At 40.9% G+C, this 130,000-nt stretch overlaps 6 protein-coding genes, 2 long non-coding RNA genes and 8 other non-coding genes across 19 annotated transcripts; 7 read left to right on the forward strand and 9 right to left on the reverse strand.

Annotated features, from left to right (window-relative positions):
- The first annotated feature begins 3,546 nt into the window (after nt 1-3,546).
- On the forward strand, nt 3,547-14,895 carry LOC140923339 (uncharacterized). Its single transcript, XM_073373434.1, has 7 exons — nt 3,547-3,661; nt 5,852-6,033; nt 6,781-6,933; nt 7,312-7,524; nt 8,586-8,638; nt 12,511-13,059; nt 14,111-14,895. The coding sequence occupies exons 1-7, from the start codon at nt 3,604-3,606 to the stop codon at nt 14,214-14,216; spliced, it is 1,314 nt and encodes a 437-aa protein (XP_073229535.1). The 5' UTR covers nt 3,547-3,603; the 3' UTR covers nt 14,217-14,895.
- Nucleotides 14,653-16,570, reverse strand: LOC140923340 (uncharacterized). The gene is made up of 2 exons (XR_012164153.1): nt 15,550-16,570; nt 14,653-15,448 (listed from the first exon to the last, which is right to left on the reverse strand). It is a non-coding gene; the product is annotated as an uncharacterized lncRNA (long non-coding RNA).
- Nucleotides 16,571-17,387: 817 nt separating this feature from the next.
- On the reverse strand, nt 17,388-32,797 carry LOC140923103 (uncharacterized). Of its 4 annotated transcripts, none has more exons than XM_073373170.1 (5): nt 32,698-32,797; nt 22,555-22,614; nt 22,008-22,042; nt 19,255-19,326; nt 17,388-18,117 (listed from the first exon to the last, which is right to left on the reverse strand). In XM_073373170.1, the coding sequence occupies exons 2-5, from the start codon at nt 22,595-22,597 to the stop codon at nt 17,434-17,436; spliced, it is 834 nt and encodes a 277-aa protein (XP_073229271.1). In that variant the 5' UTR covers nt 22,598-22,614; nt 32,698-32,797; the 3' UTR covers nt 17,388-17,433. The 4 variants fall into 4 exon arrangements, with proteins under 4 accessions (XP_073229271.1, XP_073229270.1, XP_073229269.1 ...); XM_073373169.1 differs by lacking the exon at nt 32,698-32,797 and adding an exon at nt 25,772-25,837; XM_073373168.1 differs by lacking the exon at nt 32,698-32,797 and adding an exon at nt 23,883-24,044.
- Nucleotides 32,798-33,522: 725 nt separating this feature from the next.
- On the forward strand, nt 33,523-55,904 carry LOC140922252 (SLIT-ROBO Rho GTPase-activating protein 1-like). The gene is made up of 18 exons (XM_073372246.1): nt 33,523-33,770; nt 36,600-36,786; nt 37,641-37,797; nt 38,974-39,036; nt 39,334-39,447; nt 40,256-40,384; nt 41,825-42,046; nt 42,694-42,786; nt 43,858-44,025; nt 45,134-45,212; nt 45,648-45,678; nt 46,217-46,325; nt 47,258-47,318; nt 47,733-47,810; nt 48,811-48,945; nt 50,861-50,966; nt 51,193-51,422; nt 52,720-55,904. The coding sequence occupies exons 1-18, from the start codon at nt 33,710-33,712 to the stop codon at nt 53,694-53,696; spliced, it is 3,000 nt and encodes a 999-aa protein (XP_073228347.1). The 5' UTR covers nt 33,523-33,709; the 3' UTR covers nt 53,697-55,904.
- A 4,911-nt stretch (nt 55,905-60,815) lies between these two features.
- Nucleotides 60,816-66,921, reverse strand: LOC140922333 (uncharacterized). Its single transcript, XM_073372324.1, has 2 exons — nt 66,222-66,921; nt 60,816-66,112 (listed from the first exon to the last, which is right to left on the reverse strand). Exons 1-2 carry the CDS (start codon nt 66,919-66,921, stop codon nt 60,816-60,818), a joined length of 5,997 nt encoding a protein of 1,998 aa, XP_073228425.1.
- Nucleotides 66,922-69,126: 2,205 nt separating this feature from the next.
- On the forward strand, nt 69,127-69,199 carry Trnav-aac (transfer RNA valine (anticodon AAC)). The gene has a single exon. It is a non-coding gene; the product is annotated as a tRNA-Val (tRNA).
- Nucleotides 69,200-69,833: 634 nt separating this feature from the next.
- On the reverse strand, nt 69,834-69,905 carry Trnad-guc (transfer RNA aspartic acid (anticodon GUC)). Its single transcript has one exon. It is a non-coding gene; the product is annotated as a tRNA-Asp (tRNA).
- A 3,114-nt stretch (nt 69,906-73,019) lies between these two features.
- On the reverse strand, nt 73,020-73,092 carry Trnav-cac (transfer RNA valine (anticodon CAC)). The gene has a single exon. It is a non-coding gene; the product is annotated as a tRNA-Val (tRNA).
- A 2,046-nt stretch (nt 73,093-75,138) lies between these two features.
- Nucleotides 75,139-75,211, forward strand: Trnav-aac (transfer RNA valine (anticodon AAC)). Its single transcript has one exon. It is a non-coding gene; the product is annotated as a tRNA-Val (tRNA).
- Nucleotides 75,212-82,560: 7,349 nt separating this feature from the next.
- On the reverse strand, nt 82,561-82,632 carry Trnad-guc (transfer RNA aspartic acid (anticodon GUC)). Its single transcript has one exon. It is a non-coding gene; the product is annotated as a tRNA-Asp (tRNA).
- Nucleotides 82,633-85,157: 2,525 nt separating this feature from the next.
- Trnav-cac (transfer RNA valine (anticodon CAC)) lies at nt 85,158-85,230 on the forward strand. The gene has a single exon. It is a non-coding gene; the product is annotated as a tRNA-Val (tRNA).
- A 5,579-nt stretch (nt 85,231-90,809) lies between these two features.
- Nucleotides 90,810-90,881, forward strand: Trnad-guc (transfer RNA aspartic acid (anticodon GUC)). The gene has a single exon. It is a non-coding gene; the product is annotated as a tRNA-Asp (tRNA).
- A 2,955-nt stretch (nt 90,882-93,836) lies between these two features.
- LOC140922334 (neuropeptide FF receptor 2-like) lies at nt 93,837-95,097 on the reverse strand. The gene has a single exon (XM_073372326.1). The coding sequence runs from the start codon at nt 95,095-95,097 to the stop codon at nt 94,024-94,026; it is 1,074 nt and encodes a 357-aa protein (XP_073228427.1). The 3' UTR covers nt 93,837-94,023.
- Nucleotides 95,098-97,380: 2,283 nt separating this feature from the next.
- On the reverse strand, nt 97,381-101,042 carry LOC140923167 (uncharacterized). Its single transcript, XR_012164133.1, has 3 exons — nt 100,752-101,042; nt 99,120-99,147; nt 97,381-97,505 (listed from the first exon to the last, which is right to left on the reverse strand). It is a non-coding gene; the product is annotated as an uncharacterized lncRNA (long non-coding RNA).
- Nucleotides 101,043-106,500: 5,458 nt separating this feature from the next.
- On the reverse strand, nt 106,501-106,573 carry Trnav-cac (transfer RNA valine (anticodon CAC)). Its single transcript has one exon. It is a non-coding gene; the product is annotated as a tRNA-Val (tRNA).
- A 9,996-nt stretch (nt 106,574-116,569) lies between these two features.
- On the forward strand, nt 116,570-117,211 carry LOC140922335 (uncharacterized protein F54H12.2-like). The gene has a single exon (XM_073372327.1). The coding sequence runs from the start codon at nt 116,570-116,572 to the stop codon at nt 117,209-117,211; it is 642 nt and encodes a 213-aa protein (XP_073228428.1).
- Nucleotides 117,212-130,000: the final 12,789 nt, after the last annotated feature.

The raw sequence follows: 130,000 nt of genomic DNA on the forward strand, positions 1-130,000 counted from the left end.
ATTGAGAAAAATCAGTGCCATCCATAATTTACAGAACGGTAGCGAGAGATGCCGTCAAGTGACCTTGAATCTGCAAAGAACACCTTATATACATGATAACAAATAATCACGCACACTGTCAATATAACTCACGCGACAAATACCAACACATCCGTATGCAAAGCACTGAAGCAACGTGCATTCCTTAACGCGAGAAAATACATTTCGAGTGACCTCCATAAAATAGCTATCCTGTCTGCAATTGCAGGAAAAGTCGTTAGAATAGAGACCTTTTAGAGTCTCAGACGAGTACGACTACGAGTATGAGATTTGAATACTAAGTAGTGCTTGCGCGAGAACCAGCGTCACTTAGGCGGGAAAACGTGGTAGCCGTCGTCATTCCACTACGAGCCTTTTAGCTTGTGGCGAAAACAAAGTATCAAATGTTAGAACTTTTATCATTTTGCGATCGGGAAAGCGCGTAACCCCCTTCACTAAAGATAACAGTGCTAACGTTTCTAGTGAAAAATGGTAAAATGACGCTTTCCGTGGAGTCTACCCTTGTAGAACCAGACATATGCAAAACCTATGCTCATGCTATTTGCAGTTTACTATGTTGGATTATGTTTCAGCTATGTTATGTTCACTACTGCCTATGTATCAACTATGTAGCATACCACACTACATAGTCCAAAGTATGCAAAATCTATGTTGAAACTATGTTTAGGCTATTTGAAAAGTACATAGCTTTTTAATACCTATGCAAATACTATTCAAAATCTTTTCATAGTCTTTACATAGCTATGTATTTACTATGCAATAGAAAGTGCTGCTTTTCCTTCCGATTTGCATCCTATGTATTTACTATGCAACAAAGCAAAATAGCTTTTACATAGCATCTCGATCTTCAATTTTATTTCCAACAAGTTTCCTAGCTTTTACATAGTGCTATGTATATTCTGTGCTAAGTGATGAAACATATTTGCAGCCTATGTTTTCACTATGTGACATTTTAATTTAGCTTTATCATGAGATAAAGGTTACATAGCTTTTACATAAACGTAATTTTTCTTATATTTTCACTCATATGAGAAATATGTAGTCTATGCGTTTCCTATGTGATATTTCAACATACCTTTTAAAATACTAGGCATGTTGATTGTACAGGTTAAATAGCGCTTACAAAAAGCATACTTCCAACGTAAAAAAGCAGTGTTTAAAACTAAAAAACTTAAAAATCATTTACTACAATTTTTTTGTGCTTGCAGATAGTTTCTTAGTGAGAAGATTTTTGTAAAGCATTGAATCACTACATCCATCATTCCTGACTTAACTTTCCTTTCTAACTTTTCCCTAGAGTTTCTTCACTTGAAATGATGCCTCCATGCATCATTTTCTGCTTTTATATTAGCTTCGATCCTTCGTCTTGATTATGGACGACTCCTGAATAGAAATTCATGGTCAAAACTGCGAAACGCTAGCTGCAGTCCTCGGTGTTTGTCAGCCATTTTGTTTCCACTAGTTCCCAGGGAATACCGGGAGTTCAACACACGCGTATTTAGCGTGTTATCGTCACATGGGCCATTTCAACCAATGAAAAGGTGTGAAAATTGGCTGATTCCACGCGGGCACTTTCAAGTCAAAGAAGAGGAACTGTGAAGCGTGCGTTTTTACAAGAAGACGCTTCTTTTTACTTCAATTTAAAGTCGTTTTCCTGCCAGGTTCAACAAAAAGTATTCCCAACGTTGGTAAGTGATGTTTTTCTCAATTTGAGTTTCGATTTAACCGTGTTGTCTCCCCTTTTCGCGTACCTGAACAAGTTGGATCGGTCACCTTCGATCACGCTTCGATACTCGTTCGTTTCAATTCTAAAACGTCAGGTTGTTTTTGTGTTCATTTGCCTTAAAATCTCAACTTTTCTGTTTGCAGATACTTATTCGTTGCAGTCAAAAGAAAAGTGTATGGCACTGAAGAGCACGACATCAGCCAAAAGTCTACACGATAAGCAAATTAAGCAAACTTTAACTTGGGGTTTCGATTCTGAAACTACTCTATGAAAATACTGCATTTGTGTTGTGTGATCGTGGTATTATATTGCTATAGTTTTCAATTTTTCGTGTCAAAACCCGTTTCTTACCAATGTAAAAGATATTCTAATTCATATGTGTATACTATTTTTACTATTCTGGTGATTTTTACGAGGGTATTTTAAACACTACATTTGCTTAAGGAGATCAAAACCTACCTACATAAAAGACTATGTCAATTCTATGTAATTTCTGTTTGAACTCTAATTAAAGGCTATGTATGTGATATGTTTTACCTACTCAAATACTATTAAAATCCTATTTCAAACCTATGCAAAGACTATTTGTTTCGTTTTCCCTATTTTAATGCTATGCAAAGTATATGTCATCTTTAAAAAAGGCTATGTTTTCACTATTCCTAGGCTATCTGAATTCTAAGCAAACCCTATTCAAAAGCTATTTAATCAGCTGTCCCCTATTCCATTTTACTATGTAAACTCTATTTCAGTCCTATGTGAAGGCTATTTATTTCCTATGATTTTTCTATAAGGTTGACTATGAAGTCTAAAACCTCTCTCTGAAAGCTAAGTAAATTGTATGTATAGGCTATGTGGAAACTATGTCATTTCTGCCTTTATTCCTTCCTTTAAAAACTGCATAGCTTTTAAGTAGGTTCCGTTTGACTAGCGAAAACATAGCATTTTCGATACAAAAAACATAGTCCTGGCATAGAAACAACATAGGATCTGGTTAAAGCAATGTATGACTCATTAACATAGGTTTTACATAGCTTTGTGACATAGCATTTGCATAGATTCTACATAGTGTCTGATTCTACAAGGGTATATTTTGAGAATACCTGAAAAAACTTTAAGTCAAATCTTGTACTCGTAGTCGTTCTCGTCCTCGAATCTAAAGGTCTCTAATACATACTTAGGCTACGTCTACATGAATCCGGGCATTTTTGAAACCGCATACTTTTTTACACTAATCTGCCCTCCGTTCACATGAAACCAGTTAATCCGGTCACCGTAACCATATTGTTTTAAATGCGCTCTCCTTAAGTTCCCGTCCACATAGTCTCCTTCGCAGTCGTTTTAGGGTCATCACGCAACGCTCCTAGGAGCGTTGCGTGACGACCCTAAAAGAGACTACCGTCCACACGAATCCGGATAAAAATTATGCTGGTTCAAAAATGCCTGAATTCTTGCTGACATGACCTCAGTTTGTGGTGATGATATCCTTTACACTACAGTGTTTAGCCTAGTGCTCTGAACCTGTAAAATCTAGAGTGCCCAGCAGATGATTGGTATGAAAAATCTGAGATTTTCTAGTCGCCCAGGAGCAAAAGTTGGGCGCCAGGGGCCACCGGGATCTGCTAGAGCACAGACCTGGTTTAAATTTACTAAATTACGTCAATTACTTTACTCTCTAAACACCCCTTAATGCGGCCCCTTAAGGCCCTCTCTCTTAAGATGACGCTGGGAACAAGTTTATAGTCAGTGTTGTTGTAGTCATCGCCACATATTTCTTGCAGATCTTAAGAGTCACGAAACTCCGAGAGGTGACTCGTAACGACTTATTTCCTTCAGCTGACATGATTGTGTCTATGAGTCGAGAGTTTGGAGTGCCACTGACTGCAGAGGATTTTGGAGGTAGGTGACTTGTGGATCTCGAGCAGTAGTTTTGCATTTCTAATGGCGTTTACAGAAGTCGATGAGGAGCAAAACTGGGGCTGCTGCACTTCTCGCGGCCATTCAGTCACCTTGCAAAAGCGAAAGAAAGGAAGTGAAAAACACGCTTAAGCTGGGCTTTCTTGGAAGTAATTTTCTTTTTTCACAGTTTCTCAGAGTCGTGATATAAGTTATTATCATGGTCAAACAAGGTTTATTCTAGAGCGCGACCTTGCGGGATTTCCGCAGTTTGGAACAAAATGCCGCATAAAATTTTCCTTGGCGCGTCAAATGGGGCGTAAAAAAAGACCCAAGGATAAGTACTATTTTTTTTAAGTATTGGAAAACATCACTGACAACAACACTGATTTGACGGCCGCTCTATAAACTTACTTTGAACTTCTATAGCCTCTTACTGTATCAATTGCCTTTCTCTTCTTCGTTAGAGTCATTATTTCACCAGACAAACATCCGAGATTCTGCAGTAATTCGAGCCCAGGCTTTTTCAGTTGCACAGAATTTTCCAAAATGGCGGCAAAGAGTCAATAAACCTTCGATCCCTTTCTTGAAAAAGGGCCCCCTAAAATCACAGAAAGGGTTCCATTTGACCCTCATTGGCCAATTTCTAGAGTAAACCCTGGTTAAAGACACATGTAAGCATGTCTCTACTAGTAGATTTGTGGTCATACCTTTATAACATCATGTGTAATTCTTCTAAGGAGCATGTGTGTTATAAAACCTCTACTTGGAAGAATCATGTAATCAGTCATAAGAGATGGGCCACCAGTAGTGACTTTTAGCACATAAAACACTTACAGGTCGCTCTCGTTTCTAGTTCTCGTTATATTGTTGCAAACAGAGACCGCGAAGTGTAATGGGAAGGATAAAAATAAGAAGCATCTAACAACCTCCTCAAAAGGAATCTTTCCTTTCAACCGCTAGCCTGCGAACTTCAGACGTATTTCCAGTCGTCGCTTCTCTCCCTCCGACGACCGGAAATACGTCTGCAGTTCGAAGGCTATTCAACGCCAGGTGTCACGGCCGGTGGCCGACGCGCGGCTTATTACAAGAAAGATGGCCAGGCCCGGGAACGTGTGGGCACGAAAGATCTCATTTAAACTGCTCTTGTTCTAATTTTCCTTGCTATACGACCTTGTTACTCACTTTATTATTTTGCATCCTGCTTTCCAGATTTCATCTCTCTCTGTTTTTCTCCATCCTTCTTGGGCTGCGAAGAGGTCTTTCATCTTCAGAGTGACAGAGTTGCCCGGTCATCACTTAAAGTCTCTGATTTCTACTTATTTAGAACTACACTCAAAGAACCTGTTAAGGTCTGAGGTAGTCTGCTACACAGCCGTTTTTAGTGCCGTCACGCAACGCTCCTCCCGAGGAGCGTTGCGTGACGACACTAAAAACAGCTGTAGAGCAGACTAGGTCTGAAGTGGCTCATTCTGTACTTTTCTTTTACACTTTAGCAAGTAACCCTCCGTATAGTTCTTCCGTTTCCCTGCGCTGCATGATGCTGGTGTGTGGTGGTGTCTTTTCCTTCTTAATCTTCCTGAATTTTTTTTCAGGACATTTCCAACGGCCTGCGCACCTTGTTAAAATCTGTTTGTCCTTGCTGTATCCTTTTCCCACTTCGCTGCTGACACTGACAAATTATTTCACTTACTTGAGTTCTCAGTATTTTGGCGTGAGCTTTCCTTGTGTTGCTGTGATTTCTTGGTTGGTTTTGCTGTGAGCTGTCGTTGTGTTGCCGTATTAAAGTTCAGAGTTATTTTTTGTGTTTTCGTGATTTTTCGGTGTTTTTTCGGGATTACTCGTTGCGTTTCCGTGAGTTCTCAATGTTTTGCCGCGATCTCTCCTTGTGTTGCTGTGATTTCTTGGTTGGTTTTACTGTGAGCTCTTATAGTGTTTCGCTTCGAGTTGACTTTTTGTTTTCGTGACTTTTCGGTGTTTTTCCTGATTACTCGTTGGGTTTCCGTGATTTCTCGGTATATTGCCGTGAGCACTCGTTCTATTTCGTTCTGTTTCTATTTTCCGTGAATTGTGGTTGTGCTATATGTAGTATATTTAAATGTGCTTGTATAAGCCACCGTACCATACCATTCCAAAACTGTTTAAACAGTATAACAGAGCGTTGACAAATATCGCTTTTTTTTTGCCGTCTAGAACTAGAGTCCAGTAATGGATCCGAAATAGAAGAGGCTGGTACAGGCAACCGGCTGGAGGACCCTAGACCCAAGACAACTCGGCCGTGGACACCCTTGTCCCTTTACAACACTGATTATGTTGCACTTCTTAAGGAAAGAGAGGGTCAACTGGTTAAACATGACTTCGTCAAAGAGAATATTGTAAGTAAAACAAATATTTAACATTACTGATAAAAAAAAAACATTTTTATCGGTACGTTTGTTAATTTGTCAGGCGTAGTTGACGAGCTGGGACTGGGGAGAGAGAAGGTGGATGGTGGTGTATCTGAACACGGAATAGACCTTATTCACGATACCCGCCATCTTTACACGCGCGCTAGGATTGATGGGATAAAAGTATGTCACGTGGTATTTCAGATTGCAAACAAAAGATAACATTTGCCAATGCGAGAAATCGCGGTCGACTTTGTTTATTCTCTTAAAATGAAACGACGAGTAAATAGTCATGCAAAATGTACGGTTTGAGTTTCGACAAAATTGACGTCATTATTGCTTGCTGTAAGGACATCTACAGTCGCTACTGCATCCAAACAAGTAAAAATGGTCACTCTCAAGCATAATTTGCCATTATCGTCTTTAATATAAAAAGTTGTCCATTTTCTGTTGTCAAGAATAAACAAACTCGACCTCGATTTCTAGTATTGGAAAAATTTATCACTTGTTTGCCCCATGAGAAACCACGTGATATCGCTTTTATCCCATCAGTAATTAAGCGCGTGCCTCCTTCCCCAGATACCGCTCGTCTTATTTTCGCTAAGCTTGTTTTCGCGACGTCCCTACTATCTGAGCACCTGGAACATTCTACAATATTTGGACTTGCGTTTGATTCTGTTAAGTCTGGTATTGCGGATTGTAATGACCTATCTTGTCAAATTCTTTTTACTTTAGATGAGGACTCGTACAACAGAACCTAAAAGAAGACCGCACACTATTGCTGTAGACATGACTGATCTTCATCAATACACTGCGCATAACTACAGCATACAGACCCTGAACTCTACTGAACTGGCCAAAGAAAAGCTAAGAGAAGTCCTAGCCAGGGTATGTAATTAATTGACACCCGTTGTGCGCTACCCTTCCATCACTATATGTTGCTTGGTTATCCGTTCTTGGCGCCGGTTGATTTTTTCCGCGTTTTTCTCCTGTCTTCGATCATTACCACCTATTTCTTGATTACCTTTGTCGTCATCCATATGTCTGTACTTAAATAAATCATGGGCAACGGCCAATCACAGCGTGCGTAATATTCACCACATTCTATAGAAAAAAAAAACATATGCTCGCACTCGAAAAAGGCAGTTTAACGAGAGAAAATAAGTTTGACTAGTCCAGAAGTTTGGGCTCTGGCTACTTCGGCTCGCAAGGTTTAAACTTGGTATTGTCGCTTGAATAAGCTAATTTTACTTATTCCTTTCGTAGGAAAAAGATAGACGTTTTACCTACTGCCCTTTATACAACTCTACTACAGTTCTCCCCATTCACCCAGAGACTGTAAAGAAACGAGAACTTACAGACTCCAAAGCACTCTGGAGAACTAATAAAGGATTTATATTCCCTGGAAAAAAGACCTCGATGGTCTCAAACGTACACCCTAAGAAACCTGACTCAGCTCGGGTGGACGAACTTAATAAGGTACGACAATTGTCCGCTACCTGGACCACAATTTACCCAACAGGCCTAATCGTAGTAATAGTGAGTTTAGGTAACAGGACGGCAGAAAGAAGAGGACGGCAAAACGCTGGTGTTTGACAACTTGACATGGTTATTACTTGCGCGTTTTGTTGTGATTTTTACTTCCCATTAATGCTTTCTGGTCTTTTACAATAAGATCTGTTAAAAAGAGGGTGAAGATTGGCGGAAAGTTTTTTAAAACAAAATTATTGTCACGCCTGTCACACAAAGTTTGTCGTCTTCTTCCTCTCCCATTCTGTTTCGCAATTTCACGAATATATCTCAAGAGTTTCAATAAACTCGAAGATTTTGGGGAGTCCTTGCCTTTTTCACACTTTCTTTTGATGTGGAATAAGTTATGAGTGTTAAGAAATTAATATGCTGGTCCTGTCTCGCCTTTACAAAAGGAAAAGCTAAATCAAAACTACAGCAACGTTTTGATGAATGCATTATCAGGTTAAGAAGCCCGCATTTGGCGAGTGGTTGAGCGCTTATTTCAAACCTTGATGTACATTTGCATTTATGGACTGGTGGTGGGATGAAAGGGAGAGGACCTCACACTAGAACCTAAATAAGCTAAGAAATATTTCAAGACAAGTAAATTGTAAATTCTTCAAGTAAAAGAAAGCTTCACACATAACCTATCTTTTTTACTTCAGGTTTACTTAAGCCTAGTTTCCCACGCAAAATAATTAAGATTGATTGACATGCTTCGCCTTTCTCAAAGCTTTGGAAACCGCAAGTTCGCTAAGTCGGTTTTAAGGATGGTTTTCAAGTCACTTAAAACTTTCTTGAATCGTTTCAACTTTCCGACTTTAATGGAATGCAAAGTAAGGTTACTTGTCGGAATGAGATTTTTGTTAGGCCTTCACACGTATTTTTTAGTTAAGTAAAACTTAGCAGCTCTTAAGTCTTACTTAACAGCCTAGTGTAAAGACAACCAATGATAGTATTACTAGTTAAAATTTAAATTCAAATTTCGACAACGGATTAACATGTCTTTTCCTCTCTTTTCTTCTCAGCCATGGAAAGAAAATATTTTGCACGCCAACATTTTGAAGCCTACAGTAGATAGGTAAGCACACAAGTCATGTAGTTAAAGCTTCTTTGCTCCTCTTATTTGCTGTAGTCAGGTGGCTAAAGGCTCAGATCTATACAGAGCGGACAAAAGCACCAAACTTTGCATGGTTGTAGCTTAGGGCGTGTTAGTCAATATTAGGATCGGTGCCCACAACTACCTCGTCAGGATTTGCAGCAACTGCTCGCTGAAGTTCTTCAACAACCTTCCATGATGGGTGCCCTGTGCTGACAATTGCAATCACTTGTTTTTTGCCATTTTTTGATGAAAATCACGTAAAAAGGGAGGTAGATGGAAAAAGAAACTGTATAAATACTATTATTATTGAAACCAATGACTAAAACAAGTCAACTTAATGATGTAGCAATTATGATATACCATGGTGGGTATCCTGTGCTAAAATTTTTTTTTTGCCATTATTTTGATGAAAATCACATGAAAAACAAGAAAATAAAAAAAATAAATTGTATTATTATTGAAATCAATGACAAAAACAAGTCAACTAAATGGAAAATCCAAGGAAAATGTTTTCAGACGCGTACCCAGTCTCAAATAGCCTTTTAAGATGGCGGCTTGAAGGTGTCTTTTCATGGACTGTAAGTATCTGCTAGAATATATTGCCGTTTTTTAGGGGAAATTGTGCACAATTTGAATCACGACAGGTTTAAGTGAAGTTTTAAGCTCTTCTTGGTGATAAATTTGTTATCGAAAGCCACATTTTCGCTTCATATTTTATGCCGATTTTGAATGACTATACTGAGTTTATTAACTTACTGGTTAGTTAAAGGTTTCTGAAGCTGAGATGTTTCTACACACCAGGATGGATATTAACTGGGATCGTTGTTATATTTGCCAAGAATCAACAAAAGAAGATTTGAGAAGCCCACTGGTTTAAACGGTACAAGCATTAATTTATAGAACGTTCCTTGAAAATATACCAAAAAGGCTGACGTGCGAAATAGGGATACATGTCAGAGGAACGCAAGAAGAAAAGCGGAGCAGCTTGGAAGGCCGAGAAAGACGAGAAATTAAATAAATCAAGAGCATTTGTTAAACTCACTGAGTACATAGCAAATGAAGTGGAGAATGATACACATTTCTCTATACTTGCTGAACTTCATATTAAGCTGTATTCGTTACAAACAAAGGCACACACTTTGCAGTCCCACTATAGTGTCAGTCTTACAAGCTCGTTTGGTGCCACAATCTCCAACTTGCTGTTTCTGATCTGCTTCAGTATTCTTTTTTCTCTTTTCTAGTTTGCTTTTTCTAACTTGGGCGTAAGGTGACAGGATTGATGCCACTTTGCACTTCAGTAACGTGTTTACTACTGTAGTGATTTCAATATGAAACTTAATTACAAGAGGACGGCACAGTCCTCCTTCTTGAATTCTAGAAAATTGTCGAGGAGTGTTCCATAAATAATTGATCCGTTAAATTACTGGGTTTCTCAGATCGACTCTTTTCGATTCTCACCCTAGGTAAATATGACAACGATCCCAACTGATTTCAATCTTGTTGTGTAGAAACGAGTTTAAACTCAATCATGATAAGACTGAAATCATGCTTATCTTGTCGATGTACCGTACTTATCCACCCTTTAGCGACGTTATTATGGGTAATGCAAGGCTAAGAACCACCACCAACAAAGCCTGGGAGTAGTATTTGATGACAACGTGCTGTTTGACGCACACGTCTCAGCATTTTTTTACAGAACATCGTTTAACCAACTCAGGAACTTATCAAAGATAAGAAAGTGTCTCACACGGGAGTCTAGCGAAATTGCAGTGCATGCTTTTATTACATCTAAAACAGACTATTAATTGCAATTCCTTGCTCTATGGTTGTAGAAAAATGCACTTGAAGGAACTTTTAATAATATGTTCAGAACACTGCCCCTAGGATCGTTGCTCGGACTCGTAAACTTTGCGAACACATCATTTATTTGACTTTCACTGGCTTCCTGTTAGTTATCATGTTGTTTTTAAACTTATTTTGTCAGTTTTCAAATCACTTAATAACCTTCCACCTAGCTATCTAGCGGACAGTTATCGAAGGCCTTCCAGGAACTTGTGGTCCGCATCTCAGCAGCTCTTAGAACAACCTCGAAAACTCACGGGGACAAGACTTTTTCAGTGTGCGCCCCTAAACTGTGGAACTTACTACCATTAGCTAGATTTGCGTAAGTCACCATCTTTAGCCAGTTGAAAGAAAGGACTGAGAACATATCTTTTTACGCAGTTTTTAGAGAGTAAGTCAACACTTTTGTAAAACGTCTTTAATATCTGCAGATCATATACCTATACTTATAGAATGAAAATTTAGTTTTTTGCATAACTTATTATCATTATATATAAACTTTAAAGCCAAAATAATTTTAAAACAGACGAATTCTTTGCGCATTGCAAATAGATTTTAATATATGTTATTTCATGCTCGAGATATAATTTTTTTCCTCTTTAACATTGTAAAGCACCATGTGCTCAGGATATGAGCGCTATAGAAAGAAGCTATTTTTACTATTATTAATTTTAACCAGTACTAAAATAAACTCAGTATAGTCATTCATAATCGGCAGAAAATGTGAAGAAAAAATGTGGCTTTCGATAACAAATTTATCACCAAGAAGAACTTAAAATTCACTTAAACCTGTCGTGATTCGAATTGTACACAATTTCCCCTAAAAAACGGCAATTTATTCTAGGAGATACTTACAGTCCAGGGGCGGATCCAGGATTTTTTTTAGGAGGGGGTGCACTCGTCTCTTGCTCCACTTCAACACCAATAAACCACATAGTTTTTTTTTCGCAGAATACCAGTTGTATTAGAAAACCGCAGGTCATCTCGGTCAGGTCATCTCTCCCCCTGCACCCTCCCCCTAGATCCGCCCCTGCAGTCCATGAAAAGACACAGCCGCCACCTTGAAAGGCTGTTTGGGACTGAGTACGCGTCTGAAAACATCTTCCTTGGATTTTCCATTTAGTTGGCATGTTTTTTTCATTAGTTTCAACAAAAATACAATTTCTTTCTTATTTCCATGTCCTTCATGTGAATTTCATCAAAATAATGGCAAAAAAAAGGAATTGATATTTTTTTAGCACAGGCCACCCACCATGGTACATCATAGTTGCTATATCATTAAGTTGACTTGTTTTAGTCATTGGTTTCAATAATAATAGTATTAATACAGTTTCTTTTTCCATCTACTTCCCTTTTTATGTGATTTTCATCAAAAAATGGCAAAAAAAAAGGATTGCAATTTTCAGCACAGGGCACCCATCATGGAAGGTTGTTGAAGAACTTCAGCGAGCAGTTGCTGCAAATCCTGAAGAGGTAACTGTGGGCACCGATCCTAATATTGACTAACATGCCCTAAGCTACAACCATGCAAAGTTTGGTGCTTTTGTCCGCTCTGTATAGATCTCGCCAAAATTTTGCACTAAGCCACCGGACTACTGTGAGAAATTTGGACTCGATGGTGTCGGCCTAGATTTTTGAAAACTTCAGCCCCTGTCACCAACATACCAACAGCCTTCTTTGGGACTTCACTTTCCGGAACCATCGTGTAGCACGATTCCCGATTGCAAAATATTAAGCGTTTTCACTGGTTCCCCCCCACCCCCCCCCCCCTTAAAAAAAGCGTAACTCCCACAAATCTACTTACAACATGGCGACCCTTGACGTCATGAGAAAGCATCCTACCTGGTTATCTTATTTCCTACTTCGAGCTTGCACGTGGTTTGCATGTAGCTTGCAGTCGTTTTGTATTTTTCTTGCATGTGGCATGCATGCTTGCGGCGGGACTTGATGGAGATGTCAAAGGTTAAGCGTCTTTGAAGGCAAAAGTCTTTATTTTCTTCACCCTGCAGGGAAAACTTTCCATGGGAGTATCGTGACAGTGATCTGAATTTACTCTCTGTTCCACCTCCCTTCTTCGACAAGAACCCAGTGCTCTCTGTTCACGCGGCCGGCGACACAAAAGAGCAGGAACAGAATGACGCAGCATTGTCATTTACGCGTCAGTGGCGGGAAAAAATTGTGGTAGACGACATTGTCTTTCGCACGCATCGTTGTTTACCTGAAACTGAACTCGAGGACCGCGGTCCTAGGGCCTCTAACCAGCTTTCAAAGCTGGAAGGACTTCTTAAAAACTCTCCGAAAAAGTTTTCGCTTTCGCGAGCAGGACTTACGCTAGAGGAAATTCCCTCACTTGGAGTCGTTGCAAACCCCAACGTTGATACACCAGCAAGAAAAACTGGGAAGTTAGAGCCGATAAGGAGGAAATGCACTGAAGAAGAGAAACGAGGATTTTACCCAGGACCTTTTGAAAAGGAGGGCTGGTTACTGGAGAGGAATAAGGTGCCTATAGCGGACCAGGAACATGAAAAGTTTAAGAGCCTAAAGGGCCATGATTTTAGGTACGTTGGTCGAAGCTGTTTATAACGAGTGACTAATATCCAAAAAAGGGCGGGGGGGGGGCGGATACTAAACCAATTACACTTTTATTCCCAAGGGTAAGTGTAAGTATACGTGGTTTAGCCTGCGAGCAAGCTCTCTGGAGCGCTCTGGCGGCGGGGTGGGAAAAGGAAGGAGAGCTTTGGAATTTGAATGTCTGCATCAAAAAAGTCTATGCGAAATGCTGATTGGCGGAGATGACATTAGTAATGACGTTATTACGCTCGGCAGGTGTTTTTTAATGCTTGTTTACATTCGCACTCGTTTCCGCTTCGCGCTGATTGGCGGAAATCTGACAGCTCAATCGACGGGGAGCCACAGGGGAATTGAAGGTGGAATTCAAATTCCAGAGACGTAGTTACAAGCTCTCTTCCTTTTCCCGCCCCGCCGCCAGAGCGCCCAGGAGAGCTTGTTTGCAGGCTATACGTGGTTGTAATGGGCAGGAATAGATAGACTGTTACGGAGACAGCATGGCCGAGTGGTTAGCGCGTCGGACTCCGGTGGTTCCGGGTTCGAGTCCCGCTCCAATCACTAGCTGGATTTATTACTTGTTCTTCCCAATTCCAAATCCTCCGTCAAGCTTATACAGTCAACTCTTGCCTTGCGGAAACCCCTCTATAACGGACACCCCAATAATACGGACAGCAGCTAAGTCCCAGCAAAAATACAGTAGACATGTTTGACTGGAATAAACTCCCGCTATTACTGACTCTCGATAATGAGGACACTAACTCAAGGTGTTTACAGCGTCCTCTATAAAGGGAGTTGACTATATTTGATTATTATGTGAGTGTTGTGCCTGTAAGCTATCTGGTAATCTAAGAGCACTTCCACTATAAACAAACCTTTTCCTGACTGTCTGCCAAGCCGGGACAAGCGAAGTTGCCGTTAGTAAAAGTTCGACCGTATTCTATCCTGTCTTGTCACCGGAACAAATGATACTTAGCAAAGAACTCAGCCTAAGCTTCACAACATTCTTGAGAATAACTTTGGTTATCAATTGTTCTCCAACAGGTTGTACTACAAAGACAAAGACATTCTTTGCCGTCGACCTATTGAACCGTTAACAGATGAAGAGAGGAACAATCATCTTTTTCCTGCGGTGGACATTTGCAGCTAACATTTGTTTACGCGTGTATTAAATATATCTTCGGTATGCTTTCAATTGTCCTTGTAACCTCAGAACTGAGCTCAAAATAATTGGCGGTATCACCTCTCTTCGAAATTGGCAAAAGCTTAATCTTAAAAGAATTTAAAATTTTCTACTAAAAAATGTAAAATGAAACAAGTAGCTTACAAATAGCGCTTCGCTTAAAGTATTGCTCAAAAGCTTTTATTGCGTTTTTCCCACCTCGCGATTTTCTCCGTAGAGTGGAAAGTTCAACCGCCCTGTACAGCATAATTAACAGTGCCTCAGGAAATTCAATCGTTACAGTAAAAAAAAAAGTCACATTTTAAAAAAACACACAGAGTTTTTATGTTCTATAACTAATTTATTTCGCGGAATCTGAAGATGCCTCAACACTAAAGGCGCTCAAAGGACGTCAAAACGTTCAGACTTTTTGTCATAAATTTATTTCAAATGATCTCTGTATATGTACAAACGAAAGTTTTAAACAATTATTTCCATGGCAATTTAATTACTCTTAATACCACATGTACAGCTTTTTTCATTAATGACAATCTACCCTCGGTTTGAAATACGTATTATGGATACGGCAAATTTGAAGTATAGTGCCTTGAATAAAAATAATCAGGGCGTACAGCAAGGCTGTCAATAAAAATACCTTAAAACTAAAGATTTACTTGTCTTTTCTTTGTACAATTGAAGCGTTTTCAGTTGATCTTTGAAGTTGATTTCGATTGCCTGATATTGCATCAAATTAAAACCTGCATTTGGGAATCCCCGTATTAAATGGAAGGTTTCACGGTTCAGCGCATGCTCATTAATCAAAATACGTTTTTTTCTCCTTAAACAAGCTGTATCGTCTGTGCAAGCAATATGATCATGTCATAATGTTGTCAAAGAACCAATCTGCACACTTCCCTGGTAGTCACTTGATCAACTTATGCGCAAACAGCTGTAAATTCATTAACCATGGAATAAAACCTTCGGGTCAACAGTAAATTCAACGTTAGCAGTGTTGGTTTTTTCTTCGATTTTAGTACACCTCCATGCAAATTCAGGTCACTCTGAAATACACTTCTACTTTGAAATACACTCTGAGAACGCTGAGATACATGTGAGTGGGATTATTAAACGATAGAATTAATAATAAATTCGAAAAAAGTAATTTAATTGATGAGCATGTACTGAACCGTGAACCTGTCCCTTTAAAGGTTTCTGGGAAACTGCCCACCTACCCCTTCCCTAAGTTAACATTAACACTTACTTCTCACTTGGGGCAAAATGTTGGGTTAGGGGAGGGGTAGGTGGGCAGTTTCCCACAAACCTAAATTGATCCAACATTTCTCCTCACTTCTTCACTTCGAACCTTTATCAAGCGGTTGCCAGGGAGGCACCCGCGGTTGTTGGAGTATTAAAAGTATTCAGGTTCCACTCCATTACGTCAGTTTTGTGAAAAAGATTGAAAAATGATTATCAGATTTCTTAATTGCTTTGGTTTACACTTCTACGCTATGTGACTGGCTGGAAAATCTGGCGCCACTTTCATCCAATCAAAAACTTCGTTTTGTTTCTCTGTAAATGTAAGTTAAACCTGTCCTTCGGCCTGAATTTACGGGCCGCGTTAAAAATGCTTCTTGGGCGGTGTTAAACAGCGTATTTTAATTAGATGAAAATGATAGATTCTAAACTAGGTTCGCCTTTTCAAACGCGTTTCCTGGTCTCCTTGACTTGATGCTATTTTTTGGTTGTGTATGGTTTCGTAGAATTGAATGAGATCGTACAAAAGCAAAAAAATGTATGGTTATTTTTACGATTATAAATTCTACTTTGTTTATGATCTGATTATAAACGAGGTACGAAAGTGACCCTTTGCATGAGGCTTCTTACAAAATAACTGGGTGCAAAATCCTTTTTAGGACAAATTCCACTAACATAAATTTGTATTCCCCAATAAGGATAATGTGGTCTAGTACCCAAGCGTCCTATCCCAATGTGAGTGCAAAAGCCGTTTCAATAACCCTGCAATTAAGGCAAACGCATGGCTTAAGAATATGGTGGGAAATAACTTTGTAAAACTCTTAGCTTATAGGCGAGTCTTTGCTGACGTCATTGTTTACGTTTTTCCTCATTAGCATACGACTTAACTCATAGAAGCCGTGGTCGTATATACAAACTAAATGCAAAAGTTGAAAGAGCTGATTAAGTCGAGCAATTTGCGCAATTTTCAGCTCTTTGCAAGCAATATTGAAGGAAATATCAGCCATCAAAAAATGCGAAATTGCTGGGTGGCAAAAAAGTCAATAATGAGCCATACATTCTCTGTAAAATTTCGAGTTCGTAGAAGAGAATTTTATACGACTTAACTCATAGGAGCCGTGGCCTTATATATGAACTAAATGCAAAAGTTGAAAGAGCTGATAAGTTCAGCAATTTGTGCAATTTTCAGCTCTTTGCAAGCAACATTGAAGGAAATATCAGCCATCAAAAACTGAGAAATTGCTGGGTGGCAAAAAAGTTAATAATGAGCCATACATTCCCTGTAAAATTTCGAGTTTGTAGAAGAGAATTTCTCCGAAACCATTCGGTGTATTGGGCTCAAATTTTCAGAGATAACTGAAACTGTTATGTCTTTTCAACATTCAGAGTTTTTATTTGTAGTGATAAGCATATGTTAATGAGGCAAAAAGTGTAAACAAAGATTCGTCTATGCCATTGCAAAAACAATACCAAATGACCAGATACTGTTGTATGGATGGTTAATGCATTTGACATGAAGAAAAAACTTCAGTGAACCTATAAAATCATAAAATGCTTGAGATGAATTTTATCTGGTCAAAAAGAATGCTGAAAAAATTACTTTTTTAAAAAAGTCTTTGTGCCATTGTGGCTTTGCTAGAATTTATATATTTATCCCTCTACAAGCAGACTATCTCAACGTTATTCTTAAAAAAAACTACAAATTTCGGCTAAAAATAAGTTCATTGTTTGTTCATAGAAGTAAAGGATGAAATCTTACCAACTCAGATTTCAAGTCCCATCATGAAAATCGATCAAATTAAAATTGGTAACGTCAGCAAATTTTCCTTTTCGCCGGGACGACTGCTGTTCGTAACCTCCTCGGAAATACTTGGGAACTTTTTTAGCAATGAATCCTTCCTACGAAGTAAGACATTTATTTCTTATCCCAGCAACAAGAAGTATTCCATTACTATCTGTGATAGCGTACTCTCGCTTTGCCCAGTTCGTCATCTACTTCGTATTCAGCACCCTGCTGTTTAACACAACAACACAATTTACTGAAAAACGACTTCTTCTCGCCACGTTCTCGGGTCTTATCGGGATAGTCCGGATCGAGGTTATACCGTCGGCTCACATCCCTACGTTGTCCCTTTTTAGATCGCGCTGTGCGTCTTCGCTTTGCTTCTCTAATAATCTCATTCTTCTTCCTTAGAAGAGTTCCTGTACTATGTAACAGATCCACTCCCTCGGGCCTATTTTCTGTTTGTAGGGCGGAAGGGCTCTCTGCTGAGTCTTTCAAATCGATATCACTGTACGGTCGCTGATTATCAGCGCCATACTCGCCAACATCCACTGCCCTCTCCATGTAAAACGGAAAATCGGTCATGGTTTCTGCGTCAGACGTCAGCGGTCTCTCACTCGCCTTTTCTCTCGGTTTAGACAGAGTGAGGAATTTGATTTCATTTTCTTGTTCTCTTACAGTTTCCTCAACACGTCGCGCCTTGTTCATTAACGCTTTTTCACGGAGCTGTGAGCTCTCCAGGCAAGCCTCGAAATCTTTCTCTCTTTCTAAGGCGTCGCTGAGTTCATCTAGAGCCTCTGTGAGATCACTTTCTAAAACGATTATCTTCTGCTTGAAGTCCTCTGTTACTCTCTGTATCAAGTAAAATGAGACAATTGTTACAACTGCCCACAGTCAAGAGAAAGTTAGTTTAGGATGTGTTCTTGTGCAAAATCTTTTGGCGACACAAAAAAAGAAAAAGAATCAACCTTAGCTTTGAAGTTCCTTTGCTTCGCTATTGTAATAGGCCTTCACCATCTTTGCGCGTGCTTTAGGATCGACGAGATAAAAACGAGAGAGGTTAAGCATCATGTTCACGTCAAATGGCAAAAGTGAATTTGTACAACTTGACCAAATTTCCCCTTAACTTGTCGTTTAATGTCCATTATTTCTACACTCGAGTAGTTTCACGCAATTTTTTATCCGAATTGTTTCGAGCTGTTTTTATCTGCTCATTTTCTATTTTGAGAAATTCTCAACCCGAATCTAACGTTTGCCGTTAGCCGTATACGTGAAGCTTAAATTCTCTAGTATTTGCCAATACAAGTTATCGCGGTCGAGTTTGTTTATTCTAACAAAACGAGGTGACGGTTTAATTGTAATACAAATGTACACTTCGAGTTCGTTTGCTGTGAGGTCTACGGTCGATACTGCATCCAAATAAGTAACAAAGAACACTTCCACCTATAATTTGCCATTATCGTCTTTAAAAGTGATGAAAAGATGAAAAGTTGTTCATTTTGTGTTGTCTAGAAGAAACAAACTCGAACGCGATTTCCTGCACTTGCAGATTTTATCGCTTGTTTGCCCGCTGAGAAACCACGTGACATTGCTCTATCCCTTCAGTCCTTTAGGGCGAGTAAAGATGGCGGGTATCGTTAATGATTAACAATTAGTGGACGAGGTTGAGCAAAATATCGTGATTTGTTCGTGGCGAGCAGATCAATTATTTGCCGAAGCCGAAGACTGAGGCAAATGACTGATCTGCGAGACACTGACAAATCACGATATTTTGCGATAACCGAGTTCAACCATTGTTTTATCATTAGATCACCGAGTTTGTTTTTTTATTGAATATCTTTGGGAAGCGAAAAGATCTGCCATTTTCACGCAAGAACGATCGCAAAAAGGTGAAAAGCGTGGTTTAATTTACGCAGTAGCAAAGTAGTATTTGCAACCAAAAAAAGTTGGACGACACTGCGCATGCACTCCCACTCCACAGTGACTCACCTCCCTTTCTTTTTGTTCCATGTAAAGTCTCAGCTTTAAATCGAAGTTTTCTTTCTTCAGTTCTTGAATCAACTGAAAATAAATGATTGCAAAATTGAAAAAAAGCATCAATTTGCAAATTGAATTCTCAAACTACTTAAATAATAATAATTCATAAAGAAAATACAAAGAAAATGAATGTTTAATGAGTGTTTGGAAATCAGATGAAAAACTGCTTATTTTTGCATCCTTAATATCTCCTTCAAAAATCATTTTGTTTGAGGAGTAATATCAAGCGATCGACACAGTGTTTCATCACCAGATGAAACAGCTCGAAGGTCGTCAAAAAATACTGCGCTGCGCGTCGTATTTTCAACTCTCTTCTCGGTGTTTCACCTGGTGATGAAACACTGCGTCTCATGCCTGATATATTACATCAAAGATTCACGCCTTTTTGTTCAACATGGACGCAGTCTCTAAGTTACTTTTTCGCTATTATTATAATTATTATTATTATTATTATTATTATTATTTATTGACAACACAGTTATCACAAGTCAGTTCCACTGAATTGGCAATGCCTCGAAATTTTACAGTGTTGACCAAACTCAAGAAAACACTGGATGAAATAAACAGTATTCGGGCCTTTCCATTATTAGTCCGTACAAAGGGGCTGCGTGACTAATAGATAGACTGATAGACGGATAGATACTGACTGTAATATTTGAGTCCCGCGTTCTTGTCTATGTATATCGCACATGTAGTTACTTTTGGTCACGTGTGGTTCTGTGTTACTAGACTGATAGTCTAGTTATCAAATAAATAAGGCGCCTTCTCTTGACTATTGTCAGCGTTGATCTTGATGTATGTTACAGTGAAAATGATTTTTCTCGGCTGTATGTAAAGAAAATTTTCGTATTCAGAGCAAAGATAGCCGGCTTTAACCTAAATATTTTAACATATCCCAACATCTGCCGAATGTAGGCTTTTGTACATTATGCTTTTGCTTCCCCACTAAAATGCTCCACCTTAATGCTCCATTTTTCCCACTAAAATGCTCGATCTCCCCAAAAAAGTCACTAAAATGCTCGGAAAATGCTCATTATACAAACGGTTTTTTAAAATTAATTTCAAAGTTTTCACTTACAAAAACGTGCAAGTGTTGCAAGTAACAACAACAACGTGTACAAGTTCATAAAAACAGCCAAAAAAACCCAGCTGTATTAGGTTTTTTGTGAGTTTTGAGTTTTAGTCTTCATTTTCTTTAAAAACGCAGGAGCTCGTGGGGCATGGGCTCCTGAAAAAAGTTGATTTCTATTTAATTTTCTCGGAAAAATTAATTTTCCGGGGAAAATGCCACTAAAACGCTCGAATAATGCTCAATGCTTTTGCCTCACTAAAATGCTCGAAAAAATGCTAGCATAATGCACAAAAGCCTAGCCGAATGTTGGATTCAACTGTACGTCTCTTGATGATCGTAGATCACGTCACCCGTGACTTCAACTGATTTCACCGCAGAGGAATTAGGGAAAATAGCTGCTTGTAAACTAATGGAAAACTGAGCACGTTTGTTATTTAGAGTTTTGTGTTCTTGTCCAAACGACATCGTAGATTTTGTATGGAATTTTCACTATTCACGTGTGATCTGGGGACAATGATGACTTCTGCTAAAGAGTGTCGCCATTATAATGACAGAGAAACCTTTATTTTAACATTAAGGTTATTCAAGTTTATCAAATTTATCGTCAACATTACAAAAGAAGAAAATTTGCATACTGCTCCGTCGCTTGATAAGCAGTGCTAATCTAGGCGGCTAGAGCAAATCTAGTCCTTTGAAACAAAGGTATTATTTTAATATTAAATGAATATAAAATTAAATTTTGTCGGGGTAGATATAAATAAATAATAAATACAGAATTTGTTTACGAGAAATTGTATGCAGTAATTAAATTTAAAACCTAGTACAATTAGAAGAGAAAAAAGAAATTTCATCTACATTAGTGAACAGTTATCACGTGCTCTTAGAAATGAATTGATCAAGCGTGTTTAGGCATATCCGAGAACAACGATACATTAAGCTTGTTTACAAAAATAAAGTTCACAATAAATTTAGTCACTTTTTTTTCAGTCTCTGAAGCGTGATAGGTACACCAACATCATCATAAAAGCACAGATCATATTTTTAATTCCTAAAAATTAATTGCAGCTCTGGATCTATTTTTACGCCAGGTTGTACAAAAAGAGAAAAAAACGAGACAAAACTTTCGGTTTCTATGAAATTGCAACTTTGCAGTTAGTTATATTTAGATGAGGGACAAAAAAAGAGAGACTTCATTGAAACTGGATTGAGCTTTGATCTTTTTCGAACAGTTTGGAGCACATTGCTTTATGTGAGCATGAGCAAACTGAATGAATTTATTCATGAAAATCAATTAAGGAATCTTAAATATGTTATAAACACTTCGCCCTGGATTTCAATAAATTAAAAAAGAAAGAACGACATTGAGAAAAGTATATCATGCATGAAAACTCGCTTAAAAGATGAACCTTTGTTATTATTTTGACTCGAACAATGTTATGTTTTAACACAAAGGGCTTTTATATTACATATCGTTCAGTATTTATTCTGGTAACCACATAGAATCCACATTGTAGTTTAGTTGTGAGTTTCGCAACTTACGAAGTGGGTTCCATTTTCAAAAAGTCGAGTCTTGCCGGTTAGCAGCCATAAAACTTGTCTAGATTTTAGAGTTGTTAAATACATTATTAATTACCGTTTCGTGATCCTTGATGGTGTGGCTAGTTGAAGCTATAAGAAGAAATGTAATAACATATTCCATAATCAATATTGTTAAGTACGCTCAATTAAGGTTTCTTACAAAGAATAATTGCAACAAAGAGAAGACCCAAAACTGAAGCACAAGATGGCTTGACTTGGAAAATAATGAATTTTTCAATACATGCTATTTCGTTGTTTGACTTTCTTTCAGAACTCTTTTAACTTTTTTGAGGCCTTTGCAGTAAATGATTGAAGCAAAATACAGCTACACGCTTTCTTTAAGGCCTTTTTAATTTTACTTCTTGCATAACAATGAGGTCACTTCGCCTTGCTATGTTGATCAAAGAAATCTTTCCATTTTCTGACCAGAAAATTCTAGAAATAATCAAAGAAATCATTGGACTTTCAAAAATATACTTAGAAATTTGAAGACATTATGTACTGCGATTGAATATTTATAACTTATATTATATTTCCTCGTACGTACTGAGTTATATTATAAACAATAATCAAAATTCAAACATTGCTTTTAAGATACTTACGGCTCAAAGCCTCCAGTTGCTCCACGCTCTTATAGCTCAGCATTTTAGCCTCGCGGTCCTCTGTCACAAGACCAAAAAAAAAACATATTTAAACGTTTCATACTCACATTATTTCAAAAATGATTTTTTAGGGGAAATCAAAACCAATAGACGTCCTCTAGGAATCAATATCGTGGCATAAATGCAAATTATTGAATCATGCTCTAAAAAGCGTGTTGAAACTCATATTGATCTTGCAATTTCCCGCAATAAGTTGCCGCTAAAATCTTGTCTGCATCCATGTTTAGGACTTAACGATTTCGAAAGTGATCTAGTGTGGTAATAAGCCGGTAACAAATGAAATCGTTCTACTCACAATAAATCTGCGATTTATGAGACCAACACAACTTGCTCACATCACTAAACACACAGTTTGAATCGCGATGATATTTAAGAACTGGCCGAACTATATCATATCTCGTGAAAAGTCGTCAACGCTTCGCCGATTACTCGCTCAACGAATGTCCCGTTCGCCTCAGATTTCGAAACAAATCAGCTGGAAGATCTCAAAGCTCACTAATAGAAATTGTGGAATTCCTGAATATTTTCAAAATAAAGCATGACCCTAAAGGAATAATTAAATATCATAATTATTCCGCTCCCTTGCTTGGCCAATCGCGTGCTCGTCAGTTTACGATGTAATTTATAAAGATGACGGAAAATAAAATAGCATTCTGTCATTTCGGGGTTGTTTAAATCTAGCTCATTCTCCGACCCAGCTAGAGCAACCAAACAATCGAGCACGTCTTATGATTTAGGACAAAAAAAATCGCTGGGGTTCATTTTCCGACAATTGTGGACTAATACAGCGCCATCATTCAATAGAATCTATTTTGAGAATATGTGTAGAAAAGGAAAACTATAAATTGCCAGTTTTCGAAGGAACAAGGTAGCAAAATAGTGTTCCCTCTTCTTGAAATTGTAAACAAAGGGTTTTTCGACGGAGCACAGGCCAAATTTTATCGTTTTGAATCAAAGCGGAATATAGCTTTTTGCTTCGTATACTCTAGGATGAAGAAATAACAGATACAGACGTAAAACTGCCATGTTTTCGATCGAAGTAAAACGGGGTGAACGTTCGTTTTCGAAAGCTACTGAAATACGACGATACTTAAAATGGGAAACAAGGATTTCGTTTCCTAAAAGTAACGTAAGGATCTAACCGAATGAGAAATCTACTCGATATAAAAATACATTGATACTCATTTCCTATCGTAAGTTGTTCTCAGCTAATTTTAAGAGATGATCAAATGTTTTAAAGTTTCGAAAAGCGATGAAATAACTCTCACCTTTAGAATCTCCCATAATTTACAATCGACAAAATCCTCGAGTATATATAAATTCCAATTTGGCTGGAAAAGATTCGTTCTTGCCAAGCCTAGCCCAACACTGTCTTTGACTATGACGTAATATTGATTCTGTTTTCTCCTCAGAACAAGTTTTGTGCACGCAAATGTGGGATTTTTATTTCTTAATCAATATCGAAACCTCGAGTTTTAATGTATTCGTTTCATATTTTCAAGGAAGTCATGATCATTATGTCACACACAAGAAAAACACAGCCGGAAATATTCCGCCTTATAGTATTTACTGGTGAATTAAATAAGGGAAATAATTCGGGCGATAAGTTACAATGTATCGATTGGGGCTTATTTCTTAGCCACCTTGGTTTGCAATGTGGTTAGCAAAGAAATTATAAATATTATTATTTAAAACACAGCTCACATGCCGGAGTCCAAGCAATTTTAATAATCATTCGAATTTAGAACGTGACACTATGCCAGAAACTCCAGGTGTATTTCAATGGAGCGTAACTCCACTTTTTTACGTGCGAGTATGTTATGAAGTTTCCCAGAGAATTATTTTTGAATATCACTCTTGATTACGATTAAAAGTTGCTTAGTATAACTTTTATTTACAATTACTACTTTTGCGAAATGACTATAACAGGCAGGAATAATTATTTAAAAAATCATTATAAAGCTGCTTTTACAGCTTATAAATAACTATTAATAAACTCGGCAGTTGCACCACACTTTAATTATAAAATTTTTCGACTTTAGAATAAATTCGAAGCATTCTAAGTGATGAACTCTATACAAATATAAGTGCTTTGGGTTTTGTTATTCAAAACTTCGGATTAAGTTAGATTAGAGAGGCTAAATAATTATTCTACGACTTGAAAAGTGCCAAAACAGCAATTGTCATAATACTAGTTTTTATCCACTAAGAGTGAATCAGTTTTACTAAAACTGCCTTCTTTGTCTGTAAATGGTCAAGGGATTGTAAATGAAAAATAATTATAACAATAACGTATAAAACTATTAATGAATAATGATTGTTACTTTTTTTAACGAATCAAGTAGTACGTTGTGGCAAAAATAGGATTTTAAGGCTGCATTACATGTGTCCCCTGATCTTATGGAACACTTTGTCTTCTCTTCATCAAAATTAGATCGTGTAGGAGGTCTTTACCAACTATATTTACCTCCAAAATAAACCTGCCCGTTACCAAGCGTCTAAATTTGCATATAAGTTTGTTTTCGATTGATATCACGTTGATTTGTTCAAAAGGAGATCGACTAAATGGCTAGAAAAGACAAAAAATGTACATTTACGGCAAAATATTCATTTTACTGCGAACTATATTCTAAGGAATCTCCAAATTGTTAATTTAATATTACGTCCTTAAGTAGATGCAATTCAAAATTCAACAACACAAAAATGGATGCAGTCGCTGTAATAATTAAAACTAAAAATGATTTTCCGGACAGAAATTTAACTTTGACGTAAAATGAGATAAAATGTCGTATTTTCATCACGGCTTCCGCGTTGCAATTCCACTGAAGCGAAACGAGATTCAAACAACTACGTATGTACAGCACACGCTTTTAGTTGCGAACAGAAGTATTTTCGAGAAAAACCGAGTTAAACAGGCGACGGCAGCTGAGGAGAACTTTGGAATTAGATTAAGAAAGAAGAAAGCGGTCAAAACAATCTTTCAGAGTAATGTATTACTGAGATGGTTGTGAAACTAACTCGGTACAGTAACTACTCGATCGGAAGATCTAGCGCGTGTCCTGAAAAGAGGAATTATATCAAATATCACTCTCAAACAATCAGCGGCCGTATTTCCCGGGCAAATATTACACAATATACAATTTACCCTTTCTCATACCTGAAGAAAATGCCATGCGAAAAATATTCAGATCTGCCTCAATGTCAAAATCTCAAGAATTTGATTTCATAATGTTCTGGTCCTCACACGGCTTTTCCCCCCTTTATTCTAACAGTTAAATTGTAAACTAATGCGCGGTTGGCATGAAATATTGATGACGGTTCATACGAATAAATAACCTGTTACGTTCAGCGTTTTTAGCCAATCAGCGCTCGATTTGACAAAGATCCTTTTGTTAACCACACCAGCTGAGTCAATTCCTCGACGCCATGAGGATTGCTGGGAACTTTGAACGTCACATGGATTATTTCAGTTTCTCAAGAATACAAATAAGCGGAGTCATAATTACCTGGAAATGTTCATTCTAGATCTCCAACTGCGTGCACGTGGTGTTATTAACACAAGCTACATTCAAGTAAATCTTCAATGCAAGAATTTCTTCTCTTTCCGAAATAACAAATACTCCGGACAACCAAAGACACTCTCAATGAAAGTAAAATTAGTCTGCAACTTATAACAACATTGGAAAGCTTAATGCTTCGGTTCAACTTTCTGTGACAATCAAAATGAATTAATGAATGGGAAATATTTATCTTGACTTAGCGTATCTTGGAAACAACGTTATTCGCTTAGCATGTGCTACGGTTAGTATAAATTGCACGTCTACAACTGAAAGCGGATCATCGCTTAACACGCGCGGCCCGTTACTCTCTACTTTCTGTTGAGACGAGCATACCTTAAATGCAATAAAATTACAAACACTGGCTGAGTGGTGAAAAAAGACTTAGTAAAAACGGGGTTGATTCCTAGGTGAATCGCACTCCCGTTATCATACTCTTTTAAGCACTTATAAAACGTGAATCGCACAACGCTCTATTCTATATCACACAAGGGGGATTTGCTGTGAAAATACCCGCTATTCATATCGTTTTATTGTAGGATTTAACATCTACTGGTTTATAGTAAATGTCCTGCTCATACATCAATTAGAAGACTGCTAGTTTAAATCTGTCCACCTCAGTAACATTAGACTTTTGAGGTTTGAATAAACGTTAACGGTTCCGGCTACAATTAGTTTCTTCTCTATCATCGAGGTATAATTTTCAAATACAAGAATGCCTGTATGAAATTGTTCTCATAGACTAAGAAAATCTTCTAAGAAAAAGTCTTTAAGGACCTAACGATGAGAACAATATTATTTTCTTCATTTAATTTGTTGTATTCTCCTTAGGAAAAGAATATTACGTTGCATGGTGATTTCTATCGGTAAATTTTGTTGAAGCATGAGTCACTTACTCCTTCAAAGTAAAGGTGATGAAACTTCTACATCCCAGAATACAAGAAATCAACTAGTATCTTTTCCTTGCTACGCGCAAGCAGACCACAAAGTCATCTGCCTGTTTTAATTACCGCTCAGTTAAACACAACATTGCCACGAAGTCTAAGATTGAGTAACACTTCAATATCAGCATTTTCGTCAAAGGTGATCAGAGTATAGGGGAAAAAATCCCTACTATTACGTTATATTTATTCGTAGAAACCTACCCAGTAGTCCTAGATTTTCCATCAATTCAAAGTGCAGGCATTTCAAAATGTACCTATGTTATCCAAAGACTGGTCAACAGAGATTTCACTGACTTGAAAAGAGAGGACCTGGAAACTACTATCAGCGATGGGTTGTGGCAAAAATGGACAACTCAAAATGGGTTGTAGTCTTCACTTTATAAATGCATGAAAAAAGTCTTAGTGATACAGAAAGGAAGGAAGAAACTGCAGAATAAAATAGAGTGTGCAAGACTTGAACACACACATCATTTGATTAATTTACAATCCACATACGCATCAACTACACCATTAAGAGCAAATTGCCCACGCTATTTATTTTTAACGTATTTTATATGGCATCTGAGATGAAGCTAACCTTTTCACTGTCCCTGGCTGCTAAACACTATCCTTAACTCTTCCGTGCACAACTAGTACAAGTCTTTGATTTTCAAACGTTTCTAATAATTTGGCGTTTTATACAACGGACGTTAAAGTCGTCAAGACGCATCTAACGTTTGACATGTTTTAGAACAGGACGACGTCTGAACATAACGACGCACTTATCTGGACGTTTAAGTCGTCAGACGTTAAATGCGTTTGTCTAAGCCGTCTCAGATGACGTTTTAACGTCTCTGGTATAGAAACGGCCAATGTGCCCGATAAATGGTTCTCTGAGACCTTCTCTGAGTCCAGCTGCAAACACTGGAAGCGATTGCACAGTTTTTATTTTTCTTTTCTTTTCCGTTTTCTTCCTTGCTTTCCTTCTTTGTTTTTTTTTTCCAAGCACACTTTTGTAATTAATTCGTGGTGAGTGCTTGACAGATACTTAGTGCTGTGTGTCTTAATTGCCTTCTTTCAATTAAATCTAGCGCTTAATACCTTTTTGGTGACTTCTTTCTTACTCCTATGATAATTTAACAGCTCTCCTCTGCTCTGATCTCCTCATGGGGACCAACCTCGTCCCCAGGGCGCTTTTCCATGGCTTTGGAGCCGAGTGGGCCGTGGGGCGAGAAAACGCCACACCTGTAAAGCTAGGGAAAAGCGGCCTAGGGACGAGGTTGCATGGGAACCATGATCATAAAAACTTCTTATAGGGTACTGGATGGCGAAAGAACTCCTGTTTCGCGCTCTCAGGGGGCTTTGCGAAAAATTCCTCCTTCCATAAGCTCTGGAGAAAGCTCAAAAGCGGCTTTTTTCTGTAGCTGCGATTAGTTTAGCTAGCAGATATCGATTTGCTAAGGGGGGACAGGGTCTTTTCCAGTCTCCCTCCGTTTCTCGTCCGATCCAGCCAGCTTCACCAAAAAGAAAAAATCAAATGAAAGAGGTATCAAATCCCAGCCCAAGTCCGTGAAAATAAATATCTTGCCAACTAAGTTTCCATTGCGCAAAAATTTTTTGGCGGAACACCTTCGCCGGGACCCCTGCCCTTTGATGTGACGCGGTATAGTAGAGCAGATATGTGCTTGAATTGTTCACTTTCTGTTAAAAGCATGAAATTTGGCTAGATGATAGTTTTCAAGGCCCTAAAAAAGATAGGATATGGTGTCCGTTAAATGCGAAAAATAAGAGTTTTAAAATGGCGGCCATTTTGAACCGGAAGTGACATTAACATTTTCTTTTTTTGATTTTCATTTTCTGAATTTTAGCAAGTTGGATAAGAAAATGTCAGGAAATGCCGAAGGCAGCTGTATTTTCATACAAAGAGCTATTATTTCAAAGCAAGTTGTCTAAAAAAATTGAATAGAGATGATATAACTGGCAGCCAGCTAGACCGGAAGTAAAACTACCCGAGTGGGAACTTTAAACTTCTTTTGTGCCTGCTAGTTTTCTTTAATATTTTCTTTAAATCTAATTTATACATTCAATTTACTATTTTCATTATGTATAATCCGTTACTAAATTTGAGCCTACTTTGGCTATGATACAGAATATCGAAGAAGAACAGATGATATCTCAGTGACCTAATGACTTGATACTTCATGCAGACGAGTGCTTGTAATAGAAACGAGAGTTTGGGATTGCCTTTCACGATTGTCACTCTTCTGGGAATAGCCCTTCTTACGAGCGTACTTGACTAGTTCCACCCTCAACTTTCTAATTTCTGACAGTGGTATGCAGTAAAGTCGCCACTCTCCTCTTAGAAATTAAATATACAGCCCTTGTCTTGCAGACTAGGAACCGAGATGCTTGGTAGCAGTGCCTGCTGACTCCATATGTGGCCAGCATGGTTTGCCGTGCCCTTGAAAAGTTTAAGTAATGCAGGCCGGATCAAAGAAACTACTTTTGGCTTTGTCAGTTGACGGTAAAGAACTACTTTTTCTATCGTATAGAAGAACGTGTAAGCAAAAGAAAACTCCGATTATTTCTAGAGGTGACCAGAAGTATTCACCTTGTCACATCCTGTGAATGCATGGAACGGAGGAAGTGCAAGTGCAGCATTTTTAGTAAATACGCTAGCAATCTCGTAGGCTGCAAGGTAGCGTAGATGTACATCAGTACCAAGATATATGATAGGGAAGCTAACTTGGCTTCATAGTAGGGAAGCTTCATAGGTAGTTAGAACGGAGAGTAGACTCAACGAAAATGTCTTGGACACAATCAACATAGAGACTTAACTTATATTTTAAAATATTATATCTTAAAAGAAGGGAATCTGCCTTGTGTTGCGTAACAATCAATGCTTTTCAACACTTACAAATTCGTCAAACTGATCTCTATACATTTCCGTAAACGGATAAGTTGAGAGAATTTGATAAAAGATCAAAGCTTTTTCTCTTAGGTGATCATTTAATAATTCTCATAACCTAATCTCTTGACAACATATGGATATTGTCAGAAGAAAATTGATGTTGGTCAATTTCCTATGCTTAAAAATGTGAATCATTGTTTCACATTTTTTTTAAATTCACCACTGAAATGAATTACTTTGAATGAGTTGCATTTTCCATTTTATCCCGCTTTTACTTTTCTCATTTAAACGCTAATTTGTAACACAGTTGACTTTTTTTATAAGACATAAATATCCGGGAAAAAATAGAACAAACAATTTCGTCGTCATTTTGACCTTAACATGCCAAATGTCGTGTACTTTCGGTTAGGTGATATTTACTTCCGGTCAAAATGGCGACCAATTTAGTAATAACGCCAAAAACCGGTTTAACAGGAAAAATTTGCGATGGCACCGATATCACATAGTAGACACGATTAGTTTATATAATAAACAATTTCGTCGTCACTTTGGTTAAAAAAAAAATGCTTAATTTTGTGTACTTTCGGTTAGATGATATTTACTTCCGGTCAAAATGGCGGCCAGTTTAATTTTCACTCCAAAAACCAGTTTAACAGGCAAAATTTGCGATGGCACCAAATCACATATTAATAGACATAAATAGTTCTGTCATTCCTGAAAATTTGGTGCTTTTAACAAAAAGTGAACAATCCGGCCCCAAATCTGCACATATCCCCCCCGCTAGTAGACTGAAAAACAGTCGGTTTTTTTCTCAAAATCAGTAAAGAAATCGGTAAAGCGTGGCGTAAGAGTCTTACGCGAGCCTCGCTCTCTGTTTTCAGCCTCATTCCAGACCTTTTGTTTGACTGCTCGCGCGTACTTGAATACGCAAAAATACGGACTGTTTTGCAGTCTAAGTAGGAATGAAGCGCAAACAAGAGCCCGTCTCCCTTTGCAAACTCATGGTTGTTAGTAGAGTTTGATAACATTCAGAACAAGTTAAAACAACAGCTTTTTTCCAAGTTAATGTTTCAAATTCACGCTATTTTCTCGCACTCTTTCAGCAACATAATTGTTGGGAATAGCGTCGAAGCTTGAACTAGTACTTCAGCCCCTTATTTTGATTCTGATCAATAACCTGGTGCGGCTGGGTTCGGCTCTCTACTCTTCAGCAGTTTCGAGTTACTCTTGAGAGATCGTTAGTTCCGCGATTTTTTTTACGATGCACCACAGGCCGCCCAGACTCTGTGGGAGTTCGTTAGATGTTGAATTTATAAGAGAATGTATGAAAATAAACAAAACAAGTCCTAAATTCCATTTTTTTTTACTGTGGGTGTTTTGTTATTTATTGTCTCTTTGCTTCTAGAGCCATTTGGAAGCCGTTTTATCGACGTTTAAGATTTTGAGTTGTACTAACAGTAAGAAATAATCATTACAACTCAATCTTTTTTGCACGCATGATACCGTAAAATTCCGAAAATAAGCGCCGGGGCTTATATTTTTCAACGGCCCTTTTTGAGGGGCTTATTTTCGGAGGGGGCTTATATTCAGAGGGGCTTATCTATGGAGGGAAATTTGCATTTCAATATCGATTGGGCTTGAGCCTTATAGTTGGAAGGAAATTTACCGTTTTTGCTTTGTTTTACTTTGTATTTGAGGGCAATTTCCAAGTACAAGCCACCGGGGGGCTTATATTTGGAGGAGCGATTTAACAGAAGGTTTTTTGCGTTACGAATTTGGGAGGCTTATATTTGGAGGGGCTTATTTTCGGAATTTTATGGTATTTTTCCTTCACTTCCCTGTCCTCGATCATATCTCGCCCGAGATCACGCGCGGTCACCACGTGTTTACATCAAAGTTCAAGTTCAGTGCAGAAAAAAAAAGCATGTAAGAAGTAAGCATCGGTAATTTCCTTTTTTCACAACAGTTTTTGTATATTGTCAACTGGAAAGACTCAGGTAAAGACCTTTTCCCTCACCCTTCCTTTCTATCTTTATGATTTCCAATGCACGTACGCAAGATCTTACTTAATTTCTTTTGATACTCGCAGGGGTGCACACGTGTTACCTGGTGACTCGTCCCTTGACCATAAAATTATTATTATTTTTTCACTTTAATTTTAAAAACATTACTAAAAAACGAGGGTAGTGAGAATACATCGAATAATCGCTGAAAGGATTCAATGAGGCAACCTTAATATTTTGTCTACCCATGAAATTCTTTTCATACTAATAGCAGCCGCTGATTCAGACCTCTATCAGACTAGAAGCCAGCATCCCGGCTTACATAATCGAGCAGATTATCGCGCACCGACAATGATATACGGGAAGTCAAGGGAAGTGTGATAAATCATACAGCCAATTTCCCCACAGCACTGCGGAAACTAGTTTATATGCCTTGCCAGCATTAAGTAACTAAACCTCAGCGAGGCTCAGTGAAGAAAACTTAGTAAACTGTTTCCAGTAAAACATACGAAGCAAAATATACAGCAACATGCCCTCAATAAAAAGAGCGCAAATAATAATTTCGGTCTGAAGTCAATGGGAGCGCCGGTTTTGTCTGTAGATATTTATAAAATAGAGAAGCTAATTTAATACAAGAAATAGACAATCGGAAAAATAGCTAAAAATAGATTAATTAAGACGGCATTTACCTTCTAGCTTCCTCTCGAATTTAGCTCCTGGATGAAAAACATGAACAATTGAGAGCAATCGCCATTTTGATCAATGTATGATCCAATTTCAAATGGGTCAGCACGTATATATCTTCGCGGAAATGACAACAGTCAACATGTGACAAGCCAATCAATTATTAACTATTCAATAATACTTTATTTTCTTTGTTAACAGGATTATCCCTTATTCGCAGAAAACTGACTCTGTGCCAGTTTTATATCTTATTTGTCTAAGTCAGCAGCTTTTCCGGCGGAATACAATATAAAAATAGTACTCTCTTTTCTCTGGAAATGATAACCTAGTCATTTCCAGTTCTAAAACGGGGCTTGCTGAATGATACCGGAGTCTTCGAAGAGATATAAGAAAAGCGGTACGTTGGCAGAGCGAAAAAATCCCCCCTCCCAATCGATCGCCCCTCGCCTTTTCTTTTGACAGCAAAGTTAAACTGATTACTAGGGAATATCTGCTCACAGGCCAATTAAGGCGGTTGCCAGAGCTGGTATTTTTTGTACCCATGCCGAATTCGATGGCAAAACATGATGGGGAATGGAATTTTAGATTATAGAGCCCTGTTCTTCTAGAAGAGGAATGCCCTGCCCACAGGCCGATACACTCATGAACCTTGAAAGTGCTACTTTTTTTTATTTTGTTCAATTTAATCATTTCTATTCCAGCAACCTCGAAACAAAAAACAAACAAAAACAAACAAAAACAAAAACAAACAAAAAAAACCCGACCCCGAACCTAGGAAAAAAAGGTGCCTCGCTTTCGTTTCACACGATCGGTTAAGCCTGGGTCTGAGTCCAGTATTACGAAGCAGCGAAATTTCCTTCCGGCCAGTCAGCACTCGTAAATGTGTGATTTCTGGTCTCAAAACAAAGGTTTCTTGGTCGAAACACAAACCATAAGCTGGTGAATTCCTTCCTTCATAAAACCTGATCATCATTATATCACGATGGCGTAGTGAAGAGCAATTTTAAGTCACTTAAAATGACGAGTAGTGGCAAGAAGGGCAAGGCGGCCGTGCTCGAGTTCGATACTCAAACGAAAGGTACGTTGTTAGATAGGTCCTGTGATAAACGGCACTGCCATAGGCGGTGAATTTAATGAGTTGTTGGTATAAATACTATGTGGGGAATAAAGTGAAGTATTCGCCTCGAATCGCTTCCGGGATGATATAAATCTGCGATCTTTGGTGACTCAAGAGGCGAATTGCCGTCCACGCTCTCGGTCAGAAAAAGGCGCGTGGAAGGTCTAAGGTTGTGGCAAATATCGGGTTAGTTTGGTCCTTCTTATAAGGTTAAATCAAGCAAACAAGCCGCCTTCCTTTGCCTTAAGCAAGAAATTTAGACATCGAAGATGTAAGTGGTAGTTCAATCTCCAATAATGATTTATAATGGATCAGACGGAATACAAATGTACATGTATATAAAACTGAAGCTTAAACTTATAAAATAAGCAAGCTCCTGGAAGTTTTATTTTGCATCAAACTTCTGTGTTCAGAGAAAAATAATTTCATTTACGACCAGACCTGTGAGATTTTTGACAAACTGCCATTTAACCGTGTTTCCACGTTGAGGTGTCCTATTAAATTACCATACATGGCCAGGTTTGGAGCGTAAACTGAAAGTTAGCTTTTATAAGCTTAATTTCTTCTATGTGCAAATACAACTAAGCTTATTTTGTTGGATGTGGAATTTTAGAGGTTTCGCTTAAATTTATTGAATAAAAACTTGTTTAGAGCCATTAATATTTAAACCACTACAAAACTGGACCTTATCGTAGATTCCACAGTAGCTGTGCTTGAATGTTTCGTTTCGTTTGGTCTGTGTAGTTATTTTTGACCGCGCCGCAAGCATTCACAAACTAGCTTTTATGTTCATTTATTCGTGAGACGTGAAATATATAAAATATTTAACATTTAGTGCCTTGTTTTCTTTTTAAAATTTTCATGGCTTCTTGACTTGACAATTTTTTTCGTACTGTACCTGAATCCAATGCATATGTTTGAGTTGTACGCTCAAGTTAATTGAAGTCTTTAAATTCCTATTAATTTTACGGATTCTGTATTAACCCTATCGTAAACTCCTGACCACAAATTCGTTGTGAAATTGGGCATGTGATGAAGTTTATAACGATGAAATTTTACCGGAGTTGTCGATACACGAACTTTGAAACAATAAGCTTTTAATCTATCAAGTACTTTGTTGTTGCAGGTCACGAAATCTGTTCACGCAGTTAAATTAATTTACTCCATTATTTTGTATTGTGCATGTCCATGGATAAAAGAGTGTACAAAGATTTAAAGGGTTTCTTTGAAAAACTATTGCCTCCATAGTTTGTTTTTTTCCCCTAACAACACTACCAGTTGTATTGTGTCTAACAATCAACTTGTTTCAAGTGCTGTGGATATATTTAGTTTTAATTCAGTTTTACCTTTTCTAAATTCTATTGATTTGAGAATTGATCTGTGGAAAAGTAAGCGTATAGTCAATAGAGTACATTTGAATTTTCCTGTAATTGAACTATAAAGGAAAATGTAGATAGAAAATTTATCCTGTCAAAACATGATACTGAATAACTGTTTGTAGTGTCGAAATAATAAATGCTATTTCAAAATCTGTATAATCTTTATGTGGTGGTACTCAATGCTTATCTTTGGGTGGTTAAAGGTCTATCAAAAATGAAATACATTATTTATTAATCCACTTAAGAGGTAGTTTGATGCTTAAAGATAGACATTTCAGCAGCCATTATTTGTTTTTTTTTTCTTTCCTTCCTATTATGAAGTCATTTCCTGTTGTGGTATGCTGATCATCAATTTATTATAGTCAAGTCCTTAAAATACCTAAATACAGAGACAGACATAACTAAATGTGATTGTTATAGAGGCGTCCATTCTTTAGAAGTTTTTAACGGTCGTGAATTCAGTTAGCTAGTAGATTATAATTAACAATCTATTTTTGTTGTTATTGAATGAGGCTGAGTGTGATGTGAAGAATGATGCAGATGAAGGATAACAACCTGCAAGATCAGCATACACATGTAATTCTTCACATCATACAAAAGCCAAATTCAATAAATATTGTTTTATTCTTCGACATTCAAATTATTTCTAAATTCTTAACAAGCTTACCTCCTCATAGACTTTCTTAAAAACTTTGACCTATATCTCGGCATAGTTTCAGGATATAAACAGAATATTGCTTTCTCTGACAGATACTCCTCAAAAATAGATACTTGTAACATTCATGCTCATACTTGTATTTGTTCCGTTCAGTTTTGGTTAGAAATTCAGCTATTTCATCTTCAGACAGCCTTGAAAGCCATGTTTTAGTTCACTTTGTCCAAGCTGCCTTTTTTCTAAGAAAATACAGTATACCATCGATCAACCTTGTTTCGAAGTAAATACACCATTAAATCAATGGGACAGGGCTGTATATTGCTGGTATCTTCCATATATTTTAAGTGCCAGTTGGTTATGAAGAAGGAGCTGGGTGATTAGAGTCAATCAGAAACATTGAAATATTTTAAATGAATAATAATTAACAATAATCCATGAGTGCGCATTGGATATGAGATGGTAGATAGCCAACGAGGGGCATAGCACCGAGTTGGCTGTAATCATCTCATATCCACAAGCGTGAGTGGAGTAATTGTTTAAAAACGCCTACAAAAAAACTGAAATTCCTCCTGAATTTATTTGTTAAAACAACCGACTTTCGCCTTGTTTTTAATTTTGAACAGATGCGCACAGTTACCATATTTGGCGAGAATGGTATAATGGCTCATATACCATGACGGCAAAGCCAATCAAAGCTCTAGAATTGCATTATCCAATAATTCAGTTTTTAATAATTGTTTTTATTTCATCTTCCAGAGGTACGGCAGATTCTTATAGAACAACTAAAATGCTTTGACAGCAGAACGGAAGGTAAAGTTCTGTTACTAGCAGACTTACAGGAGTTTTTCAGGAGGTTGTCAGAAATTGAGTTGGATTACTCCAGAAACCTTGAGCGGCTTTCAAAGATGTACTTGGACAAACTACATAGACATAAGACTCAAAGGTACTGTCATAATGCCATAGTTTTTTTGCATTATATATGAAACATTCAAATCTTAATGGACTAACTCGTAACAACTAGTAGTTTCCAATGGAAAGTGAAGTGCTGCGAGTAAAGCATGACATTTCAAATAATCTGATATTTGACATTAACCGTGTCAAATAACTGTGCATGTAATGCTACAGGACACAAAGGCGGTTGATAAAAACTGAACTTTGAACCACAATGAATAATGACAGACCTGTACAGTGATAAAAGTTATTTCTAAGTTTACAGTTTACTTTTATATGGAAAGACTACATCATCAAACGACAATGAGTACATACACATATAGCCTGTGTGGCAGGCATTCAAAAGCAAAAGGGAAGGGAATTTGGGTGTGAGACTGCATGCGGGGGAGAAGGGAGGACAGGAATGCCTACAAGAATGCCTTGTACGCCTACTATGTGTTTCTTGGGCGACTAGAATCCCATCCCTTTCAGATGCCTGCCATAAATGCTAATATGCATAGAACAACAGCAACAACAACAATAAACATGTCAACTAGCTATTTAATTACGCGGTTCAAATTTGATGTTTAGAGGTGATACTTTTATATGAGTTGGGCTAGCGCCCGTTGTACATCCAGGAGTTAACCATTAAATTTTATTCCACTTACCTAACGTATTCTGATGGGCAGGGATGTAGCTATAACAGCCAGCTTTGGCTAAAATCAGTGGCTGAAAGGGAGACATGGAGTAATCTGAATATGCAGACTTTAAGCAAAAAAAAATGCTCTTTAGCTTTTTTTTATGGCTACATCCCTGGTTAAGTGCATCTCTTAACAGTCATTGTTTCTGTTACTGTCTTATGTTTAGGAAGGAAAAGGGAACAACAATGGATTTATGGCAACAAGTACTAATGGAAACAAAGACCAAATCTAAAATGCATTTAGGCCTAAGTGAGAATGTTTCCAATAATGTGGTGAACAGGTTTATGATTATAAGCGATGACTGTCAGAGAGTAGCCAAAAAGGTGACTATTTAGTTATTGAATGTCCCTTTAAGCCCCAATATCCACATACAAATTCTCCAAACTGATCTCCATACATTTCCTTCATGAATGAGTTGAGAGAATTTGATAAAAGATCAAAGCATTTTATCTTAGGTGATCATTGTGTTAATTCTCATAACCTAATCTCTTGACATCATATGGATATGGTTAGGAGAAAATTGATGTTGGTCACTATTGGGACTTGGTTTCCAAACAAACAAACAAGACAGTGCCCAGCAGTACCCAGAACTTGCAGCCCGTGGCGCCGACTTTTGTGTATACTCTTCAGGGTTGTGCTCTAGCAGAGCCCAGTGGCCTCTGGCGCCTAACTTTTGCCCTTGGGCGACTAGAAAAACTTAGATTTTTCATACAAATCATATGCTGGACACCCCAGATTTTACAGTTTCAGAGCACTGGGTTGACTTCAATTTTCCTCAGAGCACAGCCTTGCTCTTGGATGACAAGCAGCTCTAACCTTTTTGCACAGAAATAGTACACATGTATGCTGGGTACCCTGGATTTTGTAGGTTCAGAGTGTTGGGCTCCCTTCAATTTTTCTTAGAGCATGGCCTTTTTCAAATCAGCTTAATTTTGTGACTCTGTTTATGTGCAACTTGTTATCAAACTCAAAAAGGTGGTTTCCAAGTTGCCCTCAGCCGTAATTGTGTTCATTCTCATGCAATTTATTAAAACCTATTTTTACTTGAAAAGTTTTGCACTTAGCCTCGTTTTGAATGCGAGAGTTTTAGAAAATAGCCTACTAATGCTATGGTGAAAGGTTTTTTCTCAAAGTTTACACTATTTTACAAGTTATTTATTTATTACTGTGCATTTGATTATATTCAGTATGTACATAGCTATTTGTGTGCTATAAATTTTTAAATTATTATTTTGAATATTAATGGTGCATTTTGAGTGAGATTGTTGGCTATTTATCAGGGATCTGAAGTGTACCCTTTATTAATATTATTATGCTGTCATTTTATAGAAAAATATTGTGTATATATTAAGTCAAGAATTTGCTCCTCTCAGGCTCAGAGGTTAAGCGAATTTACATGCACACTGTAAAAAGTTTTTCTACCTTAGTAAACTGTTTGCATTTAAGGTAAAATGGTAACAACATGCTAATATGGAAGGCATATAATTTACTTTTTGCAGTGCCGGGAGACAGCAACAACACTGCAAGATGAGCTACAAAAGTCAGTGCAGGAACTTAACCGGGTAAGCAGTCATGACAAATTAACTTTTTGATCTTGTTGTAAGTTTCTTCTTTTTAAATAGTTAAAGCATTATACGGCGTCAATAATGTTATTTTTTACACACACGTGCTGTTTTTATCAGAGAGTACTGCAGTTATCTGTCTTTGTCAAAACCACTGTTGAATCATGAATACATGCTACAGTCAGAGGAACTTCGCTTCTCCCACTTTGAAGAACATCTAACAAACATTAATTTACTGTTTTCACACATACTTCAGTCAAAATTTATGCAGCAAGGTTTGCTCATTTTTTTTCCCAGCGTTTTCACCGCTATCACTCCATGGCTGTTGAAAGCAAAACTGCAGAGCAGAAACTACAAAAGATGGAAGACTCACGTCGTAAGAATGAAAAAATGGCGAAGCAGTTTGAAAAGGTACCTACAGCTGTAATGTATAGAGAAGTTTTAAAGGAATCGTTTAGGTTTCTATTCGAAGAGCTTTGAATTCTTGACTCTTGCTCAGTGAGAGAGACATCATGCCCATAAACAACAATAACTGACAATGAGTAATAATTAGTTCATGCACAGTAGCATGGTAAAGTTAATTATTTTTTATAGGCCCTTATCTTTCAAGTCATAAGCAGGTAAAAGTTTATTTCCTTGTGCACGCACCCTGTGTTTTTTTTCTGTGACTTTAATGAATAAATAAATAAATAAATAAATAAATAAATAAATGCATTGTGACAATTTAGAGGTAGCACATCCACATAAGTGGGTTTTTCACCTGCCATTTTGGATGAACTGGAATTTGGAAATGTTGGTTTTTGAGGAGAGGGGAAAACCAGAGTACAAGGAGAAAAACCTCTCTTAGCAAAAAGAGTTCAGGGAGAACCAACAACAAATTCACAGGGTTGTCAGAAAGTTTTGAAGTAGACGGCTGAGTTATTTTAAGAAAATGCCATCCGTAAAGAATTGCCAAGCAGAGTAGCCGGCCCATTCTAACCAAGTAGGCGGCGATTTTTGCTGGCAGCTGGCTACTTTTGACAATCCTGAACTCAACCCACGTTTGGGGTCTATGCCGTGATTTGAAATGAACTCGGGCCACATGCAAGTGCTCTCGCCACTGCGCTACCCCTGCTCCTCTTGTTTGTAGATTCATGAAAAAAAAGGAAACAATTTTTGACTGTATCAGAATGTTGCTTTTGACATCATTCAAACTAATGACTTTGATTGCTTTTTGTAGCACCAACAGAAATTTTCAGAAAGCAAGAAGAGATGCACAAAAGCAAAGAATGACTATGTCTTGTCACTAGCATCCACAAACCGCTTCCTGGAAAACTATTACAACAAGTTCCTAGGTACTTTGGTGGATGTAAGTATTATCATATTGTATCCATTGACTAAATAGCTAGCAAATGGATACCAAATGGCCTTTTAAAAGTGTTGTAGTCAGGGTTTTCAGTAAAGTTATAAGTAGGTGGCAAAAGCTTTGCAGTAGGCGGAGAAGGAAAAAACTTGCAAGCGCTGAAAGAGCGAGTTACAAGGGGGTCCGGCGGCATGCCCCCTGGAAAAATTTGGAAATCTGGGCCTCTTAGAGTACATTTTCAGCATTCTGGAGCAAAAATTAGAGTGTTTGCACAGAAAACCGACATCATTAAATTTTGCCTTTTTGGGGGGTAATTTCCATGAAATAGCTGGCGAATTTTGCCAGCTGCTGGCTCTTATTGAGAACCCTGTATAGTGATTTGATTTTAAAAATTAATGCTTTGAATAGGTTAAGGAAAATAGTTTCTTTTGGGTGTGTAGAGCATTCAAATGGATTGTCTTGTTTTTTTATCATGGTTTGCTCAACCCTTTTAGTACCAAGGATGACCAATGCCAATTTTCTCCTAACAATAATGAATACATAATCACAAGAAAAGGCCATGAGAATTGCATGTAGTAGAGCAATGACCAAGGGAAATGTGCTGCTCTTTAAAAGCATTTTTCCAACTAAGTGTAACTCGTTAGGAATTTGTATGGACATTGATCTGGAGAATTTGTATTTGGATGTTGGAGCTTAAGGGGTTAACTGATTGGCTTAACAACCTGGGTCGGCTTGTTCGAAGTTGGGTTAAGATAACCAAGGGTTAGCATGAAATTTGAACTCAGATTTGGGAGCTTCATTTAAAGTAAATTCAGTTTAATTCTCTTTTCTTACAATTTGATGATTGAAAGAATAGAGAAAATTATCTGAGAAAGTGCTTTTGAGAAAAAGAAAAAGAAACCTGGGTTAAAATTTAACCCCGGGTTAGGCCTGGGTTAGCCTCACCGGCGTTCAAACAACTGGGCCCTGAACAGAATGTTCAACTTAAAACCCCAGCCATTGTTAGTGCAGGTTGCTTGTGAGTATCCTCTCCACTAGTGGACAATGGTGGTTCTTCATGTAAACCATTACAAACAAAATTGGAATTAAGAAATGATTGTGAAAGGTTTGACTCGGAAGATGACTACCTCAGAAAAAGTTGTCAAAATGTCAGTCACTATCAGCAACAGTCCTATTCAGGGCTACTTTCACCTGGACAATCATACTCACTCTAAGAAATTATTGTTTTTCGAGAGAGGGGGAAACCAGAGTACTTGTAGGAAAACCTCTTGAAAGCCCCAGCCTTCCGTACATTTCCTCAAAATTTAACCCTCTTAATACAGACTCTCCATCAATACAGGCGCTTTCTATAGCCTCCTCATTGTCTGTATTAAGGTTTGACTTTACATGCAAAATGTAGCCAAGTGGTTATAAACTTACAACCTCTCCTAAAATCTGTTATTGTAGGGTTTTGACACCAATTATCACGACTCCTTCAAAAGAGGCATAGAGGCATACACTACAGCAGAAGCCACCCTCGCAAGTGCAACAATTCAATCTGCTGACAGCATACGTGAAGGAAAGCTTTCTGTGCTGGCTGAAAAGGATAAGCACTACTTCTTTGAAGACAGCCATGGAGCCCTTGCCTTGCCATTCACGTTTGCCTTTCTTCCATACAACGATGAAGAGGCATGTTCTGTTAGTTTTCTTTGATTTTCAAGCTCAGTAATGATTCTTGAAGAGAACACAGAGTACGTGTATCAACCAGTACTAAGGCCCCCCTTAGGAAGGAGTGTTGGGAGGTTGGGGTTGTGTGCAGGGGGAGGGGTAGCTATGTCCCTGGTCTGAACTTCAAAATCGGTCACTTGTGTATCGAAAAGGAGGCTCTTGTCTATGTCTCTTTTGGTATTTTACTATTGTGGTTGTGATGGTCCTCATCGCTGTCACGGCTACAACCAATCTTTATGTTGTTTGTTGCCATTTTATCGGTCTCACATGTAAAGCTGTATGTCACTGTTTCAAAGCCATGTTACTTGTCAAACTGTACCATTACAAATAGTCGGTACTGTGAAGATGAGTTAGATACTGGAACTGGAACACCATAAAGTTTTGTGAACTTAATTTATAAATTTCTGCAAGAATTATTGTCTTTTTGGTAGACACTCAATACAGTAGTTCATCTGTTATCCAGACACCTTGAAGTTGTAAAAAATGACCCAGTGGTACCTTGTTTTATTGAATCCTTTTACTCTTACAAGAAGCCATGGTCGAAACTCAAGAAAAAACCCCTTATCATCACACGAATTGAGGGAATTGCTTTTTGCTTTTTTCCACAGTTAAATCAGGTGTCACCTCAGCAGACAGATGTGATAGAACATCATTATAGAGTCTATGAGAGACTTCAAAAAATACGAGCTGAAACTGAGGAGGTCGGTGCCTTGTTTGAATGTTGTTACTGTTTTGTTTCTTTGTTTAGGTGTTTGTGAGGAAGCACACATTTGTAAATTCATAAACTTTATAGCGAAACTAAAATAGCTCACATAACCCATGTCTGAGAAAAATAATCCTTATATTCTTTAGTGCAGTAAACTCTCTCCAAGACAGACACCGTTGGGACCATCCCAACCGCAGAGGGTTCTGTCTGGTGTCTGTCTCAAGGAGATGTCTGTCTTATTAGCAATTATTGAATTCTGCTTTCGTAGGATATAAAGAATTCTGCAGATTGAGGAGAGTGTTATCCACCAAGCCCGAAAATAATTCCAAGTTTAAAAACAAGTTAAAATATACTTACCTCGGTCGATGTTAAGTTCATATCGATAGTGCGTCTTTATTGGGAAGTTTAGGAGATCAAGGGCTGTTCAGGTCTGCAAATATACTCCAAATATCAGATGTCATGTGTCGAGTTCTCTACTTGCTGTTCTTGCCATGTTTATTAGACCATAGTTCGCTGTGAAATGAGTAAAATGTTCTGCCATCACTCACTTCAAAAACAACTCAAACTCGTCCCAGGGTTTCTAGGTAAATGGTTCAATAATCTGCAATTTTGCTGCACTTTTGACGTCATTGGTTCAATATGGCAAAATTCTTCCAAATTTGGTCAACAGGAGCTGGTTATGATGAATTATGCGTGTGATTTTAGCCAATCAGAAACGGAGAAATATTTTGAATAAATAATAATAGAGTTTATAGAGGTGTCTGCCAATAGACAGGAAAGGAAGTCAGGTACCATGCCTATTGGCACCCATACTTTTCTCCTCAAAATCAAGTTATCAAACACTTCAGCATATGCATCGCGTTTTTATTGCCTTCTTGACGTCTAATGTATGATGACGTTAGTTTCATGCTTCTGATACAATGCATCATAATTTCTTTTCTGGATACATCAATGTATTGCAAGCACAACATTTTATTTTTCCAGGGCTAAAAGATAATAAAATAATGATAAACAACCGAAAATTTCCACTTTTGACTCTTTGATGACCTTCCTGGTATCTCTTTAGATTGAAAAGACGGCAGAAGCAACCTCAGATGCTCTGAGTGAAATGTATCGACAGTGGGATAATGAGATGATGAGGATGGCTAATGGTGAAATTGACAATGCTTCTGGCAGTGCTAGTTGTACATCTATCAAGAATAGCAGTGAAGATTTAGAATTGTACTTTATTGTGGTAAGTTTAACACTTCACGATCTTGTATTGGTATTTATAAATTATTATTTTTATTATCCCTGTAGTTTGCCAAGGTTTAAATATAGACCAATTTCAGGGTATCAAATTTCGATAGACCTGGAAGATGCGTTTATCAGGTTTATCCTTTTTCGAGACGCCATGATGGATACCCATGAGCTCCTGCGATATTAAAAAAGCCAAGTCGAGGCTCAGTAGTCTCCAGACCACTCACGGTAAACCGTTAAACTTAAGAAGATTCATCGATTGATTTTCATGTTGTGTACAAAGGTACGGAGTCGTTGTTCTTTAGATTAAAAATTCTGTTTAATTGGAAAAATTATTGTAGTTGAAGTAACAGAGACCATTTTAAGCCCAGGGAATCAAAAGAGGAAAGGGCCATAATGGCCCTTGAATGCTTTTGGTGAGGGCGATCTCTCGATCTTTTGCGGGATTACGCTATGGCGCACTCGGGCTGGAACACTGAACACTGACAAGCCAAAATTCATAGATTTCTTGGTATTTGCTTGAACGACCGCTTCATTTATCGCTCAATTTCCGTCTTTCGAAAATTCTCGAAACGAGACGCTATCTTGGCTCCGGTCGCAAAACAGTGAATAGCCAAGGATATTTCGAGATACGAGAGCCAATCAAAACGCGCGAAAATTGCAACTTACTGATTTGGTAAATACTAATAATTACGGTTATTTCTTTTAAGGTCATTTTGACTCTCCTGAAAGGCCTAAAATTGCAGTCAAAAAGGGTGGCTGAAGGGGACAAGCAGAAAACAAAACTTCGATTGACGAGCTAGTTCATTTTGCAAAGAAATTTTATTACAGGACTGCAGCACAGTACAGTTGTGCCAACGTCGAAAACACAGCAGGAATACACGAGAATGAACGCGAAGGATGTTGATCGCTCTTTGAAGGATGTCCAACCCCAAAAATGCCCTTTCTTGGATGGTGTTATCGGCCATCATAGTGATACTCTGTCTCGTCCAATCACTGTTTGTTATTAGTTTTGAGGTTTTTTCCATGGCATTCCTGATTCGAGTTGCCTATCGTTATTTTTATGAAGTTTTGTTTTTTTTTTTTTTCTTCTGTACCTTTAGAAAATGAGGGAACTGATTCTTACTAGCAGCTTAAAAGTCAGAATGGAAGCTGAAAATGATATGCTCACCAAGACACTGGGTTAGTACATACATATAGTTCACTTTGTACAAATGCTCTAAAATAGCTCCCGTAAATTCCAAAAATAGGCTCTCGCCCTTTACTTTTAACAGGTTTTTATTCGTGGCTGGCGAGGATTGAGGGGTTGGGGGGTTTCCAGAGTTTTTCACTGTAGACTAGAAAATTCTTGCTAAACTTAGCAAATTGAAACAGGACATCATCATTAAAGTCTCCCTGTAACATGTAACTAGTCACATCTGAGCTTCCCAGTGCAAAACAGTTAGCCCGCCCCTTCTCCCCCGGCTACGGAGGCTCTTTTGAATTTTTAACATTAGGGGGCCTTTTCTTTCGTGGGGAGGGAGTGGGGAGGTTGGTGTGGGAGTTTACTATCATGCATGTATGTAATAGAACTTAGATTCGCTAACGATCGGTTTTTTCATTATAAAACGTTTGCAGGAGAGGTCACCCCCGATATAGTTGGAGCCAGGTAATAATAATTGAATTTACTTTGGAAATTCCACAACGTAACACAGAATATTGGGATGTTCAATGAAGAAAAACTAAAGCATGGACCAGAATGGTGCTAACACTTACAATTAGGATAAACAATATATTCTGAGCACCAGGTAGCAACATAATTACCTCATGACCGATACATACAGTGGAAGCTCTCGCAGGCGGACACCCTCGGGAAGAAAACTTTTGTTCTGACACCCAAGCAATATTTTGATGTGTAGCCGGAAATGTCTGTGAAAAAAACAAACAAACAAACAAACAAACAAACAAACAAACAAACACGCAAAAACTGATATTAATTCATTGTGACAGACAGTGATGTGAAAAAACAAAAACAAAAACCGAAAAGAAAAGACTCAGAGGCGAATCTCTCCATAACTAGTCTGCTACACAGCCGTTTTCAGTGTCGTCACGCAACGACACTAAAAACGGCTGTGTAGCAGACTACTCCATTACTTGGTCTAGGAGGAAAAGGTTTAACTGCAACATATTTTTTTATTCCATGACAGGCTTAAGAGGCCACATTTGGACATAGGCTCTAAAGAGGCCTCAGCTATATTGGATTCTGTACACAAGAAAACCAAAGTTTTCGGTTGTAATTTAGATAATTATTTGAAGGTGAGTGTTTGTTCTTAGTCTTTAAATTTAAGTGCTGAAGGAAGGAAGTATTATCAGTTTAGTATTAGTATTCTCCCCCTAGTTTTATTCGAACCGGTCACTGCACCATAGGATTTCATTCACAACTCAAAAGTCAGTAGTACTTACAAAGTAAATACTGCCGTGCAATGTTAAAGAGATTTCATTTGAATGGATACACCATAAGATTTCATTCACAGATTTGAAAAGTTAGAACTACGTACTTGATATACAGAACCATGTGACAGCACTTCTACAGTGGTTTAATTTGAAGAGTTTTACCCTCAGATTTCGTTAACAGATTTGAAAGTTTGTTCTTCAGCACTGGGACATTGTGTAACCTTCGAAAACAGGACGGCTGTATTCGCAGGTTACACATTCTGCCCATTAATTAAGTGCAAACATAGTCTTATGTGTCGTAGAGAGAAAGCTTCCAAAGCACAGCGTATAAAAATCACTAATAGGGAGCTTAGGCAACAACGATGGCGACGGCTACGAAAACGTCACTTAAAAAAGAATTTACGCTGCTTCAAACTTTATCGCGCTTATTCCATCTCGTTCAATTCGTCAAATGTTAGCACTTTTTTCTCGATTTCAATTCTAAAAAACTCTATCAAAGTTCAGGAAAAGAAAACGAAAGTCATTGTCTTGCGTTCACGTTCTCCACAAAACGTGTTAGGCATTTTCACGTCGTGGTAGTCGTGCAATGACTACAAAGAAATGTGCAAAAAAAGCGTGATGCACGTGCAAAGTTGTTGATTTGCCAAACTAAACCTACTGCTTTTTTGCCGTTCTCGTTGACTTTGCCGGCGTCGTTGTTTAAGCTCCCTAATGGATAATGAGAGAGTTGCACTCTTATATTGTAAATTGTATTGGCATAAATATTTCGAGAAAATAAGTATTTTCTTTTGCAGATTACAGGAAGGGAAATTCCTGAAGTAGTAGAAAGTTGTGTCAAGTTTATAAAAAAGTTTGGTGAGTAAATTAACTATTTCATTAGCCTTTATGAAAAAATACCCTCTTCGGTTGACTCTTTACAAAAGGAAAGTTCGGTCCCTTGTTTACACTGATTGTCCAAGTTGTAATCAACGAGTTAAGATGTATGACGCCCAAACGTTTTCCCCGTACGAATATTCGTCGTCAAACGTGCTTATCAAAGCAGTTTTCTAATATCTATTCTAGTGAATTCTATTATTTAATCAGATATAACAGAAAAAAATTGCATTTGTTTATAGCGCAGCAGCGCTTTTTGAGTGGATGTAGTACTATTTTATCCTTGTTTAGAATATCTTTGTGGTTGTGTACGTACGTTATTGCAAAGCCGGTTTTTTTGTTTGTTTACTTCTTCTTTAAATTTCTTTTTCCTTTTACTTTTACGTTTTTTGACAGGTTTGGACCATCAAGGAATATTTCGCTTGTCGGGTTCAACAACAGAAATTAACGATATGAAACAGCTATTCGAAAATGGTAATAAAACCGAACGGTGCATGTTGTTGCTATGTCACGTTCATTTAACTAGAAAGGCTTTGACGTTTACCCAGACAACATGCATATACATGAAAACCTTTAACCCTTTGGTGACGGCCAGCGAGTGGCGAAAAAAACCGCATTTTTCACCAATATACCTCATTTTAGGACTGTTTTCGGTTCATTAGCATAAGAATGGCTAAGAATGAGTTTTGCAACAAAAAGGGCATATTTTCCGACTAATCGAATGAAATAAATTTTTTTGTTTTCATTCTCTACTGCGTGCGTATAACCCAATTTCTTTCCTTCTTTTCTTGCGTATCTATTTCGAACTTTCTTAAACTGAAAGCTAAATGGGTCCAGGAAGTAAAATCTCTATTTTATCTCGGGTAATTTTTAGTTTTCATTTGTTTCAACTTCATTAGCATACAAACAAAGGAAAAATACAAAATTACCTGAGGTAAAAAATTAACTACAACATATACACCGTTCCATATGGAACAAAAACGACTGAAGCGGTCTTCAAAGGGTTAAAGTAAACTTCGGCAATGCAAGTAATAATTCATCCACTGCGTCAAAAGATAAAACCACGTAAAACGTTACAAGGATTATTACAAAGAAGTATTTTAGAACTAATGTTAATGTTAATTGTAACTATTATCAACATTATAATCGTCTTCATCATCGTCGTCGTCATCATCATCATCATCATCATCATGTAATCATAAAAAGCCTTGGATCAATTCAGGTTTCTGGGAAACTGCCCACCTACCCCTTCTCAGAGCCATCGTTTTGCCCTAAGTGAGAAGTAAGTCTTAATGTTGGCTTAGGGGAGGGGTAGGTGGGCAGTTAATTGATCCTAACCATTAACTACAGTCGAACCTCCACTAACGGCCACTCTTTTCTGTCCCTAAGGTGCCCGTTGTGGAAAAGTTCGAGTGTAGATAAAACCCTGATGGTAGATGCGCTAACAACTACCCGTAATTATTGTTGTTTTCAGGTCGTGATCCATTAGCAGGTTTGAATCACTGGAAAGATATCAATGCTGTTGCTGGATTACTGAGGGTGTATTTCAGAGAACTTGAAGATCCACTTTTCCCCAGCTCACACTATCAAGAGTTCATCAAGGCCAGCTGTTAGTAAATAACATAGATTTAAGACCATTCCCCGGGGCTAAATCTCATTCCCCTTTCCCTTCCCCCAAGTGACTGGTCCCACCCCACGTAAATTATTTTCCTCTCCATTCCATTCGATCAATCCAGTTCATTGTTAAGAGGGCTATGATATCGAAGAGCCACTAATATTTGCAGATCATAGGAAAATAAAATACAGGGAAGTGAACGGAATACATGAATGGGCACAGTGTGATTTGAATCGGAATTTGTTTGTTGAGCTAAAATTAACCGGCGTTCATAAAGTAAAACCAACCCTTACAAGGCATTTGTTGTAGCGTAACAGGTCTCTGTAACCACAAAAAGACTAAGGTAGTCAATTGTTACTGAGAGGCGCTGATGGTTAGTTCCACAGAGAACGCAATTCCCCTTTGTGACGCGTTTGGGTCATTATACGTTTCTGGGAAACTGTCCACCTACCCCTCTCCTAAGCCAACAGTTTGCCATAAGTGAGCAGTAATCTTTAATGCTTGAAAATCGTTGTCTTGTGTTCCCGTCTTCCATAAAACGTGAAATTAGGAAGTTGCACGTCTAACGACAGCAAAGAAATGTACAAAAAAGCGTGATGCACGTCCAAAGTTGTTGTTTTGCCGGTCTAACCCTATGGCTGTTTTTCCGTCCGCTTTGCCGTCGCCGTCTTCGTTGCTTAAGGTCCCTATTTAACAATTAGCCCTCGAGCCCGAATGGGCTCTGAGTCAGTGGCTCGAGGCCGAAATCCGAATGGGCTATTAACTCAGAGGCCATGAGGGCGAGAGGAATAATTGTTTTAGTAAAATCCAACTAGTTAGTCAAAAATTTCGAGACAGAACAACTTTAGCTAGCAGAACGGGATTCACCCGCCATTGTTTTAGTTTTCAAAGCCGACGCTTTTCGCTACTAGTGGGCTATAACATATAGCCTAGTACTAGCTCAACCAATCCGAACGCAGCATTGATAATAGACATTAGGGCCATTTTACGAGGAAAAATAAGACGCGAACTGTACCATTTATACGAGCATGTCATATCTAATAAGACGCGTCTTAGCTAAGCCGCGTCTTATTTTAGACGAAATGTGCCGTTTATACGGAAAGTTCGCGTCTTATTTAAGACGCGTCTTAATAATAATAATAATAATAATAATAATAATCTTTATTTCTTAAGATAAAAACACATATCCTAAGTTACAAAATAAATTCAAAAAACTATTTACATATCATATCTAAAAATTATTCTTATGTAAGACGCGTCTTATTTTTCCTCTTATAAATGGCCCAAATGAGTTGGATTTTACTAATACCGCTATCTTTGCACGCGCTTTAGGATTGATGGGATACAAAAGCAATGTCACGTGGTATTTTAGGAGGCAAGCAAAAGATAAAATTTGCAAATGCGAGAAATCGCGGTCGTCTTTGTTTATTCTCTCAAAACGAAACGACAATTAATAGTCAATCGCATGCAAAATGTACGGTTTGAGTTTCGACAAAATTAAGGTCATTATTGCTTGCTGTGAGGACATCTACGATCGCCAGCTCATTAAAAAAGTAACAATGATCACTTCCACCCATAATCTGCCACTATTGTCTTTAATATAAAAAGTTGTTCAATTTCTGTTGTCAAGAATAACTGAACAAACTCGACTTCGATTTCTTGCACTGATTGGAAGAATTTATCACTTGTTTGCCCCCTGAGAACCACGTGACATCCTGTTATACCAGTGTAGTGCGAACATAGCGTTAAATTCGAATCTTGTGATACTACATCCCCCCCCCCCCCCCCCCCTTGTCCATGTGTTGGAATAAATCTAGAAAGGCTAGCAAACAATTAAAGTGTAATTTGCAGTGAAGAATCACATGGCTTCTTATTAAAAAGAACCCTCTTTATATTCTTGTTTCCTTAGTGTCCAGCTCTGTTGAAGATGGTATAAGAGAATTGTCAAACGTCCTCAATTCCTTGCCTGAGTCAGTAGTCCAGGTCATGAAGTACCTCTTTTCTTTTCTTAGCTTGTAAGTACTGTTGTTTAGGAATTGGTTGATATTTGGTTTTAAGAGCGCTGCACCGATATCGCAGATATTATTGGTTCGAATCAGGTTTAAGCTATTTTTTTATTGTTATAATTGTCATCATCATCATCATCGTCGTTATTATTATTATTATTATTATTATTATTATTATTATTATTATTATTATTATTATTATTAGTACATTAATTTTTGTTTCCCTGTTATGAAGGGTTGCTGAACACAGTGACTCCAACAAAATGGACGCGCATAACCTAGCAGTGGTGTTTGGTCCGACGTTGTTTCGAATCCCGTCTGAACAGGACATGATAGCTTACCAGAGTCAAGTGAATGGTATGATAGAACTGCTCATCAAGCACAGTGGTGAGGTGTTCCCTGGCTCGGGAGAGTCATTACGTGAAAAATTGTCGGACACGGAAGATGGTAGTGATAGTGAAGAAGGTAAGAATGTAGAATTTCTTTAAAAGAAAAAAAAAGGGGTTTAAGCTTGTTTGTAGTGGAAAGTGCACTAAGGGTGCTTTCCATTTGTCAGAACTGACCGGCCAGACCATTCCCGTCGCAATGGTAATTTCACTTTTTATCAAAACTCTCCATCCAGATCAGATCAGACTAGAGAATTATGAAGTTTTAGAGCAGCTCAGTACTAGTTTTCAGACAAAGGGTTCTTCGTTTTGTGATAAATTACGCTAGAATTTCTAAGCTTTTAAGTGACGCGGTATTTACGTGGAGGCCGACATACCAAACCATTTCACTTTAATAGTTTTTTGTTGTGAAAGGCGCGATTTACTATGTAGCCATAGGAACGGTGATCTTTATAATCTTTATTTTCACATGTGAAGATATCATGTTTTATTGCGCAAGCTCACCATGCATTATATATAGAGAGGATATTACACGGTGGAGCGAAGATATGAATTTCATTTTCGAGTGGCAAAACAATATTTTACGAACGAGCGCAGTGAGTGAGTAAAGTATTATTTTTGCCACTAGAAAATAAAATTCATATCTTCAAGCCGCCGTGTAATGTTCTTTTTATTAAATACAGACCTAAAAACATCGATAAAGTACCAGATTTTCATTCGCCAAAAAGTAATTGTGACGGCTAAAATTTACAGTACAGCAATATAAGACATTGTTTACAATAATCTGGAGAAATAACACTGAGCTGAATAGGGTTCTACATTGACAAAATATAAGCAAAGCTTTGAAAAATGTGTAATTAAAATTCAAAGGACGCAAGACGCCTACAAATTTTGGAGGGAAGTTACTGAAATTACGTCATCGATAAACTCGCGTGTGAGATTATGGAAAATAAACCACTCGGGTCCCGGATGTAGTTTTTATGAATTTTACGAGTGGTATATTTTTCAGTAAAACACTCGTGTCTATATAATAATTGCCATTAAAACACTCGTGTCTATATAATAAAATTATTAAAGATTCTGTTAGTTACCGGCCGCCAAGTTGGTGCTCATCCGTAGAGGCACCAACATCGCGTCTCCATACAATAAGCTAAGTAAATTTGGGTATATCATTTCTCTAAATATCTGGCATATGAAAAATTGCACTGACCTGAATCTTGGCGACGATCTTAAGGTATTTATCTCCCTTCATTTCCTAGATTCTAGACTATATCTGTTGAATGGTGTTGATTTTAATTTTGATACCGTGACATTGACAGTGAACGGCGATGCACCTTTTTTGTTGAAATTCCTGTGTTTTTTTTTGTTTTTTGCAGACTTCGAGCCAAGAGACGCGGAAGCTCTTTTCGACTACTCGGCTCGCTCTTCCAAAGAACTTTCTTTCAAGAAAGGCGACATTATCCGTGTTTTCAAGCGTTTCAATCCTGACTGGTGGGACGGCACCGTAAACGGAACGGACGGTTTTGTGCCCGCGAAATACATCCGCATTAACAACGATGATAATGATAATGACATTACAGACAGCGAGGGTAGCTTGTCAGTTCCTGGTGAACTGACACCTTCGCCGAAGGTACTCAGCAGTGGGGATAGACCTAGGGACTTAAATGTGCCTCCGAGGATCCCAAAGAGGGAGGGCTCGCTCAGGGGAAGGGATAGTATTCCTTCGCCCACCTCTGAGGTGGCAAGCCCCTTAGGACCAAGTCCCCAGACTGGTGGCATGTCATCGTTTAAGAAGACGTCACTTACAAGTACTCCGGTTTCGTCATCGTCATCAGGGCCACCAGCCATCTCGTCAGAAGATATTGTGAAACGACAATTGAATCTCTTACGGAAGGCTCCAAAGGAGGAAAAGGAAACCGACGGTTCCGTTGATAAAACGCCTGAAAAAGATCAACCGTCTTTCGCCATGCCACGGCTCCGAAGTATCTCGCCTCCCAGAAAGTCTTCGCCCAGCCAGGAAAAAGAAGGAGGCACACCAGATGAATCAAGAAATGCAACCAAAGAAGAACACCGTAGATCTAGTGATGTTATTTGGCAACCCAGAGGAGAATCGCCTGGTAATCGCAGCCCGCCTGGAAGTCCTCGTTCGACGACCGCGCCGAAGGTTCCTCCAGCTGTCCTTCCTAAGCCCAAAGGTGGAAGCCGCAATCCAGCTCCTCCCTTTCGGAAAAATTCCGATGACTTACTAGCGTCTTTGCATGCTGCACAAGCTGTACGGAGCCACCGGGGAGGGTCTACTGGGGAGGATCCGAGAAAGAGTAGGGGGTCTGTCGGGGATGATACGGCCTTTTAGCGGGGTGGTTCAAGGTAGCTATAAGGTTATATAGATATATGAGATCAATACAGTAGGCGATTACGTTGGTTGATTGTTTTTTTTTTTTTTTCAGACGATCAGTTAAGGTGGCGAACAAGGGAGGAAGGGGATAGGGTCCGGGGGGGCCAGGGGGTGGAAGGGGGGGGGGTAGATGATCTAGTAATTTAAATACAAATTCTGACCTCAAAGATGGGCGTAAACGGGAGTCCAAAACCTGGAGCCTTCAATTGCCATGTGTTCGTCTCATGGCGTTTGTATAGACAGATTTCCCCCAACCGCATCCCACCACCCCCCAAAAAACCGGATTATTTGGACAAACACAGGATTCCCCCAAAAAAGATGCGGCTGAAAGTAAACGCGGTGATGTACGGCTAGTGTGGGAGTTGCTCGCTGCGGTTAGGGGGCTTCTGGCTCTACCAAAGTGAGGCTGGGTGGCAATGGAGGGGATTGGATCTGGCGAGTCCGGAGACTGTGTAAGTGATTGCACCGATTTATTGTCTCTCAAAAAAGAAAAAAAAATGCATTGACGCAGACCTTTCTTTGCCCGCAGTTTACTAGTTATAGGAACCCAAAAGTCATGTGAACTTCACTAATTTTGATATGAAAACTTGGTTAATAAATACAATTTTACTATGTCATCATTATCCATGATTAAGGAGTTTCACTTTTAGTAACACATTTTCAAGTTTGGAAAGGTCTTCACCGAGGGAAGTGGCTTGGGCGGTTATCTGTTTTATCGTCTTTCGTATATTTAGTATGGTGACTTTTCATGGGCAAAGTACGACTATCATTTAATTCTGGAAAGTTCAGTTATAATTGTATTGTAAATATGTAATTATTTTAGTAAAAATTCGTTTGAAGTATAGGCTTAATTTCCCTTCTTGTTCAAGGTTGTTTTGTAGGTGATGCTATTATTTATGATTTTATTTGAAATGCAAGGAAATCAAAATAATAGCTTGAGGTTCTATGACATTTTGCAGTATAACGTGATTCTCATATTGTTTCCGGATTTCTCTTCATCGTGTGGCATGTTACGCCATTTTTTAGGGCCTTCTTACATGGAGGTGGGGGGCAAACGACGTGTTTGGTGATTTATGTTCGAATTAACCAATTAGATCTGTAGAAAAGAGCGGGAAAACGCTTCGCGGTTGGTTTCGGTTTGATTTCTGATTGGTCGCGAAACTGATTAATGCTCTTCTACTCTCACTTGCTGCTCTTGCTGCAATTTTGCAGTGCTGTGGCTGTCTATTGTCAATTGCAAAGCAGCCACCAAAGGCAGTTACTTGAATTTGGGCCGAATTTGATGTAACACGAATCCGACCCCGGGTAGGCGGGCTACCTCACCTCGAAACGTTCTGGGAAAAATTTAAGCCCCACCGAGAGGGTTACTCGGTCAGGCTGACCAAGCAACCCTATGATTGGCTAGTTAAAATGAGAGATTATATGGACAGGCGGGTTACCCCACCAAAGCGGCTTACCTGGGGTCCCCCTCCTCCATGTAAACAGGCCCTTGATGTCAGAACAGGCTAATGCATCGTGACGTTATTGTGTACATTTTGGCTTATGAGCATACGATTTTACCCACAGAATGCGTCTAAGTTTTTACAAATAGTAACAAAATTTGAAAAAATTGGTTAACTTAAGACGGCGTTTTAATAAGCCATTATTTTTGCGCTTTGCCCGTTCTATCGACATTCATTGTCGTTCAGTGGGTGGTGCTTGAGGTGCTAAAAGATGTAGTCGCCCAAGGGAAACACGTGGCCGATAGCTTTTAAAGTAAGCCTTGATGCATTGGCTTTAAAACTCTTTCGATTCTCTCTTTCTTTCACTCTGGGGAATGGAATCATGTTTATTGGTGTTAGAAAAATGTGACAATTCCTTGAAACTAAGGTGATGTTACACGAGACGATTTACAACAACGATTTTTAGCGTAGCACGGCGTTGCAACATTGTTGCGACATTGTTTTGATTAGTTACAACATTGTTCCAACATTGCGACGCTGTGTTGCGCTAAAAATCGTCGTTGCGAAACGTACCGTGTAACATCACTTTTAAAGAGTCGTTCAGTAAGTTGGTATGCTAAAGACTTGAACGATAAATAATTCAAAGAGATATTTTGGTGTATGTAAGAAAATTTAGATAACTTATCAAGCAGTTCAATAATAAAACAGCCGTTTTGTAACTTTTTAGCCGCTTTTTGCCACGTTAGCGTTACCCTCTTGCACTTGTTGTAGTTCCCCCATACTTCCTTTGTGGTATAAGGGTTTAGTCGCAATGTATAATGATTTGTGCTGAATGGACCCAACTTACTTTACTTCCAAGGAGACGAACAAGACTGCTGGGTTTATTTTGCAGATGCGGGTGCAGAAATACGGAAGGGTACGTAAAACGGGCAACAAAAAGGTGCTACTTGTTTTGCAACATTGCTGCAAAACGAGTCGAAAAGCGATGCTGCGCGTTTTGCCGACCCTTAACCATGCAAAGAAATTCGCCACCAACTCGCCAATTTCGTTTATTTTAAATTTTAAATCACGTGACATGTCACATGACCATGATTATACGTTTGGCACAGAAAGACCTCAGGATATACATTTGTGAAAAATTTTGTCCTTTAATTCATGGTATCCTAGCGAGAAATATTGCAAAACGAGCATATTTTTTCAGCCATATCTGTGAAATTAAGAATAAAACGGATTGAGCATAAATGACAATGTTTACGAATGGATCAACGAGAGGCAAGAATAGCAGCATTCATAGCCTGTTACGTTTTATCCATCAAATACTCACAAAAAGCGGTAGTGGAGGTTATGAAGGATTGTCTCGACGCTAGCAGGTTAGTAAGAATTAGCAGCGGGACTTTTAAAATAACGCCAATCAGAAATGGAGAAATTCTTTGAATGAATAATAAATAATGGCATCAATAGCATAGTAGGGACTGAATTAACCTTTCTTGGGCAGGAATCCCATGAACCCTATTCAGACCGGGCTCTTTATTTGCTTCCTGTGACTGGGGGGAGCTTCTGGAGCCCCCTCTATAACTTCAAAACAACGCTTGATACGGCTACCAAAATTAAGCAGAATGATGTTCGTAGTATTTGCAACATCTAGTACGTCTTACCTTGATTGACATAATGACGTAATTTGACGTCATTATGACATCTTAGTGTTGCATTTATTGGCAAAATCCAAATTCCATCAATTTTTCCCCTCAAAGCGGAAAATACTCAAAAAGTAAGGTGTCTGACTAAATCAAGAAGTGGGGGAACACATTAATTAACAATTAATGAATGAGGCTGAGTATCTTATGAAGAATTATGGAGATCGAGGAAGGTGTTATCGGATAACACCCTCCGAGATCTTCATAATTCTTCATATGATACGAAAGCCGAATTCAATAATTGTTTTATTATTCATTCAAAATAATTCCTAGTTTAAAAACAAAGCTAAAACATGCTTACCTCCATTGATTAGGGATTAGGGTTGTTCAGCTCCGCAAATGTTCTCCAAATAGCAGATGTCGCCCTTGGAGTTGTCTTCTTGCTGTTCTTGTCATGTTTTTAGCTATAATTTCGCCTAGTTCTTACTCTTGAAACGAGTGAAATGTCCGCCATTTTTTGTTTCCACAACCAAAACAACTCAACCTCGTCTCCAGATCTTCTCGGTTAACGGTGCATTAACCTGCAAGAACGCTGCATTTTTGACGTCATTTCCTCTTAAACACAAAATTCTTTCAAATTTGGTCATCCATAACTAGTTATAGTGAATTAAGCGTGTGTTTTTAGCCAATCAGAATCGGGGATATATTTTGAATGAATAATAATAATCTATAAAGACAACGGTGATGTCATGATGACGTCATTCATTGTCAGGGCCTACAACCATCGCCATCTTGGATCCGCCATTTTGAATTAATTAAATGTATTCTATTTTACCTGAAACCCTTATAAATGGAGGGAAACGTTACAGAAAAATTGATCTGTGTATAAAAGAAGGACGCTTAGAAAGCAAAAAATTCCGTAAGTTATGAAATTCCGAAAAACATTATCACAGATAGAAATTGAACCCAAGCAAATTTTGAAAAACGTGTCTGTCAAAGGAAAAGTGAGTTAAGTACACGTAATTGTAACGATGACTTTGAAATATTCCCAGGAATTTTTTTTAGGAAAAGTCGGTTCGTTTGGATAGCTTGGACGATTTTTGAAGTTATTCAACATTTTAGCGAAGAGGGGGTTCTGAACAGGGTTAAGGAGGACAGAAATACTTGAACACCGACGACGTTACTCCTTTGTCTTTTCTCATGAATAAGGAAGGAATTCTTTAAGATAAGGTCATGTGCTCTTTTTAAGTGGATTATTTGTTTGGACAGGATTTCTAGTTATTCTAAAATCGATAAAGGTCTTTCGTTTAATCTTGAGCTTCTTTCCTTCTGCTTTCATTGCCCAACAAATTGTTCCGGCTCCGGTTCACTGATTCTTAGCGCGAAAATCTTAAATATTCAATGAGGACGAAGACAAGCTAGCTCTTTCTACCACGAAAAACAATTTTTTGACTTTTTTCCACCACCACCACCACATCACACTTCTATTGTTTTTCCTCCATCATCAACACCAACTCCATATTTCTATTGTTCACCATTCACCATCACCATAGAAATGCGGTGGTGGTGGTGGGAAAGCAATGGGCATGTGGTGGTGGTGGTGGTGGGAAAACAGTAGAAAGTAATCCGAAGAAGATCAAAATTTCTGAATATTTTTTCCTATTATTTTTATTTTCTAGTTCTTAATGAAGATCAGAAATTCCGATTTTTGTCACTGACATTCTAATGGGGTTGAGAATTTCTTACTTTTTTGGTGTTCTCTGTGAGAACTAGAAGTCCTGAATGTTTTTGGACTTCTTTATGGGGATCAGAATTTCTGAGTGTTTTTTGGACTTCTTTATGGGAATAAGAATATCTGAGTGTTTTTTGGACTTCTTTTATGGGGATCGGAATTTCTGAACGTTTTCTTTTCCAAGTTTTTATGGAAATCAGAAATTCAGAATTTTCGCCGGAGTTCTTTAGCGTGATAAGAGATTAAAAAAACAGTTTACAAAGTTGGAATTACAGTAACTTTGCTATTCACTTGGAAGGAATTTGGGATTCCGAGCAAAGAAACAAATCGTTCTTGTAAATTTTACATTACCTTTTCTATTTGGAGCGAAAGTGAAAAATTATCCGTGGAATTAAGTGCTGATATTCCGTTTCCGAAAAAAACTGTTCATTCTGTTTTAATCGTATTTTACACTGTTTTTCGAACAAACGTGAGATACTGCTACGTTCAAAAATCATTTTCTAATGTAAGTTAAAACTTTACGCGGAAAAATAAGCCAGTTTTAGTGTGTATCTTTTTGTTTACTCGGAATTTGTCCAAATTGGAACAGCACATTTCAGTTTGGAACGCGCAGGAAGCAAATGAAAGGCCGTTCTGAATAAGGCTAACGGTTACGTTGCGCCATCTTTCTACTTTTAAACGAGATGTTTTCTCTGAATTAGTCCAGTCAAATTGTGGTTTAGCATCAGACTAATTGCAACATAATTTTTTTCAACGCCATTTAATCGTTGGATGGCTATTCAACAACATACTAAAAATCCGTCAAAATCGATTCGGTGAAAGATGAAAAAATTTGGAAATAAAGATTTTCAACTTTCACCACAGGAAACCCAATTTCAGGAAGATAACAAATTCAACATCGCTAATGTATTTTGGGTACCTATAGCTTTGTTTAAAAAAAAACGCCGACTAAATGTGCGAGGAGCACCTGGGTCAGTGTTAACATGGTTAACATGGTTAAAAATATTAGTAATTGTTGTTATTGTTTTTTTTTTTTTTGCGCAATATCAGAAGTATTTTGGCAGTATCACAGGCTGGTAATTTTTTATATCCTGCAGCACGAATGCAAATTTAGTTGCTGGCTGATGGTGAACAGTTTGATTTGATATTTTGATCACCTTCGGTTAGCTACTAAATTTGCATCCTTGCTGCAAGATACGTGCGACTAAATGTATGCAACGGACGATAGCTTTGTATCGGTACAAACTGTTAAACCGATTCCCATTTCTGTAATCGAGTTTTGTAAGGTAGTTATGTTCAAACCTTGGACACAATATGTGAGATCGAAATCAGGGAGTCTTTTTTTTCTCGCTACATGCGCAACCTCCTTTAGGATTATGACTCCGTGCTTTACAACGTGAGTGAATAGATATTCTGCAAGGGACTCCATCGATTTGATTTTTGCTAGATCGTAACGCTCTGCGCTTTTCATTCTGTTGTAACGGAAATCCAGAAAACCAAGCCAGTGTGATTGTTTATTTTTTATCTTCTTCTTGTAGCGAGTCTCAGATTTAGTTTAGTGTATCTGTAACCGAAGTCACGCGTATTAGTGTCCAACCGCTTTATTTTATAAATCACACTCCTACGGTACTGTACAACCAAAAATACAAAGAATACGAAATTACGAAAAATGTAGAAATCAGTACAAAATAACAAATACATCAAAGAAAACGGAAGAGCGTACAAATGGCGTATGACTAAAATTTACCTTAACGGTTTCTTGACTCAACGTTAAAAGGAATGAGCTGTTCTTGACCGATAAAAACTGTAAAAAACACTGACCGACAAGACTAAGTTTATACCAGAAAACTTGACAGATTACGTAACATTACGCAACGATGGTGACACCAAAAAGAAAGTAAACAATATAACAAAAGAAAACTATAAACAATTACAACTAATTGCAAGTAGACGCGAACAAAAGAAACAAAAAAAACCCCTAAGTTCTAGAAGTTTCGCTTTAACACACCGGCCTCGAAAGGCAGACGGGCATTCAAGCCTTGCCTTTCTTAAGAAAACTAAGCGAAACTAGTAAACGAAACTTATTTAGAATATTCAAAAACCTTATCTACAATTAACATCTTAATTGCTTTACACAGTTCGCAACGTATTTATGAGCTAAGTGATCACTGCAATCAGGGACTTCCTTTCCAGCAACTGGCTCCTTTTTGTCCAAAACCTCGAAGAGGTCTGTCTGTCCTTACAAGTTACATTGTGTCAACAGCTGGGATTAATTATCGGCAGCTTCCAGCAGCAAGTATATCTTTCTAATATCTCGCTTCAAAATTGCTCTGGCGGTTCTAACTGTAGCTTTTCGCACTGCACCATAGCGATCTGGTGTAACTTCTTCAACAACACCCATTGGCCACTGTCCACGCGGACTGTGCTCATCAGCTATGAGAACCAAATCTCGAACAGCTACATTCCGGCGCGGGCGAATCCACTTCTGCCTTTCTTGAAGAGATAACAAGTATTCATCTACCCATCTTCTCCAAAAGATGTTACTCAGGTACTGTGCTTGTCTCCAGCATTTTTTGTACTTGTCTGTGGACGCAGTGGAGAAGTTACCAGGGGCAACACATGCATTACGGTGAGACAACAAAAGATGATTCGGCGTTAATGGTTCCAAGTCATTTGGATCCTCGCTTAATCTTGTGAGTGGGCGGTCGTTCAGGATTTTCTCTACCTCGGCCATAACAGTGAGAAGGGTCTCGTCATTGACTATTTGGTTTCCCAGGAGAGCACGCAGTATCTTGCGAACAGAGCGAATCATTCTCTCCCAGACCCCTCCTTGGTGACTTGCTTGTGGGGGGTTGAAGTACCATTGAATACTGCGCTTGCGTAAACTCTCTGTGATGCGTGATTGATTCCACATTTTAAGAGCTTTCCTCAACTCACATTTTGCTCCTTTAAAGTTGGTACCATTATCGCTGTAAACTTCTGTTGGTGCACCGCGCCTACTGACAAATCTTGAAAACGCCATCAGAAACGAGTCAGTCGTCAAATCTTGAGAGACCTCAACATGCACTGCTCGCATTGTTAGGCAGGTGAAAATGCACCCATATCGTTTAACTCGACTTCTCTTCAACTTGACTGGCACTGGTCCGAAGTAGTCAATTCCAACTGCGGTGAACGGTGCATCTCCTGGCGTGACGCGAGCCATAGGTAGCGGAGCCATAATCTGTGCTTCCGGCTTTGAGTTCCATCTTCTACACTTGATGCAAGTGCTGACCACTCGTCTGACGGCTGAGCCACCTTTCAAAATCCAAAATTTCCTTCTAATTGCAGCAAGAACTTGACTTGATCCTACATGGCCTATCTGATGATAATGGCGAATAATCATGTCAGTTACGTGATGCTTGGTTGGTAGAACTATTGGATGCTTCATGAAACAATCGATAGCCTCTGCATTATTAAGACGACCACCAACTCTGATTAACCCATTATCAGCTATTGGATTGAGTTTGCGCAGTGGGCTGACGTACGAACCGTCACTAAGGCGTTTCCCCGACACTCTAGAGATACTACGGCGTTGCTGAGCTTCAGTCATCAGTGCATTCAACTCCCTCGGAAAGAACAGCCTTTGCATGTACTTAATGACCTCCACTTCAGCGTTTTGAATTTCGCGGACGGATAGTTCTCCTCTTTTGACGTCTTCTTTTGCAATCTTCCCTGTGCGATACAGCAAGTAATTCTTGAAGCGGCTCAGCCAAGCTAGAGCCTGTTTCAAACCATACCACGAAGAGTAGTGATAAAGCAACGAGTCAAACCCTTGATCTTGCATAACAGCATGCGCCTGGACTTTCTTCGATCTTTTGACGTTCTGGTCATTTTCATCAATCTCAGGAAGCTGGGTTGGCTGATTTGACCACTGGCTTTCGTCCTTCAACAAAAATCTTGGTCCCTCGAGCCAAATCTTCAGTTTGGTAAGTTCATGAGGATTAAACCCACGAGACGCGTAATCTGCTGGGTTCAGATCAGAGCTAACATGACGCCACTGAGACGGGGTAGAGATATCGTGGATCGTTGCCAGCCGGTTGGAGACGAATGTCTGGAATCTTGTGTGACTGTTGTTGATATACTGCAAGACAATAGTAGAGTCAGTCCAAAACGTCACTTCATGTATAGGCAAAGTGAGTTCTTCCTTGATCTGCTTGTGAAGCTTTACAGCGACCGTGGCAGCCGTTAACTCCAGTCGTGGTACTGTCACAGTCTTCAGTGGAGCAACTCTTGCCTTTCCCAGTAAGATGCTACAGGCGATATTACCAAGCGCATCAGTTAAGCGCAGGTATGGGACAGCCCCATATCCCTCTTCCGAGGTATCTGAGAAATGATGCAGCTGGACGGAACTGAGCTCGCCAAAATCTCTCGGTTTCACACAACGTGGTATGGCTACTTCGGTAAGACCAATGATGCCCCTTGTCCAATCTTGCCACTGCAGAAGGTCGTCTTCTTGGACTATGTCATCCCAACCAAGCTCGTCTTCGCATAACTTCTGAAGCCGTCGCTTAGCTGGAAGTATAACTGGAGCAGCTAGGCCAAGAGGATCATATAGAGATGAGGTGACAGAAAGAATCTCTCTCCTTGTGTTGGCTGTAATATTCAGAATGGTCCTAAACCCAAAGGTGTCTTCTTCCGTGTCCCACTGCATGCCAAGGGCGCGATCTAACGGTAAATCTTCTAAGTCTAGGTTAAGGTTCTTCACTGACGGTGCTAGGTCTTCCTTAGCGACTGAGGACAAGATTTCTCGACGATTACTGATCCACTTTGTTAAGCGGAAGCCTCCCCTACTCAACAATTCTGGCAGCTGCTCAACTAATCGTACCGCCTCTTCAGTTGTTGCGACCGATTTAACACAGTCGTCAACGTAGAAGTTCCTATTAACCGTATCGATGGTTTCCACATCGAAGTCCGTCTTGTTGTCTTCTGCGGTTTTCTTTAATGCAAAACTTGCACAGCTAGGAGATGATTTAGCTCCAAAGAGGTGAACAAGCATCTCATGGTCTTCTGCTTCTTTAGAAAGATCGCCACCAGGCCACCACAAAAATGACAGAGCGCAAGTGTCTTGAGGAGACACTCTCACTTGATGGAACATCTTTTCTATGTCGGCCGTAAGACCTATTTGCTCTTGACGAAAACGAAGTAGTACTCCGACGAGGTTATTGGTTAAATCTGGCCCTTGAAGCAGCTGTTCGTTGAGTGACGTATTGCGAAATTTAGCGGCGCAATCGAACACAACTCTGGTCTTCTCAGGTTTCTGCGGGTGTATCACAGGATGGTGGGGAAGATACAAGACAGAACGTGGCACTTGATGTAGAGATACTTTCCTCGCGTGACCTTGTGCAATGTAATCTTCAACAGCATCCTTGTACTTCTCTTGGAGAACTTTGTTCTTTTCCAAACGTCTTTTCAGAAGATTCAGTCTTTTTTTGGCCATAGGTCTGTTATTCGGTAGGCACGGATTATCATACTTCCAAGGAAGGGAGAGCTGATAATGGCCATCGACCATCTGAACGGTTCGTTCCATTATTGCCAGGGCTCTTCTATCTTCAATCGACATCATTTCTTTAGATGACGCAGACGATTCGCCGAACTCCGCGTTGTACATTCGCTCAATTTGTGCTGACAGCGTTTCTTGACCTCCACTTAAGAAACTGACGGTCGCTTCAGGGTTGCTTGAACCGCCAACTGGTCCGATAAGTGTCCAACCAAGTAATGTTCGTGCAGCGCAAGGCTGTTTACGGCGACCACGGCGCTCTTCAAAGACCCAGTGAGCCTCGGGAACATCATTGCCGATTAAGATGGATACCTCTTTATCGAGCTTAGGTATACTTATACCCTGCAGATGCGGCCAATCGCGGATATCTTCGGTGGGTATGCTTTTCTTTGAGACAGGTAACTTGTCAACGGTCCACACACGATCTAGTTGTATGCATTCATCTGACGACAATGCTCTCACAGTAAGACTAACTTCTTCTCCAGACCGTTTGGTTCTCTCGGCATTAATGGTAGTTAAAGAAAATGACGTTGGAGAACCTCTTACTCCTAACTCATCCAGAAGGCGTCGTAGACACAAGGTGGTGTCAGAACCATCATCAATGAAAGCATATGTCTCCACTTCTCGTCCACCTTTAGCAGAGACTCGGACGGGCACAATCCTCAAACTAATTCTGTTTTTTCTGGCATTTGTCGCATAATCCGCCCCGGCCTCGATGTGGTGTGGACTTGCTTCAGCCAGATCTTCACGAGCCGCTGTTGGCCCGGTAACAGGATCTTCAGAATCACCTCGCGTTCTTGAAGTCTCATTTGAAGCTATGGGAGCGCTCAATGAATTAGGTGGGTGCAGCAAGGAATGGTGCCTTTCTCTACAGCCACTCAGCAAGCAAGCATCAAGACTCCTGCATCGTCTAGCGATGTGATTAGGCTTCAAACAATTTTCACACAGATTTTGTTTCCTAACAAAGTCCTTCCTTTGAATATATCGTTTGTCCCGGAACTTAAAACACTTCTCCAATTCATGTCTTCCATCGCAAAACTTGCATTTGACTTGACCATCCGTTGCTGAGCTCTGATTTGAGCGTTTGCTGTTGGCTGTATTGGCTTGATTACTAACATCCTTCTCAACTTGAGTCAAAGCAAGCACAGTACCATCACCATCAGCTGCTTTTCTTGGTTGTTTTGTGACTCTTGACTCTCCAAGCTTGAATCCAACTAACTTCCCGAACTCAGTGTTTGCTATCAGAGCCCTTTTTTCGAGAAAGTCTGCCAAATGAGAGAAGGTTGGCTCAGAACCCATTTCCAAAATCTTCCCCGACTCATCCGCCCATTTTGCCTGCATGTGCACAGGAAGACGCATAACGATCTTCTTCAGAGTGTCCAAAGAGTTTATATCGGCTTGATAGCTTAATTCCGCAGAATTCAGCAAACAGATTCGCATGTCCCTTGCGAGCTGTAAGAGCTTCTCTCCATCAGAAGATTTTAGCTGTGGTCCTTTGACAACTTTATCGATGAACGATCGGATGATGACATAACGTTGTCCAAAATTCTTTCTAAGAATTTCACGAGCAGCTTTGTATCCTTCAGGCCCTGGCAGAATTACACAGTTTTCAATTGCCTCCTTAGCTTTGCCAGTGCAATACTGGATCAGATAAGATAGCCTTACATTGTCATCTGTAATCGAAGATTCCACGTTTAGCTCAAAATTCTTAATAAATCTGGGGTACCTTGAAGGATCGCCATCAAAGTACAAGAATTCCCGCTTTGGCATGTCCAACTTCTCAAGTCCAAGAACAACTTTATCGATAGACATCTGCTGTTGCTCCATAATCCTTTGAAATTTAACCGTTGTTTCGTCAGTGCTATTTCCAGTTCTATTCTTCGCTTCCGGTATGTCAGCTTTCACTTCCGGTAAAGCGTGCGGTTTGGTTTCCGGTAAAACGCATTTCTTAACATCCGGTTGACCAGGAACGGAGGAAAGTGACAATCCTTCCAAATATTTCCTCACGTTCTCGTGACCTCTAACTGATCCTTCGGAAGAAAAAAGAGTCAAAATCAACCTGCTTCCCCAGTTTGGCTTCAATCTCAGCCTGTTCTGCGTCAATCCTGGCTAACATTAATTCGCTTCGAATGTTCAAACGTTCCTTCTCGGCTGACAAACGCGTGTTTTCTTCTTGTAGTCGTAACGCAATTTCACTTTCCTTTATCTCTTGTTCAGCCAGAAGCCTTTTCACTTTAAGCTGAGCCATTGTACACTTGACATTCCGTGCCGATAACTGACTTCCTCTTTTAGAACTCTTTTTCCTTGGGTGTAATTGACTTGGCGTCTTATCGCCGCCACTTGCATGATCTTGAGTCGCATTAGATGTTTTCGTTTCCAACAAATCACTACGCGCGTCCGCACGGGAAACTGAAGGATTTGTATTCTGAGTTCCTTGAAAGGCACCCTCTAATCGTACAACAGGCGTTTTGGAGCTCAAATCAAACCCAGAAATATTCGCAATTCCTTCACCGTAAACTCCTCGACTTATTGGGGTGTAAACATCGTTTAACCATTCCTTGTATTTGTTTTCAAACATCTGCATTCGATAAACATCCTTGGCGTAGTCATGAGTAATACGCTCTCTATCCTCTTGCTCCCCAGACAAATGATACCACTGCGCACAAGCCCGTTTAAGCTTCTCGAATATGCTCACCAGCGAACTGTGCTTTTCAACAACTTCTTTAGAAGCAATTTGCTCCAAGAGTAGCGGATCTAATTCATTTATAATCCGCGTAATGTGTCCACGGTAGGCTATAATCGTCCGTCCCAAGCTGTCCCTTTCACCAACCGAAGACATCGTTAATGGTAATTTCAACTTGGAACTCCTTTGATCTGTCGCCAACCAGAGCGGCCAACTTTTACCAAAGTCGATCGTTAAGTACTATGTAACCGAAGTCACGCGTATTAGTGTCCAAGCGCTTTATTTTATAAATCACACTCCTACGGTACTGTACAACCAAAAATACAAAGAATACGAAATTACGAAAAATGTAGAAATCAGTACAAAATAACAAATACATCAAAGAAAACGGAAGAGCGTACAAATGGCGTATGACTAAAATTTACCTTAACGGTTTCTTGACTCAACGTTAAAAGGAATGAGCTGTTCTTGACCGATAAAAACTGTAAAAAACACTGACCGACAAGACTAAGTTTATACCAGAAAACTTGACAGATTACGTAACATTACGCAACGATGGTGACACCAAAAAGAAAGTAAACAATATAACAAAAGAAAACTATAAACAATTACAACTAATTGCAAGTAGACGCGAACAAAAGAAACAAAAAAAATCCCCTAAGTTCTAGAAGTTTCGCTTTAACAGTATCTGTGTATTCAGTTTGCCTGCTGCAGCCCTTCATTTCTTGGTAAGACGAATAAGTAGATTAATCGTTCTGTAGTCTAAAGGCGTTTATATTCCCTCCTTGCTTTTCTTATGACCTTGAACCTTGACCAGTTTTTTTCGTCCATTGGCAAATGAAGACCTCTGTTTCTATAACGATCATGGGATCCTATACGTCTGAAAATAATTGCAGTTGTCAATGAAGGCCCGTACTGGACATATGTACGACATAATGGGCTTGCCTGACTTAGCTTCTGATGGCTCACCTCTTTTGGCGGAACCAATGTTTCTGTTCGGATGAGCGTTGTGTAACACTTCAACTTAGTGACTGTTAACTCTCTGACTGAGTTGCGTGAATTGACTCTTACAATATATTTTTACATACGCATTGTTTTGGCTACCCAGAGTTAACCTTTCCTTTAAAAACAAGCTTTCCTATTATACTATTTCGTTTTCTTGAAACAAATGTTTGCTGAAACCAAAGTTCTTATGCGATGAATGTTCTGTTAACCCTTATAATTTTTTTTGCCAAGGTAACAACACTTTTCCTTAAATAAAAACGCATTTCCCTCTTATCAAATTCATAGGCATTGGAGCTTAACCTGTTCAAAACATTTACATTGTTGTGCATCGTAAAGAATAAGTAAAACTATCCTCCCCTCCTCTCCAATTCACTTTTAACAAGAAGAAAACAAAAAGCTTAAAAAAGGTGAAACTTGTATATTTGAGGATGTCGATACTTTAACGAAAATTAATGTATAGGTAACCGTAAAAGCGAAAGCATTATCTTGCTGGATATTTGAAAACGTACCAAACGAAAATTGCAGTCTTTTGACTGAAAAAAAGACCAAAAGCCGAAGGCAAAATGAGCCTGAAAACCTCCTTGAAAAGAACAAGGAAAGGAAAAAAAAAAAAAAAAAAAAACAAGAACAAGAAAAGAGAAAAAAAAGTAATGGCTGAACTCCTAGTTTTTATGTTGACTTCTTTGGACTTCTTTTAGTTTTTGAAAGAAGAAGGCTGTTTGCGGGGAGAGGTCTATTTTGGCTGTAAAAAATCCAGCTCTAATATATATAAATTTTTCTTACCCTTGCGGCTAACAGAAATCTGATAAAAAAGGATATATTTTACTGAAGCTAATGATTAAGGAACGGCTTTCATTTTTCAGGCTTAATTAAAGCCTTACGACTAAATTTGTTGTAGTTTTACAGGCAACAGTTCACTCTATTAGTCTGTAAGCCTCCTGTTATTTTGGGCTTCCTTTAGTGGAGCATGGGCTTCCTGTGCAAAAGCCAACCGTGTTTACTATTTATTTTGTTCGAAAAAAGAAACTCTTCGTTTTCGATGTTTTTATCACCGAAAACTAGGTAGCAATTATTCTTTCTTCTTTCACGTTTCCATAAAAGTAACCAACACACTTTGTGCATTTTTTGTTGGAACGTATAATTTCAAATAATGTGGGTGCCCTGTGTCAAAAGCTCAAAATATATAACGCTTAATTTTGACATGTTGCACCGAACGGATTTTGGGGGATTTTTAGTATGTTACTAGATAAGCCGCCATTACTTAAATGGCGTTGAAAACAACTCTGTTGTTATTTACCTTACATTTTCAATAAGATACTGATTTTTCCTCGATTAGCACCCTTAATAATTACGGTAGTTTCCGTAGTGTAGTGGTTATCACGTCCGCCTAACACGCGGAAGGCCGCCAGTTCAAATCTGGCCGGAAACACCTTGCTTTTTTCTTTCCATAAGACAAATTAGAAAAGTACTTAACCGTGAGAGCATGGGTTTCGACTAAATAAAAGTTTAATTTTTATTTCAGAAAAGTTGAATTTCTTACTTTGAAGTAGTCTTTGGTCATTTCTAGTCATTTCTGCAGATCGACTTCTGAATCAAAATAAAGCATGTTTCCAGGCTTTCTCCAAGAAATATATGGGCAGATATGACCAGAAACGACAAAATACCGCTTCAATGTAACCTTTATTTAGTCGAAAGTCATGTTTCCTATAGCCCATGGTGAAAGCGAAACTAAGGGAGACCAGGAACCCAGGAGACAAATTGGTATTTCGCTATTAAAGTCTGGGCCTGTGTATGGGCTATAGCAAACATGCATTGGGCTTCGACTCAATTAAAGTTAAATTTGTATTTAATATACTTGTATGTAACGTTTACGTGGTCAAAAATTACGCCAGAGAAGATTTCAAGAGAAATTTTAAGTACAGTCTTATTCCGTAATACGATCAATCAAACGCACCCTTCGAATCAAAACTTTAAGGTTAAAATAATGATAATAATTATACTAATGATAATGATAATGACAAAAGACAGTCCAAGCATTTATCTACATTCGATAAAAAAAGCATCTCCCCGGCGGGGAATCGAACCCCGGTCTCCCGCGTGACAGGCGGGGATACTCACCACTATACTACCGAGGAATTGAATGAGTTGGGCTTAATGGATTATGTAATAGGGAAACACCCCATCTCACTTTAAACTAAACTATGTCTTATCTTACCCCGCCTTTTTCCTATAATGTGGCAACAATTTACCACGGATTCTTGACAGGAAACTTTTACCACTATACTTTAGGGGCCGGTCATTATTTATCACCTGGGGGGGGGGGGGGGGGGGGTGGGGGGGGGTGGTGGGGGGGTCGGAGGATTTTGGGGGGGATCACTTGATTTTTAGGAGAACAGAGGGGGGGAGCCCAAAAGGGGGGGATCACTGAAAATTTTGGAAGGATTCAAAGGGGGGGACCACTCAAAATCTGCTTGAACAGTGCCAGTTTGAAAGCATACAACATAAATGTGCCCATTCTGCTGGGAGATGATAGCATTTGCAATCTCAATTTGTTCTAACACAACTTTATTTAAAAAACGGAAGTCTGTCACATGGCGAATGTGTGCATTTCAATTTATATCGAGAAAGCTTTGTTTTAACGCTTTTTATATTTTTTCTTTTATAACGTGCTCATGACTTAGCTAATATTCGTCTTTAAACATGACAGTGTGAATTCTAAATTGTGAACTATATAAACAGACTTATAGTTAATAACTATAAGTTTCTGCCTTTGAGTTTTCGATGGCCGCCAGAATGGAGAAGAATTGTAGCTTAAACAATTTGGATAAGAGTTTCTCTTGTCTAACTCCTGGGTTGTAAAAAATGACCCAAAACATATGACTGTTTCGTTTAGCTTTAGTATAATTGTTTGATATCCTTTATTTCCAGTTTCAGATATGAACAAAGATAACTGAGAATACTGAGGTATAATTATAAATTATTATAAAATAACTGAGATAGTACGCGTGATCTGATTGGTCAAAAACCTATGGTTTATTTATACCGTAAACCCATAGAAAAAGGCATCCGGACCACGAGCCATAAACAAAACCGGCTATTGATCTGCAAACAACGATTTTAGAAAGGCTAAAAAAACAGAACAAGTTACTTACCGTAGCCCTTCTTAATATCAAAAGCGTTGGTTTCACATTTTATTACTGCCATAGCTTTAGAAGTAATAAAGTACAAAGCTGGAAAGCAGTTTACATTTCATGACGATGCCAAATCGCTGAGAAAGACAACAACTGTGTGAATTTCTGGTGTAGAAAGTCTCCAGGAAAACTTGACCATGTGCTAACCAGCAACAAAACGGATAGTTTTAGCATTCTTGATCTATTTTATGTCAAAATTAAATTCCTTAATGAAAGAAATTGTTCCAAAAAGAGATCTCTGATCAAGATATGGTACAAAATCGGCCACTGTAGGTTGTAAACAAGCTGCCAACGATGATGAAAGATGTCAGAGTTTCGGGCTGGTTTTTTCCAACATTTGCACAAATTATTCGGTGATATGGATGCCATAACCTACCTCAAACCACCTGACTTTACAAATCGACAAATATTAACGCCAATATGTGACTACGGCAAAGAAACCTTTCTCCACCACTGACATATTTCCATCGGTCGCTGTACGTGCATATAAAAGTTACATGCGACAACTTAGCAAATGCAGCCACGTCGTTACCGCAGCATTTCTTAATCATAATAAAGTCCAGAAAACAGATCTTAAACCACTGCGGCTTGTAAAATGTGAATGAAGTCCTCCATTACAATAGCTGCCAGTTCCGTCTGTAAGCACGAAATTCTTACGGATCGGCTCAACAAAATACAGCGGCGTACAGTCTGATGTTCAATTAATTTCTTCTTCTGTAGTAAACAAACCATGAACGTATTTTTTCATTGTACGTTCGCTTGAAAAATGTTGACTTTTCTGTAAAACAGCTTTCATAAGTTATCATATAATGAGTGCAAAAACTCCTGTTTTGAAGTGCTGCTGTTTGTTGTTTGACTGAACTGAGTTTTGAGAAAGTTCGGCGCTATTAAATCGTGAGTCATGATTGGCTTATGATGACTTTAGAGAGAAGACATGACTTGATCACGGTACTAAAACCATATTTTTACCTAAAAGACTCCATTCTACTAAAAGTTATTTTATAAAAGCAATAGACCACACTTTCTATGAGTTTACCGGCGTGATAACCCACTTGGGATGTTGGGAGAACACTCGAAAAGCTTGTAAATCACTCGCCTTCGGCTCGTGATTTACAAGCTTTTCTCGTGTTCTCCCAACATCCCGCGTGGGTTATCACGCCGGTAAACCCATAGAAAGTGTGGTCTATTGCTTAACTATCCAGACAGGGCTTTTTTTGCTTCCGCAAAACACCCGTTGTAAATTGTTCGCACATTATAGGAAAAAGGGGTGAGTTTTGCGGTCATAGTTAAGACGATCTATCTGTTATTTTACTTTAAAGTGGCATGGAGCGTTTTCCCCATTACATACACCATTAAGCCTAAATCTAAAGCACCCAATTCCTTGGTAGTATAGTGGTGAGTATCCCCGCCTGTCACGCGGGAGACGGGGTTCGATTCCCCGCCGGGGAGATTCTCTTTTGGTTTTCGGATCAGGATGAGTGCTTGGAATGCTTTTTTTTTTTTTTGCTTTTAACCTTGTACGTTTGATTTGAAGGGGTGCGTTTGATCGTGTTCCGGAATAAGAATACTCAAAAGTTCTCTAACAAATCTCCTCTAGCGTAATTTTTTGACCACGCAAACGTTACACACAAGTTTGCTAAATGAAAATTTAACTTAAATTGAGTCGAAGCCCAATGCATGTTTCCTATAGTCCATGTACAGGCCCAGACTTCAATAGCAAAATACCAATTTGTCTCTCCTGGGCCCCTGGTCTCTAGCTAGGAGCTATAGGAAAAATGAGTTTCGACCAAATAAAGGTTAGATCGAAGAAGTTTTTTGTCGTTTCTGGTCATTTCTGCCCGTATATTTCTTGTACTAAAGCCTGGAAACCTTTCTTTGTTTTGATTCAGAGTTGATGAGCAGAAATAATTAGAAACCACACACTACTTCAACGTAAGACTACTTCAAGGTAAGTAATTCAACTTTATTAATCAAATTAATTTAACTTTTATTTTAGTCAAAGCCTACACACTCAAAGTACTTGGTACTGATTTGCCTCATTTAAAGAAAAAAGTTAAGTGTTTCCGGCCAGATTTGAACTGGCGACCTTCCGCGTGTGAGGCGGACGTGATAACCACTACACTACGGAAACCACGGTTAACAAATTCTCTACTGTTTAATTGCTTTCTTTGTTTTGAATCTATATAAGATAAAGCAGGAGGATAAATAAAGATGAGGCTAGAGGGGTATTGCGCAAATTTGCGCTGAAGGAATACGTATTTTACAAACAGTGTCAAAATAACAAAAGGAAGAATTGCGAGGCGGTAATAATGGACCGAGTAATGCAGCCTCAAGCAGACCATTTTTCAGTTGTTCAGTAGTACCCTAGCCTTCAATTGAGTGCGAGGCCGAGGGTTGGCCTTGTTTGATAAAAACCTCTTTTGTCTTGATCTTATGTTCTTATGGAAATGAGAATAGTCGAGAGATACAAGTTTGCAGAAGAACAACAAGGTCTCGAAACAATACGCCACTTGCCCAAGATGCGCAATTTTCAAGCACACCATGTACAAGTATTTTCAAACTAAAAAAAATGGTTCACATTCACCAAATTTTAAGATTAAAACAAATTCCGTTACGGAAAACCCCAATCTTTGATCCATTTGTCGTGCGTGAAAATGTAAAAGGCGGTTAAAAATGTTTTGAATATCACTTTTAAAATTGGGCTTCTCACTGAATCAGATCGATTTTTCCGTATTTTCGAGTTTACAAAGATATTTCTTATACTTCCCTGATTTTCTTCTTTTTAGCTGAGCGTTTGCGCCAGCGAAGCGTGCGCAGCGGAGCGCCATACATATAGATCCAAAACAAAAGAAGTCCAAAGCAAAGCTGATCATAACAACGTATATTGCTCTTTCATAACAATATTTCGGCTGGCTATACCTGCCTTCCTCACTGAACCTGACAACTTGTAGGATCGTCGCCCGCGGTTTTTGCAGTAAACTTCTTTTTCAAACCTGTCGATGCCAGAAAATTTGGTTATGACGTCAGCGTACTCCGTCCATCCATTGACTGAACTGCAGCGAAAAAAGTGCCTGGGTAAGGCTTACATAAATAGTTAGCGAACCACTACTTTCTTCGCGGTGCGATAAACGACAGCGTTTTTCATGGAATAGACAACAAACTGAATGAAACATACTCCACAAATTATCACCTTGAGTTCGTATCTGCAAAAACCTGCCTTTTGGTTCACAGCCATTAGAGCCCGCTGAAACTAGACCTATATCCAGTTTTCCTGAGTCGAGAGTTGCTTTTCCGAGGTACAATCAGCTAACCTAAACACCGAAGAAACGTTTTTATAGCTGGCACAGAATATTTTAGCGAAACAGCTCAACCACGCGACCACATACCTGTCAACAACATGCGGAAATCATACAATAAAACACAGTGAGTTCGCGGCCCTGATAAGACTATCCACAATCACCCATAATCTTCTGACGTTTAACACAAGCCAAAGATCATCGAATAACTCGGAAAAACTCAGCCTATTGGCAGATACACACCTCTGGACTTTTCTTCTTACACCCTTCTTATTCAAGTTCCAAGATTTAGAGTCATGCGGTCGGCAGACCAGCGTAGATCCTAACTTCACACCAGAAAAAAACTAAGACTTGGTCTGGGTCAAAGTTCACCTGCAATTTTGCTCGCACCAGGAGCCCATATGGGCTCCTTCCTTGCACCTAATTCATTTGACTCCTAAGAGCCTGTTCCCGAGGCCAAAGACTTAGTGGTCACCATAAAAAAGCGAACAATATCGTACTTTTCTGTCTTCTTGTGGCTAAAATCATGCAGAGTGCTTATTTACGTGTTATTTTTCATCAAGACCCATTATGGTTCTTGTTTTCATATAAAGCACCAAAAAATAGCATTTCTCGCGGTTTTAACCTCTTTTCTAATTCTTGGTAAAAACCAAAATGGCAGTATTTTTGGTGACGTCACAGGCCTCCAGCAGCACCACCACTCCTAAAATATACCACTAAAGGTAAAATCGTTTCAAAATACTGCAACATATCAAAACCTCCGGGGAGGGGTTCCATCCACCCCCCACCCCTTGTACCACAGTAGGAGTATGAATATGCGTGTACGTCCGAGGGATAAGATACCGATTATTCCTCGAACCCTACCCTTTTTATATACGGTAGTTTCCGTAGTGTAGTGGTTATCACGTCCGCCTAACACGCGGAAGGTCGCCAGTTCAATTCTGGCCGGAAACAAGAACGTTGTATTCTTTTTTTATTTTGTTCTCGTTTACTTTTATTAGTAATTACTTTATCTTACATTACTTCTTTTTGTCGCAAACGTCATATTTTAGAAGGGTTCTCCTGCAGAAAGTTCGCTAACCTTATTAGGCTGACAAAAACCTACCCTTTTGTAATAAATAGCCTTAGAAATTATAATCGGAGGCACAATTACTTGATACATGTTATTAATCTTTGACGACACATCTCGCGTTCTTGCGATACGTATCTACTTCGTCGCGTCAACAAAAGAAACGCAAGCCTTCCCTTCCCCCCCCCCCCCCCCCCATTGTTTGCTGCTGTGCAAGCTATGACCCGTAAACACTGCAATGAAACAAGAAACAATCCAACACTGTTCAAAGCGTGGGAAAAGGTCAGGGACGTTCTTTCTTCCCCCGAAAGTTTAATCGCAGAGCAAATAAACCTGTCAACAACTCTCCAGAGCAAGTTTACAGATTACCGTTTAATTGAACCAGGTTGTTATTTAGTTCATAACAGACCTGTTTTAGCTGTTGGAAAATGAGGGCAGGGTGTGTTCCACAACCGATGAGGCTTGCTGATGATACACACATGGTAGAAAAACCTGAAGAATAGGAGAAGATTGACCACTACTAGCATTTAAAAGTGGAAGTGCAAAAAGATTTGGAAGTGTAGATGTAAAACTATAATTGCAATTTGGCCCACCAATGCTACCGGGACTCCAGATCATGCTAGATCTCAAGATAACGTTTCTTATTTTGTTCTCTTGTATAAGCTATCTTAATAAACGTTTTGAGAGCTGTCTTTAAAAACGTTCTTTTAGAACGTAAGATTGACGGAAGAAATGCGAAAAGCAAATGTCATTTAGCTCCATCGACGCAATATTTAATGGTCTTTCAGTAACAGAGTTATATACACAAGGAAATTATGCGAGGGAAAATAATGCAAAAATGACCCAGTGGAAATTATACATTGTACAGGTAGAAGAAATATTATACGCACGTTAAGGCGATTATCGCTTTTTTTTTTTCTTAAGGGAAACTTAATAAAAATCACAGCTAATTCTCACTACGATAGAGGGTAACGACAGAGGGCTTTACCCTCATATTTCGCTTTTCAAAAACTAACATTATATGATATTTAGTGTACGCCAAGTTTTACGTCGCCGAAGCTCGAATTAATTCATATGGCGTTCGTTTACTTTGTAACATGAAATTGTTCCACCAAGCAAAAGAAAAGGAAGTTTGATTTCTTTTAGGCTTGCCGCGAATCATTGTATTGTTTGGATTTTGCGCGGATTCCTTGTTATAAACTCATTCTTCGTTCAAAGTTTGATTGCTTCTGATTAAATTGTCTATTTATTGACATTTCTTTTTAATTGTTTGAAATGTAAGTCGTTTGACAATAATATTACGACTTTGAACATAAAGTGAACATTTGCATCATTGTTAAAAGTTTACTCCTCTTCAATTTGACCTTTACAATGTAAGTGCTTGCTTTTTATAAAATCAGGCCGATTTATTACCCACCGATTGGCAAATAATGGTTCGGATAGCGGGCAGAAGCTATACAATTATGCAACCAGAAGAGGGTCATGATTTAATTTTGTATTTTAGCTTCGACGAAAACAATCCTCCTCATTGAAAAAAAGAGTGTCATGCTTGGATGAAGTGAAAGCAGATGAATCTGAATACAAAGCCAATATGCCAAATATCGTGATATTTGGCCTAACTACCACCTGTGATATTTCAAAATTGTGTCAATTGTATCACAATTTTGAAATATGACTCGTGCTATTTATGCCAAATATCACCACAAATCATGCAGTTACCTATACTTATACAGTTGTTTCTCTATTTCCGTGGGTTTTAATACAACTAAAAGAAAATAAGAATTAACTAGTATTACATATCGGCTTGGCAAACTACTGATAAAAGAAGAGTGCTCGGCAACTCTTTTAGTATATTTAGCGTTCTTTTGAAATTTTACTTATTTATAATGCGTCACTTCCAGAGTAAAAGGAAATTTCCTTTGACTGGCTTTCCTTATTAAGCTGTAAGCTACACGAAACAATCCACCGAATGTTGTTGAAAGAGGTAGGTCTTGTTTGATCACCAATATACGGCTCTAAAATCTTCCCTCGTCGAACTTCAACATGTTTAAAACTGCTGCAAGTATGATGATGATGATGATACCTTTACTAAAGTGTCAAAACTGTAATAGCGGTGTATAACCACTAAGTGGGGACACTAAAATAAATTAAAAAAGAATAAATCAATTAATAAATTAATTAAAATTAAGAAAAACTATGTACAGTATAAGCAAGTGAGAAATTCGAGAGAACTATATACGATATGTACAAATGTATCCACTATCTTATAAAAAATAAGAAATAAAAGATTAAGAAGTTCAAAGAGAGCAGTTAGAGCAGTTATTGTCATCTAATAGCATGCTAAGATCCACTTTTCTGATGTTATATTTGATGGAGGACAACGTGGAAGCTTTTTTCACGTTACTAGGAACAGAACTCCATACCTTTGGGCCCATATACCTGAGCGAGTGCTTTCCAAAGGAGACTGTGTTGAATCTGGTTATAGTGAAGTCATGATTGCGCAGTTCATACTTAATTGCAGGCTGTTCAAAGAGAGTGCTAATGTATGTTGGGCACATGTTTTTAACTTTATACATGAGAATAGCTACGTCCTGTAGTCGCCGGTTGTGTAGAGTAGATAGCCCAGCCATAGATAGTAATTTACCATAGGACGAATGTTTATCACAATATATATATAGCCCTAAGTGCTATTTCCTGGATACGCTCTAGTCGTCTATAATCACTAGCACGGCAAAAATGCCATATAAAATGACAGTAGGTTAAATACGGCAGAACAGCTGCCTTATATAACTGTAACTTAGTTTGTGTGGGTATAAGGTTCCTGAGCCTCATGAGAACGCTTACCCGCTGGGCGCTCTTCTTAGAGATACTACTTATATGTTCATCAAAACGAAGATTGTTATCAATACAGACACCTAATAGCTTGAGACATTCAGTGGATCTGACTTCATGATTGTCAATCATAATACTGTCCATAGACTTCCTTCCGCAACCAAGTGCCATTGTCTGGTACTTGTCTAAATTTCCCTTTAGTAAATTAGCTCTGTACCATGAAGATGCTGACTCAGCGCAAACAGCAAGATCATCATTCACATCAGAGAGGTGCTGCGAACGACATAAAACTGGTGGTCATCTGCATACATATTCATGTTCGCGTCAACAGTATAAGTCAAATCGTTTTGGAAGATGTTCCAGATGAGAGGTCCAAATGCAGAACCCTGTGGGCATCCCCAGGTCACCCTCTGCCACTCGCTTACTACAGATCCTAGCTTGACCCTGTTATAACGGTCTGTGAAGTAGGAGTCCATCAATCGCAAACTTCTTTCCTCAATTGCAACACCATAAGCTTTAAGTTTTGCAAGTGTAAGTGGATGGTAAAGTGAATCGAAGGCTTTGCTCATGTCCGTGGAGAGGACACCCACAACGTTATGCTCATCCAGAGCGAATTTCCAATTCTCAAAGACAAGAGAGCTGTCTCACAGCTATTGTTTTTCCTGTAAGCTGTTAGTTTGTCGCACAGTTTGTTATTAAAACCATAACTGAGTTGCTTGCTGAGTACTTGTTCAAAGAGTTTGGTTACAGTAACTTGTACAGTTATGGGTCTGTAGTTTCCCTTTTCATGGGGATCTTCCTTCTTAAAAACGGGTGTCCATTCACTCCTTTTCCATCCCAAGGGCCACTCTCCGAGGGTTATACATGAATTAAATAGTAACGTCAATGGATTTGTTAGCTCAGTAGCTCCAAGCTTGAGCGCCATGGGAGGGATGCCATCCCAGCCTGTACTCTTCCTTACATTGACGTTTTGCATTTCCATTTTGATTGCAATTTTATTCTCAAGATTGCAAAACGAAGTGAGTTTCAGATTTATAGCAGATTTAATTTTTTCAAAAAAAATAATTCGTTAATTTTTAAAGCAAATCCTCGTCTCCACTGGAAAATTTACAAGACAGAATCCAAATTATTCGATAGCGGACTGAATGGCGTAATCCTTAGCAAATTTTACGTTTGAGAGCAGTTAGCTGTATGGCATTTACGAATCAGTATAATGTGCAAGATTCCCTCCCAAGAAGTCACAAAATCCATCTATCTGTGATACGTATACTGGACACAATGTTTGCGGCACTACGAGAAAGAAAAATGAAAAGAAATTGTTTCGTGAGAGGAAAAAAAACCCTGTTTGATAAGGGTCAATTTTATTGAATTTCGCTGCTTTCCAATTATCGCTAAATCCGTCAGGGATATTGTTAACTCCGGAAAAGAACAAAATATACATGTATATGAAACAAAAATAGATTTTGTCTTGTTTGCCCAGATTTGGCAATCATTCAAGCATTTCTTTTGCTAAGTTTTGAAAATAAAACTCCAGTCGTTTAATTCAGGTAATCGTTAGCTATTCCTTTTGATTTGAAATTTCTAAAAAAAAAAGACAAAGTGCAAGATACTATGACAAAAACAAAGTCACAAAATAGATGATGCACACCGGATAAGGATATAATTTCAACAGATGCCACTTAGGGCCATCGGCATGGCATAGTGTTACAAAAATCAAACAGCTCAGATTTACATAAGAAAATTTCGGGAGAGCCAAAAAGAGAAATTGAAATTAAAAGAATAACAGTAATTGATGGAGCCGTGTTTTTGTCATATTTAATTTGGCTTCATTGTAGTAAATATATATAACAAGATCATATCTGGACACAAAAAGCAATAATCTGCAGCTTCAAACGATTTCCACAAAAATGGATTCAGTATCAAATATAAGATTCGACTTAAACTCTACAACCAATTTTACATTCAATTCATCATTTTTACTGCCACCAGATAACGTTTTAGAGAATGCCTACGAAATATTCTTCAAGTTTGCTTTTGGTTCCGCAATCTACATGTTCATCGCTTCATTTTTATCCATCATCGCAAATGGTTTGTTGCTCCTGGTGTTTTTGTTCGATCCTTTGAAGATCTTCAGGAAAGCTACAACTTATTTCCTCGTAGGTCTTTCTATTGCCGATATTTTAACAGCCACGACACAGCAACCTATGTATGCTACATGTTTCACTATGATATACATTAAACATCGTGACACTGGTAAGACATGTCAAACTCTCATCACCGTCGGTCAACATATATCTCTGGTTGCAATGAATTGTTCCTTTATAATCGTGCTTTCATTCACCATCGCGCAATTCATTGTGGTAATTTCTCCTCTAAAGTACGCACAGAAAGTTACGAAATGTCGCGTGATTATTTGCATCATTGGAATATATGCATACGCCATATTGCTGACTCTGTTGCCTAAAATGGGGGTCCACAGAGACTCCTTATTAAAATTTGACACGATATTTCATTCTATAATTTTAACATATCTGATCATAATATTTTACGTTCTTTTATTCATCACTTTCAAGAAAAAGGCAGCCGTTTCAAGAAGTCTTCAAGAAGATCAGAGGACGGAGGGTAGAGGGAGGCGAACTTGTTTGGAGCGCAAGTTTATCGTTGTCAACTTTTTTCTGGTCGCCATTTTGTTTCTCTGTTCTCAGCCGGTCACTATTTTAGGGATGGTAAGTCTCTACTCCAGTGAGGATCCTAACAGTCCAGAATTTCTTATCGCCAGCCTCATCGTGGAAAACGTGCTTTACTTGAAATTCCTGCTGGACCCTTTTCTGTACGCATGGCGAATTCCAAAATATCGTCAGGCGCTCAAGATTATTCTGCGCTGGAGCCACAGTAAGAATAAGAAGCCTTGCCGAGGGTCAATGTTCAGTGATTGCGCCATTACTGAGTTAAGTTTGTCACGTGACACTGTGATCACTCTCGATTTCAAAGCTATTTCTCAGTGACAAGCGACGGGATGGAATCTTAAGGCGACAACTTTTCCGGAATATTTCTTGCGATAGGAGGTACAACACCAACGACGGTCACGGTGGAAACAGACGACGCCTGAAACACTCTCTTGAAAATTATTTTGGCACCTTCTATCTGATTCACCCCAAAGTTTGATGGATCAATGGTCTTTAGATTCCAAAAAAGCGTGTGTTTTTTTGTTTTGTTTTTGTTTTTTGTTTTTTCGGTTTTAACGCTTTTTAGATTCTTTGCCACATTTTAAAGCAGTTTTTGTGAAAAGCTAATTGGGCTATAGCGGAAGAGAATAAGTAGGAATGAGCACTGCAATCCACCGATGCCGCGGAAGTAAATACGGGGGTGCATGGACTGGGATTTAGCTCACCGAACACCCAAACTGATTGAAAATTTCAGTGAAATCATAAGTTGTTGTTGTTCTTTGTAGTTTGGAGCGAGTAGCGCATGTGTATCTGATCTGGTGCAAAGCAAAACCACGCAAGCGAGAACTTCGCTTGAGGCTGAGTCCGTCAATTTTATCATGTCGATGCAGTACGAACTTATCTCTGGAACGAAACTCATTCCGGAATGAATGGCATTCCGGTATCATGTAAATGGCGTCTTGGTTATTTGGTTTGAAATCGCATAGCAATACTAGTACTTTTTCAACAAGTCTGAAATTGGAATTGATTTACTTGGTAATAAATAAAATCCGGTCAATTAGCGAACTTGTTTGTTTGTGTTATATTTCTGATTAAGTTTGAAGTTTCTCAACCTACCCCAACCCTCCCCCTCCCCACCCCCTTCTTCTTTCCTCCTATTCCCCATTCTCTCTGTCTGAGGGTTAAAAAGCCGACGGATTTCACTCAAATTATGATTAACCTGCAGGCTGAATACGTTTAAAGGGTTTATTTTTGCTTCCATTCCAGATGACTTTTTAAATTTTTATTATTATTATAATAATTATTATTATTTTTAATCAGAGGTACATTTGCTTAGTTTACGGCCGCTCTCCTTTTTTTCACCCTCCTTGTTGTTAGGTTGATATTTTTTTGATGATTAATTAGTTATGTTGTCTCCATCTAACTAGCTAGTACCTTCTATACTTGTGTCCGACTTAAGGCGTTTTAAATAGACCGTATTCAGGAATCGCTCATCTTGCTTTGGTATTCATTGCTTTGCAATATCTAAACATTTCATTAAAAGTAATAAGATATTCAGATGTATGTAACATTAACGTGGTCAAAAAATTACGTTACTAGAGATTTGTAAGAAAACACTTGAGTATTCGTACATTTGTATTTCGGAATACGATCAATCTATCGAACCCTTCAAATTCAAACTTCAGGGTAAAAAAAAGCATTCCAAGCATTCATCTCAATTCTTAAAGCAAAGGAATCTCCCCGGCGGGGAATCGAACCCCGGTCTCCCGCGTGACAGGCGGGGATACTCACCACTATACTACCGAGGAATTGGATGCGTTGAATGTAAGCTTAATGGTCCATGCAATGGGGAGACGTCCTCTATCACTTTAAAGCAGAACTTCAAGATCCTCTTAACTATAAACGCCAAACTTACCAACTTTAATTTCCTACAATGTGGGAACAATTTACCATGGATTTTTGAGAGGCATGTTTATCAAAAAGCATCTCCCTCCGCCCCCTGGTCGCAGGAAGCAAAAAAAGACCCGATTTGAATAGGAATTTATAACTTAGAATTCTCAGTTATTTTTGTTCATATCTGAAACTCTAAATAAAGGATATCAGATGGTTATATCAGCTAAGCTTGTTCTGGGTCATTTTTGACAACCCTGGAGTTAAACAAGATAATGTTTTATCCAAAATGTTTAAGTTGCAATCTGACAATTCTGACCAACCCAAAGACAGAAACTTAATATATAGGTATAGTGGTAAATTTTTTTGTTTGTTTGTCTGTTTTTCTTTTAATTTGTTCTAGTTTTGTTGTTGTTGTTGTTGTTGTTTGCCAATCCAGAGGCCATGAACTGAGGCTTTTCTTTTTTCTTCGTTAACAATGTGAACGAGAAAATTGTAAAGGGCGACTGCATATTTGTTAGTAACTTTATTAATCAGTACTATGGGGTCATCTTCAGAATCTTCAGAGCCGCGCTCCCCCCTCAGCAATAGTGACTTTACGATCCCACGAGGCGACGGCAACGAGAACGTTAAAAACAACAATAGGTGTGCGGTAGGCAAAACAACAACTTTGCACGTACATCGCACTTTTCTATGCATTTCCTTGCCGTTTTTGCACAACTACGACGTGAAATTGCCTAATTTCACTTTCTATGGAGAACGAAAACAAGCCACGACGAAATTTTATTCTCTTTTTAAACTTGAATATGTTTCTTAAAAATTCAACTCCGGTAGCGTTCGCTTACATTTGACAAAGTAAGTGAGCTGGAATAATCGCGATAAAGACCAAAAGAACGCAAATTCGTTTTTGAAGCGACGTTTTAAATGAGACTTGACCTGCTTGACAGTAGCTGTATTTTCATTTTGTGGCGGTAGTACAAGAACACGGTAATTTTACAATGTAAAACTTAACTGGAATGAAAAAAGGCTTCAGTTGGGGGCCTGCAGTCTGTCGACAAAGAAATTTCGAGATGCTGAGTAAATTTTCACGCATGAATATACCTGTCCAAATTTTGACTAAGCGGGAAGGGGGACTAGGTTGTTCCTGGAGAGTGACCAAAGCCGTGACTAAAAAGTAAGGCGTTTGAAATTTATTTCGAAAAATTTTGTTCTAAGGCGACCACAACAAAATTTAATCTAGATTTTTAATCCAGTAACTCAGTTGGTTTCCCCTAAATGGTTAACTTTGCGCCAAAACGAAACGCGACATATATGTCTGGGACTCCCTTCCCTACCCTACTGAGTTTTTTACCCCTACCCCAGAGTCTGTAGTTGCTCCGCTAAAAATAAGGAATTAAGGAAAGTATAAGAACTATCCTTTTAAACTCAAAAAAACGTAAATACCGGTTTTTTTTTCAGTTAGAGGCCAATTTTAAAAGTGATTTTCGAAACATTTTAACCCCCTTTAATATTTTCACGTGCAACAATTGGAAGATTGGGGAACCATTATTTTTCCGGTAATGTACGTAGGAGCTGCTCGTAAGGTGTTTCCTAATTGGTCGCAGAAAAAAAAAATGGTTATTCATGATTATTTCCCATTGTTTCACGGTTATGATATCGAACCAATTGGCTTTTAGGGTTCCTTTTTATAGGTTTCCAAATTACTTGCGTATGTTGTGCTTGAAAATGGCGCATGTTGGGCGAGTGGCTTATTCTGTTTCGAGCCCATGTTGGTCAGGCATGCAAACTTGTAATTTCAACTATAATTTCCATGGGAAAACAAAAAAGGTTTTTATCAAAACAAGGCCAACCTCGGCCTCGCACTCAATTGAAGGCTAGGGTACTAACTAAACAACTGAAAAATGGTCTGCTTGAGGCTACATTACTCGGTCCATTACTACCGCCTCCAATTCTTCCAGTTGTTATTTTGACACTGTAAAAGATGTTTTTCCTTCGCAAATTTGGGCAATACCACTCTAGCCTCATCTTTATTCATCCTCCTTCTTTATCTTTTATAGATTCAAAACAAAGGAAACAAATAAACAGTAGAGAATTTGAAAAAAAAAATGAAGAAATGATCGTCGCAGTGAACGCAAGTTAAGCAATTGCGTAAAGAAGCCTGAAAAAAAAAAATTCAGGACTTCAACGGGCTTTGAACCCGTGACCTCGCGATTACCGGTGCGATGCTCTACCAACTGAGCTATGAAGCCACCGTGAAAGAAATGAGTGTTAATGATATATGAAATAAATCATATACGAACTGCGGAAATGAAATGAAAATGAAGAAATGATCGTCGCAGTGATCGTTCACTGCGACGATCTTTTCTTCATTTTCATTCATTTCAGCAGTTCATATATGATTTTTTCATGTATCATTAACACAGTAGAAAATTTGGTAACTGTTGTTTCCGTAGTGTAGTGGTTATCACGTCCGCCTCACACGCGGAAGGTCGCCAGTTCAAATCTGGCCGGAAACACTTTACTTTTTTCTTAAAATTAGGAAAATCAGTACAAATTAGTTAACCATGAGGAGATGGGTTTTGACTAAATAACAGTTAAATTTTAATTTAATAAAGTTGAATTACTTACTTTGAAGTACTCTTTTGTCCTTTCTAATCATTTCTGCAGATCGACTTCTGAATCAAAACAAAGCATGTTTCCAGGCCATAGCACAAGAAATATACGGCAGAAATGACCAGAAACGACAAGAGACTGCTTCAATGTAACCTTTATTTAGTCGAAACTCATATTTCCCTATAGCTCATGGTGAAAGCCGAACTAAGAGAGACCAGGAGCCCAGGAGAGACAAATTGGTATTTCGCTATTGAAGTTTGAGCCTGTGCATGGGCTATAGGACAACATGCAGTGGGCTTCGACTAAATTAAATTTAAATTTTTATTTAATAAACTTGTATGTAGCGTTTAGGTGGTGAAAAAATTACGCAGTTTTGTATTCTTATTCTAGAGTACGATGAATCAAACGCACCCTTCAAATCAAACGTTCAAGGTTAAGAAAAAAAGCATTTCAAGCATTTATCTAAATCCGAAAACCAAAAGGAAATCTCCCCGGCTGGGAATCGAACCCCTGTCTCCTGCGTGACAGGCGGGGATACTCACCACAATACTACCGAGGAATTGAGTGCGTTAGATTGAGGCTTGATGGGTTTCAAGATCGTCTTAACTATGATCGTCGAACTTAGTATACCCCTTTTCCTATAATGTGGGAACAATTTACAACGGTTTTTTTGACAGGCATTCTGACCATCGAAACTCGAAGACAGAAACGTATAGTTAAAGTATAGTGGAAAAAGTTTCCTGTCAAAAATCCGTGGCAAACTGTTCCCACATTATAGGAAAAAGAGGTACGTTTGGCGGTCATAGTTCAAGGAAGACATAGTTCACTTTAAAATGAGATGGGGTGTTTCCCCATTACATAATCCATTACGTTTAACACATCCAATTCCTCGGTAGTATAGTGGTGAGGATCCCCGCCTGTCGGGATACCGGGGTTCGACTCCCCGCCGAAATAAATGTATGGAATGCTTTTTTTTCTTAATTTTGACCCTGAAGTTTGATATGAAGGGTGCGTTTGATAGATCGTATTCCTTAATAAGACTGTGCTTAAAATTTCCCTTACAAATCTCCTCTAGCGTAATTGTTTGACCACGTCAACGCTACATAAAGTTCATTAAATAAAAATGTAACTTTAGCTAAGGCCTTATGCATGTTTTCTATAGTCCATGGACAAGCCTAGACTTCAATAGCGAAATACCACTTTGTCTCTTCTGGGCTCCTGGTCTCTCCTAGTTCGGCTCTCACCATGCTCTCACCGTTAAGTACTTTCTCTACTTATTTGTTTCAAGGAAAGAAAAAAGTAAAATGTTTCCGGCCAGATTTGAACTGGCGACCTTCTGCGTGTTAGGCGGACTTGATAATAGGGAGTTTAAGATACGCCGACTACGGACTACGACCACGGTTAAACATGCTACTGCGTATGATCAAAACCACTTGACTGTTCATTTTTCCCACGTAGTCTTGCGGCCACGGTGAGTTGTTGAGCTGTTTCGCGTAGTCGGGACTACGGAGAACATTTTACTCCTATTTTGCCGTCTCGGTAATTCAAGAATCTCGTCTTTTCGTAAAAAAGTTTTCAATTCACCTGCTTTAAGTGAGAGGGAAGCGAAATATGTAAGTTGTGTCTAATTCCTGCTCAGATTTACGCATTTAATCAACTGTTGTGACTACACTTTTATCTAGCTAAGCTCATATTTAAATACGCTTAGCTGTTTACACGCAGAATTCAGATTGACATCCGAGGAGAAGAGAAATCATGCAGGTAATTTACGTTCTCTTCGCACTTGAAAAGTTTCAATTTTTGTTCGAACTGATTATTGTGTCTTTCTACTTGTGTAACCTTTGTTTATGCGAGTTTTTGTATAGCTTTTGCTGAATGAAAATGATCGATGTAAACATCTTCGAGACAATCGAAACTCGGCATTTCAATACTTCAAACTACATCAGATCAGTAGTCGGAGAAGTCCATCTTCTGAATCTAATAAATTATGAGCTATTACTATTTCTGTCTATTTCTTTAATATTTGACATAAGCACTCATGGGCTAAAAAAAATAAAACCTGTGTAACCAAAACTTTTTTCACCAATTTCACCCGACGTAATTGCTTCCTTCAAGTATGGAAGAATTTGTTCATTGTTCTAAAGATAAGATCACATGGAAAACTGACTTGCATTTTTGTGAACTGTGATAAACACAAGAAAATCTTTGCGTATTGTTTCCCTCTCCGCCTCTTCTCTCGTAGTCTACAAACAAAGGACAACGCTCGTCCAGCCGTAGTTCGTAGTCCGTAGTCTCCGTATCTTAAACTCCCTAACCCCTACACTACGGAAACCACTGTTCACAAATTTTATACCGTTTATTTGTTTTGTTTGTTTTGAATCTTTGTGAGATAATACAGAAGCCGGATGGATAAAGATAAGGCTAAAGGGGTATTGCGCAAATTTGCGAAGGAAAAACATATTTTACAAGCAGTGTCAAAATAACAATAGGAAGAATTGCGAGGCGGTAATAATGGGCCGAGTAATGTAGCCTCAAGAATAGATCATTTTTCAGTTGTTCGGTTAGTAACCTAGCCTTCAATTGAGTGTGAGGCCAAGGTTGACCTTGTTTTGATACAAACCTTTTTTGTCTTGATCTTGTGTTCTTATGGAAATTATAGTTGAAAAATACAAGTTTCCATAAGAACAACAAGGTCTCGAAACAATACGTCACTCGCCCAAGATGCGCCATAGTTTCAAGCACACCATGTACAAGTAATTTTTAACCCTAAATAAAATTGTTCTTATTCACCAAATTTCAAAATTAAAACTTATTCCGTTACGGGAAAGCCCAATCTTTGATCCACTTGTCGTACATGAAAATGTAAAAGGCGGTTGACAATGTTTTGAATACCACTTTTAAAGTTGGGCTTCACACTGAAAAATATCGATTTTTCCGTATTTTCGAGTTTACAAAGATATTTCTTACACTTGCCTGATTTCCTTCTTTCTAGCAAAGCGTCCGCGCCCGCGAAGCGCACGCAGCGGAAGCCCCATACGGAAAAGGAAATTGATCCATTATTGATCCATTAAAAAAGAAGTCCAAAGCAAAGCTGATCATAACAACGTATATTGCTTTTTCAAAACAATATTTCTGCTGGCCTTACCTGCAGCCTTCTTCAATAAACCTGACAACATGCAGGATCGTCGCCCCGGTTTTTGCAGTTAATTTCTTTTTCAAATCTTGTCGATGCCAGAAAATTTGGTTATGACAACACCGTACTCCGTCTATCCGTACAGACTCTGGGGTAGAGTTAAAAAAATCTCAGTAGGGTGGGGAAGGGAGTTTCAGACATATGTATGTTGCATTTCGTTTTGGCGCAAAAAAAAAAACAAACAAACAAACAAAGCAAAACAAAAAGACATTTAAAAAAACATTTAGAGGCAAAAAAAAAAAACATTTAGAGGCAACCAACAGGGTTGCTGGAGTAAATTTGTTGTGTTCGCCTTAGAACAAAATTTTCGGAAATAAATTTCTAAGGCCTTAGCTTACTTTGCTTAGTCACGGTTTTGGTTACACCCCAGGAACAACCTAGTCCCCCTTCCCTCTCGGTCAAAATTTGGACAATGAATTCTTGCGTGAACATTTACTGAGCAGCTAGAAATTTGTCTATCGACAACTGAAGCCTTTTTTATCCCAGTTTTCGCTTCTTATGCATCCTTTTATGCTCAGATCAAGTTTTGTTCCTCGACTTCTACGGGTTTTAAGCGGTGGATTTTTGAAAACCGGGTTAGCAAAATAATCAACAAAATCTGCTACTTGGCAATTTAAAACAATAAAACTTTAATTCAAAGGCCGATTAAAAGCCTTTATCTGACTGCAGGCAGTAGGCAGTAGGTTAGTAGTCGCTAGAAGCATTACAACGCGTCCAAATTTCAAATGACGCAAATTTTAGAACATGTATTTAGCATTCTGACTTCGTGAAATTTCAAACTGGTGTTATTTTAGTCTTGAAATTTTAAAGTTTTGTGAACTGCAGCAAAAAGTTGCCAGGTTAAGGCTTACATAAGAACTTAAATAGTTAGCAAACACGATTTTTTTCACGGTGCGATAAACGACAGGGTTTCGCCCGAAATAGACAACAAACTGAATGAGACATACTACACAAATTATCACTTTGATTTCGTATCTGCAAAAACCTGCCTTTTGGTTCAAAGCCATTAGAGCCCGCTGAAACTAGACCTAGATCCAATTTCCGAGAGTTGCTTTTCCAAGGTACAATCAGCTGACCTAAACGCTGAAGAAATGTTCTTGCTTATGGCTGGCACAGAATATTTTAGCGAAACAGCTCAACCACAATCACACACGAGTTTCGCGGCACTGACAAGACTATCCATAACCAAGCATAATCTTCTGACGTATAACACAAGCCAAAGATCATCGAATAACTTGGAAAAACTCAGCCTACTGGCAGATACAAACCTCTGGACTTTTCTCTTACACTCGTCTTAATCAAGTTGCAAGATTTAGAGTCATACGGTCGGCAGAGCAGCGCAGATCCGGACTTCACACCAGAAAAAAAACAAAGTCTTACATGGTCTGGGGCGAAGTTCACCGGCAATTTTGCTCTCGTCTAATTCATTTGACTCCTAAGAGCCTGTCCCCGACGCCTTTCTGTCTTCTTGTGGCTTAAATCATACAAAGTGCTTATTTATTTGTTATTTTTCATATAAAGTACAAAAAATACCATTTCTCGTGTTTTCAACCAGATTTCTAATTCTTGGTAAAAACCAAAATGGCGGCCATTATTGGTGACGTCAAAGGTCTCCAGCAGCACCACAAAAATAATTGAGGGTTTTTCCTGACGGGCAGCAGACACACAATCCAAGCTTAAATTAGTGATGATATCTGTATTGAGAGTCGTTGGCAATTAATAAACATGGGTTCGGGATGAAGTGCTCCCATACAGGTCACACTTTGCCCCATAGACTCTTGTTACTCCTTAAACCGGGGAATTAGACATCTAGAGAGGTCTTTCCACCGCTCCAGTACCCAAGGGGGATTATCATCTCCACTCACAACCTTGGGGGATTATCAACCCCTAGAGAGGATTATCACCTAGCTTCTCACTATCCTGGGGGATTATCACCCCCAAGAGAGGATTATCACCTCTCACTATCCTGGGGGATTATCACTCCCTAGAGAGGATTATCACCTCTCCCCTTGTAGATTTCGGACTGTTACACCAATATGTAGAGAAAAGTGACCTGCTGTCCATATTTGGAGTACTTCATCCCTTACCCCTTTTTCCCCATAATAATTCTGGTCTAGAGGTTGATAGAAATTCCTGTTAAAAAACCCTTTGTAAATTGTTCCCACTTTCTCTAGGAAAAGGGGTAAGTTCGACGGTCATAGTTAAGACGATCTTGAAGTTATCTTACTTTAAAGTAAGATGGGGCGTTTCCCCATTCATAACCCTAAGCCTAAATCTAACGCATTCAGTTCCTTGGTAGTATAGTGGTGAGTATCCCCGCCTGTCACGCGGGAGACCGGGGTTCGATTCCCCGCCGGGGAGATTCTTTTGGTTTTCGGATTAAGATGAATGCTTGAAATGCATTTTTTTTTAACCTTGAACGTTTGATTTGAAGGGTGCGTTTGCTTCATCGTATTCTAGAATAAGAATACGAAAATGGATAATTTTTTCACCACGTAAACGCTACATCCAAGTTTATGAAATAAAAATTTAACTTTAATTTAGTCGAAACCCAAGGCATGTTTTCCTATAACCCATGCACAGGCCCAGACTTCAATAGCAAAGTACCAATTTGTCTCTCCTGGGCTCCTGGTCTCCCTTACCCTGTTTGCCTCATAAAATCTGCCTAATCACTTTTCTTAAATTTCTCTAGGGACGACTGCGATACTCAGGAGAATTTTAAAACAAAGGTTATACAATTATTAATTTTGGCCTGGAGAGAGGGTAAATTATTACAAGGTGTATTGTGGGAAATGCGGAAGTGCTGAATAGCTGGGAAAGATTTAAATTCAGCTTTTATTCTTAGATAGAAATTTGAAAAAAGATGCTTCGCTATGGATGCTGAAGATAGTGCTTAAAAAAGGAGAATGAGGTATCAATAAGCAGCACTTCTGAAACCATTGATGTAATTCTAAGCTAGTAACAATTTTTGTTGCTAGATGATTTTTGTTTCTTTGAGAGTGTACATAAATTTTAAAACATATATTTATATGTTGCAAACCTCCTTCATGAGTATAGAATAAAGCTCGTTATACTCCGCTGCACTCCATTGTGTTCTATTCCCATAACATGTATAGGCATATATGTATGTGAGTGACACTTTTATTTGCAACAAAACTCGATAAAACAAAATTTAGCATTAAGGAAACGTTACACCGTCATACCGTATCACTGTGCCAGGGGATTGATACGGTTGCGAACAGTTAATTTACCCTGACACAGGAAGCCAGGGACAGCTAATTCGTCACTGACAGGAAAAATAAAAAAAGAGAATCCAAGGACCCTGGGGAAGCAAGATTTTATTTATTTAGTGATTTTAATTTAATTATTGGTGGCAGTTGATCATTCACCTCTTCATGATTAGGCTGCAAGATGAATGTTTTGATGACACAGAGGTGATTACCTCGCCTTACAAGCCACTTCAAAACCCGTGAAAGGCTCTAGTAAAAACCATGCTCGTTAACCTACAAAGTAGTACCTTGCCAACAAGAAAAAGACATCAAGACTATCAAAATCATTGCGAGATTGAACTCTAACTTTTTAACCTGTGCCGGACCAAATCCTATAGTTAGCATTCAAATGAAACCTTTTACAAGGTGCTATCTATTTTTTTGGTGAATTTTTCACTTTGGACGCTATTAGAAGTAGAAACGGAAATTTATATTCTGAGGATGTGATCTAACTTTGACCCCATACCTAGAAACTCTAATCCTGGCTTAGGGCTGCAATTCAGTTTTCTTCACAAAACTATAACCTTATTCATAACTAAATCTAAGTTAATCCTTGCACAGGTCTAGCCTGCGAGTAAGCGCTCCTTTTTGTGGGATATCGTGAAAAGTAGACGCGCGAAAGGCACGCGAGAGGAGACGCGATGAAGCTAGTGATATCACATTCATCAAGTCTGAAGTTTTCAAAACCCTTGGCCCGAAGGGACTTGGTGTTAAATTCAAGTGTCAACAATGTTAGGACGACAGGAGATTGCTGTTGAGAAAATAAGAGGTTTGGTTGTTGAAAGAATCGATAAGGGAGTGGAGATTGAGCTTCCAAAGACATATTCAAGATCAAACATACCTTTCAGAAGAGACCAAATTCCTAGAAAGGAGACAGCAAATGAATGGCAACACCTTCAGAAGATCGCCGATAAGCTGTTTCCATATCAAAGTAGCATGGACGTAGGACTGCTGTTAGGCGGTAATTGTCCGAGAGGAATCAAGCCACGAGAAGTCATTCTCGGGAAAGGCGAAGGTCCCTATGCTGTTAGGACCTTGCTTGGTTGGGGCATTTATTGGTCCGGTGATCGTTCCCGCATCAAAAGACAAAGCTGCTGAAGTTGCCGACGATTTTGTAACATGTAACAGAGTTATGGCATACGAGAAAGGCAGCGATTGTTCAGCGGCAAACGCCACTAAAAAATAAATGTGCCTTCTCCTAAACTAACATTGCGTTTAATTGGCCTCGCCCAATGTGTCAAATGTGGGTGAATTCTCCTGAAGTGGATTTATTTAGGTTATGTTACACGATACGATTCGCAACGACGATTTTTAGCGCAACACAGCGTTGCGACATTGTTTCGAACAGTTACAACATTGTTCCAACATTCCAACGCTGTGTTGCGCTAAAAATCGTCGTTGCGAATCGTCCAGTGTAACATCACCTTCAAGGGCAGCATCCAAGTTCAAAAAGAGAGAAAATGTCGTTTTAGGAAGTTCCTAATTTCCGTCGAAGGAATAAACCAAACAGTTGTTTTGCTCATCAAAACCAATTAATTGTTGTTGAAGTTCTTGTTGTCGTCGTGGTTAGTTAGCTCTACTTATAATCCCAGAGTGAATGATGGAGTTTTGAAAGGCGGTCCTAACTTTTGGGTCTGTGGATGAACTCCTATGGTGTGACAATTCAAATGAAAGGCTCTGAGCAGCACTTTCCTGTGATACTGTTTATTATGCTGTACAAGCTAAAGGTGGTTCTAACTTTTTGAGTCTGTGAACAAACTCCTTTTGTGTGATCATTTAGACAAATGAAACATCTTTGGCTGTACTTTCACTTGGAACTTTAATTGTTTTTCAGCATTTTACAAAATGAAAATTGGAAATTTCGCTTAATTTTGAAATTCACCACTTTTGGGTTGAATAGCTTGAGAAAACAGCCACCATTTGGCGACGCCACCACTAAATGAAATGACGTCAGAGAAACGAGCGCAGAAATTCCATACCTATGACGCAGCACTACCCAGATCTGGGTAGTGTTTCTGATTGGTTGAAGCAAATCCCATGTGGCACGACCAATCAGAAGCACTACCCGGATCTGGGTAGTGATGCGTCATCAGTATGGAATTTCTGTGCTCATTTCTCAGAGGTCATTTCGCGGGAAAACCGGTGAGGGTTTTGTCTCGGAATGTCAGCTGTTTTTTCAGGCTAGAGATTGAAAAGTTTAGGACATAACTGTTTTCCTTATGTGTTGGGTTATTTTACATCATCGTTTGACTATCACCGAATTCAGTAGACCGTTCCATGTGGAGGTGTTCGTTTCGAAGAAGTGGCTGCTGGACTTCTTCAGCTCGGCAACACTTGTAACAAGAACACAATCCAAACCAGTCCTTCTTAAAGTTGGGTATATAATAGGCAAAAATGAAGGGATTGAATATCGAGTTCAAGAACTTCGTCATCTCCGAGGCAATCGTCAGTATCAGCACAACATCCGAGGGGGCATCATTCATGACGTCATACGAGCGTAACATGGAGATTAGGACGTTGGGTCCCCAGCACAGGACCACGCCCAGAGATAAGACCCCTAACATGCGTGCCACCTTAAGCTTGGCGCCAGCGGTCTCATTACTGATGGTACCGTTGCTTTTATCTCTGTGGAGGTAGGCATAGGTGATGAAAAACAGGGTTACTATGACAATTAGAGGTGCCAGCAATGCCATGACAAAAAAGAGTGTCGAAGAGAGCTGTCCACCCCAATTTCTTAGATAATCGCACAGCTTGGGAACGCTGCAGTTTCTCAGTTCTTGGGTCACGTTTGAGCTCACTTCAGGGATTTCGGTGTAGAGGACACTCTGAGCGCTGTACATGACAGGTCCAGAGCAGATAGCTGCGTATAGCCATACAACGAGCAAGATTAAGAATGGGGTGCGGCGCGACATGATACCTTTTAAGGGAGAAGCCGCGTCACGGTACACGTCGACGGAGATGATAACAAGCGTGACAAAAAATGCCGCACCACAAATGGCAGAGAAGAAATGAAAGAGCTTGCAAGGAATGCCAGCCTGTTCTGTGGTATACACTGTACTTAGGTATATCAATGGCCCCACTGTAGTCGAGCGAAAAATCAAATCCACCACGGACAAGTGAAACACGAAAAAGTTCGACAAGTTCTTTAACACGCACTTGTTGCATATCATGATTCCACAGACTGTTGCATTAATGACGATTCCCAGGAAAATAAGAAAAAAGACCAATCCTTCGGAAATTCTGGCAATTTCTTTGACTGTGCTGCACGTCATTTGGAGCGAGTCGCCTTCGCTTAGTGGAGTTGTCATTTTTTTAAAAGGCAGTTGGAATAATTGAAGACAACCGCCAAGAGTATTTTCTGAGCACCAGTATTTCGTTCTCTTGAAGACGATTTCCGTATTTCCGTTCTGAACTCTACAGTATCTTCCGTCTGAAACCTAAAAATAGTAAGAAAAGAAAAGTTTACACAGGTTTATTATTAATAAATACATCGTTCAAGTTAAAAAGGAATAGTACATAGTACATAGTATATAGTAAATCACTATTCATTCTCCTCTGGAGTATGAATAGTGATGTACTGTTTACTATATTAAATTGACAAGCAAAGTTTCCGATACTTGAACTGGCAAGGAGCCCATAATCCGAAAATTCAGAAGTTGCTGGGGCAACGGGGGAGTGGGAGAAGAGACGGAAGGGGTGGGGAGAACGCTTGCTAGCTGTTAGCTCTCTATAGTGGAACCTCCACTAACGGCCACCTCTCCACAACGGCCAAGTTTATACATCGGTCACTTTTTTTGGCGGAGAGTCCATACATTGACTCTTGTTTAAACCTCTCTACAACCGCCACTTTCTTCTGTCCCCAAGGTGGCCCTTGCGGACGGGTTAAACTGTAAATAATATTTATTTTACTGAGAATTCTTTAAAAATAATACAAAATTCCACACAAAAAGGGGAGACCATGGTCACCTCTGACCACCCCTAAACCCACCCATGACGAGGTTGTTGTAGGGGGGGGGGGGGGGGGGTGGGGCAGAACACTTGCCAGCTATATAGTTACTATTTATTTTCCTAAGAATTCTTTAAAAATAGTACAAAATTCCACAGAAAAAGGAAGGGCTGTGGACAACCCCTAAATCCACCCATGACAAGTTTGTTGTAAACTGTGCCTGTAACGATTCACCCTGACAAGCAGAAGCTGCTCCTGGCTCTGGCACCGACGACCCTGCTCCCCAAATGGTATGCTAACTACAGCTTGTGTGTGACTGGGAAACCCGCACACAGGCTGTTCCATCACAGGCTACACACTCGCTAACTGACAACTATTATGGATACTTTTGTTATTTATCGAATCGCCACGAAAACAAACATGTAATTCTTTTAAAAGGAAAGCACTTAACTATGAACGAAATCGTGAGGAAAGAGACTAGGGACTTCTTTTAGATTAGTCACATCCACCCATAAACAAAAGCATCAGTTAAAGTCACGCAACGCTGCTTTGTCACACAATGATTCATCAGAAGTGCAAAGAAAACCTAAGCTTGGTCAAGCTTCACCCTTTAACTAGTCTCCCTCGCAGCCGTTTTTGTCTCGTCACGGGACGTTGCGTGACGAGACAAAAACGGCTGCGAGGGAGACTACCCCTTTACATTACGTCAACGTGATGAAGAAGTAAACAAACGAAAAAATAATAATGATAATTGCCCCCGCAGGGTTCCGGCCCGGAGGCCGGAACCCGAGGAGGCACCCTAATGTCCCCCGCGTAAAGAAGAAGTATCGTATTACTGTTAGTATATGCGAAGCTTTCCCGATTTGATGAAACTAGGCGCGCACGGTGGTCTTCACCGGCGAAAAATGTCTGATTGGTCGACGCGCAACCACGTGACTTTGCCAAATTCAAAATGGCGGCAATACCTCCATAGTTTGTTTATTTATATGAGTTGCAAATGCATATCGGATATTTTTAGAATAGCCTAAACTTTTTATTATCCTTTTTCACCTATTCCTGTGGGATTCGTTTCCTGCGATGCTCGCTATTTTGCCGGTTTACAGGATTCAACTTTGGATCACGAAGGACAACAATGTTTCAGAAAAAAGCAGGGTCACTAGAAAGAACGGCCTTTGTTCACAGCTCAATGCAGCGGATAAATAAGACACTATGGGTCCTTTGAAATTCCTTAGACACCTAGTAGGTATTATTTTTTTTTCCTTTACCGAAAAGGTAAAGCAAAAATATTTTTCGCCAGCAACACTTTCCAATTTATAAAAAAAGCTTGAACATGAGCCAAATGAACTTTAGTGTCTGCATTCAGTCTTTTCATTGAGAACGGGTGCAATTTTGATATCAAAACTTTAAAGCCGTCTTTGACCGAACAAGGTTTTTTTTCTTTTTTCTTTTCAATGGTTACTGTGCTTGATCTGAATAAGATGATGAATTTTTTAAAATTAGGGGAATACTATATTTGAAAGAAGAGAACTTTGATTTAAGTGTTAGTTAGAAAAAATACTGATTATATTTTATTTTTTTAGTACATAAACGCTAAAAAAGTGATGCATATAGTCTAAAGTGCTACAAAGGAGAAAAAACCCAGATCTTTCCATTAATAAATTTTATTGACAATGTCAGGGACATAAGCTTTCCTTGAGTACACATTTGTTCGTCAAAAAAATCTTGTTTGTGATGCTGCACTTTGTTTGATTCAGGATCAATCAATCTTTTCTGAAGAGAAATGAAAAGTAAAGTATGTTAACATGTCAGATACTTCAACACTGTCTTAGCCAACAACTAAGAAGAAACTGAACTTCATATCAAAAAACAAAGTGAAAACTACTTCATGGTGAAACAAAAACCCCTTCAAATATATATCACATTAAATTCATGCAAAATGGAGACCTGATGAGAAGTTTGTAGGAATAGAAACAAACAATAATAACAATGAAACTATGAAGGTAAAGCATTACAGTACAGTAATTTTAACTATGAGCGTTTTGATCATTCTTAGTGTACTGATGTATTAGCTAAATATGTACACTACAAAAAAAACAGTCAGTATTAAAACTATATTTCAACAAAGCATTTTGGAAAGTATTCTTAGAGTTGCTGTTTCTGAGGAATAGTACAGGGCTGTCAACAAAGGCAGGTAGCCAGCCAAAACCGCTGGCTAGTTGACCATCCTTCACTGGCTACTTTCATGTCCTCCTACCACAGGATCTAACAAAAAATAAGTACCATCGAATAAAATTGCAAAGCATCTGTTTCCCAGGTTTGAATCACGTTGAATGCATATTTAAACAGTAATTAGATCTGTGAAACATTAGAACGGTGCAATGTCGTGGAAGGTCTGGGACATTACTGAGACTCTAACAAATGCCTTTGGTGCGAGTTCCTACTATTATTTTATTATGAGCCTGCTACTTAAAAACTTTTTGACAGCCCTGATATTGCACAGTAAATAAACACTGTTGGATATACACACGCAAGCGGTCCATGACCATCATTTATGCTACCTATCCCTTAATCAAAAAACCTACAAATCGCCTTTTACCGACTTTTTCACCTGATTTTACATTAGATTTAGAATTGGTTGTTTTATGCTGAAAAGTTTGGTATTTTGATTACCGCTACAGTTTACATTGTAGAGCAGTCCCCTTTTGCTATGGCCCAAAGACTGGACACAGTGAACTCGAATGCTGTATTAGCCAATGAAGTAATTCTAAGATGCATTTATGCTGTAGTAGCTAATAACATAAGATGTAATGACCTGTGTTGTGTTCCTGTTTCTTTATGATTCGTTTTACAAGGGATTTGAATTAGAGATGGTTAACATTGCCAGTATCAAATGCTTGCTTGTCAACCGAGTTGGATGCGACGGTTACACCTCAAGATAACTATCTTATAAGCTAATACATTGTTACTACATGTACATCTAAATTATTATTAAATAATAATTTTATTAGCTAATACAGCGTTTGGGTTCTCTGTGGACAAAGGAAACTGTCTGCAATAATGAGCTGTCCATAAAGTGGTGCTTAATTTCATTTGCCAGCAGTTCTTTTTATCTTAATATTCCAGATGGTATATGAAACAACTTATTATTTGAAACTGGCTACAGTGTTGATGGGATGCTACAGTGTACAATAATACTTTGAAGGGTCTGCACTCTTATCAATCATAGTCAATGCCTCCTGTGAGCCAGCTCATGGATGAATTTGATACATATACAAAAGAAAATCCAACAGTCAACAATCAGAAAGATTTAATACTATGTGACCTCATGATGGAACTTAACAAAAGGAAATGTATATTTTTTTTAAGTTACATGTATTTTCTTACCCTTTTTTAAGTTATGTAAATAGGTCTTCTGTTGAAGAAAATGAAACGATGTCAAAATGTTTTGCTGTGCATGCATAAATCATGCAAGCATGAATTTGACAAAGGTTTGGAATTGAAAACTGGACAAGTTTGCACTTGATGTACCAAATTTCTCATCGGCTGAAACTAACAAGGATCATGTGCCAATTTTTGGCTCTAGCTGACATCTTAAATAAGAAAACCCATATTTTGGAAAGCATTTTTTGGCAAAACAAGAACTGATTATGCATATATATATTATAAAACTCAAAAGTACTCAATCACAATTAATAAATAAACAGTACAGGTAAACCCCCAATGCTAGCAATCTTCTGTGACCCAAAGAGGGCAAGTATGTTGGTGTAAAAAAAAAAAAAAAACTCCAAGGATTGCTCTACAGAGATATAACCATCCCTTTTCAGGGCTGTCATTAAGTTTTGAAACAGCCATAGCAAATGAAGATTCACCCAACACAGGTCCCAAAAATTTAAATTTAACATCAACAGGTCTTATGGGTTACGGCCCTTAATGACAGCTCTGCCTTTTTATTTTAGACAATTCTCAGTTTATGAAAAGCCAAAACATTTTTATTTAATCATTACATGTAGATCTCCTAATACACTTTTATACTTCTTTGGAACATAACCTGCTATTTTTCAAGATTATTTCACAAAAAAATAAGACTTTACATAATTATCACAAATATACCTGATCAGCATCTAATATAAAATTTTATTCTAATGTTGTAGTCAATTTTTTATTGCAGTTAATTTATAGTTTTCTGTTCTTTTTTGTGTATGGCAATGTATGCTAAAAATAAAAGAAAAAATAATAGTTATGCTGAGATACAAAATTAACTGTGCACAACATACACGTATACATAGATTAACAGCCAAAGAATTCTCAGTGAAATACAGAGGGGCAAATTATTATGGAACAATCCACCTGAAAACATTAATGCCATGGCTGATTAAACAAGATGTCTAAGTACAAGTACAGAATAACTTCCAGCAAACATTCAGGAAATAGTTTAAATTGTAATATAAGGTGCCAAACATGATAGGGCAATTTTTGTTCTCAGTTAAAAAAACAAACTTTGTGCACGCATAATGCATGTACGGTCTCTAGGGAAAATACTATTTTTTCACTTTCGATCGATCAAAATCGTGTCCCATTTGACACACATTCTAAAGAGAAAACGCGCTGATTTAGATTTAGCGGTCTTCCTATTTATAATTATAATAAAATTATTATTCTGTTGCTCAAACGGCCCTCCACCAGCTGTATCCTTCAATTTTCTCTTGTGTTGGACTGTGGGACGAGAAACTTTAACCTGAGGATAAAATGCCAGCGAAGCTTAATAAATAAAAATTCGAATGTTTGAGGATACACTGAACTAGACCTCCAGAGGGTCCCTGAACTTCAAAGATGCAAGTCGATATTTGGTAAAAACGGTCCACACGTTTAACACAACTGTCGCTTCCGTGCACAACGGTACAAGCGAATTTATATACATAACAAAGCCCAATAATTTTTCTTTCACTTCTTTACAATTTCCTGTTGTACCGATGTGCACGAAACTAACAGTAAGCATAGAAAGTCAAAATTACCCACCTTTTTGGCATGCCTTTCGCACCCATGCCGGCGATTGCAAAGCCAATATCTCCGACAAATAACCACCACTGGGTTTGTCCGCCGTTTCCAAGGCGCTACATTTTCTAGAGAAAACATTCCACTCAAAACTTTCACCAAAATGTTTTTTGATCTCTTACTATGGCAAGAAAACCACAACGCTATCACTGTCAAAAAAACAGCCATTACTTTTTTCATCTCAACCGGCATTTCTGCCTCAGAGCCAATGACATTGCCCGAAATAGATCACGTGTCATTTTTAGTAGAGCATGCGCAGACATTTTTCGCCGGTGAAACGGTGGTCCCCAGGGCGGATAAAGGTTGGGCGGTGAAACGAGCGCTCCGCTCTTCATTTAATGTGTGATGCGGAGTAGGACTGGCACGAGCGCTCTTTCCGCGCTTCCGGTGCGCTTGAAGGCCGGCGAAATTTTCCTTTTTGGAAACCGGAAATCCTATTTTCTTTCTGTAATTTCTGGCTACAATGTTAAATAGATAAATTCGTTTCATAACAATATCAATAAACAGTTTCATATGTTTGTGTCTGTACGTCTATAAGTCAAACTTGTTGGTCGTATAATGCCAAAATTTGAGTTTTATTTGAAAGTGTTGAATACCTCCCCCTTCCACTAAATATCACCTAATTGTCTTTCACCGTTTCGTTTGCAAAAGCTTAACACTTCTTAACCTCAATTTTTACATATGTTAAAGAGGGATAAATTTTATATAACATAACAAAAAATTAGATTGATATATATTGATATAGTGGCGTTGTACTTCTTCAAACTTTGCTTCTCGGGTGCAACGCGCCATGGCGATTCGCGCAATGCGTTGCAAATCCGGCAACCGCATGTAAACAAAATTTATTGAGGTTAGTTGAAAGGTTTTTTCTCCGTTTTTCTCTCTAAAACAAAACAAGGTAAACAGTAAAAACTGAGGGGAAACTAATTTTGAAGTTTCCAAGTAACAGAAAGACGTATGAGATGTTTTTTTCAAAATTAAAAAGAAGGATGATGGTGATTGAAATTAGCATAATTTCACCTTGCACGAGCTGCACGCATTTATAAAATACACGTCATCTACTGCTGTCTTTTAGTTTTGCTAAGAATGACATGGATGAGATTTTCCTTCGTGTTTTAGACAGTACTTAGTTGTTTTTGTTTAGGAATAACATCGACATTGGCGAGTAGCAGAACGAAAATATAATTCAGTGGTAGAGTAATGGAAGTAATAAAAGAAACCCTTTGAAAGAGATGTTTGTCTACTCCAACTAAACCTCTCGCAAAAAATAGCAACATTTGCCTCTCGGAGGCAGCGTACCAGCACAAAGGAACGAGGAAGAAGTGCAAGAAAACAAATCAAGCTGCCATAATTCAGTGACAGCGGCAGTGTCTAATGTACAAACCACATCGCAAGCCCTGACCGAAGTCGAAAACAAGCGACATTTCTAAGCAGAGTCCCAGTCCACTGCATCACACCTTTTTGCTCGGACGCGCTCGTTTCACCGCCCAACCTTTATCCGCCCTGGTGGTCCCGGTTAATTTTCAGCGCGTGCGCGTGGCTCAGCAACCGCGCAAACTGGGTTTGTCAACGAGTCGCATTCGCCGAATTGTGTCGCACACAAGCACAACAAGTGGCTCCAAATCCTCGTCCGGGAAGATTTTCCACCGAAACTCCTCTAGAGCGAGAACGCCGACTTCAAATTCAGCGTGAACAACGAAGGAGAAGACGTTAACAAGAAACCCCGGAGGAGAAGGAACATCGATGAGCACAGCGAAGGCAACGCCGACAACAACAGACAGAGGAACAGGAGATTGGAATCAAAGGAATTATGATCGTTTTACACTGTCGAAAACCCAGATTTCTTAGTTTGCCGGTTTCCCCGCAGATATATAGATCAAAGTCTGCAAAGTTTCATTTCCGTATTACGGCCCGAATAATAATAATTTTCAGGCGAACTGCACCGGGCCATATTTGTTCTTTGTTTTTGTCTTTTTCTAAATGCGGGCGGCGAAATAATGCTAAATGTGCTTTTCAGTACGCTGTTAACAATAACACTACATAATACGCAAAAAAGAAGAAGAAGAAAAGAAAGAACAACGTATGGACCTTTAACACGATATTCGCGGTTGGTCACCCGTCCAGTTCGTAACCCCGACCGACAGGGCTTAACTTGAGTGCCGTTACCAAACCGAGTTTCGCGAAGGTTATTGCGAGATACATATTTCTATAGAGTTAAAAAGTTATTCAGCAGTACTGCAATTGTTTGGTATTAAAGAACTTGATTTGTCACACACAAATTAGCAGCGTGGATCGACAGAACTTTGAACTGGTTTTGTCAACGTGGATCGACAAACTCGATTCAAACCACATCAGGAATAGCTCAAATTTCTCAAAACCCAGTCAAAGACAAGAAAGGTGCTATCGAGAAATAACCGGGTTTTGTTCTATATTAAGGTATTCAGGGTTTAATAAACAGTGGTCCATGTGTTTTTAGGGTTAGTTTATTGCGAAATCCCGATTATTTTATTTGATACAAGGACATGCCAGAAAAAATGAACTGGGAAATATCTCAAAGGTGAGAAACTTGAAACAGTGGTCCATGTTTTTGTAGGGTTAGTTTCATTGCGAAATCATTTATATCTGTTGCGTTCGACGTTGCGTTGAAGAATGTCACACTCGAAGCCAAAGCATCCGTTCGACACATTAGTTATAGGAAATTTAGTTACAAATAGATAATTAAAGATGGTTTTGCTGTTTAACACGCGTTCTATTACATTTGCAGTGTTGGTTGAACTCATTATGAGATGTATATAAAACAATTGTCCATCCTAGGCATGTCATGTATGAGGATTTTCATTAACCCAGGAAACAAAGTGTAATAATTGAGAAAACACAAAAGAGAACAAAAGAATTACACTCAGAAACTCTAATATGAAAACTGCATTTCAAAGGTTCATGGCAAATACATGGACAACCACAAGGAGTCTTCATTCGGGTTTTAAAAGGTCGGGGGCAGATTTAGTGACAACTATAACTAGTAATAATATATTAAACAGATTAGCCCATTGTTTCGGTTTGAAAACAAACCTTCTTTAGAGGCTAAAAGAAAAATGTTAGCCTAACTTTTGGGTTTTTGCTATTTTCTTGTTGAAAATAAATCTGTTCGGTAGCATTTTGGCATGGCTTTTGCTGTTTTGAATATGTTTGGGTTTTAGTATCATTTCCGTGGGAGTGATGGGATCGAGTTACCTGCGAAGGCAGACGTTACGTTTTTCCGGGATTCTAGATCTGTTTCAGGAGGCTTTTAGTGACACCATTGTTCAGTTAGAACCATTGCAAATGCACAATCTGACAATATTCAATCCCAAAACCTACAAATAAAATACGAATCCAACAACAACAAAAAAACGGTAAACAACAACAACAATAAATTAAGGGACTCCTTCCTTGTTACGTAAACATTTGGAAATACATGTCACGAGAAATGTGGAACCGAATTTCATTTTGTAGTCTTAATTTTCTTGTGCCAAAAAAGATGCCCTGCCGCCTGTCCACGATCGAAAGGTTTGAGGCAAGGTATAAACTTATAAAGGCAAAATACAAGCGTTTCAAAGCCGTGCTAGGCAGCACGATCTGTGCGGTGACGAATTATATTTCAGGAAATGCTCAAAATACCGCACGATTTATTGTAACTCCCAGTCGCCAATTATAGAATTACTGTTGGTGTTGAGTCCACTGCCCTCCTTAGAAAGTTTTACTGGCGACCACGGGATGAAATTCTCATCACAGTTGTCTGCCAATTCGATTTAAGAAAGAAATAGTCACATTATTTCTAAGAATCAGTAAGAGAGCTGTTACATTCGTCTTAAACAAGATTTTTCAAACCCGGTCAGCTGTTCTGAATGACGAATATTTGTTGCGTGACATCGCAATAGTGGAGTATTTGATCTTCATTTTTATTTAGTTTGATACAAGGTTTGCTACGGAATAACTTTTAATGCCCTTTACGTCCATCTCAACACGTAACAGTACGAGAAAAAGCGTCAGAAACATCGAACATTTTAACACTTGAAGCCTTTGTACGAATGTTTCCCGTGTTGCATAACTTTTCACTTGTAATTTCAATTATCAGTTAAATAATTTTATTCTAAACCTTACCGCATATTGAGTCCATTTCAATTTCCTTTACCCCCATCTCAAGGCTTGTACTACGAGAAATGGTGGGACAAACATTTTGCTTTACTCAGGCTCAAAGCTGGTATTAGCTTTTCCGGTATGGACTAACTTGTCACGTGACATTTCAATTACTAGTAAAGTGACTTTATTGTAAACGTTATTGTATGTTTAGCTCATCTTAGTGCCCTTAACGGCCATTACTACTAAAAATAGTAACAAAAACATCATACTCTGTGCATGTATGAGAGTTTCCGCTATCAAATAACTTTTTACGTAGCATTTCATTTAACACTAAAATGAGCTAAATTCTACATTTACCGTGTATTTAGCTCATCTCAATGACCCTTTTTCCCATCTCAGCACTTTTACTATCAGAAATGGTGGCAAAAACACCGTGCTTTTACCAAGACTTACAGCTCGTACTTGCTTTTCTGCAATGGAATAACTTGTCATGTGACTTTTCTTTCAGTTAAGACTAAAATGGGTTAAAGGTAAACCTTACCGTCTATCAAGCTCGTCTCAATGTCCTTTGCTCGTAGCTTAACGCTTTTACTAAAAGAAATGATGACACAAACATCGTACATATACTAAGACATAAAGCTGATATGAGCGTTTCCCATATCGAATAACTTTTCACGTGACATTTCAATTATTGCCAAAATAATTTTGATACAAACCCCTATGTACGATAACCCAATCTCAATGCCCTTTGAACCCATCTCAACACGTTTACTGTGAGAAAAGGCAACACGAACAACTTACAATTACTAAGAATAGAAGCTCATATGAGCATTTCCAGCATGGAACAACTTGTCACGTGACATTTAAATTATTGCAAAAACAGTTTTAATGCAAACCTCACTCTACAATTAACTCATCTCAATGCCCTTTAGACCCATCTCAACACGTTTACTGTGTGAAACGGCATCACAGACAACGTATATTTACTAAGACTAGAAGCTGGAATGAACATTTCCTGTATGGAATAACTTGTTACCTGACATTTCAATTCTTACAAAGATAATTTGAATATAAACCTCACTGTACAATTAACTCATCTCAATGCCCTTTAGACCCATATTAATACGTTTACTCTGTGAAACGGCAACACGAACAACGTATATTTAAAGTTCGGCTTTCACCATGAGCTATAGGAAACATGAGTTTCGACTAAATAAAGGTTACATTGAAGTAGTCTCTTGTCGTTTCTGGTCATTTCTGGCGTATATTACTTGTGCTATAGCCCCAGGGGCTCCACTCACATATTTTAATGACGGGGGGGTCCGACAGAGGTTCATATTTTATACCCAAAAAAATCCCAACTTCAGAATTTGTCTACCCAAAAGAATCCCTACTTTTTTAGCATACCCCTGGAAACATGCTTTGTTTTGATTCAGAAGTCGATCTGCAGAAATGATTAGAAACGACAAAAGACTACTTCAAAGTAAGTAATTCAACTTTATTAAATTAAAATATACAGTTATTTAGTCAAAACCCATCCCCTCATGGTTAAGTAATTTGTAATGATTTGCCTAATTTAAAGAAAAAAGTAAAGTGTTTCCGGCCAGATTTGAACTGGCGACCTTCCACGTGTGAGGCGGACGTGATAACCACTACACTACGGAAACCACAGTTAAGAAATTTTCTACTGTTTATTTGTTTTGTTTGTTTTCAATCTATATACAGTGGGCGCGATCCATTCAACCAAAATTCAGACTGGTCCGACCGGGAAAAGAGGACCACCTCAAAAGGTGGACCTGTTTTTTCGAAACTTTTCCGGTTGGACCGAGCCGATCAGTAGTCATAGAGGCTACAATAAGGCCTAACCAATCACAGCGCAGCAGAAATTTGTGTTAACCAATCAGAATCGAGCATTGAGCCCATGTGACCAAATTGACGTCACGAGCTCCCAAATATGGTCATGTTGTTCACGTGAGCCCATGGGGAAAAGAACACGCACACAAGGGTTTGATCCACATAGTTCACATAGTTTTATTGAACGTACCGCGTAGAACCTGGTAACAAGTGGGACGCATGCGCAGTTCAACCCCAGACGTTTGTCCTGCGCAGTCACGTGAATGGGATCGTAGGCAGATGCATTCATAGGAGCACATGTCCGACTAGACCTACAGCGCATGCGCAAACACTCAAACGAAGCCCCAGACCCCTCGCATCACCGGAAGTCAACAAAAACACACTGTATAAAGGTCAACATCATTTAATACAAAAACAAGTCTCGACAATACCCTAAGTTACATCCGGGACGTATGTGACGCCCGAATGACGTCACGCCCATTGTTTTACATGAAATACGCATTGCGAAGAAAGGGTGTTTGCTTCCTGGCTGAAGGAGTCATGAGCAATGGATTAGGCCATGGAATGTAATGGTTGAAACCTATCAATGACCAAGGTTTGAGTAAATGACGACGTAAATCGAAACGGATGGCTGAAACGAAAGGAGGGGTGATTAGAGCCAAGAAGCAAACTGAATAAGAAACAGTCGACCATTGCCACGCACGAGGCGGTGGGTTACTGTCCAATGATTGACTAGAAAAAACAAAAAAGACTTAATTACAAAGTGGGACGTGTGTGACGCCCTCGTGGTGTCACGCCCTGGAAAGAGTGTATACAAAACAATTCTATTAAAATCCAATCTTGCGTGAAATCAAAATGCTCTAGGATCCAATGCGTTTCTGGGAAAAAGGTTTGAATAAATGGAGTAAGCTGGCCTGTCCTTGATAATTGATGATACAAAGTTTGTGAGGGATGATGCTTTTGAAAATCATCACCACTTGGATAATCCAATGGGAATCTAATTGAAAAAATAATCATGAACATCCAGCAGGGGTGGCGCCACCATGCAGACCTCCCCCTGCCGGGTGTTCAGAATTCCCAATCCATGCTGTCCATCATGGCACAGCCCCGACAGGGTTCATGGAGGGTGGACACGTGCCGTAAATAAATCCAGCACCGTTTACAAACAAAATATAGTTGGCCTGTCAAATTTTGGAGGGACCTTGAATGTTGGTCCATCACCTGTGCAATGGCTGAAAAAGGAAAGGGAGATAAATGGCTCGTATGACAAAACGAGAATCTGAAAAAAATAAAAAAACATGTTTTTAAGGACGGGGTGGGTACCCCATGCCTTGCAACATCTCGCACCAATGACAGGGCACGTGTAAGTCACTGGCACGACGAAGGTTCAAATAACAACGACAACAAAGTAATTTAATGGGTCTCGGAATTGGAAGGGCGAGCCCTGATCCAGTATACCACTGCACGATGCTGCCGAGGAAACACCATGCAGCGGAGGTACCATGAACCCTGTGGGTACTGAGAATGGTATGCGAATCTACGAAAAAAATTAATAATAATGCTGTAAGCTCATGAGTAAGTAATTGATATCGTCTCGGAGCCGATGGTTGTTCTTGAGGAAGAAATGCGTGCCTAGAAAGCAGTGTCATTACAAAATTGAATGAGATGTGGAACACTATGAATATGGTATCGTTGTTGCAAGGCAAGGATCCACCCCCATTGGTCAATAGTGGAAGTCACATCTGAAACGTTTCATGAAGACTAATTACACATCGAACAGTACTATAATGACATCGCAATTGCACGGGTCTAATCCATCCTCCATAGTGTTTCAACGTATAATGAAAGCCTACAAAGAGGTGGAAAGTCGAATCAAGATGGGAATACTGGTACGAAAGAAACCGGATTGCAAAGGGCGGATCCATTGCGTATGATGACGCAACAAGCAATGCGTGGCTGTAAAAAAAAAATTAATCTAAAATTAATCCTCCTCTAAAAAACCTAAGGCAGCCAAATCCGGTTCACCCACGGGACCCTGGCGCCGGAGAAACGAATTGATCCGGAAGGTCATCCGTAGGGGCCAATCGTCCCAGTCCCGATGGTTGGGGTCCCCACTCTGCACAAACTCAACAATATCATCTTCGGTGAGGGACCCCTCCCGGTTGCCAGCAATGACGTCATCTAGTCTTAAACCCTCCATCATCCGCTCGCAATGATTACACACGCCGCCAGGGGTGGGATGGGCGACCCACTGATAAATATGACAGACAGGCTGATTCTCCACATGGTCCCAAGAATCTAATAAAAAAATGAAAATCAACACGAACAGGCTGGGACCCAGAACCGCGCGGCCCAATTGAGTCGAGCTCGTCGAGGGCAAAGACATAGGTGGACAGGCCACAGCACGGTGCGTAGAAACTCAAGCCCCTTGAACACGTCTATGAATCAAAAAAGGTATAAGGAAAAAAGGGACCCACATCCGAAAAAAAGGAAAGCCATAAAACTTACCAGCCATGCGGCGGCGATGGACCTCGTGATCCAACTTACGGGCAACAGGGTGGTCCCAAGGCAACGTTTTCGCCCAATCACGGAGTTCCTCGTGGGTGCATCTTCTAAACAGGGCGCGCAGGCATTCCTTGCCTACCGGCAGGCGGTCCAACATCTTTAAAGCTTCAAATAACATGGCGATCGGCATGGTGTACAACACCATCGATGACAATGAGCTCACCATCTTGAACAGTGTGACTGAACAAACTGGAATGAGCCCACACGGGGCGCGCAACGTGATTTAGAGACTCCACGAGCGAATCGGATTGGTGGAGAGCCATCACGTGGGGTGTCTAGGAACGAGAAGAGACTCTAGGGGGTACCCCCCATGGGTACACCTTTTCATCACTGGACCAGGGGGTCTAGCGCGAGTGTGTGATTGGTGGATACCGGAGGATAAACAAGGGAACACCACGGTGAGAGGTCAGTTGCCTGATGTTGATCGTGTCAAGATGGACTGCCGAGGGTTAGTCGATCCCCAGAACAAACCGTTTGGCCGCGTGTTGCCGTTAGAGGTCCAAGTGAAGATCATGTTTTGGGTCCATTGCTTCTATACTATGGACAAGCGAAAGAAGGTGATACAGGAGTTGAAGGGGTTACCCAAATGCGACCTCACAGGCTTCCCACAACATCTGGGCGAGGACCGTTGGTGGAACCAAGTAGTGGTGCGGTTGCATGCGCCCCGGAAAAATGCCTGCCACCACTGCCACCGTCTCATGGATCACCGGTTATCGGTGAGTAAAAAATGTGTTTTGAATCTTCTTCTTCTCATGACCTTGACTTTGAGAATTTTTTTTCTGGGTTTCAGATTGGCATGACGGTGGAGATGGCGCGTCAACCCCCCAATCTCGACCGCTTGATGAATGAGGGCATTGCCTTTGTCATTGATACCTTCAAGCATCAGATCCCCAAGTGTCCCCTTGGAAGACTCCCCGTCATGATTGGCAAGAGGAAGGCCGCGTACGATACGGTGGATAAAGTCATGAGACGCTTGGACTTGATTATGAATACCATGTCAGCCATGAATTTTATTGTGATTGATATTCATTAAAAAACAAGTGATATGGTCTGAACCGTGTTGTCTGTTGAATGTTCATGTACGTTTAAATAAAGCTTCCAGGGTGGGATAGATCGCTGGGTCTTCTTCCCGCGTGCCTACAATGGCAGTCTTGTCTTGGAGGGTGGGTAGGGCAATGTAGTCCTCAGTCATGCCTTCACATTGTTGATATTGACCTAGGGTGGGATTCCACCATAACCATTCTTCCCGATCCACATCAAAGACATAGAGGGGTTTGCCTAAGAGCTGGGCCATGACCACACTCCAGCCTGTCCCACCCAATAGATGCTTGCGCAACTCGTCAAAATAGCCCACGGCCAAGACTAAGGACGCCGGCTGGATCACGTGAACATTCCGCTGGATATACTGGAGGCTGATGGGATGATGCACTTGTCGACCCAATCGAAACGCGGCCTGGGTCACGGTGGGGGTAGCGGCATCCAACTCCGATGGCGTCAAGGGCGCGAGAGACTTGGCTCGAGGGTGACAGGGTGGGATGAGGACCACACACGCATGCCCATACAACTGACATAATCGTTCCACGTGCGTGTCTACGCCTTTAGCACCCCCCGTGTAAATAGTCAGCGGCATGGTCTATCGAAAAAAATTAACAGTGTTTAGGATGAGACAACGGAGTCCAAGCCCATAGGGTAGGCAGTTCATCATCATCATCATCAGCGTACAGAACAAGAGACCCACGTCGTGGAGCGCCATGATCACTTACCTTGGATGGGAGAGGGCTGTGATGAATGAGATGGCCTTCGATCCACGGCTGGTTTTATAATGGAACCCATGGGCTCTGATTGGCGGAGCGTCCGATCACACCACCCTCACGAGTTTAAGGGCTGAGACCGGATTGGTGGAGACCAAGATCCTATGAGGATCACGAGATGCAGGGACATGGGCTATAAAAGGCAGGCCAGACGTGCACCCAAATCATTCCGCCCAGACATGGAACGTCAAGCCACTCAACCTGCCGCGGTGCCCTCAGGACGCAAACGACGCCGAGTGAGTAGTAGTAAGAAACCCAAGGGGGAAAAAGAAGCCCTAGACATGAAAGCCACCCGTGAACTCGAGATGACTTTGATCGGTTTGCCCCGAGCTGAAGCGGAGGCATATCAAGCGCAGGCTGTAGAGAGGAAAGTGGAACCGAACCCTACCAGTGAACTCGTGTTGGCCCTGAACGCCCTACCCCGAGCAGACCCACCACCCACACCTTCCCCCATCGTCTCACCCGTCCCCTCAGTGAACGACTTGATGGAGGGCACCCTAAAAGATTATGAGGAAGAGTGTCTAGAGGAAGGGACGTGTCAGACCGATCCTGCCAAGGAAGTCGGGGAATGGGAAGAACACGACCTCGACCAGATGGACACCCAGTTGAACGAGCTCCTGTATGAAACGTGCCCCTTTCGTCCTTGTGAATACATCTATTGCGTCAACCCCCAGACCCAATTTGGCCAGTTGAGGTTCAAGTGCCCCCAAAAAGGATGTCCCGTGTATTTGTTTGAAGATAGTCGAGAGGTGATGATGGAGAAATTGAAAGAAGACACACACCCTCAAGTCCGTGCCCGATTGCAACGAGGGGAGCTCAAGTGCAAATGTGGGTTGGTCCCTAGGATGAAATTGAGCCGAACCAGCAAGAATTACCAGAAAGTGTTTTTTAGTTGCGGGAGCTTTCTCTCAGGACAAGACCCCTGTGGCTACTTTCAATGGCTCCATGGCCCGCTGTGGTGCCCCCGAGAGCCAGCGCAACCCACACTGAGACGATGGGTGAGAGACACACCCCCTGAGGTCCATGACTATAAGAAGGCGCCCGTGAGACCATGGAGCGATGGATATGTGCCAGTCCCCCTCCTGAAAAAACACTGTTTGGACACTGCGAAAGACGATGCTTCCCCAGAGAGGAACTTTATCGAGAGGAATAGGTCGTGGTTTAATCAGTTTGGGGAAGCCGCCCAAGCCAAGGAGCGAGCCTTTGAGAGCAGGCGCCATTTGCATAAGAACTTTGGTAGCTCGTGTTTGTTTTGAAAAAAAAAAAATCATGTAGGTGTGTGAAAAAAACTATTAAAGACAGAGATGGGCTAGGATCGTGTGTCAGTGTCTTGATGTCGTTGCCACGCGCTTACGAAGATCCCCAAGCACCCGGGGCCTTGGGCGGGGTCCAACCCTTTGCCCAAGCCCATAAATTGAAAACCCCGCAAGCGCAACGGATTCTCCAATCGGTGTTGAGTTATAACCTCCACAAACCCCGACGGACGCGGTTTCCCACTGCGCCCACGTTGGTCTTTGATCGAGACGAACAATGGCAAATGGATTTGGTCGACATGCAAAAACTCCGTCGATGGAATCAGGGGAACAACTATTTGTTGACGGTGATCGACGTCCTGTCCAAGTATGCCTGGGCCGTCCCCATCAAATCCAAAAGCGGCACGGACATGATCCGAGGGTTGGAAAGGATTCGTCGACAAGCCTCGCCGCGACGACCGCTCCGCGTGCAGACGGATCAAGGCAAAGAATTTTTAAATAAAAAAGTGCAAGCCTGGTTCAAGCAACAAGGGTGGCATCATTTTTACACGTTTGGGGATACCGTACCGTTATTTCACCGCCCACAATACGTTACGGTACGTGGACGTGTTACAACCCTTGATCCATACCTACAATCACACCCAGCATCGCAGTATTGGGCTGGCCCCGCATCAAGTCACCCCCAAAACGGTCCCGGACGTGTGGGACCGTCTCTACGGCTCGCGTTTGGAGCAAACGACCCCACCGCCCCAATGTCGAGTAGGGGATCGGGTGCGTCTCAATAAGAAACATCGTCCCTTCAAAAAAGGGTATTTGCCCGGGTGGACGGAAGAAGTGTTTGTGGTCACGCACGTTCGTCGTCATCCGATCGTCACGTATCGACTCAGTGAATGGGACGGTACGCCTATAAAAGGCACGTTTTACGAACCCGATGTTCAAAAAGTGCAAGTGTCGGACGACTCGTTATTTCGGGTCGAAAAAGTGTTGAAACGCCAAGGACGCCGGGTGTTGGTCCGGTGGAAAGGGTGGCCGGCCAAGTACGATAGTTGGATTCCCGCGCACCATGGTCCGCGTCAAAATCACGCCTCGAAAAAGAAAAAAGCGGGTGCGGTTTCTCGATGAGGTGCAGGCGGATTCCAGCCGACCGCGCGCCAGTTACACCCCCTCGCCCACCAGTGACGCCGACGTGCTGAAATTCATTCAGAAGAAAGCGGCCGAACAACGGCAAACCCAACCGTGGTGGGAAAAGTTGGCCAGTCCGACCAAGCAGCAATGGGCGTACGCCAATGCCTATCATCGAGCCGAAGCGTATGCCAAGAAACGAGGGGCCTTGCGGTCCCCCTCCAAGAAAAAACAACAACGCCGACGCGCGGGTCGTCATCCCCCGATGCGCAAGAAGAAACCCCCCAAGACCAAGACGTGCATGACCCTGATGGAATTGGCCCGGGCCTTTCCCAACATTGCCCAGCAAGTGTGTTTTCATCCCAAACAATCGACCTTCAATTCCGTGGTAGGACGCGTCCCTCGCAGCAAACAGAAAGTGGCCCAATGGCTATAAAAGGACCCTGCCCCTGGTCAGAGGGGACCACTCCTCCTCAGGATGAACGAGATTAAACGCCTGACGCTGGTCAGCGATCCCACCAACGAGTTTCCCAACAATGCCAACAACAGTTTCAAGGTGCGATTGCCCGAACGGCTGGTGTTACCGGGCGCGGGGTGGCATGCCTCCTTGATGTCCCTGACGGTCCCGGATCAAGGCCAGAGCAATGCCGTCATCGCCACGGATCCTCATACCAAAGTGCTCAAATTCAAAATGACGTATGTGATCCGCAAGTTTGTGCAAAACTCCTATCGACGGGTGGAAACCAAAACCGTGGACTGCGAAGTGGAATTGGAAGAGATCATGAATGCCAATCAAATCGTGGCGACGGGGAGTATGTTTTGGCAACGCGTGATGCAAGAAGTGAACAACAAAATCATGCACAATGTGATGAAAGAACAAATACAGCGTTTGGTCCTTGAACCCGACGAAAAACCGATTGTCAGTGCCATAAAAAACGCGATACCCCGACTGTCCTGGAAAAAAGGTGCCTTGGTGATTCAGGCTTTGTCCGCCGAGGATTTATTGAAAGTGGACAAAAGCGCCATCACAGATCTGTTCATCAACCTGGCCATTGCGCTCAAATTTGGGTTGGTGGTGGAAAAGACCCGTCGAAACAACACGACCGTGTATGAAATAGGGCCCAATCTGCAATACACGCTGCCGACAGTCTCCTACGGTTCGAGAACCCAACCCACTGGGTCCCAAAATCGCACGCCCTACGACTGGGAAGGCGAGCAGTACATGGGCGTCAATCCCATCTTAGTGTTCGGTAACACAGGTTCTGTTACCAATAATGATCCCTTCCATGTGGTGACCCATTCTGGTGTGAAGTTTGTGCAATTGTCCTTGATGGTGGAATGGAGGTTCAACAATCTCGATGTCTCCTTTGAAAAGATTGTGGGGACCCGCAAACGCACCGTCATGGTCTATTCGGATCTGGTGGAATCCACTGTGGTGGGCAGTGGCAAGTTTCCCCTGTTGCGGGAAGTGCAATTGTTGAGAACCGGCGATGGGGAAAGCACCGCGGAACCCCTGCACCATCAATGGATCAAAGTGCGAGGACAACAATTGGATATTTTGGAAGTGGAAATTGCCAGTACCAGTGGACCCCTGGCCATCTTACCCCCGGGCAAAACCTTGGTGACCATCGGTCTCAAACAGCTATAAAAAGCCACTCACGCCACGTGAGGGACCAAACAGCACCTCGACGTGAACCGACCCAATGCGAGGAGGCAGTTTAACGCGGTACCACACGCCTGTGGTCACCTCACAAGAAGGTCAGGGTTTGGCCGAAGACTTGATCAAACTGGCGGGACCCCTGATCGTGCAGCAAGCGCAAGCGGGACTGCAAGATATTCAACGAGGCAAGAGTGCCGCAGAGACGTGGGCGGATCGACGTGGGCAACTGAGCCGTGGGTTGAAACGGAAAGCCCCCGCCATGGTGTGGGCGGGCGGCAAACACCAAGCCAAAAAAACCTATAAAAGAGCGACCCAACGTATACGGGACATCTTTGGACGTTAAAAAATGGTACGCGTGGGTGGTTTTCTCAAAACGCAAAATCGCATTCGACGGCAACGGGCCCGTGGACGGTTCATCTCGCCGTACCAACTCGGGGGCACGATCTTTGGCAAGTCGATGACGGCGCGCTATCCCTTGATGTATACTTCCTCCCGCCTGACGGACCCCCTCTCCATGGAGAAGAGGATGCTTCAACAAGTTCGCCAGATGAAAGGGGGGGATCTCAGAAAAGTGTTATGGGCCAACCAAGCCAAAGCCAGGAGGCAACGTAGGCGAAAGGGTATAAAAAGGGGGGAACGTTGAACCCCAGGGACAGACCGCATCATGTCGCTCCAACTGTTTGACGTGCCCGATGTGGATTATCGGTACGAAGCCTCACGGGAGGTGGAGTTTCAACCCGCTTTGACGGGTATCCAGCCCATCACGTTCTCCATCCCGGGCTCCGACGATTATTACGATACCAATTCCCTCCGATTCAAAGTCAAAGTCCGTCTGACCAATCCAGCCGCGGGGTATACAGGCTTGGATGCAGGGCTGCTCATCTCCGATGGCAACGAATCGAGACACGTGTATTGCGTCAACAATTTTGGACACTCCATCTTTCGAGATATCACCCTGAGCATGAATGGGGTCCTCATGACGGAACAGAGCAACACCTACCATTACAGAGCCTACCTAGAAACCCTCCTGAACTACAACCGAGAAGAAGGCGCCACCAAGTTAGCCCCCCAAGGATGGGTCAATCAGCTCAATGTGGTGAATGTCATGGGAGCCACCGCCGCCAATTCGGATGTCCCCACGGATGCCGAGTGGAGTGGCAATACAGAATTGAGAGCCTTGACGAGCCGGTTGCTGACTGAACATTGGCACACCTTCCTCATCCGCCCCCATTTGCCACCCCTCAAGACAGGCAAATTATTGGTCCCCAATGTCCAGATGGACTTTGAACTCTTCCTCAACCCCAACACCATCTACTTGCTAGGTACCCCAACAAAGGCACCTTGGTGACGAAGAAATTTCCAGCCATTCACCCAGAAGACATCAAAGTCACCTTGCTGATGAGAAAAGTGACCTTGAATGCCAGCGTCTATGTCAGACTGCAGAAAGAAAGACAACTGGGCAAACAAATTGCCCGCTACCCCGTGGTGCGGAGCGAAATCCGCACCTTTTCCTTTGATGGACGAACCACCCAGTGGGAACAAGACAATGTGTTTGTGGGTCGATTTCCTGACCGAGTGATGGTCGGGTTATTGCATTCGGATGCCTTCAATGGAAACCTACAACGATACCCCTTTGCCTTTGAAAAATTTGGCGTCACCCAAATACGTCAGACCTTGAATGGAGAAGAATACCCTTACAGAACCCTGCAACTAACTGGAACAGAAGCCTATGAAGATCTCCTGGGGTACGATCGATTTCTACAAGCCATGGGTGCCTACAATGAAGATAAGATTCCCCTCCTGCTGCCTGGGGATTGGGGACAAGGCAAGAACTGCACGTTGTTCCTGTTCAACAATGTGCCCAGTGGAAAAGCCGATGATCCTCAGTATCGCAACCCCCGTCAATCGGGCAATGTGCGACTGATCATTGATTTTGCTGCCGCTGTCGGTCACAACATCACCGTGTTGGTCTGGAGCGAGTATGAAAACATGTATGAGATCAATCATATGGGAGGTATAAAGTACAACATCAACGGCTGAGAGAGTGTCAGAAGACAGAAGACACCGGTCATGGAGTTTGTGGCGCTCAGTGATAGGGTGTTGCGAGCGTTGGCCCTAGAAGATCCCACGTTGCGACGCGTGTTTCACGGGGTGTACCCCGCCGACCAGTTACCCCGTTCACCCCCCAAGAGTGTCCGTCAAACCTATATTGTCAACACGGATCCGGCGGGAGAGCCGGGACAACATTGGTTGGGCCTGTGGACGGAACAGAACAAGTGCGAGATCTTTGACAGTTATGGACTGCCCCTGCACGTGTACACCCACCCCGACCTGCACCAATGGTGGAGTCAATGGAAGCACCTGATCCGCAGTGACCAGACCTTGCAAGCCTTGGATAGTCAGATCTGTGGCCATTATGCGTTATTTTTCCTGAAAGCCCGTGCCCAAGGCCAGTCGTATCAAGACTTTTTGGGGCAATGGAGTTGCGACAATTTAGTGTTGAACGATCAGAAAGTGGCCGAGCAGTTGAAACGGGTGATTAAACAAGAAGTACAAGATGAAGTCGATGCCTGCCCAGAGGGAGGGCAAAAGAATGTGAGCCGCCAGGCCTTTATGCTTTGTAATCCTTGTGAGTGTTAAAATAAAAACACCATAAAACGAGATGTGCTGTGAAAGAGTGGTCATTTGAAATCTCATCATGATTACGCGAGGGGATGTCCAGCGGGTGATCGATGCCTTCATGTTAGAAGAAACCCTGTATTGGTGGTCCCACCCCATTGAACGGGTGAACACTGTCCAAGGGGTGGATGCCTGGGATGGGTATCATTGGTTGGTGGCCCGCCAACTGGCCCAAGACCAGGACTGGGTCGCTCTCAAACAGTACATGGACACCATGAAAGAAACGCATTTAAGGGAGACGATGGAACACCTGATTCAGTTCGAATCGCCACGCCTCTACCGCGAGTATTGGACGCTATGCCCAGACAGCGACGACGACAGCGCGCTTCCTCCCGACGACCCCGTTTTCGTCAAAACGGGCGTGGCATCATGAGCGTGTTGGCCAAAGCGGCCAAAATCGGATATAAATTGGGACGTAGCAAACGGTATAAACGTATGGGCGCTAAAGGGGCCACGGGTCATTATCGACGACTGCCTCGACCGTGGGAAGGATGATTCGACACCCCAGTAGTGTGATTATAGCTGGCCCGTCGGGCAGTGGCAAGAGTGAGTTAGTGGAACAATGGTTACGGGACCTGAACGTGTTTCAAGTCAAACCCCACAAGATCGTCTACGCGTACGACCGATGGCAACCCCGGTTTGATCGTATGCAAAAGAAGGAGGGAATTCAATTTCATCGCGGGTTACCGGACCCCCGTCATTTGACCCAATGGTTTGGCCGGACGCGTGGTGGCGTGCTGGTGTTGGACGATTTGATGGAAGAAGGGGGACAGGACAAACGCGTGTTGGATTTGTTCACCAAAGATTCCCATCATCGGAACATCACCGTCTTGTATTTGACGCAAGATTTATTCCCACCGGGTAAATTTTCCAAGACCATTAATCGCAACGCGCATTACATTGTGGCCTTCAAGAATCCCCGGGATCAAACGGGTATACGCACCATTTTACTGCAAGCCTTTCCCGACCGATGGCGTCAAGTCTTGCGCCTATTTAAACGCATCACGTCCCGTCCCTTTGGCTATTTGATGTTGGATGTGCATCCGGCGTCGGATGATCGGTACCGATTGTGGAGTCATTTAACGCGCCGAGAAGGCAAGGCGCAAGTCCATACCTTGCCCGTGGATGTTCCTGCCGTTCGAAAACGAGCTGCAACGAGAACTCGCCAGGGTCCGTCGGCAAAGAGAAGGCGGACAACAACGTGACTTATCGGTCCGCATGGACACGCCGACCTTCTCGCTCGCTGGCGTGGGTTCACCCACCGCCCCTCCCTTAGATCTCAGTAGCATGACGGACATGGTCGCGGAATTGACCCAACCCGTGGATCGAGCCCAATTGGATCAAGAGATTGAGGATTTTAATTTGACGTTCCCGATCAATGTGGACGATGCCTTGAATGCCTTTACGTTACCCCCCGTGGCAGGCACAGGCACTACCACCACGGCACCGCCACCACCACCCACTATCACCACCGCACCTACCACGACAGCCACCCAAACCCGTCCCACCACGTCCACCCGCACACGTCCCACGGCCACTACCACCACCAGCTCCAGACGACCCAGACCACGCCCTGTCACCACCGCCACGACCACCACGGCTCCCTCCCGCCCCTCCACCGCCCGACGCAGTGCTGGAGCCGGCACCAGGACCACCACTTCCACGGTGACGACCCCGACGGGTCGTCCCACCATCGCCGCCAAACAACCGCGACGACGTCCCCGCGTGCCCTCTCCACCGTCCCCCGATTCCTCCCCTCCGTCGGAGGACGAGGATGAAGATGATGATGACGATGATCGACGGCGAGGCTTAAGGCGACGGTTGGATTTGCTGAATGAAGATGCGCAAGAACGGGCTCGAGGGAGACGCATTCGCAATATCACGCATACCAATACGGTGACCACCGTGTATGAAGAGGGAGGCCGACCTTCGGTACGCCGCACGTCGACGCGAACTTCCAGCCCAAGTCCGCCCCCTGCACCACCCCGCCGAGGCCGTGGCCGGGGCCGTGGCCGGGCCCGTGGACGGGGTCGACGCCCGTGAACAAAAAGATATAAAACCAGGATCCTTCCTTCGACCGTCCCAAAACCATGTGTGGCCGATGTCGAAGCGGGATGGCCCCTAGACGCAAACGCAAACGCACCACGACCCGACGTCGATCCCCCGCCAAACGACGAAGGGGTCAAGTAGGGGGTGTCGGGCCCGGCCTGCCTCTCGGGATTCTCAAAGCTGGCTATGGGATCACCAAAGCCATAGGGGATCATCAAACCAAGCGTGCCATCGCTATTGCCGACAAACGCACACGAGAGTGGGAATCTGGCAAACGGAAACGCTATGCGGGGGAATCGTTTAATTGTTCCATTATGTGAAAAAAGTATAAAAGACAAGAGGCGTGTCTTCTGTTGGACAAACAAGGGATGATCATGCCTTGTGGTGGACGAAAACGACGCCGAAAGCAACGAGGGGGTATCCTCCCAATATTCCTCATCCCCGCTGCCATTGCTGCAGCCAAGGCGGCAGCGGCTGGAGCCGTGAGTGGTGCTGCGGCTTATGGCACTAAAAAAGCCATTCAAGCCGCGACGCGCAAGAAAAAAGTGGGCAAGATCAGTGCCGCGCAATGGGCGGCCAATAAACGACGGGTCCAGCGGATGTTAAGTCGAACGGGTTTGCCTCCGTTGCGGACGCTAGGGATGCTATAAAAGACACGCCAGGTGGGGAACAAGTCTCTATTGGAGGATGGTCCGTGGACCCAATGGACGCCGACATCGTTATGTCCCCCGACTACGACGCCGGCGACGTGGATTGCAACGTGGAGGCGTGCTCCCCATGCTGGCAGTGGCTCTCTCGCCTTGGGCGTTCAAGAAGAAACGTCGACGGACGCGTCCACGTTAGACGCGATCCAGTGCTCAAAAAACCCAAAAAAGCCGTGACGTTCACGTTGGAATGGGACCCCAACTATGATTCATTGTTATGCCATCAGTGTCGCACTCATATGCAATGCTATTATCATGGCGAATTGTGTGGTGCATGTGGAGCCCTTTTTACCATAAATAGACCTTGTTCGTTGCCTGAACTCAAGATTCAGCATGGCGTGGCGCATGGAACGTCAAGCTCCGTTCTTGAAAAGTGTCTTACAAGAAGCCAATCAGCATAAACGACAAGAATTGTTGCGGATGGCGAATGCGGATCAGATCAATGCCATCAGTGAATTGGTGATGAACACGCTCCGTGGCACCGTGCCCCGTTCTCGACATACCATCACGTTGCTCAAACCCCATGCCCAGAGTTTACGCGCTATGGCCAAACCCGCGCATTCGGTGAAACGACGGCGCGCTATCATGATGGCTCAAACAGGCGGCGCCCTCTGGTCTGAACTCTACCGATGTTATAAATGTTGCATGCGCTAGACAAGACACTTCAGTTGCATGATGGAACCCGAGATGGTGAGCACCACGGTGGACAACGCCCCTGCTTTTTTACAATTAAAAGAAAAGTATAAACAAGAATTGGTGGAAGATACTCGCTTGAGTAAAGCCGCGGATTTGGCGGCCAGACAACATGTGCTCCTGACCAGTGAGGTCCCCGATGCCTGGAAACGACCGCAACTCAAAGCCGTGAGCCGTCAATTACGCCATTGGACCAAAAAAGTGCGTCAACCCTTTGGAGCGCCAGCGGGGGGTGTGCGCGCCGCAGGGGCTACGACGCCCGGCGAGGATGATGATTTTGAGGCGGGGCCTATGCAAGCGTGGTTCACGCAGTTGGTCAAGGCCACCCAAGGTATAAAACAAGGGTCCACGCCGGCTGGACCCAGAAAACCACCTGTCCCGCCTAAACCGAACATCACCCCCAGTGCTAAAAAGAAACTCAAGTTTACGCCTCAAGTGAGCAGCGCGGAGTTGGCACACGAGTTGCCTTTTTCAGACACGCAGGGAGTAGAACCGTGGGATACCCCCCGTGAACGAGTGGACTCCATCAAGAAAGCGGTTGCGCGTGATATTCGTAAACGCACGACAGACTCTGCCAAAAAGAAAGCCGCCAGTATCGCCAAAAAGAAAGGCCTCAGTGTGGCCAAGAAAGCCTTGGATTGGAAATCGTGGAAAACCCCGTGATGGGCCGGAGACGTCGTGTGGCAGCTACCTCCCGTGCCCGACCGAGGCGACGACAACGACGATCGCAACGCGGGGGCAAGTTATTTGATGTGCAAAACCTCCTCAACAAGACGGGCATTGAATTTCATTGGCCCGGCTATCAGTATATGGGCCCTGGCACCCATTTGAAAAAACGTTTGGCCCGTGGGGATCCCGGCATCAACCGGTTAGACAGGATTGCGAAAGTGCATGACATAGACTATGATAAAGCCAAGACCTTGAAAGATAAATGGGTGGCGGATCGCAAGATGATTGCCAAGATTGATCAACTCCCTGGCCGCAAAACCCTGACGGAGCGTATTGTGAGACGCATTATGAAAACCAAACTGAGATTGGGCATGTAATTAGTGGAACACAGTCATCACAAGATAACAAGATTGAATGATATAATCACATGTTTTAATAAAACTCACATTGTTCTTACAAATACTGCTGCAATTGTTGTAACGCGTTTGAACGAGTCGATTGTACAGGGTCCTCTTCAGGCTCGGAGTCGGACCAGTCTAACGGCCACCACGGGAGGGGAAAAGGACGTTCCAAATGCTCAGCCAATCGTTGATTTTGTAGGGTCACCATCCGCTTCTGATATTTTTCTTTCTGCAACGCTCTCCACCCCTCCTCCCCTAAGGCTCGTCGTTTCTCGTCCTGGATTTGTCGCCGCCGCACATTCACGCGTTCTTTGTACGCCTCGAAGGTCCCCTCCTCCTTCATTTTCTGCACCCAGTTTTTTTGGGCTTGCGCGTTCCTGCGTTTCACTTCACTCCGTCGCTCCTCCGTCATGCCATAGTAGCGTCGCATGCCCTCCTGGGTCTTTTTGGCCTTGAAGGCCTCGTACTCCCCGTTCGCCTTCATCCGCGCCATACGTTCGTGGTAGCGTCGACGGTGAAGGGCTTTCACTTTCTCGATGCCGTTCACGGACGCATATTGTCGTTGCCGATAGAGTTTTTGGTGCAATTTATTGACCTCGGGGTCCCTCTTTTTTCGGCTCGATCTGGGTGTATCCATGGTTTAACTCCAGCAATCGGGCAGCACACACGTCTGCCAAGGCCCGTAACTTTCGGAATGGACTTTCCCTGTCTTGACGATCCCTGGTACGTCGGTCCCGCTGTTGTTGCACAATCTGTTCGCGGTGCCGGTGGTAATAGTCCCGATTCAGTTGACGTACTAGGTCCGGATTTTTCTTTCTGTAACGCAGACAGGCCAGTCGGTTAAACTCTCGGGCTCTCGCCGTCTGTTCGGGTGTCGGAGCTGGTTTAGGTGGTTTGGGTGGTTTCACCTTTTTCTGGGCCGCCCGCCGTTCACGTTTCTGCTGCAACAATCTCTCTTTGTTTTTCATGTACCACTCATGCTTCAACTGTTTCGCCTTCTCTGGATCCTTGTTGGGCATCTCGAACTCACACTGACGTCTGTTCTGAACGACAGACTTTATCTAGGGGGTTCTCCGCCAATCACCGATCTCGGTCCAGACCCAGAGGAGATGGAAGGAGTCTGTACCCATGGGGGGGACCACCCCTGATCTTCTTCTTGTCGATCAAACCCCCTCACCTGACTCTCACCTGAGCTTGGTCCACCAATCCCAGCGCAGGAGAGATCACGTGAGAAGGTCTATAAAAGTCCACGTCCAGCGCGGGAAAATTCAAATGGTTTTCCGCTGTCATGGCGGAGGCGTATCCTTTCAGTGACGATGACGAAGGGGATGCTCTGTTGGACCGCGCTTATGACCGTTGGGAACAGTTGGGAGGGGCTGCCGCCCGTGGCCCTCTCTTTCAATTCACCATGCAACCCATCGGTCGACGACGCCGCTGGCGTGATGTGGTGGAGCGGGCGCAATTCAATGCGCAATTACGGCAATTGCGGGATCCTGTCCCTGGGGATAACATTGGCATGGCTTTGACCGAAGCACTCCATCAAGCCATTGAAACGGAACTGGGCCGTGAGAAGCGACCTGCCCACCATTTTGTCAATTTTGCTATTACAGCGCATGGGTTCACCCATGCTTATCAAACAGCCAATTTTACCGTTGGGGTATTTTTTCAACGCACGGCACGATTGGATGAGATGTTAGCGACGTTAGCCGGCAAGTTGAACAGCAATGAAGCCTTCAACCCCGATCGCGGTTTCCAAGTGGATGTGGTGTTTGTCTCTATGCCTGGTCCAGGGTCTGGTCGACATAAACAACGCAATGTGGGACGTCTATGCCTGGATCGAGACAACAAGAAAAAGAAATGTATCATTCCCATCCGAAACAGAGATGCCCTATGCTGTGCTCGCGCTATCGTCACCATGCGTGCTCACTGCCATAAAGATCAAGGCGTGGATGGGTTTCGCGACTGGGACAATCTCAAACGGGGGCGTCCTGTGCAGTTACGTCAAGCCCAGGCCCTCCATCAGCAAGCGGGAGTCGCGGAGGGTCCCTGTGGTTTACCCGAGCTGCGTCAATTTCAACAGGCGTTGGGGCCTCAGTATCAATTGTTGGTGATGACCCGGATGAAACCCTTTTTTCTCATCTTTAAAGGCCCTGATGCCCCTCATCAGATTCGTTTATTGAAATCCAATGATCATTTTGATGGCTGTACGTCCTTTCCTGCGTTTGTCAACCGCTCCTATTATTGCCTGGACTGTGAACGGGGGTTCAACACCAACGATCGGACCCATCACACTTGTCAAGGGAGACGCTGCCGTGCTTGCAGTCGATTTGATTGTCCGGATTATGTGCGTGGCACCCGCCCCACGGAGTATTGCCCTTTATGTCACCGCAAGTCTTACGGCGACCATTGCCTTCGTCATCATGTGGTCAGCCAGCAATGTCAATCCATCAAAACCTGTCTCAAATGTCAGGCCCAGTACACGGTGGTTCCTGACCGACGTCACCAGTGTGGGTACGCCAAGTGTCCCGTGTGTCAAGAATGGGTGTCCATCCAATACCATAAGTGCTACATTCAACCCGTGGTCGAGAATGAGGAAGAAGAACCCACCGAGGAGGGGGGAGGTAGCATGGTGGCGCCACCCCCTCCCCTGTTTGTTTACGCCGATTTTGAAGCCATGCAGAATGCGGAAGGCGTGTTTGTGGCCAATTTGTTGTGTTATTCGTCCAGTGAAGAAACGACCATTCATGTGTTGGACGGGGAAGACTGTGCCCTACAATTTTTGCATGATTTGGATGAACTCACGAACCTCCCGGACACAGAGGGCGAGCGGGAGATTCTCGTGGTGTTTCACAATTTGAAAGGGTTTGACGGCATGTTTATTTTGCACGAACTGTACCAGCAACAACGCGAGGTGGTGGATCAACTGACGGTGGGCGCCAAAGTGTTGTCTTTCAGGAGCGGAGCTGTCAAATTCATTGACTCGTTGTGTTTCTTGCCCATGCCACTCGCCTCGTTTCCCAGCACCTTCAATTTGACCGAATTAAAGAAGGGATTTTTTCCGCATTTGTTCAATACCCCGGATCACCAACAGTACGTGGGCCGTATCCCCGATTTGGAATTTTACGATCCCGAGGGTATGATGGCCAAAAAGAAAGACGAACTGACGCGTTGGCATGCCGACCAAGTCCGTGGTAACGTGCGTTTTGATTTCCGTCAAGACATGATGGATTATTGCAAATCGGATGTGGCTCTGTTGAAAGCGGGGTGTGAAGCTTTTCAACAAGAATTTGAACGGCAGGCTGGCTTCAATCCCATGGCCAAATGCATCACCATCGCCAGTGCCTGCAATCTCTATTGGCGCAAGCATCATTTGACCCCCGATACCATTGCCGTCGAACCACTAAGGGGTTGGCGAGGCGCCCAAGTCAATCAATCCCTCAAGGCCCTACAATGGCTCTACTATCAGGAACATCTCCTTCCCAAGGAGGGAGCCAGTGCCGATCGCATTCGACATGTCCGGAATGGGGGCGAGCAGTTTGTCCGGACCCTCGTGAACGGTTATTTCGTCGATGGCTACGATCCTCTGACCCGCACTGTCTACGAATTTCATGGGTGTCTCTACCATGGCTGTCCCACTTGTTATCCCATGAGAAACGCCAAACATTATGCCACACCGGATCGAACCGTGGAGGAACTCTATCAAGCCACGCTCTCCAAACGCATGGCCCTGCTCCGAGCAGGTTACACGGTGATCGAAATGTGGGAATGTGAATGGGACAAAGTGGTGGACACGGATGAAGCCGTCCAACGTTTCCTGACGTCGTTTGATCTGGTCGCTCCCCTGGAACCCCGTGACGCCTTTTTTGGGGGACGCACCGGTGCGGTGGCTCTCCATGCCGTGGCTGAAGAGGGGGAGGAAATACGTTATGTGGATGTGACCTCCCTGTACCCGTGGGTGAATAAGAACTGCCCTTACCCTATCGGTCATCCCAAGATCATTACCCAACCCGCCGACCAGTCCCTGGAGTGCTATTTTGGTCTGGCCACGGTGGACATTCTGCCTCCGGCTGGCCTGTTCCACCCTGTCTTGCCTGTACGCTGTGGCCAAAAGCTCACCTTTCCTCTCTGCCGTGCCTGTGTCCAGACAGAGCAAGTCCAACCCATGTTGACCCGAACCCAGTATTGCCCTCATTCGGACGCGGATCGCACACTACGCGGGACCTGGTGCACCCCCGAACTGGTCAAAGCTGTGGAAAAGGGGTACACCCTGATTAAGATCCATGAAGTCTGGCATTTTCCCCCTGAGCAACGCCAAACGGGTCTTTTCGCCTCTTACGTCAACACCTGGCTAAAAATCAAACAAGAATCCACGGGGTGGCCCGGTTGGTGTCAGACCCTCGAGCAGAAACGAGAGTACATTCTTCGTTACCAGGAACGGGAGGGAATCCGCCTGGACATTGCCAGCATTGCCAAAAATCCTGGTCGCAAGGCCACGGCCAAGCTCATGCTGAACAGTTTCTGGGGCAAGTTTGGGGAGCGGATGAACAAACCCACGACTGTGACTGTCCAAAACCCCGCCCATTTGTTCAGCCTGATCTCCGATAAGGCTCTCGATCTCAGTACCCTCCGTCTCTGTACCGACGACATCCTGGAAGCCGTTTACACTAGTGTCCAAGACAATGCCGTCAAAGGCACCAAGACCAACATCTTTGTGGCGGCTTTCACCACGTGTCATGCTCGGCTCAAGCTCTACGAGTCCCTCGACACCCTTCAACAGCAAGTGCTTTACTATGATACCGACAGTGTGGTGTACAAGTGGCGTCCGGGTCAACCCTCTATCACCACGGGCGATTTTCTGGGGGATATGACGGATGAATTGGACGGAGACGTCATCACCGAGTTTGTTTCGGGGGGCGCCAAGAATTATGGGTACACGACCCGTGGAGGTAAAGTGGTGTGTAAGGTCCGCGGTTTCACCTTGAATGTTCGGGGGTCGGCCATTCTTAATTTTCACACCATGAAAGAGAACATTCTCTCGGAACTAGACTCGCCTCAGGACTCTCGCCGAAATTTGAACATTGTCACCCCTTATCATTTCACACGGGATCTAGAGAAGAAACAAATTCAAGTGGTTCCGCGCGTAAAGCAGTATGGGTTGGTGTTTGACAAGCGCGTCATCGATGTGTCTACTCGATCCAGCTTTCCCTATGGCTACGAGAGGATTGGGGATGAACTTGATCTTCTATTAGATTTGTAAGAAATAAAAAATGGGCGTGACGTCACTAGGACCTCACACACGTCCCGCTTGTACCTAGGCTCTACGCGGTACGGTCAATAAAACTATGCCAAGTATGTGGATCAACCTCTTGTGTGTGCGTGTTCTTTTCCCCATGGGGTCACGTGAATTGTATGCCCAAATATGGGACACTGTGACGTCAATTTGGTCACATGGGCTAAATGCTCGATTCTGATTGGTTAACACAAATTTCTGCTGCGCTGTGATTGGTTGGGACTTATTGTAGCCTCTATGACTACTCCGATCCATTGAGTTTTGGACCGAAATTTCCGGAAAATTTTGTTGAATGGATCGCGCCCAGTATATACGATTAAGCAGGAGGATGAATAATGATGAGGCTAGAGTGGTATTGCCCAAATTTGCGAAGGCAAAACATATTTTACAGTGTCAAAATAACAACTGGAAGAATTGCGAGGCGGTAATAATGGACCGAGTAATGTAGCCTCAAACAGACCATTTTTCAGTTGTTTAGTTAGTACCCTAGCCTTCAATTGAGTGCGAGGCCGAGGTTGGCCTTGTTTTGATACAAACCTTTTTTGTTTTCTCATGGAAATTATAGTTGAAAAATACAGGTTTGCATGCTGGAACAACATGGGCTCGAAAAAGTAGGCCACTCGCCCAAGACGCGCCATTTTCAAGCACAACATACGCAAGTAATTTGGAAACCTAAAAAAAGGAACCCTAAAAGCCAATTGGTTCGATATCATAACCGTGAAACAATAGGAAATAATCATAAATTAAAACTTGTTATTGTTTCTGCGACCCATTAGGAAACACCTTCCGAGCAGCTCCTACATACATCACTGAAAAATAATGGTTGCCGGGCGTGAAAATATTAAAGGGGGTAAAAATGTTTTGAAAATCACTTTTAAAATTGGCCTCGAACTTAAAAAGACCGGTATTTACGTATTTTCGAAATTAAAAAGATAGTTTTTATACTTCCCATAATCCCTTCTTTTTTTAGCAGAGGAACTGCGCGCACTAGGCTTGCACTACGTAACTCCATAACTAGAAGAAAATGGAAACCTATCGAAAAGAGGAAATTTATGAGGTCAGCGTACTCCGTCCGTCCCTACAGACTCTGGGGGAGAGGTAAAAAACTCAGTAGGGTAGGGATGGGAGTCCCAGACATATATGTCGCGTTTCGTTTTGGCGCAAAATTAACCATTTAGGGGTAACCAACGGATTTGCTGGATTAAAAATCTAGATTAAATTTTGTTGTGTTCAAAATTTTTCGAAATAAATTTCAAAAGCCTTACTTTTTAGTCACGGTTTTGGTCATACTCCAGCAACAATCCAGTCTCCCTCCCCGATTGGTCAAAATATGGACAGGTGAATTTATGCGTGAATATTTACTCAGCATCTCAAAATTTGTTTGTCGACAGACTGCTTGCCGACAACTGAAGCCTTTTTTATTCCAGTTAAGTTTTACATTGTAAAATCACCGTGTTCCTGTACTACTGCCACAAAATGAAAATACAACTCCCGTCACAAAATGAAATATAGCTGCTATCAGGATTCAATTTTCGGTTATTCGAAAGTGGTTTGTTTAAAGGCCCATTGCCAGCCTTGACGCAGCGCAATCTTTTGTTTTTGTTTTGAAATCGCGCTTTTGTAAATGGCGTGCTTTGATTGGTCTACACTTGTGCCAAGCTTTCTTGCAAAAAGACAAAATATTCAGCTGTAGTCGCGTCGGCGTCGTGTTTCTCCTTTATCACAGATCACCTGCAAAGTCAGTAAATGAGTATTGTGTCTTCGTGGAAGTGGATGAGACGTCAATTGTCATTTCCTGAAAGAACCGTGCTCAGCTCCGTCATAAGGGACTTTACGATCGGACTACGTGACGGCAGCGAAAATGTCGCTTCAAAAATGAATTTGCGTTCTTTTGGTCTTTATCGCGATTATTCCAGCTCACTTACTTTGTCAAATGTAGGCGAACGCTGCCGGAGTTGAATTTTTAAGAAACATATTCAAGTTTAAAAAGAGAATAAAATTTCGTCGTGGCTTGTTTTCGTTCTCCATAAAAAGTGAAATTAGGCAATTTCACGTCGTAGTTGTGCAAAAACGGCAAAGAAATTCATAGAAAAGTGCGATGTACGAGCAAAGTTGTTGTTTTGCCTACCGTACACCTATTGTTATTTTTGACGTTCTCGTTGCCGTCGCCTCGTGGGATCGTAAAGTCACTATTGCTTAGGGGGGAGCGCGACTCTGAAGATTCTGAAAATGACCCCATAGTACTGATTACTAAACTTACTAACAAATATGCAGTCGCCGCAATTGATGGCTCTTGGATTGACAAACAACAACAACAACAACAACAACAACAAAAATTGAACAA

Source organism: Porites lutea, chromosome 13 (genome assembly GCF_958299795.1).
Source record: "Porites lutea chromosome 13, jaPorLute2.1, whole genome shotgun sequence".
Classification (NCBI taxonomy): Eukaryota; Metazoa; Cnidaria; class Anthozoa; order Scleractinia; family Poritidae; genus Porites; species Porites lutea.

Excerpts from the sequence above, each read along its gene's own strand:
- LOC140923339 (XM_073373434.1), top strand. The coding sequence starts at position 3,604 with ATGATTGTGTCTATGAGTCGAGAGTTTGGAGTGCCACTGACTGCAGAG. Across the intron at positions 3,662-5,851 it reads GACTGCAGAGGATTTTGGAG|AACTAGAGTCCAGTAATGGA; the intron begins GTAGGTGACTTG and ends TTTGCCGTCTAG. Across the intron at positions 6,934-7,311 it reads TAAGAGAAGTCCTAGCCAGG|GAAAAAGATAGACGTTTTAC; the intron begins GTATGTAATTAA and ends TTCCTTTCGTAG.
- LOC140923103 (XM_073373169.1), bottom strand. Across the intron at positions 19,327-22,007 it reads CCATCAAGGATCACGAAACG|TTGATTCAAGAACTGAAGAA; the intron begins GTAATTAATAAT and ends ATTTATTTTCAG. Across the intron at positions 18,118-19,254 it reads TGGAACAAAAAGAAAGGGAG|AGAGTAACAGAGGACTTCAA; the intron begins GTGAGTCACTGT and ends TACTTGATACAG.
- LOC140922252 (XM_073372246.1), top strand. The coding sequence starts at position 33,710 with ATGACGAGTAGTGGCAAGAAGGGCAAGGCGGCCGTGCTCGAGTTCGAT. Across the intron at positions 42,787-43,857 it reads TACGAGCTGAAACTGAGGAG|ATTGAAAAGACGGCAGAAGC; the intron begins GTCGGTGCCTTG and ends GTATCTCTTTAG. Across the intron at positions 48,946-50,860 it reads AGAGTTCATCAAGGCCAGCT|TGTCCAGCTCTGTTGAAGAT; the intron begins GTTAGTAAATAA and ends TTGTTTCCTTAG.
- LOC140922333 (XM_073372324.1), bottom strand. The coding sequence starts at position 66,921 with ATGTCTTCGGTTGGTGAAAGGGACAGCTTGGGACGGACGATTATAGCC. Across the intron at positions 66,113-66,221 it reads TTTGTCAGCCGAGAAGGAAC|GATCAGTTAGAGGTCACGAG; the intron begins GTTTGAACATTC and ends TTTCTTCCGAAG.
- LOC140922334 (XM_073372326.1), bottom strand. The coding sequence starts at position 95,097 with ATGACAACTCCACTAAGCGAAGGCGACTCGCTCCAAATGACGTGCAGC.
- LOC140922335 (XM_073372327.1), top strand. The coding sequence starts at position 116,570 with ATGAGAAAAGTGACCTTGAATGCCAGCGTCTATGTCAGACTGCAGAAA.